This window comes from Bombina bombina, chromosome 4 (assembly GCF_027579735.1).
Source record: "Bombina bombina isolate aBomBom1 chromosome 4, aBomBom1.pri, whole genome shotgun sequence".
Taxonomy (NCBI): Eukaryota; Metazoa; Chordata; class Amphibia; order Anura; family Bombinatoridae; genus Bombina; species Bombina bombina.
The window spans coordinates 758,471,613-758,615,791 of NC_069502.1; the positions used below are offsets into that span (position 1 = coordinate 758,471,613).

At 38.7% G+C, this 144,179-nt stretch overlaps 1 protein-coding gene across 2 annotated transcripts; it reads right to left on the minus strand.

Annotated features, from left to right (window-relative positions):
• Positions 1-2,504: 2,504 nt before the first annotated feature.
• On the minus strand, positions 2,505-111,811 carry LOC128656889 (saccharopine dehydrogenase-like oxidoreductase). Of its 2 annotated transcripts, none has more exons than XM_053711054.1 (12): positions 111,322-111,811; positions 102,535-102,647; positions 73,753-73,833; positions 71,607-71,736; positions 61,908-61,957; positions 53,174-53,304; positions 46,620-46,737; positions 46,254-46,373; positions 46,033-46,089; positions 33,262-33,388; positions 32,346-32,427; positions 2,505-2,869 (listed from the first exon to the last, which is right to left on the minus strand). In XM_053711054.1, exons 1-12 carry the CDS (start codon positions 111,515-111,517, stop codon positions 2,764-2,766), a joined length of 1,311 nt encoding a protein of 436 aa, XP_053567029.1. In that variant the 5' UTR covers positions 111,518-111,811; the 3' UTR covers positions 2,505-2,763. The 2 variants fall into 2 exon arrangements, with proteins under 2 accessions (XP_053567029.1, XP_053567030.1); XM_053711055.1 differs by having other exon boundaries at positions 33,262-33,373; positions 111,322-111,809.
• Between the last annotated feature and the right edge of the window lie 32,368 nt (positions 111,812-144,179).

Sequence of the window (144,179 nt, forward strand, 5' to 3'; positions counted from 1 at the left end):
CTACACATACCTCAATGCTGCTTGTTGCATGACAGCGTTCTCCACTCTGAAGATTTGTTCTCTGCATTACCCTCAGCTGCTAGTGGGAACAAGTGGATCTTAGAGAAAATTGCTAAGATCATTTGCATCAGGGTGAAATTTTTCTAGTTCTTCTTTCCTAACTAGAAACGATTTCTGCAGTCACCCTGAGAAAAATAGTACTCACCGGTAGCATTTAAAATAAAAAACTTCTTGAAGAATCTAAAACTAACACCTCTTTCACTTTACCTCGTCCTATTACTAACATAGGCAAAGAGAATGACAGGGTTGGGAGGGAAGTGGAGGAGCTATATATACAGCTCTGCTGTGGTGCTCTTTGCCACTTCCTTTTAGCAGGAGGTTAATATCCCACAAGTAAGGATGAAACCCGTGGACTTGTCATATCTTTGTATAAGAAATACCAACTTCACATGTAGATCTAAGTGATAAAGATTTGGAGGAATTAATAGCCCTAGTGGAATTAGAATTAGAGAGCAACAATACACAAACAATAAAAACAATTCATCATTCTAATTTAAAATCCAACTCTACCTTTTTTCCTAGCCATGCAAAAGGAAATTATATACCAACCTTTTGCAAATTAGTTCAGAATGATTTTACTAATCTTTGTAATAACTATAAAATCAAATCTGACACCTTAAAGAGGTGGGAAAAAGATGTACTGGAACAAATAAATAAAAATGATAATCTCATATTAAGAGAGGCAGACAAGGGAGCTAGAGTGGTAATCCAAAATAGAGATGACTATGAAAATGAAGCCCTAACTTTGCTAAATGACTCCCTTACTTATTTAGAGGGGGGCACCCGACACAAACTTTTCTTAAAGAATATATCTCCCTCTTAGATACAGGGAAATATCAGGAAATACTAAGCGAACCGGAATTCAAATATTTGAATAATGAACATCCCATTATTGCTACTTTTTACCATCTACTGAAAGTCCACAAGGATGATAAGAACCCTCCAGGTTGCCCTATAGTTTCAGGGATAAATTCATTGACCTCTCGTCTATCCCAATATGTGGACTTTTTTTATTAAACCTCTAGTCCCTGATTTAAGATCAAGGCTGGCTCAGACTCAAAAAGTCTATCCCTGTAATTCAATGTTCTCTCAATACATGAGGAACAGAATTGGATTGGCGGTTCCACATTAGCATCAAAACAAAGAAGAAAACATTCTGCAGGGCATCTTGGTCCATCTTTACCCAAGAATTGAACAAATGAAAAATAAAACACTTATTTATCTTTTAATTATGTTACAAAAAAACATTACTGTCCCTTTAAATTTTAAACAACAATGTTTTATATTGCAAAAAATAACCGTTGGTCTTAGAGCACCCCAGACAGCCTCTACACCTCAGCCAGCCCTGCTGAGGTGCCTACCTGTCCTGCTGACCGCCGGAGATAATGTTTCAAAGAGGTATACTAGGTATACGGAGACCGCTATACAGAGAAAAGCGGAACCACAACAAGGAAGGACACTTCCGACACTCCGGAAATGAGAAGGAAGAAAAAAAAGTGTGCAAAATTCTTTGCCGCTTCAAAACAGACCCGCCCATAGCATTAATCTTCAGTCTGAGGGTAAAGCCGCCGGGAGTAAATCATAAACATAACCACCCTGACTGGAATATAATAAAAAACGACTGAGCCTATGTTCCTGCCCCTTTCGTCCCCAGTGCCTGCACAAACTGCCTCACATTATCCTATGAACACACAATAGGATTGCTAAGTGTCCAAACTAAATTAATTGTTAAAGTGCCAATATTTTTCTGTATACTCCCTAGAAAAATAAAATTAGCACTTACCTCTATGTAATCTGCCTGGCAGCAGGACAGCTCACTAGGTTTGAGAGGTATCCTCCCTCACATGGACCTGTAGAAAAAGGAAGAGACAGTGATCTCCCTCAGGCTCTCAAGATAGGGCAGCAATAACTATTTGGGAGGCGCAGTGAGGATTATACCCCACAAGTTCTCAATTGCTTAAAAGCCACCACTGCTAAACGCAGCTACGGCTAAACCCCAGGAAAAAGCAGAACAAACTTGCACTGCTGAAAAAATAATAAAATCTTGATTGAAGAATCTTCTTCCAGACACCTAAACTTTACCACCTCCTTGCTCTTAACGTAGGCAAAGAGAATGACTGAGATTGGAGGGAAGGGAGGTGATATTTAACAGCTTTGCTGTGGTGCTTTTTGCCGCCTCCTGCTGGCCAGGAGTGATATTCCCAATAGTAATTGGAGATGGTCCGTGGACTCACCGTGTCATTAGAAATAAATAGTCTGCTCTATCTGAATTATGAAAGTTTAATTTTGACCTGAGTGTCTTTTAAAAAAAAAAAAAAAATAGCAGTAGAAAAAGCAAACTCTTAGAACAGTCTAGACATTTACAAAGATACAATTAACCCAAGCTATGTATAACCATTTGCTGTATGCGTGCTTACTAGAAATGAAAAGTAAAAAACAAAAAATAATTAAGAAAATACTTTAATGTGCTTTTGAAAACAAAGGGCAGGTAACAAAGTGCTAGTAGACAGAGTACCCTCAGCAGCGTGCTCTTAATTTAGTGATAAACAAATGTTCAAAGCTTCAGTAAATTCAAGTTTTATAAACATTGTATTAATTATCTATTCTGCATATAAAAAAGAAACTGGATGCAATGATTTTTTATGTAGCAAAAGCACTCTTGATTATGTTAATCACAAATGTACATGCTTTCCGTTCACTTGTTCAGGCTTCGGGTTTGGCGATGACATTAAACTGCAAGCCTGCCTTGTTGAGACGCTCAATTATTTTGGTCTTGGAGAAGGCTGCCCCTGGAGTGAATACACCTCCCCTGAAAGACAGATAACAAATGGTTATTTAAAAAAAAAAAAAAAAAAAAAACCCCACACAACGACAACTCTAAATTTCTATTAGTACTTACACTATTTAAACATGTTACACTTTTTCAGACAAAAAGGCAATTTTATTTTAAATGCATCTTAAAGATGCATATTCTGATGTTAACAGGCAATATATATGTGTATTAATGGGCCTTAAGGACCGATTGCTCACTGGCTTAGTACTGGAAAATCCATTAAAATACTTTGTAAAATGCCCTTTATTTAATGTGTGTGTGGGGGGGGGGGGAGAAAAACTAATTTTAACCCCTTCCCTGCTGAGCTATTTCACAACCTTTTGCAGAATTTGAGCTTTAAGATGCTGCTCACAGTATAGCACTATTGAAGATAATTTTTCTGCGAGAAAACCACATATAAATTTGTTTCCCACCACACTCAGCAGATTTAAAAAGCACATTATTATATGACTAAATCATGAAATCTGACACTACTACATCAGAAAAATTGTCAGAATGCTGCGTTTTTAAAAGTGTATTAGGTAACCTTTCATAAATCACAGAAATGAATAACATTGTGTTTTCTATTGAAAAAGGCAAATCAAAATTTAGCACGTTTGGTGTTAACAAGGGGACTCCCTCTGTACACCTAGAACTTTCTGCTTAAACTGGGGATAAATTAGACTATTACCCTGTGGTGGTCAATATGGTGTTTTTGTACTTTTTAACCAAACATTTTGTCTTGAATTTTGCTTACAGGAATGGTCAACTAACCAAGTTTCCAGCCAAATAAGTATTACAAATAAAGAGCTTTGATAAGAGTTAGTTGGTCCAAATGTCCAATCTGAATAGTTTTTGCTCCACCAATAGTAGCCACAGAGGAATAGAAGCAAAAAATAAATCCTTCAAAAATGTTGGCCAAGGGGAAATCAAACTTGCAGTCCATTAGGTCTTTGAAGGAGTTACCATCCTTAAATGGAATAGGTTTTCAAAAAAACAAGGAGTATGGCATTCACATGCTGGGGATGGATTTGGAGATGTGATAAAGAAAAAAACAAACAAAAACAACTTTTTTTTCACGGATATTGAAGATAATTGCATTAAAATAGTTTCACTGTCTAGTAAACTATCAATAGTATGGAGAAGGCATGAGCAAAAATGTGTTATTCTGCATTAGTTATATAAACTAATGTTGAATATTGCGGCATTCAGCTGTCAGGGCTATTTATTATAGAAAAATTACAACACACAAAAACATGAGGAAATCCAGATATCACTGATGCACTTTTATACTAATAAAACAGCCAAATGTTGCTGCCATATGCAGAATTTGTTTCTATAGCGTATGCAGAACATTTTTTTTCCTCATGCCTAGGATGGAGGTTCTACATTTTCCCTGTTTGCTGAAAAGTACAAAAACATAATTTATGTAAGAACTTACCTACCTGATAAATTAATTTCTTTCATATTGGCAAGAGTCCATGAGCTAGTTACGTATGGGATATACATTACTACCAGGAGGGGCAAAGTTTCCCAAACCTCAAAATGCCTATAAATACACCTCCCACCACACCAAAAACTCAGCTTAAAGGGACAGTCAAGCAAACAAATAAATAATAAATAACCTTTCATGATTTAAAAAGATCATGTAATTTTAAACAACTTTACAATTTACTTTTATTACTAATTTTTTTTGTTCTCTTGATATTCCTAGTTGAAAGCTAAACCTAGGATGTTTATATGCTAATTTCTTAGACCTTGAAGGCCACCTCTAATCTGAAAGCATTATAACAGTTTTTCACCACTAGAGGGCCTTAGTTCATGTGTTTCACATAGATAACATTGAGCTCAGGCACGTGAAGCTCCTAGGAGTCAGCACTGATTGGCTAAAAATGCAAGTCAGTCAAAAAAACTGAAATAAGGGGACAGTTTGAGAGGCATAGATACAAGGTAATCACAGAGGTAAAACGGATATTATTATAACTGTGTTGGTTATGCAAAACTGGGGAATGGGTAAAAAAGGGATTATCTATTTTTTTAAACAACAAAAAGGTTGGTGTATACTCTCCCTTTAACGAATTGCCAAGTAGTAAAGTGATAACAAAAAAAGGAATTAAAAAAAGCATACAAAAAAGAAAATTTATGCTTACCTGATAAATGTCTTTTTTGAAACGATGAGTCCACGGATCATCTTAATTACTTATGGGATTTTCACCTCCTGGTCAGCAGGAGGAGGCAAAGAGCACCACAGCAGAGCTGTTAAATAGCTCCTCCCTTCCCTCCCACTCCAGTCATTCGACCAAAGTTAGGAAGAGAAAGGAAAAGCCAAGGTGCAGAGGTGTCTGAAGTTTACAAAAACCCACAACCTGTCTTACAAGAACAGGGAGGGCCGTGGACTCATCGTGTCAAAAAATAAATACATTTATCAGGTAAGCATAAATTTTCTTTTCTTAAGACATGAGTCCACGGATCATCTTAATTACTAATGGGATCCAATACGAAAGCTAGAGTACACAGATGATACGGGAGGGACAAGACAGGGAACCTAAATGGAAGGCACCACTGCTTGAAGAACCTTACTCCCAAAAACGGCCTTAGCCGAGGCAAAAACGTCAAATTTGTAGAATTTTAATAACATGTGTGAAGACAAGACCAAGTTGCAGCCTTAAAAATCTGTTCCACAGAAGCTTCATTCTTGAATGCCCATGAGGAAGCAACAGCCCTCGTGGAATGAGCCGCAACTCTCTCTGGAGGCTGCTATCCAGCAGTCTCATAAGCAAAACGTATGATACTCCTTAGCCAAAAAGAAAGAGAAGTAGCCTTTGCGTTCTGTCTCTTGCGTTTTCTTGAGAAAACCACAAACAAAGAAGAAGACTGACGACAGTCCTAAGTTACCTGCAGGTAAAACTTTAAAGCACAGACCGCGTCCAAAATGTGCAGTCTTTGCTTCTGAGAAGAAGGATTAGGAAACAAGAAAAGAACAACAATCTCTTGAATATTGTTCCGATCAGAAACAACCTTAGGAAGAAATCCTAATATAGTACATAAAACTACCTTATCTGAATGGAAAATAAGATAAGGAGACTCATATTGTAATGCAGAGAGCTCTGACACTCTCCATTAAATGAACAGTACCCGTGGGTAGATTTGAACTCTCAACCTTCTGCTTCTCAACCAGGTGTGCTAGCCACTAAGCTACACCAGAGAGCAACATGAAATAAAACTTTCCCAGATAACAACTTAATATCTAAGGAATGCATAGGCTCAAACAGAGCCCCTTGAAGAACTCTGAGAACTAAATTCAGACTCCATGGAGGAGTAACTGGTTTGAACACAGGCCTGATCCCAACCAAGGCCTGACAAAATTATTGTACATCTGGGGCATCTGCCAGATGTCTGTGTAACAAAAAAGATAAAGAGAGATTTGACCCTTTAGGGAACTTGACGATAAACCTTTTTCCAAACCCTCCTGGAGAAAAGACAAAAATCTATGAATCCTAACTACTCCATGAGTAGCCCATGGATTCACACCAATAGAGATATTAACATCATATCCTATGATAAATTTTTCTAGAGACGGGCTTACGAACCTGAATCATGGTCCCAATGACCGAGTCAGAAAACCCCGCTTGGATAATATTAAGTGTTCAATCTCCAAGCAGTGATTTTCAGAGAAACCAGAGTTGGATGAAGGAGGGGCTCTTGAATTAGAAGATCCTTCCTTAACGGAAGTCTCCAAGGTGGCAGAGATGACATGTCCATCAGGTCTGCATACCAAAGCCTGCGAGGCGAAGCTGGTGCTATGAGGATCACCTATGTCCTCTCCTGCTCGATTCGAGCGATGACCCAAGAAAGGAAAAAAAAAAAAAAAAACACAAACAAAACTGGAGAACACTCCCCCGGATGAAAAGTCTGCCTGCTTCAGGAAATCCACCTCCCAGTTGACCTCCCCTGGGATGTGGAATGCCAACAGACCGCAAGAATGGGCCTCCGCCCACTGAATTATTTTGGATACCTCTGTCATCACTAAGGAACTCCTCATTCCTCCCTGATGATTGATGTAAGCCACTGACGTTATTTTCTTCGACTGGAACCTGATAAACTGGACCGAGGCTGAGGCCAGAAGAACCTTGTAAATTGCTCTCAGCTCCAGAATGTTTATAGGAAGAACAGACTCTGACTGAGTCCGAACCCCCTGAGCCCTTAGGGAGCCCCAGATTGCTCCCCACCCTAAAAGGCTGGCGTCTGTTGTCACAATTACCCAAGACGGACTGCAAAAGCAGGTTCCCTGGGAGAGATGATCCTGAAACAACTACCAATGAAGAGAATCCCTTGTCTCATGCTCCAGCAGTATTTGAGGAGACAAATCTATATGATCTCCGATCCATTGCCTGATCATGCTTAACTGTAGAGGACTGAGATGGAACCGAGCAAACGGGATGATGTCCATTGCCGCCACCATCAGCCCGATTACCTCCATGTACTGAGCCACTGAAGGCCGAGGAGTGGACTGAATGATTAGACAAGTATCGATGATCTCTGATGTCCTGACATTCTATCAGAAAAATATTCAATAACATGGAAACTATGGTTCCCAAGAAAGTTACCCTTGTGCTTGGTACTAAGGAACTCCATCCAAATTAATCTTCCACCCGTGAGATCGGAGGAAGGTTAACACCATGTCTGTGTGAAAACTTGTGAAAAACTCAGAGAGCTGTGGCAAGACCGAAAGGAGGAGCCAAGAACTCAAAATGTTTGTCCAAAAAGGCAAATCTTAGAACTTGAGACGATTATTTTGAATGGCACATGAAGGTACGCGTCCTTTAAATACACTGTTCATAAATTGACCCTCTTGGATCAAGGGAAGAATGGAACAAATAGTTTCCATCTTGAAAGACGGGACACAAAGAGGTTTGTTTAGACTCTTGAGATCTAAAAAATGGTCTGAAGGTTCACTCTTTTTTGGGAACCACAAACCGATTGGGATAAAAAAAAAACCACAAACCTATACCTGTATTGGAACTGGAACAATCACTCCCAGGTCTGAGAGGTCTACTACGCAGTGTAAGAACGCCTCTACTTTCGTCTGATCTGCCGATAATCCTGAAAGCAGAAACTTGCCTCTGGGAGGAAAACGTTTGAACTCTAATTTGTATCCCTGGCACACTATTTTCTATTGCCCAGGGATCCTGAACATCTTGAACCCAAGCCTGAACGAAGACAGAAAATCTGCCCCCTACAAGATCCGATCCTGGATTGGGGGCATGTCCTTCTTCTCCTTGTAAAGAATAGCTAAAAGCTTAGAGCATACATCCGTAGAGCAAGGCTCTAACTATAAGGCTCTGTGAGCTGGAACAGAGAAACCTGAAACCTATGCTCCCAGTTTGAAAACTTAAAGGGAAGAATTTGAAATAAAGGAATTAGCCAATCTGAAAGCTTTTATCCTATCCTGGATTTTATCCAGGGGAGATTCTGACTTAGTAGTATCAGACAACGCATCAAATCAATATGCCGTCGCACTAGAGATGGTAGCAAAGTACACAGCTGGTTGCCATTGTAAGCCCTGGTGTACATCCTTTTCTAATTTTTGTCCATAGGACCTTTGAAAAACCCAACTATCCTCTAAGGGTATAGTAGTTCTCTTAGCTAAGCTGAAAACTACTCCTTCCACCCTAGGGAATGTTTGCCCAGCCTCCTTAGCTGAGTCGGCTATGGGAAACATCTTTGAAATATAGGGAATGCGGTCTCTTCCATTCCTTATAACTAACCAGAAGCACTAGGATAGATAACGGTAATGTCGGAGTCGCCCAGGGTAGCTAAAACCTCCTAAAGTAATAAATGGAGGTGTTCAAGCTAAAAACTGAACGAAAAAAAACAACCCCGGGATCAAATAAAATAATATTCCATCTGAGCTTGAGAATTCTCTCTCAGATAATCTCGAAGTATCTTCCTCTTTCAGGTAACAGTGAAGAACCAGTCGGAATAGCGACCACAAAAAGATGATGGAAAATAATTCCTCTAGTAATGTTTTCCACCAAAAAAAAAAAAAAAACTCCGGAGGAGTGAGAGAGGAATCGCAGGGTACTGCATGTGGACTATAAAATTTTGTGGGTCATTAAGAGAATTAAGTTAACAGACTCCTAAACAGCAAACACCCTAAAAGGAGTAAGCTCAGAAAAAAAGTGAAAATTTTTACTAAAAATTAACACATAAAAAACGTTACTGACCCTTTAAATTTTAAAAGTAACTTATGTCTGTTAGCAGAGGCAAGCTAAATTAGCTACCAACATTGCTGATCATAGACATCGCCATGACAAAAAACATAATTTATGTAAGAACTTACCTGATAAATTCATTTCTTTCATATTAGCAAGAGTCCATGAGCTAGTGACGTATGGGATATACATTCCTACCAGGAGGGGCAAAGTTTCCCAAACCTCAAAATGCCTATAAATACACCCCTCACCACACCCACAATTCAGTTTAACGAATAGCCAAGAAGTGGGGTGATAAAAAAGTGCGAAAGCATATAAAATAAGGAATTGGAATAATTGTGCTTTATACAAAATCATAACCACCACAAAAAAAGGGCGGGCCTCATGGACTCTTGCTAATATGAAAGAAATGAATTTATCAGGTAAGTTCTTACATAAATTATGTTTTCTTTCATGTAATTAGCAAGAGTCCATGAGCTAGTGACGTATGGGATAATGATTACCCAAGATGTGGACCTTTCCACACAAGAGTCACTAGAGAGGGAAGGATAAAATAAAGACAGCCAATTCCTGCTGAAAATAATCCACACCCAAAATAAAGTTTAACGAAAAACATAAGCAGAAGATTCAAACTGAAACCGCTGCCTGAAGTACTTTTCTACCAAAAACTGCTTCAGAAGAAGAAAATACATCAAAATGGTAGAATTTAGTAAAAGTATGCAAAGAGGACCAAGTTGCTGCTTTGCAAATCTGATCAACCGAAGCTTCATTCCTAAACGCCCAGGAAGTAGAAACTGACCTAGTAGAATGAGCTGTAATTCTCCGAGGCGGAGTTTTACCCGACTCAACATAGGCAAGATGAATTAAAGATTTCAACCAAGATGCCAAAGAAATGGCAGAAGCTTTCTGGCCTTTTCTAGAACCGGAAAAGATAACAAATAGACTAGAAGTCTTTCGGAAAGACTTAGTAGCTTCAACATAATATTTCAAAGCTCTAACAACATCCAAAGAATGCAACGATTTCTCCTTAGAATTCTTAGGATTAGGACATAATGAAGGAACCACAATTTCTCTACTAATGTTGTTGGAATTCACAACTTTAGGTAAAAATTCAAAAGAAGTTCGCAACACCGCCTTATCCTGATGAAAAATCAGAAAAGGAGACACAAGAAAGAGCAGATAATTCAGAAACTCTTCTGGCAGAAGAGATGGCCAAAAGGAACAAAACTTTCCAAGAAAGTAATTTAATGTCCAATGAATGCATAGGTTCAAACGGAGGAGCTTGAAGAGCCCCCAGAACCAAATTCAAACTCCAAGGAGGAGAAATTGACTTAATGACAGGTTTTATACGAACCAAAGCTTGTACAAAACAATGAATATCAGGAAGAATAGCAATCTTTCTGTGAAAAAGAACAGAAAGAGCAGAGATTTGTCCTTTCAAGGAACTTGCGGACAAACCTTTATCTAAACCATCCTGAAGAAACTGTAAAATTCTCGGTAATCTAAAAGAATGCCAAGAAAAATGATGAGAAATACACCAAGAAATATAAGTCTTCCAGACTCTATAATATATCTCTCTAGATACAGATTTACGAGCCTGTAACATAGTATTAATCACAGAGTCAGAGAAACCTCTTTGACGAAGAATCAAGCGTTCAATCTCCATACCTTTAAATTTAAGGATTTCAGATCCTGATGGAAAAAAAGGACCTTGTGACAGAAGGTCTGGTCTTAACGGAAGAGTCCACGGTTGGCAAGAGGCCATCCGGACAAGATCCGCATACCAAAACCTGTGAGGCCATGCCGGAGCTACCAGCAGAACAAACGAGCATTCCTTCAGAATCTTGGAGATTACTCTTGGAAGAAGAACTAGAGGCGGAAAGATATAGGCAGGATGATACTTCCAAGGAAGTGATAATGCATCCACTGCTTCCGCCTGAGGATCCCGGGATCTGGACAGATACCTGGGAAGTTTCTTGTTTAGATGGGACGCCATCAAATCTATTTCTGGAAGTTCCCACATTTGAACAATCTGAAGAAATACCTCTGGGTGAAGAGACCATTCGCCCGGATGCAACGTTTGGCGACTGAGATAATCCGCTTCCCAATTGTCTACACCTGGGATATGAACCGCAGAGATTAGACAGGAGCTGGATTCCGCCCAAACCAAAATTCGAGATACTTCTTTCATAGCCAGAGGACTGTGAGTTCCTCCTTGATGATTGATGTATGCCACAGTTGTGACATTGTCTGTCTGAAAACAAATGAACGATTCTCTCTTCAGAAGAGGCCAAAACTGAAGAGCTCTGAAAATTGCACGGAGTTCCAAAATATTGATCGGTAATCTCACCTCCTGAGATTCCCAAAGAAGAAGCCCCCTGAATTAAACGATGGTGATCTGTCCACCACGTTAGAGAGTGTCGAACAATCGGTTTTAAAGATATTAATTGAGATATCTTTGTGTAATCCTTGCACCATTGATTCAGCATACAAAGCTGAAGAGGTCGCATGTGAAAACGAGCAAAGGGGATCGCGTCCGATGCAGCAGTCATAAGACCTAGAATTTCCATGCATAAGGCTACCGAAGGGAATGATTGAGACTGAAGGTTTCGACAAGCTGCAATCAGTTTTAGACGTCTCTTGTCTGTTAAAGACAGAGTCATGGACACTGAATCTATCTGGAAACCCAGAAAGGTTACCCTTGTCTGAGGAATCAATGAACTTTTTGGTAAATTGATCCTCCAACCATGATCTTGAAGAAACAACACAAGTCGATTCGTATGAAATTCTGCTAAAATGTAAAGACTGAGCAAGTACCAAGATATCGTCCAAATAAGGAAATACCACAATACCCTGTTCTCTGATTACAGACAGAAGGGCACCGAGAACCTTTGTAAAAATTCTTGGAGCTGTAGCTAGGCCAAACGGCAGAGCCACAAACTGGTAATGCTTGTCCAGAAAAGAGAATCTCTGGAACTGATAATGATCTGGATGAATCGGAATATGCAGATATGCATCCTGTAAATCTATTGTGGACATATAATTCCCTTGCTGAACAAAAAGGCAAGATAGTCCTTACAGTTACCATCTTGAACGTTGGTATCCTTACATAACGATTCAATATTTTTAGATCCAGAACTGGTCTGAAGGAATTCTCCTTCTTTGGTACAATGAAGAGATTTGAATAAAACCCCATCCCCTGTTCCTGAACTGGAACTGGCATAATTACTCCAGTCAACTCTAGATCTGAAACACAATTCAGAAATGCTTGAGCTTTTACTGGATTTACTGGGACACGGGAAAGAAAAAATCTCTTTGCAGGAGGTCTCATCTTGAAACCAATTCTGTACCCTTCTGAAACAATGTTCTGAATCCAAAGATTGTGAACAGAATTGATCCAAATTTCTTTGAAAAAACGTAACCTGCCCCCTACCAGCTGAGCTGGAATGAGGGCCGCACCTTCATGTGGACTTAGAAGCAGGCTTTGGCTTTCTGGCTGGCTTGGATTTATTCCAGATTGGAGATGGTTTCCAAACTGATACTGCTCCTGAGGATGAAGGATCAGACTTTTGTTCTTTGTTGAAACGAAAACGATTATTAGCCCTGTTTTTACCTTTAGATTTTTTATCCTGTGGTAAAAAAGTTCCTTTCCCACCAGTAACAGTTGAAATAATAGAATCCAACTGAGAACCAAATAATTTGTTACCCTGGAAAGAAATGGAAAGTAGAGTTGATTTAGAAGCCATATCAGCATTCCAAGTCTTAAGCCATAAAGCTCTTCTAGCTAAAATAGCTAGAGACATAAACCTGACATCAACTCTGATAATATCAAAGATAGCATCACAGATAAAATTATTAGCATGCTGAAGAAGAATAATAATATCATAAGAATCATGATGTGTTACTTGTTGCGCTAAAGTTTCCAACCAAAAAGTTGAAGCTGCAGCAACATCAGCCAAAGATATAGCAGGTCTAAGAAGATTACCTGAACACAGATAAGCTTTTCTTAGAAAGGATTCAATTTTCCTATCTAAAGGATCCTTAAACGAAGTACCATCTGACGTAGGAATAGTAGTACGTTTAGCAAGGGTAGAAATAGCCCCATCAACTTTAGGGATTTTGTCCCAAAATTCTAATCTGTCAGACGGCACAGGATATAATTGCTTAAAACGTTTAGAAGGAGTAAATGAATTACCCAATTTATCCCATTCTTTGGAAATTACTGCAGAAATAGCATTAGGAACAGGAAAAACTTCTGGAATAACCACAGGAGATTTAAATACCTTATCCAAACGTTTAGAATTAGTATCAAGAGGACCAGAATCCTCTATTTCTAAAGCAATTAGAACTTCTTTAAGTAAAGAACGAATAAATTCCATTTTAAATAAATATGAAGATTTATCAGCATCAACCTCTGAGACAGAATCCTCTGAACCAGAAGAGTCATCAGAATCAGAATGATGATGTTCATTTAAAAATTCATCTGTAGGGAGAGAAGTTTTAAAAGATTTTTTACGTTTACTAGAAGGAGAAATAACAGACATAGCCTTCTTTATGGATTCAGAAACAAAATCTCTTATGTTATCAGGAACATTCTGCACCTTAGATGTTGAAGGAACTGCAACAGGCAATGGTACTTTACTAAAGGAAATATTATCTGCATTAACAAGTTTGTCATGACAATCAATACAAACAACAGCTGGAGGAATAGCTACCAAAAGTTTACAGCAGATACACTTAGCTTTGGTAGATCCAGCACTAGACAGCGATTTTCCTGTAGTATCTTCTGACTCAGATGCAACGTGAGACATCTTGCAATATGTAAGAGAAAAAACAACATATAAAGCAAAATTGATCAAATTCCTTAAATGAGAGTTTCAGGAATGGGAAAAAATGCCAAAGAACAAGCTTCTAGCAACCAGAAGCAATGAAAAATGAGACTTAAATAATGTGGAGACAAAAGCGACGCCCATATTTTTTAGCGCCAAATAAGACGCCCACATTATTTGGCGCCTAAATGCTTTTGGCACAAAAAATTACGCCACATCCGGAACGCCGACATTTTTGGCGCAAAATAACGTCAAAAAATGACGCAACTTCCGGCGACACGTATGACGCCGGAAACGGAAAAGAATTTTTGCGCCAAAAAAGTCCGCGCCAAGAATGACGCAATAAAATGAAGCATTTTCAGCCCCCGCGAGCCTAACAGCCCACAGGGAAAAAGAGTCAAATTTTTGAAGGTAAGAAAAAAATGATTAAATCAAATGCATTATCCCAAATATGAAACTGACTGTCTGAAAAATAAGGAAAGTTGAACATTCTGAGTCAAGGCAAATAAATGTTTGAATACATATTATTAGAACTTTATAAACAAAGTGCCCAACCATAGCTTAGAGTGTCACAGAAAATAAGATTTACTTACCCCAGGACACTCATCTACATGTTTGTAGAAAGCCAAACCAGTACTGAAACGAGAATCAGCAGAGGTATATATAAGAGTATATCGTTGATCTGAAAAGGGAGGTAAGAGATGAATCTCTACGACCGATAACAGAGAACCTATGAAATAGACCCCGTAGAAGGAGATCACTGCATTCAAATAGGCAATACTCTCCTCACATCCCTCTGACATTCACTGCACGCTGAGAGGAAAACCGCGCTCTGCAGCAAGTTGGAGCCCATATAAACGTAGAATCTAGCACAAACTTACTTCACCACCTCCATCGGAGGCAAAGTTTGTAAAACTGAATTGTGGGTGTGGTGAGGGGTGTATTTATAGGCATTTTGAGGTTTGGGAAACTTTGCCCCTCCTGGTAGGAATGTATATCCCATACGTCACTAGCTCATGGACTCTTGCTAATTACATGAAAGAAAAACAAAGTCTTGTGCAGCAATTCCAGATGGAAATTACAAGGAACCGCAGAGCACTGCAGGTGTGAGAATAACATTAAATATACCCTTCTTTAAGTAACCTGCTTCACATATAGTAGGGTAATTAAATAAAGATTTAACTAGTTGCTAGAAAAAAAATAACATATAGCCAGTGATACTGTCTCCTTAAATGATAAAGAGAAACTCATCTTTATTATTACAAGGGCTGACAAGGTTGAAACAAGTATGAAAGGATCGTCAGTACTGTTAAATTCTCAACTATCAGAACGCTGTCTGAAGTGCACGCATTTAGATAAGAATACCTCCGTAACTTCCGAAAACCGGAAGTGTTAGAGAGGAAATGTCTTTAAATAAGCTTTATGCGTCCTCAACTCTCTCGAAGCTAAAGCTCAGGGTGCTGCTAAGAACGCCTCTCCTTTTGTAACATATTGCGGCGAGTTGTTCTAGTGCGCATGTCTGCGGCTCTGATGTCAGAGAAACTCAAGCCTTTTGCGCTGACCCCCTCTGTTCCTTCCGATTACGGAAGTGTAGCAAAGTGGCGTGCAACAACATTGTTGCCACACTAAAACTCCGCCCATCGTGGGCGTTACCAAAAGCCATCTCCCGGTCGCAATTAATTTGTTTAACAAGTGAAGGCGCCGGGAGAACAACAGACCGCCCAGAAACTATCAGACCTCACACTGAACCCACAACACTAGCCAATATAAAAATGTAAAGTGCTAGCAGCAGCCAGTCCCAGACATACAGCTTAAACCAGGAACCACCAACAAGGAGCCTGCAGTATTAGCCCACAGCAACATGCAAAATAATGGGCAGCTGTCAGTCCCAGACATACAGTACAAACGTGGAACCACCTCACATTGACCACATCAACATTCAAAGCATTGGATAGCTGTTAGCCTCACATTGAGCTTGCAGTAATAGCTACATCAATCTGCAAAGTCCTGGTCGCCTATTAGTCAACCGCCGGGAGGAGAACTAATGCATCACATACAGCCCCGTGCGTTCAACTGTCCAAGGTATCCCCTAAAACGCCTAGGAGAAATAAACCCTGTAACCCTTAAGAAAGAGTCAAACTTAATGAGGTCTAAAAAAAAATAAAGTGTCTAACAGTCTTCTGAGTTTACTTCAACTCCCCAGAAATAAAGTCAGCACTTACCTCATCTACTGCCTGACAGCAAGGCAGTTCCAGGTTTAAGAGGTCCTCTCCCTCCCATGGACCTGTTATATAACAAAAATCCTGAGTAAATATCCCTCAGATTTACTTGGTAAGGGCAGCGTTAATATGGGAGGCGCAGTGAGAATTATTTCCCACAAGTTCCCATTGCCACCAAAGCCCTACTGAAGAGACTGATATGGACTATGGCTACACCCTAGGACAAAGTAGCACAATCTTGTACTACTTTAAAAATAAACTCTTGATTGAAGAATCTAATCCAACACCTCACTTTACCTCTTCCTATCACTAACGTAGGCAAAGAGAATGACTGGGGTGGGAGGGAAGGGAGGAGCTATTTAACAGCTCTGCTGTGGTGCTCTTTGCCTCCTCCTGCTGACCAGGAGGTGAATATCCCATTAGTAATTAAGATGATCTGTGGACTCATCGTGTCTTAAAAAAGAAAAGGAGAAACTGGAAATATAATTGTGCTTTTATACAAAAAAATCAAAACCACCATAAAAAAAGGATGGGCCTCAAGGACCTCTTGCTAATATGAAAGAAATTAATTTATCAGGTAAGTTCTTACATAAATTATGTTTGCTTTCATGTAATTGGCAAGAGTCCATGAGCTAGTGACGTATGGGATAGAAATACCCAAGATGTGGAAGACCACAGAAGAGTCACTAGAGAGGGAGAGATAAAATAACAGCTATTTCCGCTGAGAAATTAAAACTAAAAAAAAAAAATTTTTTCCTTATAAATCTCAAGGAAAAAAACCCAAAACAAATCATAAGCAGAAGCATCAAACTGAGACAGCTTCAGGAGAAGCAAATACATTAAAATGGTAAAATTTAGTAAATGTATGCAAAGAAGACCAAGTTGCTGCTTTGCAAATCTGATCCACTGAAGCTTCATTTTAAAAGCCCAAGAAGTGGCAACTGATCTTGTAGAATGAGCTGTGATCCTCTGAGGCGGAGATTGCTCCACCTCCAAATAAGCTTTGGGAATCAAAAGCTTTAACCAAGATGCCAAAGAAATAGCAGAGGCTTTCTGACCTTTCCTAGAACCAGAAAAAAAACAACAAATAGACTAGAAGTCTTTCTGAAATCCTTAGTAGCTTTGACATAGTATTTCAAAGCTCTTACAACATCCAAAGAATGTAAAGATCTTTCAAGAGCATTCTTAGAAATAGAACACAAGGGGAATAATTTCACTACTAATGTTGTTAGAATTCACAACTTTAGGGAAAAATGTAAATGAAGTCCGTAAAACAGCTTTATCCTGATGGAAAATCAGCAGATAATTCATAAACTCTTCTAGTTGAAGAGATAGCTAAAAGGAACACTTTCCAAGAAAGTAGTTTAATATCCAAAGAATGCATAGGCTCAAAAGGAGGAGCATGCAAAGCTTTCAAAACCAAATTAAGACTCCAAAGAGGAAAGATTGATTTAATAACGGGCTTGATACGAACCAAAGCCTGAACAAAACGGTGAATACCAGGAAGTTTAGCAATCTTTCTATGAAACAGAAAGAGCAGAGATTTGTCCCTTCAAAGTACTTGCAGACAAACCCTTATCCAAACCATCCTGAAACTGTAAAATTCTAGGAATTCTAAAAGAATGCCATAATAAATCTTCCTTGAAACAGACTTACGAGCCTGTAGCATAGTATTAATAACTGAATCAGAGAAACCTCTATGACTAAGTACTAAGTGTTTAATTTCCATACCTTCAAATTTAGCGATTTGAGATCCTGATGGAAAAACGGCCCTTGAGACAGAAGGTCTGGTCTAAAAGGAAGTGGCCAAGGTTGGCAACTTGACATCCGGACAAGATCCGCAAACCAAAATCTGTGAGGCCATGCTGATGCTATCAGAGACACAAATGTGATTGTTCCATTATGATCTTGGAGATCACCCTTGGAAGGACTAGAGGCGGAAAAATATAAGCAGGTTGGTAAAACCAAGGAACTGCTAAACGCATCCACCATCTCCGCCTGAGGATCCCTGGACCTGGATAGGTACCTGGAAAGCCATCAGATCTATTTCTGAAAGACCCCACATATGTACAATCTGACAGAATACATCTGGATGGAGAGACCACTCCCCCGGATGTAAAGTCTGATAGCTGATATGAATCGCAGAAATTAGACAGGAGTTGGATTCCGCCCAAGAAAGTATCCAGGATACTTCTTTCATAGCTAAAGGACTGCGAGTCCCACCCTGATGATTGACATATGCCACAGTTTTGATATTCTCTGTCTGAAAACAAATGAATGGTTCTCTCTTTAATAGAGGCCAAGCCTGAAGAGCCTTGAAAATAGCACGGAGTCCTAAAATATTGATCGGTAACTTCGCCTCTTGAGAATTCCAAACCCCTTGTGCCGTCAGGAACCCCCAGACACCTCCCCAACCTGAAAGACTTGCATCTGTAGAGACTGCAGTCCAGGAAGGACAAACAAAAGAGGCCCCTTGAACAATACAATGATGGTCTAACCACCAAATCAGAGAGAGTTGACTGTTGGGATTTAAGAATATCAATTGTGATATCCGAGTACAATCCCTGCACCATTGATTCAGCATACAAAGCTGCAGAGGTCTCATATGAAAACGAGCAAAGGGGATCACCTCCGATGCTGCAGTCATGAGACCTAAAACTTCTATGCACATAGCCACTGAAGGGAATGATCGAGACTGAAGGTTTAGACAAGCTGAAACCAACTTAAAAGTCTCTTGTCTGTTAAAGACAGAGTCATGGACACTGAATCTATCTGGAAACCTAAAAAGGTGACCCTTGTCTGAGGAATCAAGAAACTCTTTGGTAAATTGATCCTCCAACCATGTTTTTGAAGAAAACACTAGTCGATACGTGTGAGATTCTGCTAAATGAAAAGTTTGAGCGAGTACCAAGGTATCGTCCAAATAAGGAAACACCAATACCCTGCTCTCTGATTACAGATAGAAGGGCACCAAGAACCTTCGAAAAGATTCTTGGAGCTGTCGCTAGGCCAAAATGGAAGAGCGACAAATTGGTAATGCTTGTCTAGAAAAGAGAATCTCAGAAACCGATAGTGGTCTGGATGAATCGGAATGTGAAGATATGCATCCTGTAAGTCTATTGTGGACATGTAATGACCTTGCTGAACAAAAGGCAGAATAGTCCTTATATAGTCACCATCTCCAAAGTTTGGACCCTTACAAAATGATTCAAAAACTTCAGATCCAGAACTGGTCTGAATGAATTTTTCTTCTTTGGGATAATGAATAGATTTTAATAAAAACCCAGACCCTGTTCCAGAAGTGGAACTGGTACAAATTACCCCTGAAAGCTCCAGATCTGAAACACACTTCAGAAAGGCCTGAGCTTTCACAGTATTTGTTCGAACATGAGAGAGAAAGTATCTTCTCACAGGAGGTCTTATTCTGAAACCTATTTTATACCCCTGAGAGACAATGTTCTGAATCTATTTATTCTGAATGGAATCTGCCCAAATGTCTTGAAATAATTTCAATCTGCCACCCACCAGTAGAACTGGATTGAGGGCTGCACCTTCATGCACTCTTAGGGGCTGGCTTTTGTTTCTTATAAGGCTTGGATTTATTCCAACTTGAAGATGGTTTCCAATTGGAACCAGAGTCCTTAGGGGACAAAAGGAACGAAAACGATAAGAAGCTTTAGATTTGCACTAAGATTTTTTATCTTGGGGCAGAAAAACTCCCTTTCCCCCAGTGATAGTGAAAATAATAGAATCCAACTGAGAACCAAATACATTATTACCCTGGAATGATAGATAGCAATCTAGATTTATATACCATGTCAGCATTCCATGATTTGAGCCATAAAGCTCTTCTAGCTAAAATAGCTAAGACACATATTTAACATCAATCTTGAGGATATCAAAAATAGCATCACAGATAAAATAATTAGCATGTTAAAGCAAACTAACAATGCTAGACAAATCAGGATCGGTTTCCTGTTGTGCTAAGCTATCCAACCAAAAAGTTGATGCAGCCGCAACATCAGATATAGAAATGACAGGCCTGAGAATATAGCCAGAATATAAATAAGCTTTACTTAGATAAGATTCAATATTCCTATCTAAAGGATCCTTAAAATAAGTACTATCTTCCATAGGAGTAGTAGTACGCTTAGCAAGAGTAGAAATAGCCCCATCAACCTAAGGGACTTTTCCCCAAACCTCTAATTTAGCCACTGGCAAAGGATACAACTTTTTAAACCTAGGAGGAGGAAAAAAAGAAGCACCAGGCTTAGTCCATTCTTTAGTAATCACATCAGAAATAGCATCAGGAACAGGGAAAACCTTAGGAGTATTCACAGGAGGTTTATAAACAGAATTCTCAATATCCAAAGTTACCAACAGTTCTTTCAACCACAAACAAATATACTCAATATTAAAAAGAGAAGTTGATTTATCAATGTCTGAAATAGGATCTTCTGAGCCAGAGAGATCCTTAGAGGAGGATATTTCAGTAGGTTGTCGGTCATTACAAAATTAATCAGTTTTATGAGAAGTTATAAGATACCTTTTACATTTATTAGAAGGCGGAATAGCAGACATAGCCTTCTGTATTGCATCAGCAATATAAATTTTTCATATCAACAGGAATATCATGTACATTAGATGTTGAGGGAACAAAAGATACTGTACTAGTACTAATAGAAACATTTTTGGCATGCAAAAGCTTATCATGACAACTGCTACATACTACAGCCGGAGATATGATATCTCAGCTAGCTTACAACAGATACACGTCGCTTTGGTAGAATTGTGTTCAGGCAGCATGGTCCCTACAGTAGCTTCTGAGGCAGGATCAGATTAAGGCATCTTGCAAAACCTGAAAGAAAAAACATTTAAAACAAAAATATCCAATTTCCTCATATAGCAGTTTCAGGAATGGGAAAAAAATGCTAAAATAGGCAAAAAAGCAAACAGCATCATAGCCTCTGAGCATAAAGAAGGCAAAGAGCATATAGGAAGTGGGGTAAAATAAAACAAAATATTTTGGCGCCAAGTATGACGCACAACGCAAAAGTAAAAAAATGTTTTGGCGCCAAACATCCGGAAATGACGCAACTCACGTCATAAGACGCAACTTCGCACCAAACAACCTGGCGCCAACTAAGACGCAGGAAATGACGAACTTGCGTCAACATAGACGCACATTCGCACCAAAAAAAATTTGCACCAAGAATGACGCAATAAATAACAGCATAACGACGCGAAATTTAAAGAAAAACAAGTCAAATTGGAAAAGAACACTATACCCCAGGTAAGAAAATATTTTAAAAAAAATAACTTCCTAAAACATGATTCCCATACTTAAACTGTTAGACTGCAAAGGGAAATATATATAGACCTGACTCATGGCAAATTTAAGTAAATACATATAGAATTCATAAAGCGCCAAACATAGCCAAGAGTGTCTTAACAGTGATAAATACTTACCGAAAAACACCTATCCACATATAGCAAACAGCCAAGCCAGTACTGAAAACTATCAGCAGAGGTAATGATATAAGAGTATATCGTCGATCTGAAAAGGGAGGTAGGAGGAGATGAATCCCTACAACCGATAACCTTTGAAAAGATTTCCCCCATGAGAGAAATTATAAAATCAATAGGCGATACTCTCTTCACATCCCTCTGACAAATACTGTACTCTGAGAGGAATTGGGCTTCAATATGCTTAGAAGTGCTCATCACAGAAAAAAAAAATCAACCACAAAACTTACTTCACCACCTCGATAGGAGGCAAAGTTTGTAAAACCGAGTTGTGGGTGTGGTGGGAGGTGTATTTATGGGCACGGACCACATCCAAATTATGTAACAGACACTCCTTCTTAGAAGAAGGATTAGGACATAAGGAAGGAACAACAATTTCCTGATTAATATTCTTATTTGAAACAACCTTAGGAAGAAAACCAGGACTGGTTCGTAACACCACCTTATCCGAATGGAAAATTAGATAAGGAGGATCACATTGCAACGCCGAAAGCTCAGATACTCTTCGGGCAGAAGAAATAGCAACCAAAAATAAAACTTTCCAAGATAATAACTTAATATCTACGGCAGTGTTTTTCAACCAGTGTGCCGTGGCACACTAGTGTGCCGTGAGAGATCCTCAGGTGTGCCACGGCAGACTGACAACAGTGTGACATATTTTTTAAACTTTGCTTGTTTTTACTCCCAGTGCAGGGGTAGTTTGTAGGAGACATGGCATAACAGCACAATACATACAGTATGTGTGTGTTTGTGTGTATATATATATGCTGTATTAGGCTACAATGTGTGATTTTTTTAAAATTTTGGGATGGTGGTGTGCCACAGGATTTTTTAATGTAAAAAAGTGTGCCACAGCAAAAAAAAGGTTAAAAATCACTGATCTACGGAATGCATAGGTTCAAACGGAACTCCTTGAAGAACTTTAAGAACCAAATTCAAACTCCAAGGAGGAGCAATAGGTCTAAATACAGGCCTGATTCTTGTCAAAGCCTGACAAAAAGATTGTACATCTGGGACATCTGCCAGACGCTTATGTAACAATATAGATAAGGCAGAAATCTGTCCTTTCAAAGAGCTCGCAGACAACCCCTTCTCCAATCCTTCTTGGAGAAAGGACAAAATCCTAGGAATCCTAACTCTACTCCATGAGCAGCACTTGGATTCACACCAATAAAGATATTTACGCCATATCTTATGGTAAATTCCTAGCAACAGGCTTACGCGGCTGGATCAAAGTATCGATAACCGAATCAGAAAACCCACGCTTAGATAAAATTAAGCGTTCAATCTCCAAGCAGTCAGCTGTAGAGAAACTAGATTCGAATGATGGAAGGGCCCCTGAATGAGAAGGTCTTCTCTCAATGGGAGCTTCCACGGTGGTTGAGATGACATGTCCACCAGATTGGCAAACCAAATCCTGCGAGGCCACGCAGGAGCGATGAGGATCACCTACGCCCTCTCCTGTTTGACTCGATCAATCACCCGGGGAAGAAGAGCAAACGGAGGGAATACATAAGCTAGGTTGAAAGACCAAGGCACTGCCAAGGCATCAGCTCGGCCTGAGGATCCCTGGACCGTATCTCGGAAGCTTGGCATTCTGACGAGATGCCATGAGATCCAACTCTGGCCTACCCCATCCGAGAACCAGGCTGGAAAATACCTCCGGATGGAGCTCCCATTCTCCCGGCTGGAACGTCTGTCTGCTCAGAAAATCTGCTTCCCAGTTTTCCACCCCTGGGATGTGGATCACTGACAGATGGCAAGAGTGCGACTCCGCCCACTGTATTATCTTGGATACTTCTGTCATCGCTAAGGAACTCCTTGTTCCTCCCTGATGATTGATGTAAGCTACCGTTGTTATGTTGTCCGACTGGAACCTGATGAATCGGGCTGACGCCAATTGAGGCCAAGCCTGAAGCGCATTGAATATGGCTCTCAACTCCAGTATATTGATGGGAATGAGAGACTCCGCCTGAGTCCATACACCTTGAGCCCTCAGGGAATTCCAGACTGCTCCCCATCCTAGTAGGCTGGCGTCCGTTGTCATTATCACCCATGAGGGTCTGCGGAAGCATGTCCCCTGGGATAGATGATCCAGCGACAGCCACCATAGAAGAGAGTCCCTTGTCTCCTGATCTAGAGTAATTTGAGGAGACAAATCTGTATAAATCTCCATTCCACTGTCTGAGCATGCTCAGTTGCAGAGGCCGGAGATGAAACTGAGCAAACGGAATGATGTCCATTGCTGCCACCATGAATCCAATAACTTCCATGCACTGAGCCACTGACAGCCGAGGATTGGACTGAAGGGCTCGACATGTATCTATGATCTTTACCCTCCTGATCTCTGTCAGAAAGATTTTCATGGATAGAGAGTCGATTAGAGTTCCCAAGAAGGGTACCCTTGTCTGTGGAATTAACTAACTCTTTCCCAGATATACCTTCCACCCGTGAGTTCTCAGGAAGGAAAGAACAAGATCGGTATGAGACTTTGCCAGTTGATAAGAGGACGCCTGGATCAGAATATCGTCCAGATAAGGCGCCACAGCAATGCGCCGCGGTCTTAGAACTGCCAGGAGAGACCCCAGAACCGTTGTGAAAATTCTGGGAGCTATGGCCAGACAGAAAGGAAGAGCCATGAACTGGAAATGTTTGTCCAGAAAGGTAAATCTCAGGAACTTGTGATGATCTTTGTGGAAAGGGACATGAAGATATGCATCGTTTAGATCCACGGTAGTCATAAATTGACCCTCCTGGATCAATGGAAGAATGGTACGAATAGTCTCCATCTTGAAGGATGGGACTCTGAGAAACTTGTTTAGACTCTTGAGATCTAAGAAAGGTCTGAAAGTTCCCTCTTTTTTGAGAACTACAAACAGATTTGAATAAAATCCCTATCCCTGTTCCCGAGTTGGAATGGGACAGATTACCCCCATGGAGGAGAGGTCTCTTACACATCGTAAGAACGCCTCTCTCTTTATCTGGTCTACAGACAATCGAGAAAGAAGAAATCTTCCTCTGGGGGAAGAGTTTCTGAACTCCAGTTTGTATCCCTGAGACACTATATCTATTGCCCAGGGATCCTGAAGTCTCTTATCCAAGCCTGGATGAAGGATAGTCTGCCCCCTACTAGATCCGGTCCCAGATCAGAGGCCAACTCTTCATGCTGACTTGGGTGCAGCAACGGGTTTCTTAGACTGTTTGCCCTTGCTCCAAGCCTGGTTGGGCCTCCACGTGGACTTGGATTGAGAATAGTTCCCTTCCTGCTAAGCGGAAGAGGGGTCTCCCTTAAAATTTCGAAAAGGAACGAAAATTACTCTGTCGACCTCTCTGTTTGGACTTTTTATCCCGAGGGAGGAGGTGACCCTTGCCTCCCGTGATGTCAGAAATAATTTCCTTAAAGTCAGGTCCGAACAGGGTCTTCTCCTTGTAAGGAATAGCCAAAAGCTTAGACTTGGATGACACATCCGCAGACCAAGATTTCAACCACAAGGCTCTGCGTGCTAAGATGGAAAACCCGGAACTCTTAGCCACCAATTTGGTAATCTGCAGAGAAGCATCCGTAACAAAAGAATTAGCCAATTTAAGAGCTTTAATTCAACCCTGTATCTCTTCCAAAGAAGTCTCAGTCTTAAGAGATTCTTCCAGGGCATCAAACCAATAAGCAACCGCAGTCGTAACCGTGACAATGCAGGCTGCCGGTTGCAAAAGCAACCCCTGATGAACATAAAGCTTCTTAAGGAGACCCTCTAATTTCTCATCCATAGGGTCCTTGAAAGCACAACTATCCTCAATAGGGATAGTAGTTCGTTTAGCTAAGGTGGAAAACATAATTTATGTAAGAACTTACCTGATAAATTAATTTCTTTCATATTAGCAAGAGTCCATGAGCTAGTGACGTATGGGATATACATTCCTACCAGGAGGGGCAAAGTTTCCCAAACCTTAAAATGCCTATAAATACACCCCTCACCACACCCACAATTCAGTTTAACGAATAGCCAAGAAGTGGGGTGATAAAAAAGTGCGAAAGCATATAAAATAAGGAATTGGAATAATTGTGCTTTATACAAAAAAATCATAACCACCACAAAAAGGGTGGGCCTCATGGACTCTTGCTAATATGAAAGAAATGAATTTATCAGGTAAGTTCTTACATAAATTATGTTTTCTTTCATGTAATTAGCAAGAGTCCATGAGCTAGTGACGTATGGGATAATGATTACCCAAGATGTGGATCTTTCCACACAAGAGTCACTAGAGAGGGAGGGATAAAATAAAGACAGCCAATTCCTGCTGAAAATAATCCACACCCAAAATAAAGTTTAATAAAAAACATAAGCAGAAGATTCAGACTGAAACCGCTGCCTGAAGTACTTTTCTACCAAAAACTGCTTCAGAAGAAGAAAATACATCAAAATGGTAGAATTTAGTAAAAATATGCAAAGAGGACCAAGTTGCAGCTTTGCAAATGTGATCAACCGAAGCTTCATTCCTAAACGCCCAGGAAGTAGAAACTGACCTGGTAGAATGAGCTGTAATCCTCTGAGACTGAGTTTTACCCGACTCAACATAGGCAAGATGAATTAAAGATTACAACCAAGATGCCAAAGAAATGGCAGAAGCTTTCTGGCCTTTTCTAGAACCGGAAAAGATAACAAATAGACTAGAAGTCTTTCGGAAAGACTTAGTAGCTTCAACATAATATTTCAAAGCTCTAACAACATCCAAAGAATGCAATGATTTCTCCTTAGAATTCTTAGGATTAGGACATAATGAAGGAACCACAATTTCTCTACTAATGTTGTTGGAATTCACAACTTTAGGTAAAAATTCAAAAGAAGTTCGCAACACCGCCTTATCCTGATGAAAAATCAGAAAAGGAGACTCACAAGAAAGAGCAGATAATTCAGAAACTCTTCTGGCAGAAGAGATGGCCAAAAGGAACAAAACTTTCCAAGAAAGTAATTTAATGACCAATGAATGCATAGGTTCAAAGGGAGGAGCTTGAAGAGCTCCCAGAACCAAATTCAAACTCCAAGGAGGAGAAATTGACTTAATGACAGGTTTTATACGAACCAAAGCTTGTACAAAACAATAAATATCAGGAAGAATAGCAATCTTTCTGTGAAAAAGAACAGAAAGAGCAGAGATTTGTCCTTTCAAGGAACTTGCAGACAAACCCTTATCTAAACCATCCTGAAGAAACTGTAAAATTCTCGGTATTCTAAAAGAATGCCAAGAAAAATGATGAGAAAGACACCAAAAAATATAAGTCTTCCAGACTCTATAATATATCTCTCTAGATACAGATTTACGAGCCTGTAACATAGTATTAATCACAGAGTCAGAGAAACCTCTTTGACCAAGAATCAAGCGTTCAATCGCCATACCTTTAAATTTAAGGATTTCAGATCCTGATGGAAAAAAGGACCTTGTGACAGAAGGTCTGGTCTAACGGAAGAGTCCACGGTTGGCAAGAGGCCATCCGGACAAGATCCGCATACCAAACCTGTAAGGCCATGCCGGAGCTACCAGCAGAACAAACGAGCATTCCTTCAGAATCTTGGAGATTACTCTTGGAAGAAGAACTAGAGGCGGAAAGATATAGGCAGGATGATACTTCCAAGGAAGTGATAATGCATCCACTGCCTCCGCCTAAGGATCCCGGGATCTGGACAGATATCTGGGAAGTTTCTTGTTTAGATGAGACGCCATCAGATCTATTTCTGGAAGTTCCCACATTTGAACAACCTGAAGAAATACCTCTGGGTGAAGAGACCATTCGCCCGGATGCAACGTTTGGCGACTGAGATAATCCGCTTCCCAATTGTCTACACCTGGGATATGAACCGCAGAGATTAGACAGGAGCTGGAGTCCGCCCAAACCAAAAAATTCGAGATACTTCTTTCATAGCCAGAGGACTGTGAGTCGCTCCTTGATGATTGATGTATGCCACAGTTGTGACATTGTCTGTCTGAAAACAAATGAACGATTCTCTCTACAGAAGAGGCCAAAACTGAAGAGCTCTGAAAATTGCACGGAGTTCCAAAATATTTATCGGTAATCTCACCTCCTGAGATTCCCAAACTCCTTGTGCCGACAGAGATCCCCACACAGCTCCCCAACCTGTGAGACTTGTATCTGTTGAAATTACAGTCCAGGTCGGAAGCACAAAAGAAGCCCCCTGAATTAAACGATGGTGATCTGTCCACCATGTTAGAGAGTGTCAAACAATCGGTTTTAAAGATATAAATTGAGATATCTTTGTGTAATCCTTGCACCATTGATTCAGCATACAGAGCTGAAGAGGTCGCATGTGAAAAACGAGCAAAGGGGATTGCGTCCAATGCAGCAGTCATAAGACCTAGAATTTCCATGCATAAGGTTACCGAAGGGAATGATTGTGACTGAAGGTTTCGACAAGCTGAAAACAACTTTAGACGTCTCTTGTCTGTTAAAGACAGAGTCATGGACACTGAATCTATCTGGAAACCCAGAAAGGTTACCCTTGACTGAGGAATCAATGAACTTTTTGGTAAATTGATCCTCCAACCATGATCTTGAAGAAACAACACAAGTCGAATCGCATGAGATTCTTCGAATGAGAAGACTGAGCAAATACCAAGATAATCGTCCAAATAAGGAAATACCAAAACCCTGCTCTCTGAATACAGAAAGAAGGGCACCGAGAATCTTTGAAAAAAATTATTGGAACTGAGGCTAGGCCAAACGGTAGAGCCAAAAAAACTGGTAATGCTCGTCTAAAAAGAGAATCTCAAACACTAAAAGTGATCTGAATGAATCGGAATATGCAGATACACATCCTGCAAATCTATTGTAGACATAAAATGCCCTTGCTAAACAAAAGGCAGAATAGTCCTACAGTAACCATCTTGAATGTTGGTATACATAACGATTCAATATTGATAGATCCGGAACTGGTCTGAAGGAATTGACCTTCTTTGGTACAATGAAGAGATAAAATAAAACCCTAGCCCCTGTTCCAGAACTGGAACTGGCATAATTACTCCAGCCAACTCTAGATCTGAAACACATTTCAGAAATGCTGAGCCTTGCTGTGTTAACTGGGACACGGGAAAGAAAAAAATCTCTTAGCAGGAGGCCTTAACTGAAGCCAATTCTGTACCTTTCTGAAACAATGTTTGAGAACGGAATTGATCCAAACTCCTTTGAAGAAAACGTAATCTGCCCCATACCAGCTGAACTGGAAAAAGGGCCGCACCTTCATGGGTACTTAGGAGCTGACTATAGGTTTCTATAAGGCTTGGATATATTCCAAACTGGAAATAGTTTCCAAACTGATACCGCTCCTGAGGATGAAGGATCAGGCTTTTGTTCCTTATTATGAGAAAAAGAACGAAAAAATGATTATTACCCTGGAAAGAAAGGGAAAAACAAAGTTAACTTAGAAGACATATCAGCATTCCAAGTTAAATCCATAAAGTTTATCTAGCTAAAATAGCTAGAGACATATACCTGACATCAACTCAAATGATATCAAAAGATGGTATCACCAATAAAATTATTAGCATGTTATAGAATAAAAATAATGCTATAAAAATATGATCTGTTACTTGTTGCGCTAAAACTTTTAACCAAAAAGATGAAGCTGCAGCAACATCCGGTAAAAATAGAGCAGGTCTAAGAAGATTACCTAAACATAAGTAAACTTTTCTTAGAAAGGATTCAATTTTCTTATCTAAAGGATCCTTAAATTTAGTACTATCTGCCGTAAGAATAGTAGTACATTTTAGCAGGAATAGAGACAGCCCCAAACCTTAGGGATTTTGTCCCAAAAAACTCTAATCTGTCAGATGGCACAGAATATAATTGCTTAAACGTTTAGAAGGAGTAAAAGAATTACCCAAATTATTCCATTCCCTGGAAATTACTTCGGAAAAAGCATCAGGGAGATTAAACACTTCTGGAATAAATACAGGAGATTTAAAAACCCTATTTAAACGTTTAGATTTAGTATCAAGAGGACCAGAATCCTCTATATCTAAAGCAATTAATACTTCTTTAAATAAAGAACGAATAAATTCCATCTTGAACAAATACAAAGATTTAACAGCATCAACCTCTGAGACAGAAACTTCTGAACCAGAAGAACCATTATCAGTATCAGAATGATGATGTTCATTTAAAAATTCATCTGAAAAAAGAGAAGTTTTTAAAAGACTTTTATGTAAACTAGAAGGAGAAATAACAGACATAGCCTTCTAAATGGATTTAAAAAATAAAATCTCTTATGTTTATCAGGAACACTCTGAAAATTAAATGTTGACGGAACAGCAACAGGTAATATAACAGTACTAAAGGAAATTTTATCTGCATTAATAAGTTTGTCATGACATGCAATACAAACAACAGCTGGAGAAACAGATACCAAAAATTTATAGCAGATACACTTAGCTTGGTAGCTCCAGCCCCGGGCAGTGATTTTCCTGAAGTAACTTCTGACTCAGTTGCAACGTGGAACATCTTGCAATATGTAATAGAAAAAACAACATATAAAGCAAATTGATCAAAATCCTTAAATGACAGTTTCAGGAATGGGAAAAAAATGCCAGTGAACAAGCTTCTAGCAACCAGAAGCAATAAATAATGAGACTTAAATAATGTGGAGACAAAAGCGACGCCCATATTTGTTTAGCGCCAAACAAGACGCCCACATTATTTGGCGCCGAAATGCTTTTGGCGCCAAAAATGACGCAACATCCGGAACGCCGACATTTTTGACGCAAAATAACGTCAAAAAAATGACGCAACTTCCGGCGACACGTATGACGCCGGAAATGGAAAATAATTTTTTGCGCCAAAAAAATCCGCGCCAAGAATGACGCAATAAAATGAAGCATTTTCAGCCCCCGCGAGCCTAACAGCCCACAGGGAAAAAGAGTCAAATTTTTGAAGGTAAGAAAAAATGATTAATTCAAATGCATTATCCCAAATATGAAACTGTCTGAAAAATAAGGAAAGTTGAACATTCTGAGTCAAGGCAAATAAATGTTTGAATACATATATTTAGAACTTTATAAACAAAGTGCCCAACCATAGCTTAGAGTGTCACAGAAAATAAGATTTACTTACCCCAGGACACTCATCTACATGTTTGTAGAAAGCCAAACCAGTACTGAAACGAGAATCAGCAGAGGTAATGGTATATATAAGAGTATATCATCGATCTGAAAAGGGAGGTAAGAGATGAATCTCTACGACCGATAACAGAGAACCTATGAAATAGACCCCGTAGACGGAGATCACTGCATTCAAATAGGCAATACTCTCCTCACATCCCTCTGACATTCACTGCACGCTGAGAGGAAAACCGGGCTCCAACTTCCTGCGGAGCGCATATCAACGTAGAATCTAGCACAAACTTACTTCACCACCTCCATCGGAGGCAAAGTTTGTAAAACTGAATTGTGGGTGTGGTGAGGGGTGTATTTATAGGCATTTTAAGGTTTGGGAAACTTTGCCCCTCCTGGTAGGAATGTATATCCCATACGTCACTAGCTCATGGACTCTTGCTAATTACATGAAAGAAATAGCTCCTTCCACCTTAGGAACCGTCTGCCAAGAATCCCTGATAGCATCCGCTTCAAAGACAGAATACCTCCCACATCACACGAGAGGCCACGGTGATTACTGCAGGGATATCGAGATCCAGTGTACTAGCCACTGTTAAGTGCTAGCCTGTTCATCTGCACTGGTCACAGCACAGTGCCACTTCATCTGGTAAGCGCTATAAACATAAGAGCAGATACCATCTATTAACACAGATTCACACTATGAGGCGCCCTCTTCTTATTTTTATTTTTTAACAGCACTCCACACTCTGGGTTCATGAGGAGCAGCCCTTCCATCATAGACACTATTCACCCTTCGGATATCTACAATCACGGACAGAGTTCCCATATTTGCCACATTTATAAATCAGGTGGACTTTGCTTTATACACCGTTTGGACTTCATTATTATTCCAATTGTCTAGCGCACCGTATTCCCTTTAATTGGAAATTTTCATTTTTATATCTTAACCTTTAAATCTGAAGGGAGAGCAGATTGCTAATTTCTTCCAATATACAGTAATCTTAACAGTCTTTTTCTTAGCTTGCAGTGCATGAGTGTTCTCTATAGCAAAGGCACAAGCAAGTGCCTTTAGTGAGTATTCACTAATGTGAGCTAGAGCAGGCCAGATTTTAAGGATTATCTTGGGTGAGAGCAGGTTAATAACTATGGTTACCGATCAGCTGATCATTTCACCTGTGCTCCAATTCAAAGATCATGAAAATCTAACTTGTTAAATGTGCCCTGAGGGCTGGAGTTGGGAAAACACTGAGCTAAAGGACGGAGAAGCTAAACATTCAGAGCAAGGCAGTGCTGACATGTTACAGAAATATTTTAAAACACTTATATCAAGTGCTAACATATTGAAAAAGCAGCTGTGTAATATGGCAGCTTAGTTCCCATGTCATATGACTTTGTAAAGTTACTGTATGGTCACCTTGATGGGGAGAAAAAAAAAGTGAGCAATTTAGCTTAATATCTAGTTTAAAAAATAATGCTGGAAGAAATTGTAGAATGTTAACTCATTCAATGACTGTCTGGTATAATTGTTTATAAAACTTAATGTACATAAGGCTAACAAATATACCTTTTAGGAAGAGATTTTGGTTCCTTTATAATGGTAACTCCAGCCTGCACCATTGCAATGGGTGTAGCAACATAAGCAACTTCTATAAATGGGAAAAAAAAAACACACAACATTGAACAAACATGATTAACTTTCAAAGTATACTTAAAGGGTCAAACACTATATGCTCTAATTCCTACAAATACAACTCGAGACCTGCAGAGCACTGCTGGTCCTAAGCAGAAACTGCCACTGATCCAATCAGTACCGCTAGTCATATGAATCAGCTCTGTAACTGTAACCTGATCATATCAGCAAGAGTTTCCCCTCGGGACCAGAAGAGAACAAATGTCTACTGCATGTTTGACCCCTGGTCATGAATCTTAAAATTAGATGCTCTAATGAATTAGAACAGGGTTTTTCTTTTTGTTTTGTTTTTTTAATATTATGGCCCTTTAAATCAATAAAAAATGTTTTCTTTCAAGAGTGCTCATGGTATGACAAAAATGTAACCATTTTTCTATGAAAACAGCTATTATTGCTCTCAAAAGAAATTGTCAATGTTATGTAAGCAGCATATATTGTTTCTCTAGCAGTCTGAATGCAAATGACACGTGGGCTGTAACTAAATATGGGATAACAAAATGTACGTGGTGATCAAGTGTGCCAGGCTTTGCAAGTTTCTATTTAAAAGGGGCTGATATTCTGTCACATATATATATGGAATATGTGGTGGTCTACTTGCAAAATGATAAACTCAAAATGCAATAAAAATGGAGAAAAGTAATGGGGACAAGTCTCAATACAGGCAGCTAAATACCGAGCAACTATGATTAAGAGCCATATGATTGACTCAAGCAAGTAAAAAAATATAGCAATACGCTTAAAATCAACCGAGTTATCTCAGTAACTTCTAAACACAAAGATGACGTTTCACCTGGTCCTGAAACTTGTGTGCAGATTTTAACACTTGGTTTGCCTTGTTGTGGATCTTGCCCTTCACTATAGCCTTGCCCAAAAAATGTCATTGTGAAAGATGCGTCATCCATCTGTGGACAAAAACACTTTTTTTTTTTAGCAAGAAGGCTTTATTATTTACAAAAAAGTCACACCAAAAAAAATATATTAAAAAAACAAATAAAACAAACTACACTTTATTTAATTTCAAGTCACCAACAAAAATTATTTAAAGGGACACTGAACCCAAATTTTTTTCTTTCATGATTCAGATAGAGCATGCAATTTTAAGCAACTTTCTAATTTACTCCTATTATCAAATTTTCTTCATTCTCTTAGTATGTTTATTTGAAAAGCAAGAATGTAAGTTTAGATTCCGGCCCATTTTTGGTGAACAAACTGGGTTGTCCTTGCTGATTGGACAGCACCAATAAAAAGTACTGTCCATGGTCCTGAACCAAACATTTGCTGGCTCTTTAGCTTAGATGCCTTATTTTTCATATAAAAAGATAGCAAGAGAACGAAGAAAATTTGATAATAGGAATAAATTAGAAAGTTGCTTAAAATTGCATGCTCTATCTGAATCACGAAAGAAAAAAATTTGGGTTCAGTGTCCCTTTAATGGAGTATAATTTAAGGACTGGCAGAAAAAAAGGCTCAAGTCAATCATTATCAAAAAAAATATATATTCAGAATGGAGAACTTTTTCTCTTAAATTTGGCCTCAGCAGAGGTGAACAAATCCAATTTGTAATATTTCTGAATTCTGATAAACTCTACACTGATGTTTTACACAAGTCCTCACAATAAATGTCTGCATTGGCAGACTGAGCTTTCAGGGCTCGATTCTCAAAAACTCGCAAATATGGAGAGAAATTATCAGCTTATTTTACTGAGCTGTTTACTGTATCGTGGGCATCTCCAATTAACAAAAAATATTGTTTAACTCCTCTTAATGAGATATACTATACACAAGAAAATAATTTTTTTTAAAACAGTCCCTGAGGGGCCTTGTAATAATGATGAGGCATCTTACAAAATCTCGCCAGGCCAGAGAGCTTTAGAGAATCAGGCCCCTCAACTCAAATGGCATAGCTCCACGACTTCATTACAATTACTAGTGGGATATTCAACTCCGGGCCAGCAGGAGGCAAAGAGCACCTCAGCAGAGCTGTTAAGTGTCACTTCCCTTACCCATAATCCCCAGTCGTTCGGCCGAAGGAAAATGGAAAAAGAAGATAAGAGTATAGAGGTGCCTGAGGTTTGTACAAAAAAAATTTGCCGTCTTAACCCCTTAATGACCGAGGACGTGCAGGGTACGTCCTCAAAAAAAAGGCAGTTAACGCCTGAGGACGTACCCTGCACGTCCTCGGTGTGGAAAGCAGCTGGAAGCGATCCTGCTCGCTTCCAGCTGCTTTCCGGTTATTGCAGTGATGCCTCGATATGGAGGCATCCTGCAATAACCTTTTACGGCCATCCGATGCAGAGAGAGCCACTCTGTGGCCCTCTCTGCACCGGACATCGATGGCCGGTTTCGTTGGTGGGTGGGAGCCGACTTGGGAGGCGGGTGGGCGGCCATCGGTGTGCCGCATGACGTCAAGGGGGGCGGGATCGGGGGCGCGATCGTCGGGGGCGCGCACGCGTGCACGGAGGGTGGCGGGCGGGCGCGTGCACGGGGCGGGAGCGGGTGGGAACCGCTACACTACGGAAAATGTATTAATAAATAAGACCCAAATCTAAGCACAAAAAAAGATCATGGAGGGGATCATGGAGGGGTGGGGGGTTGGTTTTGTGTGGGGGGAAGCTACACTACAGAAACTTTTAATAAATGTAAAAAAAAACCATTTTTTTCTTCTAAACTGGGTACTGGCAGACAGCTGCCAGTACCCAAGATGGCGCCCATTAAGTTAGAGTGGGAGGGTTATAGAGCTTTTTAGGGGGGATCAGTGAGGTTGGGTTCTAAGGGGGGATCGTACACATCAGCATATGTAAATATGCTTTTTTTTTTAAAAAAAAAAGGGCCAAATACCTTTTATTTTAGTACTGGCAGAGTTTCTGCCAGTACTTAAGATGGCGGGGACAATTGTGGGGTGGGGGAGGGAAGAGAGCTGTTTGGGAGGGATCAGGGGGTCTGATGTTTCAGGTGGGAGGCTGAGCTCTACACTAAATCTAATATTAACCCTGCAAGCTCCCTACAAGCTACCTAATTAACCCCTTCACTGCTAGCCATAATACACGTGTGATGCGCAGCGGCATTTAGCGGCCTTCTAAATACCAAAAAGCAATGCCAAAGCCATATATGTCTGCTATTTCTGAACAAAGGGGATCCCAGAGAAGCATTTACAACCATTTGTGCCATAACTGCACAAGCTGTTTGTAAATTATTTCAGTGAGAAACCTAAAATTGTGAAAAATGTAACTTTTTTTTTTATTTGATCGCATTTGGCGGTGAAATGGTGGCATGAAATATACCAAAATGGGCCTAGATCAATACTTGGGGTTGTCTACTACACTACACTAAAGCTAAAATTACCCCAAAAAGCTCCCTACATGCTCCCTAATTAACCCCTACACTGCTGGGCATAATACACGTGTGGTGCGCAGTGGCATTTAGTGGCATTCTAATTACCAAAAAGCAACACCAAAGCCATATAAGTCTGCTATTTATGAACAAAGGGGATCCCAGAGAAGAATTTACAACCATTTGTGCCATATTTGCACAAGCTGTTTGTAAATAATTTCAGTGAGAAACCTAAAGTTTGTGAAAAAATTTGTGAAAAAGTGAACGATTTTTTTTATTTGATCGCATTTGGCGGTGAAATGGTGGCATGAAATATACCAAAATGGGCCTAAATCAATACTTTGGGTTGTCTTCTAAAAAAAAATATATACATGTCAAGGGATATTCAGGGATTCCTGAAAGATATTAGTGTTCCAATGTAACTAGCGCTAATTTTGAAAAAAAGTGGTTTGGAAATAGCAAAGTGCTACTTGTATTTATGGCCCTATAACTTGCAAAAAAAGCAAAGAACATGTAAACATTGGGTATTTCTAAACTCAGGACAAAATTTAGAAACTATTTAGCATGGGTGTTTTTTGGTGGTCGTAGATGTGTAACAGATTTTTGGGGTCAAAGTTAGAAAAAGTGTGTTTTTTCAATTTTTTCCTCATATTTTATAATTTTTTTTATAGTAAATTATAAGATATGATGAAAATAATGGTATCTTTAGAAAGTCCATTTAATGGCGAGAAAAACGGTATATAATATGTGTGGGTACAGTAAATGAGCAAGAGGAAAATTACAGCTAAACACAAACACCGCAAAAATGTAAAAATAGCCTTGGTCCCAAACGGACAGAAAATGGAAAAGTGCTCTGGTCACTAAGGGGTTAAAGGAACACTGAACCCAATTTTTTTCTCTCATGATTCAGAGAGCATGCAATTTTAATCAACTTTCTAATTTACTCCTATTATCAATTTATTTATTCTCTTGGTATCTTTATTTGAAAAGCAAGAAAGTTTAGAAGCCGGCCCATTTTTGGTTTACAACCTGGGTTGTTCTTGCTGACTGGTGGATAAATTCACCCACCAATAAACAAGTGCTGTCCAGAATCCTGAACCAAAAATTGTCTGGCTCCTTAGTTTAGATGCCTTATTTTTCAAATAAAGATAGCAAGAGAATGAAGAAAAATTATAATAGGAGTAAATTAGAAAGTTGCTTAAAATTACATGCTCTATCTGAATCATGAAAGAAAATATTTGGGTTCAGTATCCCTTTAAATTTAAAGGGCGGGTCATGCCCGGAAAGAAAGAAATTTATCAGGTAAGCATGTTTTCTTTCCTAAGGCATGGAGAGTCCACAACTTCTTTCCAATTACTAGTCGGAACCAATACCCAAGCTAGAGGACACAGAATGAAAGGGAGTGAGAACAAAACAGGCGGACCTAAACCGAAGGCACTACCACTTGAACTTTCCTCCCAAAGAAAGCCTCAGCAGAGGCAAAAGTATAACATTTTTAGAATTTGGAAAAAGGTATGCAACAATTTGTTCCACAGAAGCTTCATTTTTGAAAGCCCAGGAAAAAGACAGCCCTAGTGGAATGAGCCATAATTCTCTCAGGAGGCTGTTGTCCAGCTGTCTCATAAGCTAACCGGATAATACTTCTCAACCAGAGAGAAAAAGAGTAGTAGAAATAGCCGTCGGACCCTTACGCTTACCAAAGAAAATAAATAGGGCAGACTATTGCCGAAAGTCCTTAGTTGCTTGAAGGTAAAATTTTAGAGTACGCACAACATCCAGGTTATGCAACAGGCGTTCCTTCTGAGAAGAAGGATTAGGACAAAAGGACGGAACAACAATTTCCTGATTGATATTGCGATTCAATACTACCTTAGAAAGAAATTTAAGCTTAGTACGAAGGACCGCCTTATCCGCATGAAAAATAAAAAGATAAGGGGAATCACACTGCAGAGCCGAAAGCTCGGAAACTCTGCGAGCAGAAGAAAAGCAAGAACAAAACTTTCCAAGATAACTTAATATCAACTTCATGCAGAGGCTCAAATGGAGCCTGCTGCAAAACTTTTAGAACAAGATTAAGGCTCCAAGGGGGAACAACAGGTTTAAACACAGGCCTGATTCTGACCAAGGCCTCAACAAAAGATTGAACACCTGGTAGATCTGCCAGACGTTTGTGCAAAAGAATAGACAGTGCAAAAATCTGACCCTTCAGAGTGATGACTGACAAACCTTTTTCAGGCCTTCCTGAAGAAAAGATCGCTCTCAACTCGAGGATGTTTATGGGAAGAGAAGACTCCTCTCAAGTCCAAAGACCTTGAGCTCTTAAGGAGCCCCAAACTGCTCCTCAGCCTGATAGGCTGGCGTCCGTGTTCACAATTACCCAGGAAGGTCTCAGGAAGCATATACCGAGACAAATGGTCCTGCAAAATCCACCACGAAAGTCTCTCGTTAGGGGATCCAGAATTATCCTCTGCTAGAGATCTGAGTGGTCTCCGTTCCACTGACTGAGCATGCATAGCTGTAGGAGTTTCAGATGGAACCAAGCAAAAGGAATGATGTCCATGGAAGCAATCATAAGACCAATTACTTACATGCACAGAGCCACTGATGGCTTAGCAGAGGCCTGAAGTGAAAGGTAAGAAGCAAGAAGTTTGGATTTTCTGATGTCCGTCAGAATATTTTTCATAAATAGAAAATCTATAAATTGTTTCTAAGAAACACCCTGGTATCTAGTACTTTTCCAGATTCACTTTCTACCCATGGGAACAAAGAATAGACAACATCTCAGTATGAGATTTTGCTAGTTGAAAAGATGGCAACTGAACCAAGATATCATCCAGGTAAGGTGCCACCTCTATCCCTTGAGATCTGACCACCGCCAAAAGGGCCCCTAGAACCTTTGTAAGGATTCAAGGAACCGTAGCAAGGCCAAAAGGAAGGGCAACAAACTTGAAATGTTTGTCCAGAAAGGCAAACCACAGAAATCGGTGATGTTCCCTGTGAATGGGAACATGGAGATACGCAGCCTTCAGATCTATGGTAGTCATGAACTGACCCTCTTGAACCAAGGGAAGAATGGAACAAATGGTTTCCATTTTGAAGGACGGAACCTTGAGGAATTTGTTGAGACACTTTAGGTCCAAAATAGGACAGAAAGTTCCCTCCTTTTTGGGAACTACAAAAATATTTGAGTAGAAACCGTGACCATGTTTCTCTACTGGAACAATCACTCCCAGGGAAGATAGGTCCTTTACGCAGCTTAAGTAGGCCTCTCTTTTCTCCTGTTTTGCAGATAACCTTGTCAGGATAAATCTGCCCCTGGGGGGGCAAGACTCTAATCCTATTCTGTAACCCTGGGATAATAGTTCCACGGCCCAAGGATCTGAAACATTGCGGATCCTAGCCTCCTGAAAAAAAGGATAGTCTGCCCGCAACTTGATCCAAGGCTGGTTCGGGGGCAATCCCTTCATGCTGATTTTGAATCAACTGAAGGCTTTTTGGCTTGATTCCCCTTATTCCAAGACTGACTGGACTTCCATTAAGGTTCTGGATTGCTCCGGCTTGGAAGAGGAAGACTTTTGTCCTTTGAAACTGCGAAAGGAACGAAAATTGGAATTCTGGCGACCCCTAGGTCTATTCTTCTTGTCCTGGAGGTAGAAAAGATCCCTTTCCACCCGTAATCTCGGAAATGATCTCAGCTAGATCAGGACCAAATAAAGTCTTGCCCTTATAAGGTAAAGACAGAAGTTTGGACTTGGATGATACATCTGCAGACCAAAATTTTAACCACAGAGCTCTGCGAGCTAGAACAGCAAGGCTAGAAATCTTGGCTCCCAGTCTATCCACTTGCATGTTGACATCACAGATAAAAGTATTGGCCAGCTTTTAAGCCTTGATCCTATCCTGGATCTCCTCTATAGTAGTCTCTTCTAAAAATCAGGTCAGACAAGGCATCACACCAATAAGATGCTGGCCCCCGCAACCGTAGCGATACTTGCAACTGGTTGCCACTGTAATCCCTGATGAATGTAAATCTTTAAGTAAGCCTCCAGCTTCCTATCCATGGGATCCTTGAAATAACTATCCTCAATAGGAATAGTAGTTTTCTTGGCTAGAGTAGAGAAAGCTCCCTCTACCAACAGGAAACTTTTAAAAAAAAAAAAAAAAAATCAGGGGACGGGGAAAATGGAATCCCTGGCTTTTCCCATTCCTGAGCTAAAATTTCTGATATACTCTTAAGTTTACTAGACTTTTTTTGGGTTCTCAGCGAGACACGAGTCGGAGTCTTCCAAAGTAGCAAGGACCTCCTTCAAAAGTAACCAGAGGTGTTCTAGCTGAAATCTAAAATTATCCTCCTCTGAATCTGTAGAATTTTCCAGTACATTGAGAGTCTGAGATTTCGCCATTCGAAGCTACTGAGGCATCATCTTCATCAGACAATTAAGAGAGACTGACTAATGCAGCCCTAGCTGAGTCAGAACCCTTACTAACAGAAATATTCTTAGATTTCCTCTCACACTTACCAGTAACTGGGAAAGCTGATAAAGCTGCAGAAGTTATCTGCGCAGCAAAATCTCCTGGTAAATAAACACCCCCCAGGAGGATGTTGAGAGGAAGTGCAGGGTACTGCATGTGAAATTGCTAAAGCTTGGGACGTTTGAGGGGGAAAGCTGAGGCATGACATGAACATTATCCTTAGAGACACATGGCTCAGAGGGGGGTAATCCTTATCTCCAGATGAAGTCCTGCGTAAACATGTGGAACATAGTTGCACAGGAAGGACAACCTACACCTCCAAACATATAAACATTTATCAAAATTGGCTCCCAAATTTGGTACAGTGTCCATGTGTAAATATATATTCACAATAGAAATAAAAATTACATGTATCAAAATGACCCTTTGAAAATACAACTGCACCTTTAAATAAAGTTATCGGTACCTAAGCTGTCAGAGAGAGTATAAAACTCTAAAAAAAATTACTGGCACCTCTAAACCTCAGCCCTGCTGAGGACCTACCACTCCAGAGACCAGTCGTGAAGACCCACTAGCAAAATGCAATGTCGAGACTCTGTAGTAGAAGAGCCGCCCGTTGCTGCTTAGTATTTTATCAGAAGCCACTGAGGTATCCTCCGATCAAAGGGCAGAACTAAAACACACCGCAATGCGATCCGCTCTTATTTCGGCTGACAGGAAAGCTGTAGAAGCGAAAGCACGAAATACGGTCACGTGACTTGACACAAATTGTAAGTGCACCACAGCTTAGTAAAAAAGACGCAAGTCTTCTGCACTGCGCCGTAGCAACATATACAGAGTAATCCCTGCACACACTTCACTAATATGATCGTAGGGGGGATAATAAAGAATAATTAAATGAACCCCTTGTTTGCCCCGTTGTCATATCAATTGTCTCACAGCCAGCCTCCTATCATAGTAACATGAACCCTTGACTTGTTCAAAGTTACTGTTGCTTAGCAGTGCAGCACCCTAGCATAGCTGTCCATAAAAATACTCCAGCTTCGGGAGATATATTATGTCCCATTAGTGTCCACAGAGGATTAACCCCTAAGTGCCGACCCTCCATACCTAGAAGGCAAGAGCACTTACCTGCTGATCCAGCTGCAGGGCAGACGTAGCATCTAAGGTGTGACAGATTCACCAACATCTGTCAGGGACCTGTAAAAAAAGAAGAGAGTAACTAACCCTGGTTTTCTATAAAGGGGTAGCATAGATGTTATAAATAAAGCATTGACCACCTCGCCACCTTCTAACTGCTAAACGCCACCATTACTCTTACTGAAGAGATTTACATAAACACAGCATAGCCCCAATCCTTGCTTGCAGGGAAAAATACCCATTAAAGGATTAATATATATATATATATATATATATATATATATATATATATATATATATATATATATATATATATATATATATATATATATATATATATATATATATATATATATATATATATATATATATATATATCACACACACACAGTGGATATAAAAAGTCTACACACCCCTGTTAAAATGTCAAGTTTTTGTGATGTAAAAAATATATAATATAAACTGTACAATTTAATTGAAAAACAAACTGAAATCTTTTAGGTGGAGGGAAATAAACAAACAAACTAAAATAAATGTGGTTGCATAATTGTGCACACCTTCTTATAACTGGGGATGTAACTTTGTTCAGAATTAAGTGATCACATTCAAAATCATGTTAAATAGGGGTCAGTACACAGCTGCCATCATTTAAAGTGCCTCTGATTAACCCCAAATAAAGTTCAGCTGTTCTAGTAGGTCTTTCCTGACATTCTCTTAGTTGCATCCTACATAAAAAGCCATGGTCCGCAGAGAGCTTCCATAACATCAGAGGATCTCATTGTTAAAATGTATCAGTCAGGAGAAGGGTACAAAAGAATTTCCAAGGCATTAGATATACCATTGAACACAGTGAGGATAGTCATCAAGTGGAGAAATTATGGCGCAACAGTGACATTACCAAGAACTGGACGTCCCTCCAAAATTTATGAAAAGACGAGAAGAAAACTGGTCTGGGAGGCTACCAAGAGGCCTACAGCAACATTAACGGAGCTGCAGGACTATCGGGCAAGTACTGGCTGTGTGGTACATGTGACAACAATCTCCCATATTATTCATATGTCTGGGATATGGGGTAGAGTGTCAAGACGGAAGCCTTTTCTTACTAAGAAAAACATCTAAGCCCGGGCTAAATTTTGCAAAAACACATCTGAAAGTGATGGTAAAGTTGCGTGTCTGCATACCCGCGGTTAGATAAATATATTTAATGGAATATGACTTTCATTCATGACTGTTTTATTTTTTTATAGCTACTATTACGTTTTAAAAGACCGATTTTGTTCTCTCCTTAGTCCACCCGGCTCCGTTTATTTTTTTCCTTTCGTGATCACGTTTTTTTTTTATCCTGTTGAAATCCAGGCCATTAGGCGAGCTGGACTTTTACTGACCCTCCCCATTCCTCTAAAGATCATGCGCAAGTCATTGCTGTCTGTCAATGATTACATGCACACTCTCGTGTTATGCATCTGTGTTAGTCACGCTTAAGAATTCCGTCAGTTATGTCAGTAAGATAGTTAGATTGATTGGTAGAAGAGCACAAGCCCAAATCGCATGTCCCAGGAGCGAGCAAAAATAGTGACGTATTGAGCGGGTTGGACCGCTCTTGGCTACAGCTAGATCTTTAACAGGAAGTAAGAGATGGGAGGAGCAAATAAAGGTATCCAACGTTTTACAAAACAATTGATTATAAATGTTTATTATGGATTTTTGCAGACATAAACATAGCGACTATTGCCACACAGTAATGTTATACATAAATAAAGAGTAAACAGGCAGCAACTTTACCATCACTTTAAGTCTCCCAAAAGCATGTAGGAAAAAGGTGTTCTGGTCTGATGAAACCAAGGTTAAACTTTTTGGCCATAATTCCAAAAGATCTGTTTGGCACAAAAACAACACTGCACATCACCAAACAAAACACCATACCCACAGTGAAGCATTGTGGTGGTAGCATCATGTTTTGGGGCAGTTTTTCCTTCAGCTGGAACTGGGGCCTTAGTCTAGGTAAAGGGAAGTATCAACGGTTCAAAATAGCAGTCAATGTTGGCACAAAACCTTCAGGCTTCTGCTAGAAAGCTGAACATGAAGATGAACTTCAACTTTCAGCATGACAACGACCCAAAGCATACATCCAAATCAACAAAGGAATGGCTTCACCAGAAGAAGATTAAAGTTTTGGAATGGCCCAGCCAGAGCCCAAACCTGAATCTGATCGAAAATCTGTGGGGTGATCTGAAAGAGACTGTGCACAGGAGATGCGATCGCAATCCAACAGATTTGGAGTGTTTTTGCAAAGAAGAGTGAGCAAATCTTGCCAAGTCAAGATGTGCCATGCTGAAAAACTCATACCCAAAAAGACTGAGTGCTGTAATCAAATTAAAAGGTGCTTTAAAAAAGTATTAGTTTAAGGGTGTGCACACTTATGCAACCATATTATTTTATTTTTTTTATTTTTACTTCCCTTCACCTAAAAGATTTCAGTTTGTTTTTCAATTGAGTTGTACAGTTTATAAGTCACATTAAAGGTGGAAAAAGTTCTGAAAGGATTTATCTTTGTCTCATTTTTTTACATCACAGAAACCTGTCATTTTAACAGGGGTGTGTAGACTTTTGATATCCACTGCAGTGGATATAAAAAGTCTACACACCCCTGTTAAAATGTCAGGTTTCTGTGGTGTAAAAAATGAGACAAAGATGAATCCTTTCAGAACTTTTTCCACCTTTAATGTGACCTATAAACTGTACAATTCAATTGAAAAACAAACTGAAATCTTTTAGGTAAAGGGAAATATAAAAAAAAAAAAAAAAAAAAAAAAATATGGTTGCATAAGTGTGAACACCCTTTTATAACTGGGGATGTAGCTGTGTTCAGAATTAAGCAATCACATTCAAAATCATGTTAAATAGCAGTCAGTACACACCTGTCATTTAAAGTGCCTCTGATTAACCCCAAATAAAGATCTGCCGTTCTAGTAGGTCTTTCCTGACATTTTGTTAGTCGCATCCTACAGCAAAAGCCATGGTCCGCAGAGAGCTTCTAAAGCATCAGTGGGATCTCATTGTTAAAAGGTATCAGTCAGGAGAAGGGTACAAAAGAATTTCCAAGGCATTAGATATACCATGGAACACAGTGAAGACAGTCGTCATCTAGTGAAGAAAATATGGTGCGACAGTGACATTACCAAGAACTGGATGTCCCTCCAAAATGGATGAAAAGACGAGAAGAAAACTGGTCTGGGAGGCTGCCAAGAGGCCTACAGCAACATTAAAGGAGCTGCAGGAATATCTGGCAAGTATTGGCTGAATGGTACATGTGACAACAATCGCCTGTATTCTTCACATGTCTGGGCTATGGGGTAGAGTGGCAAGACGGAAGCCTTTTCTTACAAAAAACAAACATCCAAGCCCGGCTAAATTTTGTAAAAACACATCTGAAGTTTCCCAAAAGCATGTTGCAAAAAGGTGTTCTGGTCTGATGAAACCAAGGTTGAACTTTTTGGCCATTATTCGAAAATATAGATAAAGATATGTTTGGTGCAAAAACAACACTGCATATCACCAAAAGAACACCATACCCACAGTGAAGCATGGTGGTATCAGCATCATGCTTTGAGGCTGTTTTTCTTCAGCTGGAACTGGGGCCTTAGTCAAGGTAGAGGGAATAATGAACAGTTCCAAATACCAGACAATATTGGCACAAAACCTTCACGCTTCTGCTAGAAAGCTAAACATGAAGAGGAACTTCATCTTTCAGCATGACAACGACCCAAAGCATACATCCAAATCAACAAAGGAATGGCTTCACCAGAAGATGATTTAAGTTTTGGGATGGCCCAGCCAGAGCCCAGACCTGAATCAAATTAAAAATCTGTGGGGTGATCTGAAGAGGGCTGTGCACAGGAGATGCCCTCGCATTCTGACAGATTTAGAGTGTTTTGCAAAGAAGAGTGGGCAAATCTTGCCAAGTCAAGATGTGCCATGCTGAAAAACGCATACACAAAAAGACTGAGTGCTGTAATAAAATCAAAAGGTGCTTCAATAAAGTATGAGTTTAAGGGTGTTCACACTTATGCAACCATATTATTTTAGTTTTTTATTTCCCTTTACCTAAAAGATTTCAGATTGTTTTTCAATTGAGTTGTACAGTTTATAGGTCACAATAAAGGTGGAAAAAGTTCTGAAATGATTTATCTTTGTCTCATTTTTTACATCACAGAAACCTGATATTTTAACAGGGGTGTGTAGACTTTTTATATCCACTGTATATCTGTATATCTATATCTATATATATCTATATCTATATATATATCTCTAACAATATTAACATCCTTCCCCCCAAAGTACTGTGCAAGTCATGAAGTGTCAGGACCCCTTTAATAAGGAAAGTGAAATTAAAACATGCAATAAGATACATACAGGGGCCAATCACAATCCTTTAGAAAAATGTATCAAATGATTTATCAACAAAATTCCCCAAAGACTTTAATGGTGGGTTTTTTAGTAGCAAATTTTTTTTTTTAAAAATAAAGATTTTTCGAAAAGATTGCGATCGACCCATGATTACAAATGGAATTCTAGAATTGGATAAATCCAATGAAGAAATCTGATGGAGGACAATTACCTGTTTTTGTGTTGGTCCTTCCTTTGAAAAAAATCCAAACGAAAAGAATTTTGGATACTGTAAAGCATCAAAAGAAAAAATTAATATATATATATATATATATATATATATATATATATATATATATATATATATATATATATATATATATATATATATATATATATATATATACATACACTTTTTTTTTTAAGAATTGGATATATATGAATAACACTTACTTTTATTAAAAGCTGTCGTCCACAGTTAAATTGTGTGAAAAGTAAAAAAAGTATTCCAACAAATATCAATTTGATTACAGATGCAATACCACCCACAGCTACATATGCAGAATATTGCACCTATGGAAAAACAAAAAAACACAATTAGTGGAATCGTCCTAGTAACCTAGAACAATTCCTTTACAAATACTGGTGTTTCCGTCTATACGGTAAGAGTAGTTTATTTTCTGTATAAATGTTGTGCATCTCAACGATGACTAGATTAAACGTCTATTAGAATTAAATACTGTAAGAAAAGTAATTTTATGGGGGGGGGATTTCTTTAAAATAAATAGTCTTATAAACCAGATATTTGAACCCACTCACAGGAGTTTCTTGATAATTCTCATGCAAGAATCGTTGCGTCCTTTTGACAACTGCCACATCTGCTCCAAGGAACGGAATAGCATATTCCTTCAGTTCATTGCTGTAAAATACTGCACCCCTGCAAGAAAAGTAATTTTAACAGAACACCATTCATCTGTTCTTTTACTATATCAATAAATATTGTAATATTTTGCCCCCCACAACACATTACTTATGGTTCTAGATTATAACAGTGTTTTAGCCTTTATACTATAAGAGAAACCAGATAAAACCCACTAGAAAGACAAGCAGATGTTTAGGGTTAAGTATTATATAATAAAAAAAAGAAAAGGGGGGGGGGGCAAAAATGTTGTCAGTCACGTTAAGAGAATCCATGTTTATCACAATTCATATTGAATATTTTCATAGAACATGGTAAAAATTTAAAAAAGTGGTAGAAACCCTCAAAATTTTAAATTCACTAACAGAAAGTGTCTAATAATACATGCTATATACATAAGCACTATTAATGATGTGGATGCTATTTAATTACTAAAAGGCTAAGAATAAAATTAAATATTAGAAAAATGGTACTTAAACCTATATCCCTTTCTAAAAAAAAAAAAAAAAATTGGTTTATGTATATTGATCCCATTTAAAAAAGGAAATTTATGCTTACCTGATAAATTGATTTCTTTTACGATATGCCGAGTCCACGGGTTCCATCCTTACTCGTGGGATATTATCCTCCTGCTAACAGGAAGTGGCAAAGAGCACCACAGCAGAGCTGTTATATAGCTCCTCCCTATAGTCATTCGACCGAAGGTATAGGAAGAGAAAGGAAAAGCTAAAAGGTGCAGAGGTGACTGAAGTTTTGAAAAATAAATCCTGTCTTAAAATGACAGGGCGGGCCGTGGACTCGGACTATCGTAAAAGAAATCAATTTATCAGGTAAGCATAATCCTTTTCTTTTACAAGATATGCCGAGTCCACGGGTTTCATCCTTACTTGTGGGATACCAATACCAAAGCTTTAGGACACGGATGAAAGGGAGGGACAAGACAGGAACCTAAACGGAAGGCACCACTGCTTGAAGAACCTTTCTCCCAAAAATAGCCTCAGAAGAAACAAAAGTATCAAATTTGGAAAATTTGGAAAAAGTATGAAGGGAGGACCAAGTCGCAGCCTTACAAATCTGTTCAACAGAAGCATTGTTCTTGAAAGCCCATGTGGAAGCCACAGCTCTAGTAGAATGAGCCGTAATTTTTTCAGGAGGCTGCTGTCCAGCAGTCTCATATGCCAGGCGGATGATGCTTTTCAGCCAAAAAGAGAGAGAGGTAGCCGTAGCTTTCTGGCCCCTAAAATAAACAATGAATAGAGAAGATGTTTGACGGAAATCCTTGGTCGCTTGTAAGTAGAACTTCAAGGCACGAACCACGTCCAAGTTATGTAACAGACGCTCCTTCTTAGAAGAAGGATTAGGACACAAGGAAGGAACAACAATTTCCTGATTAATATTCTTATTTGAAACAGCCTTAGGAAGGAATCCAGGTTTAGTACGCAAAACCACCTTATCAGAATGGAATATAAGATAAGGTGAATCACATTGTAATGCAGAAAGCTCAGAAACCCTTCGAGCAGAAGAGATAGCAACCAAAAACAAAACTTTCCAAGATAACTTTATATCTATGGAATGCATGGGTTCAAACGGAACCCCTTGAAGACCATTGAGAACTAAATTCAAACTCCATGGCGGAGCAATAAGTTTAAACACAGGCTTGATTCTGATTAATGCCTGACAAAAAGACTGAACGTCTGGGACATCCGCCTGACGCTTGTGTAGTAAAATTGACAAAGCAGAAATTTGTCCCTTTAAGGAATTAGCTGATAATCCCTTCTCCAATCCTTCTTGGAGAAAGGACAAAATCCTAGGAATCCTAACCCTAACTCCATGAGTAGCCCTTGGATTCGCACCAATAAAGATATTTACGCCATATCTTATGGTAAATCTTTCTAGTGACAGGCTTGCGTGCCTGAATCAAAGTATCAATGACCGACTCAGAGAATCCCCGCTTAGATAAAATCAAGCGTTCAATCTCCAGGCAGTCAGCTGCAGAGAATTTAGATTTGGATGTTGGAACGGACCTTGAATGAGAAGGTCTTGTCTCAATGGAAGTTTCCATGGTGGCAGAGGGGACATGTCCACTAGAGCTGCATACCAAGTCCTGCGTGGCTACGCAGGCGCTATTAGAATTACTGAAGCTCTCTCCTGTTTGATTCTTGCAATCATTCGAGGCAGGAGAGGAAATGGTGGAAACACATAAGCCAGGTTGAACGACCAAGGTACTGCTAGAGCATCTATCAGTACAGCCTGGGGATCTCTTGACCTGGATCCGTAACGTGTAAGTTTGGCATTCTGTCGAGATGCCATCAGATCTAATTCCGGCATGCCCCATTGTTGAATCAATGATGCAAACACCTCCGGATGAAGTTCCCACTCCCCCGGACGAAAAGTCTGACGACTTAGAAAATCCGCTTCCCAGTTCTCTACACCTGGGATATAGATTGCTGATAGATGGCAAGAGTGGTTCTCCGCCCATCTGATTATCTTTGATACCTCTCTCATCGCTAGAGAACTTTTTGTTCCCCCCTGATGATTGATATATGCTACAGTCGTAATGTTGTCCGACTGGAATCTTATGAATTTGGCCGAAGCCAACTGAGGCCACGCCTGAAGCGCATTGAATATTGCTCTCAGTTCCAGAATATTGATTGGTAATTGAGATTCCATGGGAGTCCAAGTCCCCTGAGCCTTCAGGGAATTCCAGACCGCACCCCAGCCCAAGAGGATGGCGTCCGTTGTCACTATAACCCACGATGGCCTGCGAAAGCACATTCCCTGGGACAGATTCTGTGACAACCACCAAAGAAGAGACTCTCTGGTCTCTTGATCCAGATTTATCTGAGGAGATAAATTTGCATGATCCCCATTCCACTGTCTGAGCATGCACAGCTGCAGTAGTCGGAGATGAAAGCGAGCAAACGGAACGATGTCCATCGCTGCTACCATTAATCCAATGACCTCCATACACTGAGCTACTGAAGAGCTCGGCAAGCGATTAGAATTTTTGATTTTCTGACCTCCGTCAGGAAAATTCTCATGTCTACCGAGTCTATCAAAGTTCCCAAGAATGGAACAAGTGAACTTTTTTCTACATTCACTTTCCAACCATGAGTTCTCAGGAAAGACTGCACTATGTCCGTGTGAGATTTGGATAGATGATGAGTTGACGCGTGAATCAAGATATCGTCCAGATAGGGCGTCACTGCTATGCCCCGTGGCCTGAGGACCGCCAGAAGGGACCCTAACACCTTTGTGAAAATTCTGGGAGCTGTGGCCAACCCAAAGGGAAGGGCCACAAACTGATAATGTTTGTCCAGAAAGGCAAACCTTAGAAACTGATGATGATCCTTGTGGATAGGAATGTGAAGGTACGCCTCCTTTAGGTCCACGGTGGTCATGAATTGACCCTCCTGGATCATTGGTAAGATTGTTCGTATAGTCTCCATCTTGAACGATGGGGTTCTGAGAAATTTGTTTAGGTTTGAGTAAAACCCCTGTCCCTGTTCCCGTTTTGGAACTGGACAAATAACACCCATGGTATAGAGGTCTTTTACACAGCGTAAAAACGCCTCTCTTTTTGTCTGGTCAACAGACAAACGTGAAAGGTGGAATCTCCCCCTTGGGAGAAAATCCTTGAATTCCAGTTGATACCCCTGGGTCACAATTTCTAATGTCCAGGGGTCCTGCACATCTCTTGCCCAGGCCTGAGCAAAGAGAGAAAGTCTGCCCCCTACTAGATCCGGTCCAGGATCGGGAGCTGCCCCTTCATGTTGTCTTGGTAGCAGCAGCGGGCTTCTTGGCTTGTTTACCCTTATTCCAGGTCTGGTTAGGTCTCCAGACAGACTTGGATTGAGCAAAATTTCCTTCCTGTTTAGTAGAGAAAGGGAAAGCAGAGGGTACTCCTCTGAAATTTCGAAAGCAACGAAAATGATTTTGTTTACCCCTCATTTTAAGAGGTTTGTCTTGAGGTAGGCCTTTACCTCCAGTAATGTCTGAAATGATTTCTTTCAATTCAGGGCCAAATAGGGTTTTACCCTTGAAAGGAATAGTTAAAAGCTTAGATTTTGATGATACATCAGCAGACCATGATTTTAACCATAGCGCTCTGCGCACCAAAATGGCAAAGCCTGCATTTTTGCCGCTAATTTAGCAATCTGAAAAGCAGCATCTGTGATAAAAGAATTAGCTAGCTTGAGAGCTTTAATTCTGTCCAAAATGTCCTCTAAGGGCGTCTCTTCTTTCAGAGACTCCTCAAGGGAGTCAAACCAGAAAGCCGCCGCCGTAGTTACTGGAACAATGCAGGCAGTAGGCTGTAACAAGAAACCCTGGTGAATAAATAACTTCTTTAGAAGACCCTCTAACTTTTTATCCATAGGGTCTTTGAAAGCACAACTGTCCTCAATAGGTACAGTTGTACGCTTAGCTAGAGTAGATATTGCTCCCTCCACCTTAGGGACCGTTTGCCAAGAGTCCTTGATGGTGTCTGATATAGGGAACATTTTCTTAAAATTAGGAGGGGGAGAGAACAGTATGCCTGGTCTATCCCATTCCTTTTTAACAATTTCCGAAATTTCTTTAGGAACCGGAAAAACATCAGTGTAAGTAGGTACTTCTAGATATTTATCCATCTTACATAATTTTTCAGGGGGAATTTTAATAGGTTCACAATCATACAGAGTCGCTAGGACCTCCCTGAGCAACAGGCAAAGGTGTTCAAGTTTAAATTTAAAGGACGTTAAGTCCGAATCTGTCTGAGGTAACACATTCCCTGAATCTGAAAGTTCTCCCTCAGACAATAATTCCCTGACCCCCAATTCAGAGCATTGTGAGGGTACATCGGAAATAGCTACTAAAGCATCAGAGGGTTCAGTATTTACATTAATACCTGGCCTACTGCGTTTACCTTGCAAAACTGGCAGTTTAGATAATACCTCAGTGAGAGTAGTAGACATAACTGCAGCCATATCTTGCAGAGTAAAAGAACTAGACGCATTAGAAGTACTAGGTGTCACTTGCGTGGGTGTTAAAGGTTGTGACACTTGGGGAGAATTGGATGGCATATCCTGATTCTCTTCAGACTGAGAATCATCCTTAGACATACTATCATTTCCTAAAATATGATCTTTACAGTGTAAGGCTCTATCAGTACAAGTGGTACACAATGTAAGTGGGGGTTCCACAATGGCTTCCAAACACATAGAGCAATGAGTTTCCTCAATGTCAGACATGTTAAACAAAGTAGTAATAACTACAACAGTTGAAAAACACTTTATTTACTGCAAAAATTAAATTAATAAAAAACGGTTACTGCGCCTTTAAGAAATAAAAGCGCACATTTTTTCTCAAACACACTTAAAAACGTCTATAATCGTTCAAAAGTAAGAATAAATAAGCAGAGTTTCCAAAAATTATTGCATACTATATGCAAGAAGCAATTTACTCTTTACAGGAACATTCAAGCAAAAATATTATAAATTGCTGAAAAACGACTCCTGCACCTTGCCACAGCTCTGCTGTGGCGCCTACCTGCCTCCAGAAACCTGCCAAACGAATCGACACCAATCCAGATAGTATAGAACACAGATAGGGCCCAACCGGAGCTAATTTCTGCTGTCTCCTTCAAAGTAAACTGCGCAACTGAGGCGCGAAAATAGGCCCCGCCCACAATGGATGTCGCACTAAAAAACTCAACTACCGCATGGGAAGCGGTTAATAACAGCCATGTGGTCCCCAAACTATATATTTACCAAATAAAGTCTCTTTCATGAGCCCTTATCAAAGGTTATATGTGAAACAAAATCCCAGTGTCAAGAAAATGCTGCGTATATAAAGTGCTGCAAAAATGTCTGTCGAAAACACCCAGTAGGACAGTAACTCCCTTTACCCTTACAGGACTACTGCTTACCTTGTTCCCACTATAAGGAACTAATACAGCCAATTCTGACATACAAAGTTTCCTCAGAAAATATAAGGCTGAAACATACCTCAAATGCTGCTTGCTGCATGAGACAGTCCTCCACACTGAAGATCTTTCCCATATTACCTTCAGATCTGTGGGAACCATAATGGACCTTAGTAACTACTGCTAAGATCATCAAATTCAGGGGGAATTCTTCTTCCTTATCCTCCCTGAACAAAATAGTACTCACCGGTACCATTTAAAATAAAAAACTTCTTGATTGAAGAAAATAAAACTATCATTTTATCACCACTAACACTTTACCCTTCCTATTACTAGCATAGGCAAAGAGAATGACTGGGGGGGAGGAGTCAAGGGAGGAGCTATATAACAGCTCTGCTGTGGTGCTCTTTGCCACTTCCTGTTAGCAGGAGGATAATATCCCACAAGTAAGGATGAAACCTGTGGACTCGGCATATCTTGTAAAAGAAAAACTGATATTTTAAAAAGGGAAAAAAATAAAAGAAATAAACCACACACTAAAGTACTAACCTTCTTTTCAATTTTGCACCAACAATTGGAACAGGTTTGAGTGGGAACTGCTTTCTAAGTTTCCTTAGATTGCCCTGATCTGCGACCCCATGAATAGCCGATTGCCAAGTTCCATCATGAATGCAGGTTCCCTAGAAGAAATATACAAAAACATATGTAAATTTCCAGGGAGAGTTAACTAGGATTTTACATATATTTAAAAAGGACAATTACAAACAAATAATATTTACAAGAACATTTCCAGAATACACATACATACATAACCCAAGACATACTTGAAATCGAAAGTAAAAAACAAAAAAAAACACACACACATTTTTTAAATATGCACCGTCAGGGATATAATTTTTTTTTTTTTTTTACTTACTAAAATAGGGAGAGAAAGAAAAATACAAAACCCTATATAGACAGGCTCTTGATAAGTCAATATAAAAGTGTCCTTCCTGGATTTCACTTCTTTGTAATGCCTAGCTGAAAATTTATTGTTAAAGTATGCAAATACAAAAAGAAAATGTTCTTATGTGGCAGCCCAATAATAAAATGCTTTATAACTTGCTGAGTTAAAGTGAGTTCCAGAGGTGGGACATGGGACTGGATTTGGAGAGGCATTTGTGTGTAGCCATGAGTCACCAGTTAGCTCCCAGTAGTGCACTGCTGCTCTTAGACCTAGGTATAGCTTAACAAAATATATCAAAGTAAATTTGAATAGTACCATAAAACTGCATGCTCTATCTGAAAGGCATAAAAGTTTTTTTGTTTTTTTTAACTTTTCTGCATCAGGAGTGGCCAAAAGTATAAAGTACAAAAAAAAAATTAGTTCATTTTCATTTAACAAAGAATAAAAAAACATAATTTATGTAAGAACTTACCTGATAAATTCATTTCTTTCATATTAGCAAGAGTCCATGAGCTAGTGACGTATGGGATATACATTCCTACCAGGAGGGGCAAAGTTTCCCAAACCTCAAAATGCCTATAAATACACCCCTCACCACACCCACAATTCAGTTTAACGAATAGCCAAGAAGTGGGGTGATAAAAAAGTGCGAAAGCATATAAAATAAGGAATTGGAATAATTGTGCTCTATACAAAAATCATAACCACCACAAAAAAAGGGCGGGCCTCATGGACTCTTGCTAATATGAAAGAAATGAATTTATCAGGTAAGTTCTTACATAAATTATGTTTTCTTTCATGTAATTAGCGTCCATGAGCTAGTGACGTATGGGATAATGATTACCCAAGATGTGGATCTTTCCACACAAGAGTCACTAGAGAGGGAGGGATAAAATAAAGACAGCCAATTCCTGCTGAAAATAATCCACACCCAAAATAAAGTTTAATGAAAAACATAAGCAGAAGATTCAAACTGAAACCGCTGCCTGAAGTACTTTTCTACCAAAAACTGCTTCAGAAGAAGAAAATACATCAAAATGGTAGAATTTAGTAAAAGTATGCAAAGAGGACCAAGTTGCTGCTTTGCAAATCTGATCAACCGAAGCTTCATTCCTAAACGCCCAGGAAGTAGAAACTGACCTAGTAGAATGAGCTGTAATCCTCTGAGGCGGAGTTTTACCCGACTCAACATAGGCAAGATGAATTAAAGATTTCAACCAAGATGCCAAAGAAATGGCAGAAGCTTTCTGGCCTTTTCTAGAACCGGAAAAGATAACAAATAGACTAGAAGTCTTTCGGAAAGACTTAGTAGCTTCAACATAATATTTCAAAGCTCTAACAACATCCAAAGAATGCAACGATTTCTCCTTAGAATTCTTAGGATTAGGACATAATGAAGGAACCACAATTTCTCTACTAATGTTGTTGGAATTCACAACTTTAGGTAAAAATTCAAAAGAAGTTCGCAACACCGCCTTATCCTGATGAAAAATCAGAAAAGGAGACTCACAAGAAAGAGCAGATAATTCAGAAACTCTTCTGGCAGAAGAGATTGCCAAAAGGAACAAAACTTTCCAAGAAAGTAATTTAATGTCCAATGAATGCAAAGGTTCAAACGGAGGAGCTTGAAGAGCTCCCAGAACCAAATTCAAACTCCAAGGAGGAGAAATTGACTTAATGACAGGTTTTATACGAACCAAAGCTTGTACAAAACAATGAATATCAGGAAGAATAGCAATCTTTCTGTGAAAAAGAACAAAAAGAGCAGAGATTTGTCCTTTCAAGGAACTTGCGGACAAACCCTTATCTAGACCATCCTGAAGAAACTGTAAAATTCTCGGTATTCTAAAAGAATGCCAAGAAAAATGATGAGAAAGACACCAAGAAATATAAGTCTTCCAGACTCTATAATATATATCTCTAGATACAGATTTACGCGCCTGTAACATAGTATTAATCACAGAGTCAGAGAAACCTCTTTGACCAAGAATCAAGCGTTCAATCTCCATACCTTTAAATTTAAGGATTTCAGATCCTGATGGAAAAAAGGACCTTGCGACAGAAGGTCTGGTCTTAACGGAAGAGTCCACGGTTGGCAAGAGGCCATCCGGACAAGATCCGCATACCAAAACCTGTGAGGCCATGCCGGAGCTACCAGCAGAACAAACGAGCATTCCTTCAGAATCTTGGAGATTACTCTTGGAAGAAGAACTAGAGGCGGAAAGATATTGGCAGGATGATACTTCCAAGGAAGTGATAATGCATCCACTGCCTCCGCCTGAGGATCCCGGGATCTGGACAGATACCTGGGAAGCTTCTTGTTTAGATGAGAAGCCATCAGATCTATTTCTGGAAGTTCCCACATTTGAACAATTTGAAGAAATACCTCTGGGTGAAGAGACCATTCGCCCGGATGCAACGTTTGGCGACTGAGATAATCCGCTTCCCAATTGTCTATACCTGGGATATGAACCGCAGAGATTAGACAGGAGCTGGATTCCGCCCAAACCAAAATTCGAGATACTTCTTTCATAGCCAGAGGACTGTGAGTCCCTCCTTGATGATTGATGTATGCCACAGTTGTGACATTGTCTGTCTGAAAACAAATGAACGATTCTCTCTTCAGAAGAGGCCAAAACTGAAGAGCTCTGAAAATTGCACGGAGTTCCAAAATATTGATCGGTAATCTCACCTCCTGAGATTCCCAAACTCCTTGTGCCGTCAGAGATCCCCACACAGCTGCCCAACCTGTGAGACTTGCATCTGTTGAAATTACAGTCCAGGTCGGAAGCACAAAAGAAGCCCCCTGAATTAAACGATGGTGATCTGTCCACCACGTTAGAGAGTGTCGAACAATCGGTTTTAAAGATATTGAGATATCTTTGTGTAATCCTTGCACCATTGATTCAGCATACAGAGCTGAAGAGGTCGCATGTGAAAACGAGCAAAGGGGATCGCGTCCGATGCAGCAGTCATAAGACCTAGAATTTCCATGCATAAGGCTACCGAAGGGAATGATTGTGACTGAAGGTTTCGACAAGCTGAAATCAATTTTAGACCTCTCTTGTCTGTTAAAGACAGAGTCATGGACACTGAATCTATCTGGAAACCCAGAAAGGTTACCCTTGTTTGAGGATTCAATGAACTTTTTGGTAAATTGATCCTCCAACCATGATCTTGAAGAAACAACACAAGTCGATTCGTATGAGATTCTGCTAAATGTAAAGACTGAGCAAGTACCAAGATATCGTCCAAATAAGGAAATACCACAATACCCTGTTCTCTGATTACAGACAGAAGGGCACCGAGAACCTTTGTAAAAATTCTTGGAGCTGTAGCTAGGCCAAACGGCAGAGCCACAAACTGGTAATGCTTGTCCAGAAAAGAGAATCTCAGGAACTGATAATGATCTGGATGAATCGGAATATGCAGATATGCATCCTGTAAATCTATTGTGGACATATAATGCCCTTGCTGAACAAAAGGCAAGATAGTCCTTACAGTTACCATCTTGAACGTTGGTATCCTTACATAACGATTCAATATTTTTAGATCCAGAACTGGTCTGAAGGAATTCTCCTTCTTTGGTACAATGAAGAGATTTGAATAAAACCCCATCCCCTGTTCCGGAACTGGAACTGGCATAATTACTCCAGCCAACTCTAGATCTGAAACACAATTCAGAAATGCTTGAGCTTTCACTGGATTTACTGGGACACGGGAAAGAAAAAATCTCTTTGCAGGAGGTCTCATCTTGAAACCAATTCTGTACCCTTCTGAAACAATGTTCTGAATCCAAAGATTGTGAACAGAATTGATCCAAATTTCTTTGAAAAAACGTAACCTGCCCCCTACCAGCTGAGCTGGAATGAGGGCCGCACCTTCATGTGGACTTAGAAGCAGGCTTTGCCTTTCTAGCAGGCTTGGATTTATTCCAAACTGGAGATGGTTTCCAAACTGAAACTGCTCCTGAGGATGAAGGATTAGGCTTTTGTTCTTTGTTGAAACGAAAGGAACGAAAACGATTATTAGCCCTGTTTTTACCCTTAGATTTTTTATCCTGTGGTAAAAAAGTTCCTTTCCCACCAGTAACAGTTGAGATAATAGAATCCAACTGAGAACCAAATAATTTGTTACCCTGGAAAGAAATGGAAAATAGAGTTGATTTAGAAGCCATATCAGCATTCCAAGTTTTAAGCCATAAAGTTCTTCTAGCTAAAATAGCTAGAGACATAAACCTGACATCAACTCTGATAATATCAAAAATGGCATCACAGATAAAATTATTAGCATGCTGAAGAAGAATAATAATATCATGAGAATCATGATCTGTTACTTGTTGCGCTAAAGTTTCCAACCAAAAAGTTGAAGCTGCAGCAACATCAGCCAATGATATAGCAGGTCTAAGAAGATTACCTGAACACAGATAAGCTTTTCTTAGAAAGGATTCAATTTTCCTATCTAAAGGATCCTTAAACGAAGTACCATCTGACGTAGGAATAGTAGTACGTTTAGCAAGGGTAGAAATAGCCCCATCAACTTTAGGGATTTTGTCCCAAAATTCTAATCTGTCAGACGGCACAGGATATAATTGCTTAAAACATTTAGAAGGAGTAAATGAATTACCCAATTTATCCCATTCTTTGGAAATTACTTCAGAAATAGCATTAGGAACAGGAAAAACTTCTGGAATAACCACAGGAGATTTAAATACCTTATCTAAACGTTTAGAATTAGTATCAAGAGGACCAGAATCCTCTATTTCTAAAGCAATTAGTACTTCTTTAAGCAAAGAACGAATAAATTCCATTTTAAATAAATATGAAGATTTATCAGCATCAATCTCTGAGACAGAATCCTCTGAACCAGAAGAGTCATCAGAATCAGAATGATGATGTTCATTTAAAAATTCATCTGTAGGGAGAGAAGTTTTAAAAGATTTTTTACGTTTACTAGAAGGGGAAATAACAGACATAGCCTTCTTGATGGATTCAGAAACAAAATCTCTTATGTTATCAGGAACATTCTGCACCTTAGATGTTGAAGGAACTGCAACAGGCAATGGTACTTTACTAAAGGAAATATTATCTGCATTAACAAGTTTGTCATGACAATTAATACAAACAACAGCCGGAGGAATAGCTACCAAAAGTTTACAGCAGATACACTTAGCTTTGGTAGATCCAGCACTAGACAGCGATTTTCCTGTAGTATCTTCTGACTCAGATGCAACGTGAGACATCTTGCAATATGTAAGAGAAAAAACAACATATAAAGCAAAATTGATCAAATTCCTTAAATGAGAGTTTCAGGAATGGGAAAAAATGCCAAAGAACAAGCTTCTAGCAACCAGAAGCAATGAAAAATGAGACTTAAATAATGTGGAGACAAAAGCGACGCCCATATTTTTTAGCGCCAAATAAGACGCCCACATTATTTGGCGCCTAAATGCTTTTGGCGCCAAAAATGACGCCACATCCGGAACGCCGACATTTTTGGCGCAAAATAACGTCAAAAAATTACGCAACTTCCGGCGACACGTATGACGCCGGAAACGGAAAAAGATTTTTTGCGCCAAAAAAGTCCGCACCAAGAATGACGCAATAAAATGAAGCATTTTCAGCCCCCGCGAGCCTAACAGCCCACAGGGAAAAAAGAGTCAAATTTTTGAAGGTAAGAAAAAATGATTAATTCAAATGCATTATCCCAAATATGAAACTGACTGTCTGAAAAATAAGGAATGTTGAACATTCTGAGTCAAGGCAAATAAATGTTTGAATACATATATTTAGAACTTTATAAACAAAGTGCCCAACCATAGCTTAGAGTGTCACAGAAAATAAGATTTACTTACCCCAGGACACTCATCTACATGTTTGTAGAAAGCCAAACCAGTACTGAAACGAGAATCAGCAGAGGTAATGGTATATAAATAAGAGTATATCGTCGATCTGAAAAGGGAGGTAAGAGATGAATCTCTACGACCGATAACAGAGAACCTATGAAATAGACCCCGTAGAAGGAGATCACTGCATTCAAATAGGCAATACTCTCCTCACATCCCTCTGACATTCACTGCACGCTGAGAGGAAAACCGGGCTCCAACTTGCTGCGGAGCGCATATCAACGTAGAATCTAGCACAAACTTACTTCACCACCTCCATAGGAGGCAAAGTTTGTAAAACTGAATTGTGGGTGTGGTGAGGGGTGTATTTATAGGCATTTTGAGGTTTGGGAAACTTTGCCCCTCCTGGTAGGAATGTATATCCCATACGTCACTAGCTCATGGACTCTTGCTAATTACATGAAAGAAAAGATGGTTTTGCTTTAAAATAGAAATTATATAAGAAAATATTTTACAATATTTGGGGCTGATGCTGGGTCTCTGACAAACAGGCTATGCAAGACACCTTAGGAAGGTGTAGAATGTTGCTTAAAATTGCATGCTCTAATGTATTTATTATTATTATTATTATACTTTATTAAGCACCAACATATTCCGCAGCGCTGTCCATGGATACAATTCATTTAAATAAAACAATATAAGACTTGTAAGATACAGGACAAAATTTACAAACACATACAGGAGGATTGAGGGCCCTATTCCTGTGGGAACTTACAATCTAGAAGGGTAGGCAGTTGAGAAACAGGAGGCGAGGACTGCAAGATTGAGAAGGATGTTAATACAGAGTTAGATGAGGGAAATGTTAGGTAAGTGAAATTAATTTATTATTGAGTTGGGTGGTAGGCTTCCCTGAACAGAAAAGTCTTCAGTGAACATTTAAAGGAAGAAAGATTAGGGCAAAGCTTGACAGCACGAGGGAGAGTGTTCCAGAGGGTAGGTGCTGCACGAGAGAAGTCCTGCAGTCTAGCATGAGAGGAGGTGATGGTTGCGGATGCAAGGAGCAGGTCATTGTTGGATCTTAGTGGATTAGAGAGGATAGGTAGAAGGGAGCGGCGTTGGTGAGAGTTTTGTATGTAAGGGGGAGAATTTTGAATTTAATTCTGCTGTGAATGGGGAGCCAATGAAGAGACTCACAGAGAGGTGCAGCAGATACAGATCGACGGGAAAAGTAATGTACTCCTATTATCAATTTTTCTTCAGGCTCGATATCTTTATTTTAAAAAGCAGGAAACTAAGCTAAGGAGCCGGCCCATTTTCGGTTCAGAACCTTGGATAGCGCTTGCTGATTGGTATCTACATTTAGCCACCAATCAGCAAGCGCAACCCAGGTGCTGAACCTAAAATGGGCTGGCGCCTAAGCTTTACACTGCTGCTTTTTAAAATAAAGATACCAAGAGAACGAAGAAAAAAATGATAATAGGAGTAAATTAGAAAGTTGCTTAAAAATGCATGATCTGTCTGAATCATGAAAGACAAAATGTGATTTTCGTATCCTTTTAAGTTAGATAGGAGCTCTAAGTGCGATGTACAGTTTTTGATTGACAAACTTTAAGGGACATGAAACCCAAAATGTTTCTTTCAAGATATAAGTAGAGCATACAATATTAAACAACTTTCCAGTTTGCTTCTATTATCAAATATGCCTCCTTTTTAGTATCAATTGTTGAAGCCAATGACAATAGGTATATACATGCAGCCACCAATCAGCTGCTAGCACCCAGGTGCTTTGCTGCTCCTGAGCTTACCTATATAAGCCCTTCAACAAAAGGATAATACGAGAAGGAAGCAAATTAAATATTAGTAAACTGGAAAGTTATTTATAAAATTGTATGGTCTGTCTGAATCATGAATGTCTAAATTATGACAAAGTAAATATCAATTTTGATGAAATTTACATTTTTCACTCCTGTTGAGAATAAAAAAAACCTTACCTTTTAATCTTGACAGCAGCTCCAGCTTCCTCCGGTCGTTGCAAGCCATTTCTGACGTCAGAAATGATGGATAGGTCATCCTCCAATCACAACTTCCCCACCGGGAGAATCAGTGTCTGATTCAACGCTGTGATTGGAGGAAGACGAATTCCTCATTTTAGACCCAGGAAGAGGCTTTGCGACGGGTGGAGGAAGCTAGAGCTGCTGTGAAGATTAAAAAAGGTACGTTTTTTTTCTCAACAGGAAATGTAAATTTTGATGAATTTAAGTGCCCCTGTTTTTAATCAAATTTAAAAAACTGGCACTTTAGCATCAAAATTGACATTCACTTTAACTGCCCCTTTAATTCCAGTGAGATGAAGTAAACCCAAAATGTAACCTTGACTAGTATTTGTGACTAACTGCATGTGTCAAACTTCTAGTGCTCGTCAATTAAAATTATTAACTAGTTGGATACATTGCTATACTAAAGTAAACAAGAATCAAAATATATAAACTAACCTCTGGTCCCGATTTGAAAGACAAAAAGCTTTCAACTGCAGTCAACGTACCTATTAATGTAAAGAGAGCAAAAAGGAGGTATGAAAATACAGGGAGTGCAGAATTATTTAGGCAAATGAGTATTTTGACCACATCATCCTCTTTATGCATGTTGTCTTACTCCAAGCTGTATAGGCTCGAAAGCCTACTACCAATTAAGCATATTAGGTGATGTGCATCTCTGTAATGAGAAGGGGTGTGGTCTAATGACATCAACACCCTATATCAGGTGTGCATAATTATTAGGCAACTTCCTTTCCTTTGGCAAAATGGGTCAAAAGAAGGACTTGACAGGCTCAGAAAAGTAAAAAATAGTGAGATATCTTGCAGAGGGATGCAGCACTCTTAAAATTGCAAAGCTTCTGAAGCGTGATCATGGAACAATCAAGCGTTTCATTCAAAATAGACAACAGGGTCGCAAGAAGCGTGTGGAAAAACCAAGGCGCAAAATAACTGCCCATGAACTGAGAAAAGTCAAGCGTGCAGCTGCCAAGATGCCACTTGCCACCAGTTTGGCCATATTTCAGAGCTGCAACATCACTGGAGTGCCCAAAAGCACAAGGTGTGCAATACTCAGAGACATGGCCAAGGTAAGAAAGGCTGAAAGACGACCACCACTGAACAAGACACACAAGCTGAAACGTCAAGACTGGGCCAAGAAATATCTCAAGACTGATTTTTCTAAGGTTTTATGGACTGATGAAATGAGAGTGAGTCTTGATGGGCCAGATGGATGGGCCCGTGGCTGGATTGGTAAAGGGCAGAGAGCTCCAGTCCGACTCAGACGCCAGCAAGGTGGAGGTGGAGTACTGGTTTGGGCTGGTATCATCAAAGATGAGCTTGTGGGGCCTTTTCGGGTTGAGGATGGAGTCAAGCTCAACTCCCAGTCCTACTGCGAGTTTCTGGAAGACACCTTCTTCAAGCAGTGGTACAGGAAGAAGTCTGCATCCTTCAAGAAAAACATGATTTTCATGCAGGACAATGCTCCATCACACGCGTCCAAGTACTCCACAGCGTGGCTGGCAAGAAAGGGTATAAAAGAAGAAAATCTAATGACATGGCCTCCTTGTTCACCTGATCTGAATCCCATTGAGAACCTGTGGTCCATCATCAAATGTGAGATTTACAAGGAGGGAAAACAGTACACCTCTCTGAACAGTGTCTGGGAGGCTGTGGTTGCTGCTGCACGCAATGTTGATGGTGAACAGATCAAAACACTGACAGAATCCATGGATGGCAGGCTTTTGAGTGTCCTTGCAAAGAAAGGTGGCTATATTGGTCACTGATTTGTTTTTGTTTTGTTTTTGAATGTCAGAAATGTATATTTGTGAATGTTGAGATGTTATATTGGTTTCACTGGTAAAAATAAATAATTGAAATGGGTATATATTTGTTTTTTGTTAAGTTGCCTAATAATTATGCACAGTAATAGTCACCTGCACACACAGATATCCCCCTAAAATAGCTATAACTAAAAACAAACTAAAAACTACTTCCAAAACTATTCAGCTTTGATATTAATGAGTTTTTTGGGTTCATTGAGAACATGGTTGTTGTTCAATAATAAAATTAATCCTCAAAAATACAACTTGCCTAATAATTCTTCACTCCCTGTACAGTAGTATATTACAATGGTTATAGCAGAAGTAACACAAACTTAAATGCACAATTTGTACAGCCCCCTGTGCATTGTAAATATATTTGCAAAGCATAACAACATCTTCATAAAAGATAGAAGTTCACCCCTAAAAATATTAGAGAGGCATCTTCAGTCTGCTGTTGATATAGCTGTAAATGAAGTAATAGTCTTCAGATTTTAGGGATCATGTGATCGTTCCTCAGGGGAGAGTACCATCTATTTCCAGTTATATCTTTGGCTCCCCCTAGGCAAGATTAACCGCTTCAATATGGATAATGAGCTATGCTCAACATGCACATTGTGGCCTGTGGGCGCATGAATTTTCTTTATAGAACTTTGTTTGCTCTGGTTCATGTTTATCAAAAAGTTAATTAAAATTAATGTTTTATGTGTCTTTAAAAAAGGGACAGTTTGGTCAAAATGGATGTGTGCATAGATTGAATACAAACATATTTACAGATTAAATCTAAATATCCCCAAATCCAGAATTCCAAATTCTGAAATACAAACTCATTAATTTATTTTATAGTAATATGAATACAAATGTATTCAAAATTAACAAGCTTTATTATGACATGAACATATTGACTAAATGACATGGAATTGTTGAAACTAGGTCCCAAGTCCTAGTACCATTGTACAGATGTAAATAAGCAACTATTCCAAAATCCAAACCTTTTCTGGTCTCAAGACGTTTGGATAAAGGGTTTTGTATACAAACATGTTTCTAGTAAAAGTGAACACTGTTTTAGTGTTCGTATTTTGCGCTGCACGTTAAAATTTAAAGGGACACTGAACCCAATTTTTTCTTTCATGATTCAGGTAGAGCATGCAATTTTAAGCAACTTTCTAATTTACTCCTATTATCAAATTTTATTCATTCTCTTGGTATCTTTATTTGAAAAGCAAGAATGTAAGTTTAGATGCTGGCCCATTTTTGGTGAACAACCTGGGTTGTTCTTGCCGATCGGTGGATCAATTCACTCACCAATAAACAAGTGCTGTCCAGGGTCTGAACCAAAATTGTCTGGCTCAGCTTACATGCCTTCTTTTTCATAGATAGCAAGAGAACAAAGAAAATTTGATAATAGGAGTAAATTAGAAAGTTGCTTAAAATTGCATGCTCTACCTGAATCATGAAAGAAAAAAAATTGGGTTCAGTGTCCCTTAAAATTGCGTGCTCTGAGTCACAAAAGAAACAAATTTGGGTTCCGTGTCCTTTAAATTCTGTAGCTGCTCTAAGATCAAGTGGGGGATAGTAACAAGCAAGCAATGATGCAAATGGAGTCATTACCAGACAGTAAAAGCATCTTAGTGTCTGAGCAAGTGTATTTAAAATGCTAGTAGACTCTTGAAACAGCTATAGCTTTTAATTGATACATTTTTTGATTATACATGTATATTGCAAAACCATTTCTATTTAAAACAGACACCATGTGAATTCCAACTCTGGCTGGAATGTCACTTTAAGAGGATTATGAAATCCAATAATTTATTTCACGATTCAGATGGTTCATGCGATTTAAAACAATTTTTCTAATTTATGTTTTTTTATCAATGTTTCTTCATTCTCTTGGTATATTTTGTTGAAAAGCAGGGACATATGCTTAGGAGCTGAACCATTTCTGGAGCCCTTTGTGGCAGCAGGTTTGCAAGAATGTTATCCATTTGCAAGAGCACTAGATGACAGCACTATTTCCTACCATACAGTGCTTCAGACGCCTACCTAGGTATCTCTTCAACAAAGAATATTATGAGAACAAAGCAAATTAGGAAACTTGTTTTATATTGTAATCTGTCTGAATCAAAAAAACATAATTTATGTAAGAACTTACCTGATAAATTCATTTCTTTCATATTAACAAGAGTCCATGAGCTAGTGACGTATGGGATATACATTCCTACCAGGAGGGGCAAAGTTTCCCAAACCTTAAAATGCCTATAAATACACCCCTCACCACACCCACAAATCAGTTTAACGAATAGCCAAGAAGTGGGGTGATAAGAAAAAAAGTGCGAAGCATATAAAATAAGGAATTGGAATAATTGTGCTTTATACAAAAAAATCATAACCACCCCAAAAAAGGGTGGGCCTCATGGACTCTTGTTAATATGAAAGAAATGAATTTATCAGGTAAGTTCTTACATAAATTATGTTTTCTTTCATGTAATTAACAAGAGTCCATGAGCTAGTGACGTATGGGATAATGACTACCCAAGATGTGGATCTTTCCACACAAGAGTCACTAGAGAGGGAGGGATAAAATAAAGACAGCCAATTCCTGCTGAAAATAATCCACACCCAAAATAAAGTTTAACAAAAAACATAAGCAGAAGATTCAAACTGAAACCGCTGCCTGAAGAACTTTTCTACCAAAAACTGCTTCAGAAGAAGAAAATACATCAAAATGGTAGAATTTAGTAAAAGTATGCAAAGAGGACCAAGTTGCTGCTTTGCAGATCTGGTCAACCGAAGCTTCATTCCTAAACGCCCAGGAAGTAGATACTGACCTAGTAGAATGAGCTGTAATTCTCTGAGGCGGAATTTTACCCGACTCAACATAGGCAAGATGAATTAAAGATTTCAACCAAGATGCCAAAGAAATGGCAGAAGCTTTCTGGCCTTTCCTAGAACCGGAAAAGATAACAAATAGACTAGAAGTCTTACAGAAAGATTTCGTAGCTTCAACATAATATTTCAAAGCTCTAACAACATCCAAAGAATGCAACGATTTCTCCTTAGAATTCTTAGGATTAGGACATAATGAAGGAACCACAATTTCTCTACTAATGTTGTTGGAATTCACAACTTTAGGTAAAAATTCAAAAGAAGTTCGCAACACCGCCTTATCCTGATGAAGAATCAGAAAAGGAGACTCATAAGAAAGAGCAGATAATTCAGAAACTCTTCTGGCAGAAGAGATGGCCAAAAGGAACAAAACTTTCCAAGAAAGTAATTAATATCCAATGAATGCATAGGTTCAAATGGAGGAGCTTGAAGAGCCCCCAGAACCAAATTCAAACTCCAAGGAGGAGAAATTGACTTAATGACAGGCTTTATACAAACCAAAGCTTGTACAAAACAATGAATATCAGGAAGAATAGCAATCTTTCTGTGAAAAAGAACAGAAAGAGCAGAGATTTGACCTTTCAAGGAACTTGCGGACAAACCCTTATCTAAACCATCCTGAAGAAATTGTAATATTCTCGGTATTCTAAAAGAATGCCAAGAAAAATGATGAGAAAGACACCAAGAAATATAAGTCTTCCAGACTCTATAATATATCTCTCTGGATACAGATGTACGAGCCTGTAACATAGTATTAATCACAGAGTCAGAGAAACCTCTTTGACCAAGAATCAAGCGTTCAATCTCCATACCTTTAAATTTAAGGATTTCAGATCCTGATGGAAAAAAGGACCTTGAGACAAAAGGTCTGGTCTTAACGGAAGAGTCCACGGTTGGCAAGAGGCCATCCGGACAAGATCCGCATACCAAAACCTGTGAGGCCATGCCGGAGCTACCAGCAGAACAAACGAGCATTCCTTCAGAATCTTGGAGATTACTCTTGGAAGAAGAACTAGAGGCGGAAAGATATAGGCAGGATGATACTTCCAAGGAAGTGAAAATGCATCCACTGCCTCCGCCTGAGGATCCCGGGATCTGGACAGATACCTGGGAAGTTTCTTGTTTAGATGAGAAGCCATCAGAACTATTTCTGGAAGTTCCCACATTTGAACAATCTGAAGAAATACCTCTGGGTGAAGAGACCATTCGCCCGGATGCAACGTTTGGCGACTGAGATAATCCGCTTTCCAATTGTCCATACCTGGGATATAAACCGCAGAGATTAGACAGGAGCTGGATTCCGCCCAAACCAAAATTCGAGATACTTCTTTCATAGCCAGAGGACTGTGAGTCCCTCCTTGATGATTGATGTATGCCACAGTTGTGACAATGTCTTATCTGAAAACAATGAACAACTCTCTCTTCAGAAGAGGCCAAGACTGAAGAGCTCTGAAAATTGCACGGGGTTCCAAAATATTGATCGGAAATCTCACCTCCTGAGATTCCCAAACCCCTTGTGCCGTCAGATACCCTCACACAGCTCCCCAACCTGTAAGACTCATATCTGTTGAGAATATAGTCCAGGTCGGAAGAACAAAGAAGCCCCCTGAACTAAACGATGGTGATCTGTCCACCATGTCAGAGAGTGTCGTAAAATCGGTTTAAAGATATTAAATGAGATATCTTTGAGTAATCCCTGCACCATTGGTTCAGCATACAGAGCTGAAGAGGTCGCATGTGAAAACGAGCAAAGGAGATCGCATCTGATGCGGCAGTCCTAAGATCCAACATTTCCATGCATAAGGCTACCAAAGGGAATGATTGTGACTGAAGGTTTTGACAAGCTGATATCAATGTTAAACTTCTCTTGTCTGACAAGGACAGAGTCATAGACACTGAATTTATCTAGAAACCTAAAAAGGTTACCCTTGTCTGAGGAATCAATAAACTGATTGGTAAATTGATCCTCCAACCATGAACTTGAAGAAATAACACAAGTCGATTCGTATGAGATTCTTCGAAAATGAGAAGACTGAGCAAGTACCAAGATATCGTCCAAATAAGGAAATACCAAAACCCTATTCTCTGATTACAGAAAGAAGGGCACCGAGAACCTTTGAAAAAAATTATTGGAACTGAGGCTAGGCCAAATAGTAGAGCCACAAAACTGGTAATGCTTGTCTAAAAAGAGAATCTCAGACACTAAAAGTGATCTGGATGAATCGGAATATGCAGATACACATCCTGTAAATCTATTGTAGACATATAATGCCCTTGCTAAACAAAAGGCAGGATAGTCCTACAGTAACCATCTTGAATGTTGGTATCCTAACATAACGATTCAATAATGATAGATCCAGAACTGGTCTGAAGGAATTGACCTTCTTTGGTACAATGAAGAGATAAAATAAAACCCCAGCCCCTGTTCCAGAACTGGAACTGGCATAAATACTCCAGCCAACTCTAGATCTGAAACACATTTCAGAAATGCTGAGCCTTGCTGTGTCAATTGGGACACGGGAAAGAAAAGAATCTCTTAGCAGGAGGCCTTAACTTGAAGCCAATTCTGTACCTTTCTGAAACAATGTTTCTGAAACCAGAGATTAAGAACGGAATTGATCCAAATTTCTTTGAAGAAAACGTAATCTGCCCCATACCAGCTGAGCTGGAATAAGGGCCGCACCTTCATAGGTACTTAGGAGCTGGCTATAGGTTTCTATAAGGCTTGGATATATTCCAAACTGGAAATAGTTTCCAAACTGATACCGCTCCTGAGGATGAAGGATCAGGCTTTTGTTCCTTGTTGTGAGGAAAGGAACGAAATGATTATTTACCCTGGAAAGAAAGGGAAAGCAAAGTTGACTTAGAAGACATGTCAGCATTCCAAGTTTAATCCATAAAGCTTTTCTAGCTAAAATAGCTAGAGACATATACCTGACATCAACTCTAATGATATCAAAAGATGGTATCACCAATAAAATTATTAGCATGTTATAGAATAATAATAATGCTATAAAATTATGATCTGTTACTTGTTGCGCTAAAGCTTCTAACCAAAAAAGTTGAAGCTGCAGCAACATCCGCTAAAAATATAGCAGGTCTAAGAAGATTACCTGAACATAAGTAAGCTTTTCTTAGAAAGGATTCAATTTTCCTATCTAAAGGATCCTTAAATGAAGTACTATCTGCCATAGGAATAGTAGTACATTAGCAGGAGTAGAGACAGCCCCATAACCTTAGGGATTTTTGTCCCAACAAACTCTAATCTGTCAGATGGCACAGGATATAATTTGCTTAAACGTCTAGAAGGAGTAAATAAATTACCCAAATTATTCCATTCCCTGGAAATTACTTCAGAAATAGCATCAGGGAGATAAAACACTTCTGGAATAACTACAGGAGATTTAAAAACCTTATTTAAACGTTTACATTTAGTATCAAGAGGACCAGAATCCTCTATTTCTAATGCAAATAACACTTCTTTAAGTAAAGAACGAATAAATTCCATCTTGAACAAATACAAAGATTTATCAGCATCAACCTCTGAGACAGAAACCTCTGAACCAGAAGAACCATTATCAGTATCAGAATGATGATGTTCATTTAAAAATTCATCTGAAAAAAAGAGAAGTTTTAAAAGACTTTTATGTATACTAGAAGGAGAAATAACAGACATAGCCTTCTTAATGGATTTAAAAAATAAAATCTCTTATGTTATCAGGAACACTCTGAAAATTAGATGTTGACGGACAGCAACAGGTAATGTAACAGTACTAAAGGAAATTTTATCTGCATTAATAAGTTTGACATGACATGCAATACAAATAACAGCTGGAGAAACAGATACCAAAAGTTTATAGCAGACTTAGCTTGGTAGCTCCAGCACTGTGCAGTGATTTTCCTGTAGTAACTTCTGACTCAGTTGCAACGTGGAACATCTTGCAATATGTAAAAGAAAAAAACAACATATAAAGCAAAATTGATCAAATTCCTTAAATGACAGTTTCAGGAATGGGAAAAAAATGCCAGTGAACAAGCTTCTAGCAACCAGAAGCAATAAATAATGAGACTTAAATAATGTGGAGACAAAAATGACGCCCATATTTTTTAGTGCCAAAAAAGACGCCCACATTATTTGGCGCCTAAATGCTTTTGGCGCCAAAAATGACGCCACATCCGGAACGCCGACATCTTTGACGCAAAATAACGTCAAAAAATGACGCAACTTCCGGCGACACGTATGACGCCGGAAACGGAAAATAATTTTTGCGCCAAAAAAGTCCGCGCCAAGAATGACGCAATAAAATGAAGCATTTTCAGCCCCCGCGAGCCTAACAGCCCACAGGGAAAAAAGTCAAATTTTTGAGGTAAGAAAAAATATGATAATTCAATGCATAATCCCAAATATGAAACTGACTGTCTGGAAATAAGGAAAGTTGAACATTCTGAGTCAAGGCAAATAAATGTTTGAAAACATATATTTAGAACTTTATAAATAAAGTGCCCAACCATAGCTTAGAGTGTCACAGAAAATAAGACTTACTTACCCCAGGACACTCATCTACATGTTTGTAGAAAGCCAAACCAGTACTGAAACGAGAATCAGTAGAGGAAATGGTAAATATAAGAGTATATCGTCGATCTGAAAAGGGAGGTAAGAGATGAATCTCTACGACCGATAACAGAGAACCTTATGAAATAGACCCCGTAGAAGGAGATCACTGCATTCAATAGGCAATACTCTCTTCACATCCCTCTGACATTCACTGCACGCTGAGAGGAAAACCGGGCTCCAACTTGCTGCGGAGCGCATATCAACGTAGAATCTAGCACAAACTTACTTCACCACCTCCCTTGGAGGCAAAGTTTGTAAAACTGATTTGTGGGTGTGGTGAGGGGTGTATTTATAGGCATTTTAAGGTTTGGGAAACTTTGCCCCTCCTGGTAGGAATGTATATCCCATACGTCACTAGCTCATGGACTCTTGTTAATTACATGAAAGAAATATTTTTTTTGAGTTTCATATCCCTTTAACTGCCCCTCAGTGGTCATTGTCTTTTCCTGCTGCAAACATGAACAATAATATATAAGAAACCTTATAACAAATGCATGGATACAGTTGTATGTATGTTTGTAAAATGACAAAACAAAGCTTTCAAAAATTATATACAGTATGTTTTATTTATTTTAATAAAGATGGCAAGAACATTCATGAAACTACTTTTTAGGTTATCAATAAACACATTTGAAATCATAGCAAATTATATAACTATTCATGTTGTGCAGAGTTTTGCAGCTTCTAAATTAAATTAGCACTGTGAAATGTTTTTAGTTTTGTACACAGGAAGTTCTACTTATCTAGACATTTGTTCATGGTGACTGTTTGTATTCATCATTAGTAAATAGTCACAACATTTATAAATCAATATTGTCCAATTTTCATTTTGTATACCTTTTAAGCTGTTTCTGGTGAACAAAACACCTAAATCTGCTGGAATGGAGTCAAAACCACTGCTGCCGACAACATATACCCCCTTTTCCGCAGCTTGACTGTCATACTTGAAATACATTCCTTCAAGAAACTAAAGAAATAAAAGTTAATTATCGTAGATTAATATAATTCACCAGCCAAAAAGGAGGCTACTAGAGCAAAACTGAGCATTTAATGTTCTTAAAAAGGGCACTGTATTTTCTTTTAATCAGCCATAGAAAAAATTAAACATCCTGACTTTGCCACAAAAAAATTGTAAATTAAAGGGACATAAAACAGGTTGAGATCTTTGCATATCCTAAAAGGGCTAATTAAAAATTGTTTGCAAGAAAAAAAAATTAGTTTAAAAATTGCTGGCAAGTATTTTAAAATAATTTTCAAAAATAAGCAAAATGAATTACATAGCTAAGCTGCCTGAAGCAGCCAACTCCACCCCTCTTATCAGTGTTTAGACACAGGCATTGTATTTCAACTGAGTTCATAGCTTCTAGGCATGCTCCAGCAGATAATCCCTATTTACATTCTACCAAAAGAACAATAGATCTAGATACAGCCATAGAAGGAAATGTGTGGGGGGAGTTAAAGCTCTACAGTTCAGAAACTAAAAATAAAGGGTTAAGGAGAAGCACTGCAGTATAAATTTGCAGGTAAAGTACGTTATTATATTTTGTCTCTATCACAACTTGTTTTATGTCCCTTTAAACTTAAGCTAAAGAACCAGTATTAGCTGTGCATTTTCCACTAGTGTTCATTGGCTTATATGTACTTCCTACCTATGTTCAAAGAGCAGGAAGTGCCTATCAACCAATGCACAATAGTGGGAGGTACCTAGCAAAAAGTAAACAACTGATACTGTTGCATTAGTTTCAATATAAAATGTGTGATGCATCTAACTTTTTTTGTAGGAAAATTAAAAACAAAAACAAAAAACAGTGCTAGTTCTTGTGTGCCATATAGATATAGATAGCATTGTGCTCATGAGAACGATAACTGGTGTACAAGAACCAGCACTGTCTAAAATGCAAGATTGTAAATAAGACTGAGGTAAGGGACAGTCTGCAAAGCCTTCAATACAAAATTATCATATAACAGTGTTGGTTATACAAAACTGGAGAAACTATTTTCCAGTAGACTCCCTTTAATATAAAAAGAAACTGGGTTATTTAAAGTGAAAGTAAATCCTAGCATTTTACAAAACGCTAGGATTGAGTTTTAAAACAACTAAAGGGGACTTTCATTCATTAAGTATAAGATACTTCATGTAGAAATCTCCTTTATTTGTTTTAACCGATCGCCGTTTTTAGCTGCTACAGCAGCCCACGGCTAAAAAAAAAATTTTAGTAAGGAGGTGACGTTTTCACCGCATGGCTATTGGCTAAGAGGTGAAAACGTCACCTTTTAGCAAAAAATTTATTTTAGATGTGGGCTGCTGTAGCAGCTAAAAACGGTGATGGGTTAAAACAAATTAAGGAACTTTCTACATGAAGCATCTTATACTTCATGAATGAAAGTCCCCTTTGTTTCAAAAATCAATCCTAGCGTTTGTAAAACGCTAGGATTTACTTTCACCGTAACACAATTCATTAAAATAAAATTATATATTTCTTACACAAACACATTGCATCATAACCTCTGCTGCTGTAGCTTGAGTCAAAAATTGTTAAAAATAATTGAAAGACTCATACAAAATACACATCTGCTAAACTGTCAGCGACACTGTATAGTTAACATTTAAAGGAGAGACAGAGAGAGATTCCAACATTAATTTTAGGAAAAAGACTAAATTTCCAATTGGTGGTCACATTTTTTTTTTTTAAACAGCGCATCTTTTTAAATGACATCATAAAAAACATCTTTAGAGAGAGTTTGGATTAGTAAAAACAAAAAGAAAAAGCTAAAATGATGCTGTCCATCAACCTACAAGAACCTTATTACATAAAGTCATGCCCCTTTAAAGTCAATTTAACTGACATAGGTATGTAAATTAATCATTTTAAAAAAGGTGGGGGGGGGGGTTGGTTTTTTTTTTAACCATAAGCAGAACCTTTAGGTAACTGGGAATTAATATTCGCCAAGTAGATATACAGAAAATGATAATCATACTTACTTGAGGCTCTCCACTGATGTCAATAAAGTGTGCTCCATTTTCCACGCATGCCTTTACAACAGGTTCCCCGAAAAATCTGTACTGTAATGAACAGAAAACAACTCTTTATGTGAAGAAATATATTGTAGGGTCATCAGAAAGTATTTATGAACTTCAAGGTAACTGTATACCTTTATCAAGTATGTCATTCAGCATAACCAACTTTTTCATAAGGTGGGTCACAAACATGAAAATATTTTTATCACTGGAGAGCATTTACATTTGGACTGCTAATGGTACTTTGCCTACTGTACCAAGAGAGAGAGAGAGGGGGGGGGTGAATATATATATATAAAAATCAATGTAAATATTTGCATAGGAAATTAGTACATCTAGGCAAGTATCCCCGCTTGCTTTCCCCCAGAAATTCTTAATATGCAATGTTTCCAATGCACAAGAGAATTGTGGGTAAGATATGCAAATTCTCAGTTTTTTTGCTTCAAAAATACTGTTTTGACACAGCGATCCTTTTAAACAGGAATATGACAGCAAACCAGAAATCACTCACTAGACAAGCCTGTTTCGTTCTTTTTGGAACTCATCAGTAGGAGATAGATTTCTGGTTGCTGCATTGGAAAAGCTATTTTCATGGTTAAACCAAAATTCATTAAAATTATGGGGGGAGATAAAAAACTGAAATTAAAATCCTCCATGTCTCAAAATTAAATCAATGTAAATATTTGCATAGGAAATTAGTACATCTAGGCAAGTATCCCTGCTTGCTTTCCCCAAGAAATTATTAATAAGCAATGTTTCCAATGCACAAGAGAATTGTGGGTAAGATATGCAAATTAGGTATGCAAATTCTCAGTTTTTTTTGCTTCAAAAATACTGTTTTGACACAGCGATCCTTTTAAACAGGAATATGACAGCAAACCAGAAATCACTCACTAGACAAGCCTGTTTCGTTCTTTTTGGAACTCATCAGTAGGAGATAGATTTCTGGTTGCTGCACTGGAATAGCTATTTTCATGGTTAAACCAAAATTCATTAAAATTATGGGGGGAGATAAAAAACTGAAATTAAAATCCTCCATGTCTCAAAATTAAATCAATGTAAATATTTGCATATATATATATATTTTAGTTAGGTAGTTAGGTCTTATGACACACTACTTCACACAACATGTTTCTCAATGTCCAATACACTCTTGGAGCATAAAAATACAAAACACAAAATAGTTCAAATAGAATTAGCTAGTGCTACCTGTGCTGTGGTTACATAAATAGTATAAAGTCCCTTTATTTTACAGTACACTACAGAATCTTACTGTACATGTTTCTCAATGTCCAATGTACTCTTGGAACATAAAAATACAAACCACAAAAAAAAAAAAAAGGTCAGTTTATGCACTATAAAGTATTTGTACAATACTCACTTTATTGCTAACAACTTTAAGCTGTCCCACCGCCACACCATAGCTTGATCACCCCCACACTACTCCCAGATGACTCCCACACACTCTTTAATCTCCTCCAAAATGGCCGTTTCGCGGGCATTCTCAGGTCCGCCCACGGCCGCACACTAGTCTGCCACTCATCCTCCCTCTCCGCCTCTGTTTGCAGGACACTCTGAGGATTTTTAAAAAAAAAAAATTGCGTACTCTCGTGATTTTAAAACCGCAGCGATTAATCGCGGTTTAAAACCACATCTGCGATTAACCGTGCAGCCCTAATTTATATATATATATATATATATATATATATATATATATATATATATATATATATATATATATATATGTTTAGCAAAGATGTGCACTCTCACTTATATGCAACAACAAGGGTGCTAGTGAAATTAGATACAAAATCAGAAACAGACCTTGCACTCGCTGGATTTTTTAACAAACTTTTTTACTTGGCAAAAATAGTGACGTTTCGGGGACAGTGTATCCCCTTCCTCAGACAGTGAATGCTTCAAACTTAGGTGAATTTATACAAACAAATAAATAACCCCTCCCCCCAATTAGCAAAAAAAAAACCCGCCAAAAGTGTTGCTATGGTGACCATATGTCACAAAGTGAACATCGTATATACATTGTAATATAAGCAATCAAAGCTATGACAGTGAAGATGATAAAATTAAAAGACCTGTAGTCAAATGAACATGGTAAACAACTTAACATTTCAAGTACTGGTATTCTTAACAAATCCCTAATGTCCGTTATTGTCCGGGGAGCCAGCCAATATTGGAAGCCTTATATGTTGTAGCCTAGGTGGTCAGGCATAAAATACACACTCAAAACCTACCAAGATGGGAAAACAAAGTTCTAATGTAGATCGCCGTGTCCCACGCCACCGCAACACGCCCGCACTAGGTAGAAGAGACAAACCCGGAAGTGCATCGGCCGATCACGTGTCTGGCCATGCACCAATCACTCGGGTTGCGGTTGGGGTTGTCATGGCAATGGGTCACAACGATCCAAATAGCAACAAAGAAGCATATTGGACAAATCAGCTACTAGGCATAACATTGTAATAGTACACATCAAATAGATACTTGTAATAAGTGCTGCTACAATGGCTATACCACTGCCGTAAATATAACCAGTAAATCATATATATAGAGCCATCTTGCCGTATTCTGATTCTATACCCCCATCAGAATACGGCAAGATGGCTCTATATATATGATTTACTGGTTATATTTACGGCAGTGGTATAGCCATTGTAGCAGCACTTATTACAAGTATCTATTTGATGTGTACTATTACAATGTTATGCCTAGTAGCTGATTTGTCCGATATGCTTCTTTGTTGCTATTTGGATCGTTGTGACCCATTGCCATGACAACCCCAACCGCAACCCGAGTGATTGGTGCATGGCCAGACACGTGATCGGCCGATGCACTTCCGGGTTTGTCTCTTCTACCTAGTGCGGGCGTGTTGCGGTGGCGTGGGACACGGCGATCTACATTAGAACTTTGTTTTCCCATCTTGGTAGGTTTTGAGTGTGTATTTTATGCCTGACCACCTAGGCTACAACATATAAGGCTTCCAATATTGGCTGGCTCCCCGGACAATAACGGACATTAGGGATTTGTTAAGAATACCAGTACTTGAAATGTTAAGTTGTTTACCATGTTCATTTGACTACAGGTCTTTTAATTTGATCATCTTCACTGTCATAGCTTTGATTGCTTATATTACAATGTATATACGATGTTCACTTTGTGACATATGGTCACCATAGCAACACTTTTGGCAGTTTTTTTTGCTAATTGGGGGGAGGGGTTATTTATTTGTTTGTATAAATTCACCTAAGTTTGAAGCATTCACTGTCTGAGGAAGGGGATACACTGTCCCCGAAACGTCACTATTTTTGCCAAGTAAAAAAGTTTGTTAAAAAATCCAGCGAGTGCAAGGTCTGTTTCTGATTTTGTATATATATATATTATATATATATTATATATATATATATATATATATATATATATATATATATATATATATATATATATATATATATATATATATATATATATATATATATATATATATATATATATATATATATATATATGTTAGGGTTGCACTGATACCATTTTTTTATGACCGAGTACAAGTACCGATACTTCTTTTCAAATACTCGCCGATACCAATTACCGATACTTATTTTTTAAAGTCATCTGACAGTTTACCAAGCACAATACAGACTAATTATTTAAGATTATTTCTTTATAATTATAAAGGACTGTAATTCGAAAGACATTATGAAATAATAAAAGTTTTGTCACAAAGTTCACTGAGCATGTTTATAAATAAAAAATATTACAATAAAATATTACATTTAAAAGGGGTGATGCAATTGGGTTGTAGGGCTGTTATATAACATCAATCTGACATTTGTATGGAGGTTCGAACAGTCTTTCACTTTCCACGCTACTGCATGAGACAGAAAGATATTTTTGGGCCATTTTAGCCAGAGCTGGAAATCTGTTTATTAACAGCCCAGTACTTCAGGGGTTTGTCTGAACGAGGTACAGTGATCTTTCCTACAATAATACAAATAACAGCAATTTGTATTGGCAGAACAGTAGTAAACGATTTTTAGTTTAGTCTCCACTCCAGTTTAAAATGAAATGGGAACATGCAGTTTGAAAAAACGCCACAAGGTAGCATATGGGTAGGAAGTGGAGGTATCGGTTTAAGTATCGGTGCATTTGCACGAGTACAAGTACTCATGCAAATATTGGTATCGGTACCGATACTAGTATCGGTGCAACCCTAATATATTTATTAGGGTTGCACCGATACCATTTTTTTATGACCGAGTACAAGTACCGATACTTGTTTTGAAATACTCGCCGATAACAATTACCGATACTTATTTTTTAATGTCATCTGACAGTTTACCAAGCACAATACAGACTAATTATTTAAGATTATTTCTTTATAATTATAAAGGACTATAATTCAAAAGACATTATGAAATAATAAAAGTTTTGTCACAAAGTTCACTGAGCATGTTTATAAATAAAAAATATTACAATAAAATATTACATTTAAAGGGGTGATGCAATTGGGTTGTAGGGCTGTTATATAACATCAATCTGACATTTGTATGGAGGTTCGACTCTAAGTTGAACAGTATTTCACTTTCCACACTACTGCATGAGGCAGAAAGATATTTTTGGGCCATTTTAGCCAGAGCTGGAAATCTGTTTATTAACAGCCCAGTACTTCAGGGGTTTGTCTGAACGAGGTACAGTGATCTTTCCTACAATAATACAAATAACAGCAATTTGTATTGGCAGAACAGTAGTAAACGATTTTTAGTTTAGTCTCCACTCCAGTTTAAAATGAAATGGGAACATGCAGTTTGAAAAAAACGCCACAAGGTAGCATATGGGTAGGAAGTGGAGGTATCGGTTTAAGTATCGGTGCATTTGTACGAGTACAAGTACTCATGCAAATACTTGGTATCGGTACCGATACTAGTATCGGTATCGGTGCAACCCTAATATATATATATATATATATATATATATATATATACACATACATACACATACACATATATATACAGGGAGTGCAGAATTATTAGGCAAGTTGTATTTTTGAGGATTAATTTTATTATTGAACAACAACCATGTTCTCAATGAACCCAAAAAACTCATTAATATCAAAGCTGAATAGTTTTGGAAGTAGTTTTTAGTTTGTTTTTAGTTATAGCTATTTTAGGGGGATATCTGTGTGTGCAGGTGACTATTACTGTGCATAATTATTAGGCAACTTAACAAAAAACAAATATATACCCATTTCAATTATTTATTTTTACCAGTGAAACCAATATAACATCTCAACATTCACAAATATACATTTCTGACATTCAAAAACAAAACAAAAACAAATCAGTGACCAATATAGCCACCTTTCTTTGCAAGGACACTCAAAAGCCTGCCATCCATGGATTCTGTCAGTGTTTTGATCTGTTCACCATCAACATGCGTGCAGCAGCAACCACAGCCTCCCAGACACTGTTCAGAGAGGTGTACTGTTTTCCCTCCTTGTAAATCTCACATTTGATGATGGACCACAGGTTCTCAATGGGGTTCTGATCAGGTGAACAAGGAGGCCATGTCATTAGATTTTCTTCTTTTATACCCTTTCTTGCCAGCCACGCTGTGGAGTACTTGGACGCGTGTGATGGAGCATTGTCCTGCATGAAAATCATGTTTTTCTTGAAGGATGCAGACTTCTTCCTGTACCACTGCTTGAAGAAGGTGTCTTCCAGAAACTGGCAGTAGGACTGGGAGTTGAGCTTGACTCCATCCTCAACCCGAAAAGGCCCCACAAGCTCATCTTTGATGATACCAGCCCAAACCAGTACTCCACCTCCACCTTGCTGGCGTCTGAGTCGGACTGGAGCTCTCTGCCCTTTACCAATCCAGCCACGGGCCCATCCATCTGGCCCATCAAGACTCACTCTCATTTCATCAGTCCATAAAACCTTAGAAAAATCAGTCTTGAGATATTTCTTGGCCCAGTCTTGACGTTTCAGCTTGTGTGTCTTGTTCAGTGGTGGTCGTCTTTCAGCATTTCTTACCTTGGCCATGTCTCCGAGTATTGCACACCTTGTGCTTTTGGGCACTCCAGTGATGTTGCAGCTCTGAAATATGGCCAAACTGGTGGCAAGTGGCATCTTGGCAGCTGCACGCTTGACTTTTCTCAGTTCATGGGCAGTTATTTTGCGCCTTGGTTTTTCCACACGCTTCATGCGACCCTGTTGACTATTTTGAATGAAACGCTTGCATCCCTCTGCAAGATATCTCACTATTTTTGACTTTTCTGAGCCTGTCAAGTCCTTCTTTTGACCCATTTTGCCAAAGGAAAGGAAGTTGCCTAATAATTATGCACACCTGATATAGGGTGTTGATGTCATTAGACCACACCCCTTCTCATTACAGAGATGCACATCACCTAATATGCTTAATTGGTAGTAGGCTTTCGAGCCTATACAGCTTGGAGTAAGACAACATGCATAAAGAGGATGATGTGGTCAAAATACTCATTTGCCTAATAATTCTGCACTCCCTGTATACACATATATATATATATATATATATATATATATATATATATATATATATATATATATATATATATATATATATATATATATATATATATATATATATTAACATAAAATGAGAGGATAAGCACTAATGTACATATGAATATATTAATAATTAAACAAGTGAAAGTGCTCGAGGCTAAGGTGCACTACTACCAATACACCAAAAATAGTATGAATACAGGTATAAGACTACGCACTTAATATGAATAAATCAATAATGAATGCATAAATGAGCATAAAGAAAAATTTAATGAGAACAAAGAAAGCAAAACAAACAAATCCTTAGTTGCATTCCATACAAGAACCAAGATGCAACAACCATACATACAAACTGGGTGTCCCCAGTTATCAAGCAGCAATGGAGTGATGGAGGACAGATTTAGAGCAAAAAGCAAAACCCTGGTTGTATATGGAAAACCATGGGTATATTTGTATAGGATACAAGCACTAAAGAAACAAGATTAAGGCAGTTCATGCACTTTAAGCAGTTCATGCAGTATCAGATGCAATGGTTAGTAGGCTGGCAGTAGCAAAGATGATAAAATGTGCCAATAAATCATGGGTATATAGCAATTAAAGCAGTTCATGCACTTCAGGCAGTTTATACAGTAAAAGATGCAGTGATTAAAGTAGCCAAGATGACAAATTATGCCCAGCAATCACAGGTATGTGGCAATATGTTTCCAAACGTATCAGCAGTATTCATGCATAAACTGTTGCTATATTGTTGCAACTCCGGCACTCAAGGACCAAAGTCCGCCGGAGGATGAGAGCTGTGTATGTGTAACGATCTATGAGCGATCTCACCCAAACCGTGGCAGAATATCAAATAGATACTGTCCTTTCTGAAGACTCAAGTAGCGGTAGTGATTCCGGCAATACTCAGCATGTATCAAGCTGTCAGCGATTCAAACCAGCGTGCAGGTATCCAGCACTATTGGCGTCTGACGTCACTTCCACAGTAGCAGGCAACGCGCGTTTCGGGCTCCGCCCTTCAACTTGGCCTGTCAGAATTCGGATAACCACCTCCTTTTTAAAGCTTGCTCACTATGTGTAGTAATCACGCCCACCTAGCGCAACCATTCAAAGTATCACAGATAGGTGTCAGACACATCACCGACATACGCAAATATATATAAATGCAAAACGGCTAACATAACAGACACAGAGGCTTCATATAATTAGAAGTAATATGTGCCATTTACGAAATAAAGGTGAACACTTAATCACATTATAGTGCATTCTGCTCATATGTAGACATCAATGTCAAACACAGGAACTAAATGTATAGAATAATAAAATAAATCATTTGCTAAATGTAACTCAACAATTGATTGTCACTAAGTGACACCTACTGTTCACGTATGAAAGCTATTTTTTAGAGGGAACATACATATAAATATTATGGATATAATCAAAAAGGAAAAACATAATAATTAATAAATAATAACGATATGAATGCATTTTAATGCTCAGTTTAAAGGGCAGAAAATACAAATTTCAACAAATGAACAATCATTTTTCAGGGTTCTATGTCCTAATCCAAACTACAATACAACTGTCCACATTCTTCCAAAAAGGAAGGATGAAACCACAGTCCCTAGACAAAAGTACCCCATGTAATCTCCCTATTTAGACCATAGGGGGTCAAATAATCCATTTTTTGGATCAAATTGCTTCCTTTTCAAACAGTAATTTCTGCCTATTACCACCTCTCCTTAAGAGGCCAACCCCATCCACCACCTGAAATTTGAGTTGACTTTTGTTGTGTCCTAAAAGTGTGAAGTGATGGGCGACAGGAGCAGAAGGATCAAGTTTACCAATGGCTACTTTATGCTGTTTGATCCTTTCTCTGATCGGTTTGGTTGTCTGGCCAACATAGGCTAGACCACATGGACATTTAATTACATAAACCACGTAATTAGAATCACAGGTAAAATGTCCTCTGATAGGCAGGAGTTTCCCCGATCTGGGGTGTGTGATTGCGTCACCTAGTTGTATGGAATTACATTGTGCGCAATTGTTGCTGGGGAATGTGCCATATGCAATAGAGTTCTCAGCTACTCTAGTATGCCCAGTTCCTATGTCTGCTTTGACCAGGGTGTCTCTCAAATTACGGTTTCTCTTATATGAAAATAATGGAAACTCCTTGAAAGTACTAGCAAGAAGTCTGTCCTCTAATAACAGACCCCAGTGTCCTAAAGATCCTTTTCAAAGATGGAATGTGGTAGCCATAAGGTACCACAAAAGGGATTCTATCCTTCAATGTTTTTTTTGAGGATTTTTTCTGCATAAGGTGAGAACGGGGAATTAAATCTACCTTTAATTTGTGAACATGTAATAAGTCAGCTGGATATCCCCTGTTCTCAAAGCGATCAAAAAGGTTTTGGAATTGTTCGTTCAAACGTGATTCATTGTTAACTATCCGTTTGGCCCTTAAAAGTTGACTGAAAGGAAGGTTCTTAATGGTTTGTGGAGGATGAAAACTAGAAAAAAAAACCAAGAGATTGTTTCTATCTGTGTCCTTCCTAAACACATCTGTTAACAAGGAACCATCTCTCAAGGAAACAGTTATGTCAAGAAAATTTTGTGTGCGAGAGTCATAATTGATGGTAAATTGAAGATTTGGATCAAATGTATTCAATGAATGAAAAAAAAGACATCAGTGAGGTGTTATCCCCTGTCCAAACCATAAAGACACCATCAATATATCTTTTCCAAAAACTGCAATGTTCCTTAAAGTGCATGAACTGCCTTTATCTTGTTTCTTTAGTGCTTGTATCCAATACAAACATACCCATGGTTTTCCATATACAACCAGGGTTTTGCTTTTTGCTCTAAACCTCCACCACTCCATTGCTGCTTGATAACTGGGGACACCCAGTTTGTATGTATGGTTGTTGCATCTTGGTTCTTGTATGTAATGCAACTAATGATTTGTTTGTTTTGCTTTCTTTGTTCATTCATTATTGATTTATTCATATTAAGTGCGGAGTACAGATAGAGATAGAGAGAGAGAGAGAGAGAACAGCACTCCTGAGATAGAACAAAAGCTAAAATAACTTCCATGCCTGTTCATTTAAATTGCAACTCAGGGTGCGCGTTCTTTTGCACACTATGCCCCTTCACAGAGAAAAAATATCCTGTAGCATATCAGCCTGATCCTGCCCAATGACAGTCCAGCGCCAAAACACCAGGCAATTCTTCTCTGAACAAGGGAAGCAACAACCCCAGACGATCGTTTCGGCCTTCTGTGTGCCTCGTCAGTGAGGTGCAGTTGTATCTCTCTAAGGGCATGTGTGCACGGGGTCCACGTCTGGATTACCCATTACTCTTAGGGAGACCCAAGAGTAATAAATAAATATATATAATAGATGATGTATCAGTCTCTTCACAAACCATCCTTGTATCCCTAGATGTAGAAAGTCTCTACTCGTCCATACCGCATGAGGCAGGAATCAATGCCTGCGAACATTTTTTGAGGTCTAGAGGTTCTGGTAGCAACAATCATACCATCTTTGTTATAAACCTTTTAAGGTTTATTCTTGAAAACAATGTTTTTGAATTTGATGGTTCAATTTATAGGCAGGTCAGGGGGACAGCAATGGGAGCAGTTTGTGCACCCACGTATGCCTGTCTTCACTTGGGAGCATGGGAGTTGGACATATTTGAACAATTTGGGGATGTGTTCAGTTCCCATGTATCCCTTTGGATTAGATATGTGGATGACATCCTAATGTTTTGGGATGGCCCCCTGACCTGCCTTCATTCATTGATTCACTAAACAAAAATAATCGCAATATTTTGCTGACATATGCATTTAGCGATAAAGAGCTTCCCTTTCTTGATATTTGTATTAGAAAAGAAGGTAATTGTATCTCTACAGAGAACCATCGCAAGAGTACTGCGACTAATAGCCTGTTGGAGGCATCCAGCAGCCATCCAGAATCTCTAAAGAGAGGAATCCCTTATGGTCAGCTCCTAAGATTAAAGAGGAATTGTTCCTCAAAAATTAAAATTTGAACACCATGCGGAGATAATGTGCAAAAATTTCCTAGAAAGAGGATACCACATAACTTGTTAAAATCCACCCTTAATAAAGTTAGAAAACTGAAACGAAATGACTTGCTGTACTCTAAGAAAAACAGAATTTATGTTTACCTGATAAATTACTTTCTCCAACGGTGTGTCCGGTCCACGGCGTCATCCTTACTTGTGGGATATTCTCTTCCCCAACAGGAAATGGCAAAGAGCCCAGCAAAGCTGGTCACATGATCCCTCCTAGGCTCCGCCTTCCCCAGTCATTCGACCGACGTAAAGGAGGAATATTAGCATAGGAGAAATCATATGATACCGTGGTGACTGTAGTTAGAGAAATTAAATCATCAGACCTGATTAAAAAACCAGGGCGGGCCGTGGACCGGACACACCGTTGGAGAAAGTAATTTATCAGGTAAACATAAATTCTGTTTTCTCCAACATAGGTGTGTCCGGTCCACGGCGTCATCCTTACTTGTGGGAACCAATACCAAAGCTTTAGGACACGGATGATGGGAGGGAGCAAATCAGGTCACCTAGATGGAAGGCACCACGGTTTGCAAAACCTTTCTCCCAAAAATAGCCTCAGAAGAAGCAAAAGTATCAAATTTGTAAAATTTGGTAAAAGGGTGCAGTGAAGACCAAGTCGCTGCTTTACATATCTGATCAACAGAAGCCTCGTTCTTGAAGGCCCATGTGGAAGCCACAGCCCTAGTGGAATGAGCTGTGATTCTTTCAGGAGGCTGCCGTCCGGCAGTCTCATAAGCCAATCTGATGATGCTTTTAAGCCAAAAAGAGAGAGAGGTAGCAGTTGCTTTTTGACCTCTCCTTTTACCAGAATAAACAACAAACAAGGAAGATGTTTGTCTGAAATCCTTTGTAGCCTCTAAATAGAATTTTAGAGCACGAACTACATCCAAATTGTGCAACAAACGTTCCTTCTTTGAAACTGGATTCGGACACAAAGAAGGCACAACTATCTCCTGGTTAATATTTTTGTTAGAAACAACTTTAGGAAGAAAACCAGGTTTAGTACGCAAAACCACCTTATCTGCATGGAACACCAGATAAGGAGGAGAATACTGCAGAGCAGATAACTCTGAAACTCTTCTAGCAGAAGAAATTGCAACCAAAAACAAAACTTTCCAAGATAATAACTTAATATCTACGGAATGTAAGGGTTCAAACGGAACCCCTTGAAGAACTGAAATAACTAAATTGAGACTCCAAGGAGGAGTCAAAGGTTTGTAAACAGGCTTGATTCTAACCAGAGCCTGAACAAAAGCCTGAACATCTGGCACAGCCGCCAGCTTCTTGTGAAGTAAAACAGATAAAGCACAAATCTGTCCCTTCAAAGAACTTGCAGATAATCCTTTCTCCAAACCCTCTTGTAGAAAGGATAGAATCTTAGGAATTTTTACCCTGTTCCATGGGAATCCTTTCGATTCGCACCAACAGATATCTTTCTTCCATACTTTATGGTAAATTCTAGTTACAGGCTTTCTAGCCTGAATAAGAGTATCAATGACAGAATCTGAGAACCCACGCTTTGATAAAATCAAGCGTTCAATCTCCAAGCAGTCAGTTGGAGTGATGCCAGATTCGGATGTTCGAACGGACCTTGAACAAGAAGGTCCCGTCTCAAAGGTAGCTTCCATGGTGGAGCCGATGACATATTCACCAGGTCTGCATACCAAGTTCTGCGTGGCCACGCAGGAGCTATCAAGATCACCGAAGCCCTCTCTTGATTGATCCTGGCTACCAGCCTGGGAATGAGAGGAAACGGTGGGAACACATAAGCTAGGTTGAAGGTCCAGGGCGCTACTAGTGCATCTACTAGAGTCGCCTTGGGATACCTGGATCTGGACCCGTAGCAAGGAACCTTGAAGTTCTGACGAGACGCCATCAGATCCATGTCTGGAATGCCCCATAATTGAGTTATTTGGGCAAAGATTTCCGGATGGAGTTCCCACTCCCCCGGATGAAATGTCTGACGACTCAGAAAATCCGCTTCCCAATTTTCCACTCCTGGGATGTGGATTGCAGACAAGTGGCAGGAGTGAAGCTCCGCCCATTGAATTACTTTGGTCACTTCTTCCATCGCCAGGGAACTCCTTGTTCCCCCCTGATGGTTGATATATGCAACAGTCGTCATGTTGTCTGATTGAAACCTTATGAATTTGGCCTTTGCTAGTTGAGGCCAAGCCTTGAGAGCATTGAATATCGCTCTCAGTTCCAGAATGTTTATCGGGAGAAGAGATTCTTCCCGAGACCATAGACCCTGAGCCTTCAGGTGTTTCCAGACCGCGCCCCAGCCCACCAGGCTGGCGTCGGTCGTTACAATGACCCACTCTGGTCTTCTGAAGCTCATCCCTTGGGACAGGTTGTCCAGGGTCAGCCACCAACGGAGTGAATCTCTGGTCCTCTGATCTACTTGGATCGTCGGGGACAAATCTGTATAATCCCCATTCCACTGTCTGAGCATGCACAGTTGTAATGGTCTTAGATGAATTCGCGCAAAAGGAACTATGTCCATTGCCGCAACCATCAAACCTATTACTTCCATGCACTGCGCTATGGAAGGAAGAAGAACAGAATGAAGTACTTGACAAGAGCTTAGAAGTTTTGATTTTCTGGCTTCTGTCAGAAAAATCTTCATTTCCAAGGAGTCTATTATTGTTCCCAAGAAGGGAACTCTTGTTGACGGGAATAGAGAACTTTTTTCTACGTTCACTTTCCACCCGTGAGATCTGAGAAAGGCTAGGACAATGTCCGTATGAGCCTTTGCTTGTGGTAGAGACGACGCTTGAATCAGTATGTCGTCCAAGTAGGGTACTACTGCAATGCCCCTTGGCCTTAGCACCGCTAGAAGGGACCCTAGTACCTTTGTGAAAATTCTTGGAGCAGTGGCTAGTCTGAATGGAAGTGCCACAAACTGGTAATGCTTGTCCAGAAAGGCGAATCTTAGGAACCGATGATGTTCCTTGTGGATAGGAATATGTAGATACGCATCCTTTAAATCCACCGTGGTCATGAATTGACCTTCCTGGATGGTAGGAAGAATTGTCCGAATGGTTTCCATCTTGAACGATGGGACCTTGAGAAATTTGTTTAGGATCTTGAGATCCAAAATTGGCCTGAATGTTCCCTCTTTTTTGGGAACTATGAACAGATTGGAGTAAAACCCCATCCCTTGTTCTCCTAATGGAACAGGATGAATCACTCCCATTTTTAACAGGTCTTCTACACAATGTAAGAATGCCTGTCTTTTTATTTGGTCTGAAGACAATTGAGACCTGTGGAACCTTCCCCTTGGGGGTAGTTCCTTGAATTCCAGGAGATAACCTTGAGAAACTATTTCTAGCGCCCAAGGATCCTGAACATCTCTTGCCCAAGCCTGAGCGAAGAGAGAGAGTCTGCCCCCCACCAGATCCGGTCCCGGATCGGGGGCCAGCATCTCATGCTGTCTTGGTAGCGGGCTTCTTGGCCTGCTTACCTTTGTTCCAGCCTTGCATCGGTCTCCAGGCTGGCTTGGTTTGAGAAGAATTACCCTCTTGCTTAGAGGATGTAGAATTTGAGGCTGGTCCGTTTCTGCGAAAGGGACGAAAATTTGTTTTATTTTTAGCCTTAAAAGACCTATCCTGAGGAAGGGCGTGGCCCTTTCCCCCAGTGATGTCTGAAATAATCTCTTTCAAGTCAGGGCCAAACAGCGTTTTCCCCTTGAAAGGGATGTTAAGCAATCTGTTCTTGGAGGACACATCCGCTGACCAAGACTTCAGCCAAAGCGCTCTGCACGCCACAATAGCAAAACCTGAATTTTTCGCCGCTAATCTAGCTAATTGCAAAGTGGCGTCTAAGGTAAAAGAGTTAGCCAACTTAAGTGCTTGAACTCTGTCCATAACCTCCTCATAAGAGGATGCTTGATTGAGCGACTTTTCTAGTTCCTCGAACCAGAAACACGCTGCTGTAGTGACAGGAACAATGCATGAAATTGGTTGTAGAAGGTAACCTTGCTGAACAAACATCTTTTTAAGCAAACCCTCTAATTATTTATCCATAGGATCTTTGAAAGCACAACTATCTTCTATAGGGATAGTGGTGCGTTTGTTTAGAGTAGAAACCGCCCCCTCGACCTTGGGGACTGTCTGCCATAAGTCCTTCCTGGGGTCGACCATAGGAAATAATTTCTTAAATATAGGGGGAGGGACAAAAGGTATGCCGGGCCTTTCCCATTCTTTATTTACAATGTCCGCCACCCGCTTGGGTATAGGAAAAGCTTCGGGGGGCACCGGGACCTCTAGGAACCTGTCCATCTTACATAATTTCTCTGGAATGACCAAATTGTCACAATCATCCAGAGTAGATAACACCTCCTTAAGCAGAGCGCGGAGATGTTCCAATTTAAATTTAAATGTAATAACGTCAGGTTCAGCTTGTTGAGAAATTTTTCCTGAATCTGAAATTTCTCCCTCAGACAAAACCTCCCTAGCCCCTTCAGACTGGTGTAAGGGCATGTCAGAACCATTATCATCAGCGTCCTCATGCTCTTCAGTATCTAAAACAGAGCAGTCGCGCTTTCGCTGATAAGTGGGCATTTTGGCTAAAATGTTTTTAATAGAATTATCCATTACAGCCGTTAATTGTTGCCTAGTAAGGAGGATTGGCGCACTAGATTCACTAGGGACCTCCTGAGTGGGCAAGACTGGTGTAGACATAGAAGGAGATGATGCAGTACCATGCTTACTCCCCTCACTTAAGGAATCATTTTGGGCAACATTATTATCAGTGGCATCATTGTCCCTACTTTGTTTGTCACATTCATCACATATATTTAAATGGAGAGGAACCTTGGCTTCCGAACATACAGAACATCGTCTATCTGATAGTTCAGACATGTTAATAGGCATAAACTTGATAACAAAGCACAAAAAACGTTTTAAAATAAAACCGCTACTGTCTCTTTAAATTTTAAACTGAACACACTTTTTTACTGAATATACGCAAAAGTATGAAGGAAATGTTCAAAATTCACCAAAATTTCACCACAGTGTCATAAAGCCTTAAAAGTATTGCACACCAAATTTGAAAGCTTTAACTCTTAAAATAACGGAACCGGAGCCGTTTTTACATTTAACCCCTATACAGTCCCTGGTATCTGCTTTGCTGAGACCCAACCAAGCCCAGAGGGGAATACGATACCAAATGACGCCTTCAATAAGCTTTTTCAGTGGATCTGAGCTCCTCACACATGCATCTGCATGCCTAGCTTCTCAAAAACAACTGCGCATTAGTGGCGCGAAAATGAGGCTCTGCCTATGACTAGAAAAGGCCCCCAGTGAAAAAGGTGTCCAATACAGTGCCTGGCGTTTTTTTAATAAAATTCCCAAGATTAAAATAACTCTCCAAAGTTATAAACCATTAAATATGCTTATAAAGTAATCGTTTTGGACCAGAAAAATGTCTACCAGTCTTTAAAGCCCTTGTGAAGCCCTTTTATTCTTATATTGAAAATTAAGAAAATGGCTTACCGGATCCCATAGGGAAAATGACAGCTTCCAGCATTACCAAGTCTTGTTAGAAATGTGTCATACCTCAAGCAGCCAAAGTCTGCTCACTGTTTCCCCCAACTGAAGTTAATTCCTCTCAACAGTCCTGTGTGGAAACAGCCATCGATTTTAGCAACGGTTGCTAAAATCATTTTCCTCTTACAAACAGAAATCTTCATCTCTTTTCTGTTTCAGAGTAAATAGTACATACCAGCACTATTTTAAAATAACAAACTCTTGATAGAAGAATAAAAACTACATTTAAACACCAAAAAACTCTGAGCCATCTCCGTGGAGATGTTGCCTGTGCAACGGCAAAGAGAATGACTGGGGAAGGCGGAGCCTAGGAGGGATCATGTGACCAGCTTTGCTGGGCTCTTTGCCATTTCCTGTTGGGGAAGAGAATATCCCACAAGTAAGGATGACGCCGTGGACCGGACACACCTATGTTGGAGAAAATGTCACGACTGACAATTATATAAGATTTATAACTACCTATAATTGCCAATGGCAAAATATAAGAGACATTCTGTCCCACAACTGGCACTTGTTATCCCTAGATGAGAGAATTGTTGAAAAAATAGGAAGTAAACCCTTATTGACTGCAAAAAAAATCTCCTAACTTAAAAGATAAGTTAGTTAAAAGTAGATTTGTGAGGTCTGAACCTGAAAAATGTTGGTTAAATAGATATCAACAAGTGAAGGGTAATTTTCCATGTGGACACTGTGTGTACTGTCCATACATGTTAAAATGCAAATCATTTTCTGCGAATATTGGGAAACTAATATTAGATGTTTTTCAAATTGTAATACTATTGGAGTAGTATATCTTTTACGATGCTCCTGTCCCCTGTTCTATGTAGGGAAAACGAAACGTATGTTCAAGGACAGGATACAGGAGCACAGGGATGATATCCTCTATGAAAGGGATACTAGTGTAGTGCGACATTTTAGACAGCAACACTACCTCTTTAAAATTTGTAGGAATAGATCAGGGAATAAGTGGTAGAGGAGGGGATAATAATAAATGTCTCTTAAAGAAAGAAGCAAGATGGATGTATGTGCTAAAAACAGTGTCCCCTCTTGGCTTAAATGAGAAAATTGAGTATGGGTCTTTTTTAGGCTAAAAATTATTTTTTGACCTATCAGTTTTCTCTTTGATAAGGTTAGTTATATTAGTTAGCTAAAAAGACTCTTAAGTCTTTGTCAATCTCTAAAGATATGTAGATTAATAGGAGTATAGGAGGAGAATATTTAATCTATTTATGAGCACTCAGTCATTCCTTTTGCTTTGAATTTTGTAACACAAGTTGCTATAAAAATAACGTTATATCTTTAGTTAAATTGTTAAAAAATAAGCTGTACACCTTTTAGTATGCCACATATCTACCTAAAGCCAATCTATTGATACATGAGAGTAAATTCAGTGGTTTCCCATGTGTCACTTAGATATTTTGTTTTGGAAGCTCTGCACACTTCGGTCTCTCGGTATTGCTGTGAGTTTTATTTCTATATTTTTGTTTTTGATCATGCTTCCCTGTTAATTATACAACGATTATATATATATATATATATATATATATATATATATATATATATATATATATATATATATATATATATATATATATATATATATATATATATATATATATATATATATATATATACACACACATATACACACACACATACATACATACATACATACACACACACACACACACCCTGGACAATGCACTCACAGGACTCTTTTAAAGTGAACAAAAAATTGTTTTTATTGACAAGTTTTTGTTCACTTTAAAAGAGTCCTGTGAGTGCATTTTTCAGGAGGAATATACAATACATTTTTGCACCCAGGCATACGACCTTAGGAGGGTAACACTGTAACTTGGACTGTGTGAGATAGATAGATATATATATACATATACACTTATGCAGTAAATACCATAAAGCCATTGTTTCTCTATCCTACACTCCTCAGTTCTCATTCTTTCTCTGATCAGATGCACTTGTTTGGGGTTTTCTCATTTTCCTACTTGCATATATGTTTGTGCCAATCAGATTCTTTATTGAATCATGAGGACTGAAACAGATTCTGTTATAATAGAAAAATAAGAAGAAGTTTAAATATCATAAGACCCCTAAAGATGTCAATTCTTGCACATCTGAGTATTTAATGGGTGATAAAAGTCAAACTTGAAACATTCAGATCAGTAGGGTTTGTGAAAGGACAATGCACATGCATGCAGCCAGCCACACTCTGCCACTTTGTTGTAAATATAAAGGGAATACTGGCTTTTAACACAGCAAGAGCAAATAAAAATGCAGTGACACATATCACAGCTCTAAAGATCTTAAAATTTAAAAATAATAGTATGTTGTCAAAATCATAATCTAACTGGATACATGGGGAAACACAACCATTAAATTGCATATGATGTAGCCTGTGAATGTATCCAACTTCTGTGATTCACACAGTGTGGGCTATGGGGTAGTCAAACTTCTCTAATGTCTCTGAGGTGAATGAGAGAGTAGGATTATAGAACACAGATCCCGCAATGCACAACAATTGAGGGTTATTGTTTATCATGTGGCCTGTGTTCTATAACCCTACTCTCTCATTCAACTCAGAGACTGCACCGCCAGGACTTGCTGCTGACTTGCTGCTGACACCAGTACAACCATCCGTGGGCAAACGCCGTAACTGACCGCCAATACCGAGAGGAAGCGCAGTCAATGACAGCTCCAGACACAATCTAACCCGCTATACCTGTCCCAGCCAATAAAAGCAGCGAGAGCACGGCAAACGAACGGGTGCAGGGCTTGGTGCGTCGGTATAATGTGCGCGGGGTCATGTGTCCTTGTGTGATGACGTCACTCTGGAATTGATTCTTAACTTCAGTGCATCGATGCAGAATCGTTTAAGTCTGCATCGGACTAACGATCATTTTCAACACCCCTAGTAAACTCAGGAGCGTGCATGTGTCTGAAGCCCTATAAAGCAGCATTTTTGCAACAATTATATTGATTTGCAAGAGCACTAGATGACTATTTCCTGTCATGTAGTGCTACTGAAAACTACCTAGGTAGCTTTTCAATAAAGAATACCATGCGAACAAAGCAAAATTTGATAATAGAAGTAAGCTGGTAACTTGTTTAAAATTCTATGCTCTGTCTGAAAATAAACAAAATAAAATTGGGGGGGGGGGGTTCATATCCCTTTAACCCAAACAAAGGGGTTTTAAAAAAAAAGTATTCTGCTAGTAGGGAAACCACTCCCAAATTTAAAAAAAAAAGTAATAGCACATATTTGAAATTAGAATTGAACCTTAGCCAGGATTATGTAACACATGAAACTGAAATACTAGAACTTTGCCCTACAAAGCACAGTCACCATAAAGCTGATTAGAGCTGGTGAGTGAACGATAAGAGAGTTCAGTCTGCTTTTGAGCAATACTAAGTCACTGTGCTCTGATGCACAAAGATCATATTTAAACATTTCACACACAGCAATGCTCAAATTAACACAGGACATGGTGCAGAGTCCCGCTAGACGCAGCAACAGAAGACTTTCTTTCAATACAATGGGCTATTTTATTATTTAGTAACTGAAGATATATTATTTATTCATAAAGAGCAGGAAAAAAAAAAATACTGATTTGAAAATGTAAGGTTGCTAGACTGTTGCATGTTTCTCAGATGCAGTTAACTTTGCATGAACCAATTTCTTTGTTACTTAGTGTTGTGAACACCCTCTGGAAATGCTGACATTTAAAATAAAATTGTTAAAGGGACACTGAACCCAAATTTTTTCTTTCATGATTCAGATAGAGAATGCAATTTTAAGCAACTTTCTAATTTACTCCTATTATCAAATTGTCCTCATTCTCTTTGTATCTTTATTTGAAATGCAAGAATATAAGTTTATATGCCGGCCCATTTTTGGTGAACCTGGGTTGTCCTTGATGATTGGTGGATAAATTCATCCACCAATAAAAAAAAAAAAAAGTGCTGTCCCGAGTCTGGAAAAAAATAAATAAATAAAAAAAAAGCTTAGATGCCTTCTTTTTCAAATAAAATTAGCAAGAGAAATAAGAAAAATAGATACTAGGAGTAAATTAGAAAGTTGCTTAAAATTGCATGCTCTATCTGAATCACACAAGAAAAACATTGGGTTCAGTGTCCCTTTCTGGAGTTATTTTTTTTTTTAAAAAACGTGAAACACAAATTTTTTCTTTCGTGATTTAAAAAGAGCACGCACTTTTAAACAACTTTCCAATTTACTTCTATTAACTAACTTGCTCCATTCTCTTGATATCCGTTGTTGAAAAGCATATCTAAATAGGTTCAATAGCTGCTTATTGGTGGCTGCACATAGATGCCCCATGTGATTGGCTCACCAATGTGCATTGCTATTTCTTCAGCTAAGGATATCTAAAGAATGACGCAAATTAGATCATAGAACTAAATTGGAATGTTGTTTAAAATTGTATTCTCTATCTGAATCATGAAACAAAATGTTTTGGTTTCAAGTCCCTTTAAATCTTAAAAAAAAGCACAATTCCCCATTTAACATTGAAAATGATTAGCCAAACCTACAGCTAAAAAAATGCACTAATTTTTATAAAATATGGCATGCACACAATTGATTAGCTAGATGCTTTCTTGGTGAAAAAAATGAGTCATTAAATGATTTTGTAGACTATATTAACAGAAACTATTTACAATTTAGCTTGACAGAATCTTTAGTCAATTTTTGGGTACTACAATTTATAATAATTTAAAAAATAATGTTAAAAGCACTAATCAAACTATTCTATCCTGAAAGGGGTCTTTAACTCTATCCCTGCCAAGAAGTCAAACTGTGAAATTTAAATCCTTAGGGACCGATTATAATGCGGGCAGATATGATCCGCTGTAGCGGATCATGTCCGCCCGACATTGCTAAATACCGACAGCATATGCTGTTGGCATTTAACATTGCACAAGCATTTCTAGTGAAATGCTTGTGCAATGCCGCCCCCTGCAGATTTGCGGCGAATCGGCCGCTAGCAGGGGGTGTCAATCATCCAGATCGTATCTAATCGGGATGATTGCTATCTGCCGCCTCAGAGGTGGTGGACAAGTTAAGGAGCAGTGGTCCTAAGGCCTTCTAAACTTATAGGTTTCCGGCTCACGCAGAAACTGCTGCATGTTAAATCAGCCCCATAGAGATAAACTAGAAGGAAAAAAAAAAAAAGGATTGTAACCATGTCTTCATTACAAACAGTGTAATTCAATGATTGAAGGGAATATGAAACAAATAATGATAAACAGCATGAAATTAAGAAGATTGTAATAGAGAATTATTGTTAAAGGGACACTGAACTCAAATTATTTCTTTCGTGATTCAGATAGAGCATACAATTTTAAGCATTTTTTTAATTTACACATTATCAATTTTTCTTGGTTCTCTTGTTAACTTTATTTGAAAAAGAAGGCATTTAAAGGACCAGTCAACACAGTAGATTTGCATAATCAACAAATGCAAGATAACAAGACAATGCAATAGCACTTAGTCTGAACTTCAAATGAACAGTAGATTTTTTTTCTGACAATTTTAAAAGTTATGTCTTTTTCCACTCCCCCTGTACCATGTGACAGCCATCAGCCAATCACAAATGCATACACATACCATGTGACAGCCATCAGCCATTCACAAATGCATACACACTTATTCTTGCACATGCTCAGTAGGAGCTGGTGACTCAAAAAGTTTAAATATAAAAAGACTGTGCATATTTAGTTAAAGGGACATTATACACTCATTTTTTCTTTGCATAAATGTTTTGTAGATGATCTATTTAAATAGCCCATAAAGATTTTTTACAAAAAAATTATAGTTTTGATTATTTTTAAATAACTGTTCTGATTTTCAGACTCCTAACCAAGCCCCAAAGTTTTATGTGAATACCGTCAGCTACCTTCTCCAGCTTGCTCCTGTTTGTGTAAAGGGTCTTTCATATGCAAAAGAAGGGGGAGTGGGCTTTCCAGCAACCTTTTCAACAGAGTTAAACTGGAAGCTTCTAAGTAAGTTTTTAAACAGTTTTATACTGGATTGTTATATCAGTATCTGTGCCTCTTATTCTTTATAGTAGTGTCTATTACATGCAGTTATATGAAAATGAGTGTATACTATCCCTTTAATGGAAGTAAATTGGAAAGTTGTTTAAAATGGCATGCTCGATCTGAATAATGAAAGTTTAATTTTAACTTGAGTGTCCCTTTAAGCTATTTTTTGGTTCAGAACCATGGAAAGCACTTGTTTATTGGTAAGTGAATTTTACCCACCAATCAGCAAGAACAACAGTGTGTCCACCAAAAATGGGCCGGCATCTAAACTTATATTCTTGCATTTCAAATAAAGATACCAAGAGAATGAAAAGAATTTGATAATAGGAGTAAATTAGAAAGTTGCTTAAAATTGCATGCTCTATCTGAATATACGTTGATAATTTGTTACTGCGTTTGATTTTGATGTTTTGGTATTCAAATTTGGACAAATGTAATGGGCATTACTGACAGTTGTGTTTTAAAAGAAATATATAATGAGATATTGTTTCAGTTACAACCAATATATATTACTATTTTCAGATAAGAGTATTTTAACCATTCAGATAAGTAAACTGTGATAATAAAGTTTTGTTTTTTAAATCCAGAAGTTATTTAATGGTTACTATAGTAAAGATTTACGTAATTGAAACACTAAAGCCAGTTATGTTTATTATGATTGGGGTGGTATAAGGCAAAAAATATGCAATTTTACTTCAATAAAAATGTATACATTTTAACAGATGAAAAACTGCTGGACACAACTACAATGTTTACTACTCGCCATACTGCAGCTTTTTTCAGAGCTATTCTTCCAATGTTAATCCTTTAAAAAGGTACTGGTTGCTGAAGCTCTGCATTTTCATATTTAGCGCCTCCATCTGGAATACTCCTGCGCCATGTGATAGAAGTGCTGACCATTCACAGATCAAGGATATGGCTTTTTCACAGCTGAATCGGGCACTTCTGGTTAGCACACATAATACCGAGCAAGAACTTTACATATGTGCAGTTTTTACACACAGTGTAAATATTACATAACATATATAATAAAAAGCCACAGGAATAATGTAGAGCAATGCAGCACTGCAAAAATGTTAGGTCCTTGCTCTGTATCATGCACACAAACCAGAAGTGCACAATACAGCTGTCAAACAGCCAGCAACATCACTGGTCTGAAAAAATTTGCACCAATTCTGTCACAGGGTGCAAAAATACCTACTCTCCAAGATGGCGGTATCCAGTAGGAAAGACTACACACACAGAAAAATTGTAAAGTCAATATCTAAAAACAAAACAAAACCAGAACACAACTTGCCTGAGTTTAAGTTTTCAATCAAATGTTAAAAAGCATTACATTTTAAAATTAAAATCCAACAGCCCAAGAGAATATATTAATACCATATATTTATTTGGTGAATTTAATTTGGAAAATTCTCTCATGGTAAGCACTAAGGGCTCGATTTATCAAAGCCCTACGGCTGTAAGTTCACACAAGAACTTGCTTGCCATAATTTAACAAGTAGCGGTCACCCCAGACCGTCGCTTCCCTAACTTATTTGCCACCTCTAAGGTCGCGAAATTCAATCTCCACGGTCGAGTCCGACCTAGGAGATTGACAGCTCTTGCCCGCGCGTGATTGGCTGTGCGTGGGATTGCGCTCGTGTGCAATGGTGATTACCTGCGGGTAATTTTGCCCCGCCACAGGCGTGCTGAGGTGTACAGAGGCGCGTATATGCGCCCCTGTACGCCTCAGCTTTGATAAATCTAGCCCTAAATAATGGAGTGTAGTAACAATATGTAAGTCGTTAATATTCTGAGCATTATCCATATCTATTCAATATAGAATTTGAGCAAGCCAGAGTGTTTTATCGATAAATAACATAAGGTGTACAATTTGGAGGGGTAGTGCTATCTTAGCACATTCAGATAAGTGCATAACAAATACTGTAGTTTTGAGCATATTTATATGTGCACAGAGGCTGGGTACAAAATATCAACCCATTTCAGTCTGACAAACTAAAAAAGTTTTATAGGGTGAAGTTACAACAGTGTTTAAAGGGACAGTCTACTCCAGATTTTTTTATTGTTTAAAAAGATAGATAATCCCTTTATAACCCTTTCTCCAGTTTTGCATAACCACCAGTGTTATATTAATATACTTTTTACCTGCGATTACCTTGTATCTAAGCTTCTGCAGACTGACCCCGAATTTGAGTTCTTTGACAGACTTGCTTTTTGCCAGTCATTGCTATCTATTTGGCACACGTGAACTAGCGCTGTCTAGTTGTGAAAAACTGTCAAAATGCACCAACAGGTGCCCTTCAAGGGCTTCAAAATTAGCTTTTGAACTTACCTAGGTTTAGCTTTCAACAAAGATTACCAAAAGAACAAAGCAAATTTGATGATAAATGTAAATTGGAAATTTGATTAAAATTGCATGGTCTGAATCGTGAAAGTTTAACCCCTTAATGACCACAGCACTTTTCCATTTTTTGTCCGTTTGGGACCAAGGCTATTTTTACATTTCTGCTGTGTTTGTGTTTAGCTGTAATTTTCCTCTTATTCATTTACTGAACCTATACATATTATATACCGTTTTTCTCGCCATTAAATAGACTTTCTAAAGATACCATTATTTTATTTACTATAAAAAAAAAATATATAAAATGAGGAAAAAATGGAAAAAAAAAAAAAACACACTTTTTCTAATTTTGACCCCCAAAATCTGTTACACATCTACAACCACCAAAAAACACCCATGCTAAATAGTTTCTAAATTTTGTCCTGAGTTTAGAAATACCCAATGTTTACATGTTCTTTGCTTTTTTTGCAAGTTATAGGGCAATAAATACAAGTAGCACTATTTCCAAACCATTATTTTTCAAAATTAGCGCTAGTTACATTAGAACAGATATCTTTCAGGAATCTCTGAATATCCATTGACATGTATATTTTTTTTTTTAGTAGACATCCCAAAGTATTGATCTAGGCCCATTTTGGTATATTTCATGCCATCATTTCTCCGCCAAATGCGATTAAATACAAAAAATCGTTCACTTTTTCACTACTTTTTTCACAAACTTTTGGTTTCTCACTGAAATGATTTACAAACAGCTTGTGCAATTATGGCTTAAATGGTTGTAAATTCTTCTCTGGGATCCCCTTTGTTCAGAAATAGCAGACATAATAGCAGACAGTGTAGTGTAGTAGACAACCCCAAGTATTGATCTAGGCCAATTTTGGTATATTTCATGCCAGCCACCATTTCACCTCCAAATGCGATCAAATTAAAACAAAAGTTAAATTTTTCACAATTTTAGGTTTCTCACTGAAATCATTTACAAACAGCTTGTGTAATTATGGCACAAATGGTTGTAAATGCTTCTCTGGGATCCCCTTTGTTCAGAAATAGCAGACATATATGGCTTTGGCATTGCTTTTTGGTAATTAGAAGGCCGCTAAATGCAACTGCGCACCACACATGTATTATGCCCAGCAGTGAAGGGGTTAATTATGTAGCTTGTAGGGTTAATTTTAGCTTTAGTGTAGTAGACAACCCAAAGTATTGATCTAGGCCCATTATGGTATATTTCATGCCACCATTTCACCGCCAAATGCGATCAAATAAAAAAAACGTTCCCCATTTCACAAACTTTAGGTTTCTCACTGAAATTATTTACAAACAACTTGTGCAATTATGGCACAAATGGTTGTAAATGCTTCTCTGGGATCCCCTTTGTTCAGAAATAGCAGACATATATGGCTTTGGCGTTGCTTTTTGGTAATTAGAAGGCCGCCAAATGCCGCTGCGCATCACACGTGTATTATGGCTAGCATGATGGGGTTAATTATGTAGCTTGTAGGGAGCTTGCAGGGTTAATTTTAGCTTTAGTGTAGAGCTCAGCCTCCCACCTGAAACATCAGACCCCCTGATCCCTCCCAAACAGCTCTCTTCCCTCCCCCACCCCACAATTGTCTCTGCCAGTACTAAAATAAAAGCTATATTTGCACTTTTTTTTTTTTAGCATATTTACATATGCTGCTGTGTAGGATCCCCCCTTAGCCCCCAACCTCACTGATCCCCCACCAAACAGCTCTCTAACCCTCCCCCTCTGCCTTAATGGGCGCCATCTTGGGTACTGGCAGCTGTCTGCCAGTACCCAGTTTAGTAAAAAAAGTATGTTTTTTTTTTTTTAATTGCCCTTTTCTGTAGTGTAGCTCCCCCCCCCCCAAGACCAACCCCTCACCCCTTCCAGATCCCTTAGATGATTATTTAATTTTTTTAAAAAAAATTTTTTTTTCCTTTTATTAACCCCTTAATGACCGGACCATTTTTCAATTTTCTTACCCTTAATGACAATGGCTATTTTTACATTTCTGCAGTGTTTGTGTTTAGATGTAATTTTCCTCTTACTCATTTACTGTACCCACACATATTATATACCGTTTTTCTCGCCATTAAATGGACTTTCTAAAGATACCATTATTTTCATCATATCTTATAATTTACTATAAAAAAATGTAAAATATGAGGAAAAAATTGAAAAAAAACACACTTTTTCTAACTTTGACCCCCAAAATCTGTTACACATCTACAACCACCAAAAAAAAAACATTCTAAATAGTTTCTAAATTTTGTCCTGAGTTTAGAAATATCCAATGTTTACATGTGCTTTGCTTTTTTTGCAAGTTATAGGGCCATAAATACAAGTAGCGCTTTGCTATTTCCAAACCACTTTTTTCCAGAATTAGCGCTAGTTACATTGGAACACTGATATCTTTCAGGAATACCTGAATATCCCTTGACATGTATATATTTATATTTAGAAGACATCCCAAAGTATTGATTCACCGCCAAATACGATCAAATAAAAAAAAAAACTTAAATTTTTCACAATTTTAGGTTTCTCACTGAAATTATTTACAAACAGCTTGTGCAATTATGGCACAAATGGTTGTAAATGCTTCTCTGGGATCCCCTTTGTTCAGAAATAGCAGACATATATGGCTTTGGCGTTGCTTTTTGGTAATAATAAGGCCGTTTAATACTGCTGCGCACCACACTTGTAATATGCCCAGCAGTTAAGGGGTTAATTAGGTAGCTTGTAGGGTTAATTTTTAGCTTTAGCGTAGAGATCAGCCTCCCACCTGACACATCCCACCCCCTGATCCCCCCCTGACCCCCCTCAAACAGCTCTCTTCCCTCCCCCACCTCACAATTGTCACCGCCATCTTAAGTACTGGCAGAAAGTCTGCCAGTACTGAAATAAAAATAATTTATTATTATTTTTTTAATTTTTTCATACAGTCTGCAGTGATGGATCCCCCCTTACCCCACAACCTCCCTGATCCCCCCAATACATCTCTCTAAACCTCCCCCTCTAACTATTTGCCGCCATCTTGGGTACTGGCAGCTGTCTTTTTTTTTTACTTTTTTCTATTTAATACTTGTTTTCTGTAGTGTAGCTGGCCCCCCTAAACGATCTACATCCCTCCCCCTCCCAGATCCCTTACTAAAGAGCTAAGATCCCCCTGCTTCCACATTGGTCTTTTTTTTTTTCTCTTTCATTATCGGCATAATTTGCGTGCACGCGCACGCGCCCCCCCGCCCCCCCCGGCCGCAATCGCCGCTCGGGTAAAAAATGCAGACTAGGTAAGATCGCTTTGGGAAATATAAGGAGGCTGCTAGAGATTAAGGCAGCAAACAACAACCAACGAATTTGTTAGTATCAGTGCTGGTTCAGAAAGGGCCACACAGTGGCCCTTTCTGAATCGGTATGTAAAATAGGGGATTGCAGTGATGCCTCAATATTGAGGCATCACTACAATCCCTTGGAAGCAGCTGGAAGCGATCGTGATCGCTTCCAGCACTTCAGACAACAGAGGACGTACCAGGTACGTCAATTGTCACTAAGGGAGTTTTTTCTATGACGTACCTGGTACGTCCTCTGTCATTAAGGGGTTAACTTTGTTTTTCTGCAGTGTAGCGGTTCCCTCCTGCTCCCGCCCCATGCACGCGCCGCCCCGCCACCGCCGCCCCCCGTGCGCGCTCCCATCTGTTCCGCCCCCCTCCACTCGGCACATCGATGGCTGCCCACCCGCCTCCCAGACTTGCTCCCACCCACCAACGATACCGGTCACCGATGTCCGGTGCAGAGAGGGCCACAGAGTGGCTCTCTCTGCATCGGATGGCCAAGGGGGGTTATTGCAGGATGCCTCGATATCGAGGCATAACTGCAATAACCGGAAAGCAGTTGGAAGCGAGCAGGATCGCTTCCAGCTGCTTTCCAGACCAAGGACGTATGCCACACGTCCTCTGTCATTAACTGTATTTTTTTGAGGACGTATGGCGTACGTCCTTGGTCGTTAAGGGGTTAATTTGACTAGACTGTCCCTTTAACAATTTATATATTAATCTAATAAGGCTGCAAAAGAACAAAAAAAAAAAAATAGTTCTTTCCTTCACCCAGCTGTTTAATACTTACTGGTCCCACACAATCGAGAACAACAGAGGCCTTTTTACACATCTCTGCCAGGGAAGGGGGGTCGTTTACATCACAGATTATAATGCCAATCTCGGTCTTCAGCTGTGGCTTAGCTAAGAAAGGCCAAGAAAAATAAAAAATAGTGACTGGTACAGAATTACAAACATGTTAAAATAGTCTTTACAAAGCAGATACACTCTTAATGCTGACAAGTCAAAAAGGCCTTGTCTGTGTGCATGAGACTTGCTAATTTGTGTTTACCTGGGACTTTTCTAAGCTTATATTGATGTGGCAATTGCCTTCCTTAATCAGTCATTTATAAACCGTTTCCTCTCCTGCTCTAGATACCAGTATTGCTCAGATTAGGTAATGTTGTTGGGGTCAATCCCCTTTTTAGATTAGCTTTAGAGCAATCCGTGTATTCTCTGAGCCCTGAAGGTTACGGTGTATTTGAACTATTACCCAGGGAAGTAATTCTGTTTTTGAAGTCTCACACACACAGTCCTGATCTGTTTCTTAATCTAAGTTTTAAAATGTATGTCTCACATATTTATGTTATACATTTGGTACTATTTACCAACCTTTTTTATTTTATTCTATCATTAGTAAAAGTTACGTTTTAATAACCAGTTCTGGACACAATCCGGTTTTCAATGCATATTGTTACTATATAGTGTTTTGTGAGTGCTGGGTACTGTCAAACTTCTCTCTCTTTTTTGTACCTGACAAGTCAAAAAGCAGACTTTAATAATTATACTGTATGATACATTTTATAAATGTAGAGAAAAGAGTTATTAAAAAATATTCTAATCCGAGTCACTCCAGCTAATTTGTTGTGAATTTATGGCTCTGGTTGCCACGTATTAAAAAAAACAAAAAAAAAAACCAACAGACTAAGCAATATTTATTTAAATACAGAGCATGTGAAAATTAGAGCAATAAAAACACAAGTTCGTATTGCATCAGCTTCTTATCACACAATCTAAAATCTGCTAAATCATTCCACATTACCTCAGAGAATCTGTAAGTGGAATGCAAAAATAAATTTGTCAGCATTACCAAATCCTTCCCTACACATAAGAAATCTTTACCAACTTTTTATACCAGTTAAGCACATTGACAAACCAGGGTTGACTTTAAAAGAATATTAAAGTCAAAGTAAAATGAAGGAGTAGCAATGCACTACTGGCAGCATATAGACAACAATCAGCAGCTAGCTCTGAAGCAGTATTTCTCCTAAGCCTACCTAAGTATGCTTTTAAACAAAGGATTCCAAGAGAACGAAGCAAATTAAGTAGAAATTGGAAAGCTGTTTATTATTGAATGCTATATCTAAATAATAATAAAAGTTTAATTTTGACTTTACCGTCCCTTCAAGAACCTCCCTACATTTTCCAATAAGGCTCTGCGGTGGAATTGCTTCCACTCAGTTCTATTGATTTAGAAAATATATATGCTCCCATATAGACTTATGGAATGGTTAGTTTTTAGTCTATTTATTAAACACATATTCAATATAAACTTATGATACATAAGCCATATATAGTCTGGAAGCAAGCTCATCTTTAAAGATAAACTGTCAGTGATTAAAATTCCTTTGTGTGTGGCAAAAGGGGAATAAAAAGGGAGTAATCTAGGAACTTAAAGGGACATTAAACACTTTGAGATGGTAATATAAAATGATAAACTATATATATATATATAAAACAACTCTGCAATATACTTTCATCATTTATTTTGTCCTCTTTGCCTGTATTTCCATTCTGAAATTGTGAGCTTTTCAGTTCCTGTTAGAAATGGAGGTGCAGAACACTGTTAAATCCAGCACAACCATTGGCTGCACACTCTAGTGACCTGTGTATAACTGTCCCTAATTGGCCACAGCAGAGAAGGTAACACAAATTACAACATGGCAGCTCCCAGTGTTTTATAGACACTAAACTTTACACTTATGTTGTCACTTTTTAAACAACTAATGAAACTTTAAAAAATACATCTACATGTTACTCATGGACTTATCTTTTCTTTGAATGCATCATTCTATCTAGCATGTATTCAGTGTTTAATGTCCCTTTAAAAAAAAACAACAAAAAAGTACCAATTTTTTCCAGTGGGCCCTTTTCTTATATCAACTTGTCATTTTTCTTTCATCCTTCACAAAATTGTGATCCTACTAAACAGAGATGCGTGGCGGCATGGTTCTGTTCTCTCACAGCACATTTTGATGCATATGCATTTTGCTCCCATCCCATTATATATTATTATAATGGCACCCACTTATGGTCTTTGAAGTTCTGTGACACCGAGTGATTTCTTTTCATGACGGCAAGTTTTTGATCATAAGGCCCTTTTGTCAGTTTGAGCTTGATGATCAAAAACTTGTCTGAGTGGGGAGAAAAAAAAATCACACAAAATCTATTTATTTTTTTATTGAGCATTAAATTGCAATGTAGGTGTTCTTCTTATCCAGGACCCTGCATAGTAAGACAAACAGCACTAAAGCTAAAATTTGCCTTTCTGAATTTGAGCGACCTCACAGTACTGATGATGCTTCTAAGCTAATCTAACAGAGCAGAGAGCTTTAGATCATAGGGCCCTCAGCAACATGGCTCATAGTAAAGCTAGTTACTACTTACCAATACCATGGAAATAACCTGACTAGTGTAAGACCTTGAGACATCACACAATCCCAGCACTGAAGTAACTCCAACCAAACATTCAAAGCAAAATCAGTTCATCTTTATTCAAAGATAAAAACAGGGACACAACAGTATCCAGTAACAAGGGGATAGGAGGACCATAGCCCACCCGTATCATGTGTTTTGTGCCTCCCAGATAACATCAGTGAATAAGTGCCTGGGAGGCGCGAAACACGTATGATACAGGTGGGCTATGGTGGTCCTATCCCCTTGTTACTGGATACTGTTGTGTCCCTGTGTGTTTTTATCTTTGAATAAAAAAGAACTGATTTTGCTTTGAATGTTTGGTTGGAGTTTCTTCAGTGTCTGGATTGTGTGATGTCACATTTGGATTGAGCCTATACTGGGGCTATTCCCTAAGCACCTGACCGACACTCCCACCGCATGTGTGTCTATATGGAAGAATGCCACAGTTTGGAGAGCGTGATTCAGCTAGAGAATCCTACCCTTTGTGTCTGTTAGTGTAAGACCTCTCCACTGCCCACCAAAGATGATTAAAGGGACATTAAACAGCGGAGTACAACTACAGTAGGATGGTTACTGCTTACTATACTTATGTATTTCCTCCTGTACCATGTTTAAAACCATTCTCTTATTTTAACTAATTACAGAATCCATCTACTAAAGCTCTATATTTCATACTCGGCATCTCCATCTTGTAGCACCTGTATTGTTGCTTGCACTTTCTCACATAATAGAGAAAGGAATTGTTACATTGTTGCACTTTTTTTCACTGTTTAAAGTGAATATAAACGTTAATGAATTAAAGGCCAGCATCAAAAAATAATCTTAAAAACAGGGGCAATTTAATTCATTAAAGTTTAAAAAGATGCTTATTTTTCAAAATATTGACCTTTGTGTTTTGGTAAACATACTCCTCCTGCTGTAGTTAGCAGAACGATTACTAACCCAGCTTGCGCCAATCGTTGTGTGCCCCCTTTGGCGTCCAGCTCGTGGGGCACCGCAATGATTGGAGGAGCCCGGATTTGTAATCTATATGCTAATGAAAGCAGGAGATGCGGGCTGAGGATCAGCGTTATGTCTACCATAACGCAAAAGTATTTTTAAAAATAAGCATCATTGTGGTTGCACATATGGTGGAATTGCCCCAAAATAAGAGACTTCTGGAACGAGGTGTTCGAGATAATTAACAAAAAACTCCAACTTTCTATACAACCGGCAGCCTCAACATTACTCTATCTAGACCTCCCGAAGTTCAACCATCAACATGACAGACCCCTATTTATCACAATGCTTATCGGTGCCAAAGCACTGATCCCTAAGAAATGGAAGACTCAGACAGTACCTTCAAACTTGACTGGGAAAACCTTGTCACCACACAACTACAACTAGAGAGATACCACTACACCAAAATAGGGAAACTTGACATACATGTCCTTGACATGGAAAGATACCCCACTCTAAACCCTCCAACCCACTTCTCTACTACTACGGGGTTTGTACACCAAATGCAACGATCATACCCCCTCCACCTGTGGCAGTCTGCAATACTCCCTTAGACTTCCCTTCGATCCTGTACCTACCTCCCACTTCCCCTCATCCCTTTCCAACCTCTCCCCATCCTCTAAGATGAAACCATTCCCCTCCCCTGGACCTCACCCTTCACCGTGCCCCACCTACCCCTCCTCACAGATTCCCCCCCCCCCCCCCATAAAGATATGTAACATGTAAAGGAAACAGACTGAAACTTTTGTTAAGTTCATATTTATTAAACCAAAGTTAAAGATACAAAGCTAAACAGTAAAGAAAAGTTAAAACCATTGCAAAGAGGCTACAAGTTGCAGGAGCCTGGATGTATGACCTAATGACAACTTCTGCCTACGGACGAGCAGGGACATTAATATGCCACAGTAGGCATCTGCGGCCCTTTGGCCTCAAGAGACTACACAGAGTAATGTAGAGACACTTGAGTTATGTCCTAAAATCTACTATGTTGTCCTTGTGCACAGCCTCGATTGTTCAGTGGCTCCTGTACCATTATTGTTATTTTGATTTTCCAAATAAAGCTTTGCAAAAAAAAAAAAAAAAAAAAGCATCATTGTGAACTTTAATGAATTAAAGTGCACCTGTTTTTAAAAGTATTATTTGATACTGGCTTTTAATTCATTAAAGTTTACATTCGCTTTAAAAGTTACAAAACAAATACACAATCCAAGATAGTGGCACCCAGTGAGAAGATGCAGAGCTTCAATACTGATAATTGTAAGGGGTTAAAAAAAAAAAGAAAAAGAAAAAAAAAGGAGAGAATGACTTTGAAAGGTAGCAGTAAGAGGAGGAAAACAGATAGCATGGTTAGTAGTAACAATGCTATTATAGTTGTACCCATGAGTTCAATGTCTCTTTAACCTCTTAAGGACATATGACGGAATTTTTCCGTCAAAAAACAATTGAGCAAACTGAAAGCTGTGTCCTTAAAGGGTAATTTCCTGCTTGTTGTAATGTGGGTTTATTTATTTAAATTTAAATTTTTTATTTTTTTTTATTATTTTTTTTTAATAAAGATTTTTATTGAGGTTTAACTTTCACATACATGACCATCAAGAATGACTTACAATGCAATAATCAACAGCACAGTATTAGAGCAGGACATAGTAATCTTAGGAAAACACAATGTGCATGAATACAATAACAAGTATAATTACATGCCAGAAACCTCATTTTTACTCTATATATGAACAAGAATGTGCCTTTCTATAGTAAGTCTAAATGACAAATAATTAATTCCCCTCTATGTGACACAGCAGCCACTCTTGGACTGCAAACCATTAGAGAAAATTAAGAAGGGGGTATGAGGGAGAAGAGATGGAAGGGCCACGTGAGGGCCCATAAATAAATGTTATTAAATTTAGATTTTAAACATGTTGGTGATTATTATTAAAGGAAAAGTTCTGCTATAAATAATTGTGCACAGCTAAAGAATTATTATTTTTTTTGAAGTCTTGTACACAAATTAATCCTATAATAATCAATCCTTTAAAAAGAAGTTAAGAAAAAGATTGTTCACAATTATCAAGAGTGGTTGCTTTAAAAGTTACACCCATTACTGATGCACCTGAATAAATAGTCCCATTAATCAGCACTCAGGTTACTCAAAGCACATCATATTATTCCCTCCTCATATTAAAATGTATATTAAAATGAAATAGTGGTGTTGACACTAATCAAATTGCATGTTCTGCAACCACACAGGGTCTATTTTAACCCCTTGACTACAAAAAAGAACTATAATGCGTCATCTTTCTCAGTCTGACAGTTAAAGGGACATGAAACCCACATTTTTTCTTTCATGATTTAGAAAGAGCTTGCATTTTTAACCCCTTAACGACCGAGGACGTGCAGGGTACGTCCTCAAAAAAAAGGCAGTTAACGCCTGAGAACGTACCCTGCACGTCCTCGGTGTGGAAAGCAGCTGGAAGCGATCCTGCTCACTTCCAGCTGCTTTCCGGTTATTGCAGTGATGCCTCGATATGGAGGCATCCTGCAATAACCGTTTTAAGCCATCCGGTGCAGAGAGAGCCACTCTGTGGCCCTCTCTGCACCGGAGATCGGTGGCTTATAGCGTTGGTGGGTGGGAGCCGGACCGGGAGGCGGCCATCGATGGCCCTTCGTGATGTGGAGGGGGGCGGGATCGTGGGCGGGGAGGCCAGGGGGCGCGCACGTGCACGGGAGGGCGGGGGGCGAGCGCGTGCACGGGGAGGGAGCGGGTGGGAACCGCTACACTACAGAAAAAAATTGTAGGAAAATGATAAAAAAATAGCATAAAATAAATAAATCAAACGAAAAAAATAAATCAGTTAGGTGGTGGGTGTTGGGCTGTGGGGAGGGGGAAGCTACACTACAGAAAAACCGGGTAAAAAATAAAATAAAACATATTTTTTTGCAAACTGGGTACTGGCAGACAGCTGCCAGTACCCAAGATGGCCCCCAATAAGGCAGAGGGGAGGGTTAGAGAGCGGTTTTGGGGGGATCAGGGAGGTTGGGGGCTAAAGGGGGGATCCTACACAGTAGCATATGTAAATTTTTTATTTTAGTACTTTTATTTTAGTACTGGCAGACTTTCTGCCAGTACTTAAGATGGCGGGGACAATTGTGGGGTGGGGGAGGGAAGGGAGCTGTTTGGGAGGCATCAGGGGGTGGGATGTGTCAGGTGGGAGGCTGATCTCTACACTAAAGCTAAAATTAACCCTGCAAGCTCCCTACAAACTCCCTAATTAACCCCTTCACTGCTAGCCATAATACACGTGTGAGGCGCAGCAGCATTTAGCGGTCTTCTAATTACCAGAAAGCAACGCCAAAGTCATATATGTCTGCTATTTCTGAACAAAGGAGATCCCAGAGAAGCATTTACAACCATTTGTACCATAATTGCACAAACTGTTTGTAAATGTTTTCAGTGAGAAACCTAAAATTGTGAAAAATATAACTTTTTTTTTTTTTTTAATTTGATCGCATTTGGCGGTAAAATGGTGGCATGAAATATACCAAAATGGGCCTAGATCAATACTTTGGGTTGTGTACTACACTATACTAAAGCTAAAATTAACCATACAAGCTCCCTACAAGCTCCCTAATTAACCCCTGCACTGCTGGGCATAATACACGTGTGGTGCGCAGCGGCATTTAGTGGCCTTCTAATTACCAAAAAGCAATGCCAAAGCCATATATGGCTGCTATTTCTGAACAAAGGGGATCCCAGAGAAGCATTTACAACCATTTGTGCCATATATGCACAAGCTGTTTGTAAATCATTTTAGTGAGAAACCTAAAATTGTGAAAAATTTAACGTTTTTTTTTATTTGATCGCATTTGGCGGTGAAATGGTGGCATGAAATATACCAAAATTGGCCTAGATCAATACTTGGGGTTGTCTACTATACTACACTAAAGCTAAAATTAACCCTACAAGCTCCCTAAAAGCTCCCTAATTAACCCCTTAACTGCTGGGCATAATACATGTGTGGTGCGCAGTGGCATTTAGCGACCTTCTAATTACCAAAAAGCAACGCCAAAGCTATATATGTCTGCTATTTCTGAACAAAGGGGATCCCAGAGAAGAATTTACAACCATTTATGCCATAATTGCACAAGCTGTTTGTAAATAATTTCAGTGAGACACCGAAAGTTTGTGAAAAAGTGAACGATTTTTTGTATTTGATCGCATTTGGCGGGGGAATGGTGGAAGAAATATACCAAAATTGGCCTAGATCAATACTTTGGGATGTCTACTAAAAAAAAAATATATACATGTCAAGGGATATTCAGCGATTCCTGAAAGATATTAGTGTCCCAATGTAACTAGCGCTAATTTTGAAAAAAAGTGGTTTGGAAATAGCAAAGTGCTACTTGTATTTATGGCCCTATAACTTGCAAAAAAAGCAAAGAACATGTAAACATTGGGTATTTCTAAACTCAGGACAAAATTTAGAAACTATTTAGCATGGGTGTTTTTTGGTGGTTGTAGATGTGTAACAGATTTTTGGGGTCAAAGTTAGAAAAAGTGTGTTTTTTTCCATTTTTCCTCATATTTTATAAAAAATTTTTATAGTAAATTATAAGATATGATGAAAATAATGGTATCTTTAGAAAGTCCATTTAATGGCGAGAAAAACGGTATATAATATGTGTGGGTACAGTAAATAAGCAAGAGGAAAATTACAGCTAAACACAAACACCGCAAAAATGTAAAAATAGCCTTGGTCCCAAACAGACAGAAAATGGAAAAGTGCTGTGGTCATTAAGGGGTTAAACAACCTAATTTACTTCTATTATCTAATTTGCTTCATTTTCCTGTTATCCTTTGCCGAAAAGCATATCTAGATAGGCTTAGTAGCTGCTGATTGGTGGCTGCACACAAATGCCTTGTGTGATTGGCTCACCCATGTGCATTGCTATTTCTTCTAAAAAGGATATCTAAAGAATGAAGCAAATTAGATAATAGAAGTAAATTGGAATGTTGTTTAAAATTGTTTTCTCTATCTCAATCATGAAATATTTTTTGGGGGTTTAGTGTCCCTTTAATTAAAACCCGGTTTTCTCTGCAATATCTGTGAACTTGTGAGATCCTTACCCAGCCTGTCTGCGGCTCTCTGCAGCACTTCCTCCAGTTTTTCCTTGTTCCTCCCCGCCACTGCCCAGCGGAGACCAGGACCCCTGAATTCATCCCCATCAGCAGCTCGAGATACTTCCTCTACCACAAACTGCCCAGTAAACCCCGAAGCCCCAAATATGACAAACTGATATTCGCGCTCCCCGGCGGTCGTCATAGTAACTGCTGTCGCTGTTAGTCAGCAAGAAGAGAACAGCCAAGACAGCTAGCAATAGGAAGCGCAATGAAATTATGAACGCAAGAAGCCTGGGACACTGAAGACTAGGCTTGGCTAGGGAATCACTGACTCGACTCTCTGCAGTGAACTGGGTGAATTTAATCATTAAAGTGATTCAGTTCATTGCCTGTGCTGTGTAAAAGCCACTTCATAGTTAGTGAAGGTGGAGCTTAGGACACAGCTTTCAAATCAGCTCAAAGTAGTCTAACTGCAGACTGGAGCTCCACTCTAGACAGAAAACATGTGACCTCCGCTGACTCTAGACAGGAAACATGTGACCTCCGCTGACTCTAGACAGGAAACATGTGACCTACACTCAAAGCTTTTTTTTTTTTAATCAACTTTAATGTAACAAACAACCTATAGACAATCATTCTGAAAACTAAACATTTTGCAGCTTTCTTGTTCTTCTTAATGTGCACTCACTGTGGTTTATGCTGATTGTCATTTATAAGGTAACCACTGTGAGTGTACATTAAGAAGAACAAGAAAGCTGCAAAATGTTTAGTTTTCAGAATGATTGTCTATAGGTTGTTTGTTACATTAAAGTTTTTTTTTTTTTTTAAAAAAAAGCTTTGAGTGGTCACATGTTTCCTGTCTAGAGTGGAGCTCCAGTCTGCAGCTAGACCCTTCTCAATCAGCTCAGCTCATGACCTGTAATATGAGCTGTGTGTTTCACTCAGTAAAGAGCTTGTATGAGTCTTTGCCTGAATCACACAGCATTATTTAACAGTGCACAGCTCTGCTGTTTCTAGACAGTGAAGAAAGATTTTAATAAAGTAATGTATATGGTTATTTTTAACCTGTTTTAATTTTAAATGAATATCTGTTTTTATTAGATTTTTACTGAAACTTATATCTGATTCACACAGTTTATATTAACCCCTTAATGACCACAGCACTTTTCCATTTTCTGTCCGTTTGGGACCAAGGCTATTTTTACATTTTTGCGGTGTTTGTGTTTAGCTGTAATTTTCTTCTTACTCATTTACTGTACCCACACATATTATATACCGTTTTTCTCGCCATTAAATAGACTTTCTAAAGATACCATTATTTTCATCATATCTTATAATTTACTATAAAAAAATTTATAAAATATGAGGAAAAATGGAAAAAAACACACTTTTTCTAACTTTGACCCCCAAAATCTGTTAGACATCTACAACCCCCAAAAAACACCCATGCTAAATAGTTTCTAAATTTTGTCCTGAGTTTAGAAATACCCAATGTTTACATCTTCTTTGCTTTTTTTGCAAGTTATAGGGCCATAAATATAAGTAGCACTTTGCTATTTCCAAACCACTTTTTTTCAAAATTAGCGCTAGTTACATTGGGACACTGATATCTTTCAGGAATCGCTGAATATCCCTTGACATGTATATATTTTTTTTTAGTAGACATCCCAAAGTATTGATCTAGGCCCATTTTGGTATATTTCATGCCACCATTTCACCGCCAAATGCGATCAAATACAAAAAATCGTTCACTTTTTCACAAATATTTTCACAAACTTTCGGTTTCTCACTGAAATTATTTACAAACAGCTTGTGCAATTATGGCATAAATGGTTGTAAATTCTTCTCTGGGATCCCCTTTGTTCAGAAATAGCAGACATATATGGCTTTGGCGTTGCTTTTTGGTAATTAGAAGGCCGCTAAATGCCACTGCGCACCACAAGTGTATTATGCCCATCAGTTAAGGGGTTAATTAGGGAGTTTTTAGGGAGCTTGTAGGGTTAATTTTAGCTTTAGTGTAGTGTAGTAGACAACCCCAAGTATTGATCTAGGCACATTTTGGTATATTTCATGCCACCATTTCACCGCCAAATGCGATCAAATTAAAAAAAACGTTAAATTTTTCACAATTTTAGGTTTCTCACTGAAATCATTTACAAACAGCTTGTGCAATTATGGCACAAATGGTTGTAAATGCTTGTCTGGGATCCCCTTTGTTCAGAAATAGCAGACATATATGACTTTGGCGTTGCTTTCTGGTAATTAGAAGGCTGCTAAATCCTGCTGCGCCTCACACGTATATTATGGCTAGCAGTGAAGGGGTTAATTAGGGAGTTTGTAGGGAGTTTGCAGGGTTAATTTTAGCTTTAGTGTAGAGATCAGCCTCCCACCTGACACATCCCACCCCCTGATCCCTCCCAAACAGCTCCCTTCCCTCCCCCACCCCACAATTGTCCCCGCCATCTTAAGTACTGGCAGAAAGTCTGCCAGTACTAAAATAAAAGGGTTTTTTAAATTTTTTTTAGCATATTTACATATGCTACAGTGTAGGATCCCCCCCTTAGCCCCCAACCTCCCTGATCCCCCCCAAAACCGCTCTCTAACCCTCCCCTCTGCCTTATTGGGGGCCATCTTGGGTACTGGCAGCTGTCTGCCAGTACCCAGTTTGCAAAAAAAAGTGCTTTTTTTTATTTTTTTGTTTTTTTTTCTGTAGTGTAGCTTCCCCCCCCACACAGACAAACCCCCACCACCTTGCTTATCATTTTTTTTTTTACTTCTAAGACGTTTTTTAACATTTTTTATTAAAGATTTTCTGTAGTGTAGCGGTTCCCACCCGCTCCCTCCCCGTGCACGCGCCCGCCCCCGCCCTCCCGTGCGCGCCCCCGGTCACCCCCGCCCACGATCCCGCCCCCCTCCACATCAGCAGGGCCATCGATGGCCGCCACCCACCTCCCGGTCCGGCTCCCACCCACCAACGCCGCAAGCCACCGATCTCCGGTGCAGAGAGGGCCACAGAGTGGCTCTCTCTGCACCGGATGGCTTAAAAAGGTTATTGCAGGATGCCTCCATATCGAGGCATCACTGCAATAACCGGAAAGCAGCTGGAAGCGAGCAGGATCGCTTCCAGCTGCTTTCCACACTGAGGACGTGCAGGGTACGTTCTCAGGCGTTAACTGCCTTTTTTCTGAGGACGTACCCTGCACGTCCTCAGTCGTTAAGGGGTTAATCCTGAGCTGCTCTGTGCTGTGTGTGAATCAGACTCAGTAAAAGCTTGTGCTTCTACCTGGGACTTGCAGAGTTGTCTAACTCATCTTGGGAGTCAGTGATTCAGTGTCTCATTAAAGGGACACTGTACCCAAATTTTTTCTTTTGTGATTCAGATAGAGCATGCTATTTTAAGCAACTTTCTAATGTACAGATGGCCCTCGTTTTACAACGGTTCAATTTACACCGTTTCAGAATAACAACCTTTTTTTCCAGTCATGTGACTGCTATTGAAAAGCATTGAGAAGCAGTGCATTTATTAAAATAGCCAGTAGGGGGAGATGTCCGCTTGTGTTGCAGCAAAGCCAAGCAAGCTGAAATTAATCAGTTTAACCAGACCTGAGGAACAAGATCTTCCTGTCTATAAATCAGTCCAGATTGGAATGCATAGAAAGAAATGTTTGCAGAAAAATGCAAGTGAAGTCTGTGTTGTGTGATTATATTATTAGGTTTATAATGCTGTTTAGCAAATGTTTTTGTTCATTTAACTTCGTTTAATTATATATTCTGTGTTTTATTAGGTTTATAATGTTGTTTAGCATTTAAAGTCTTCATTTCAAAGCTTTACCTATCTTCCTCACTTCCCATTGACTTACATTATAAACTGGGTTTCAATTTACAACAGTTTCGATTTACAACCATTCCTTCTGAAACCTAACCCCGGCATAAACTGAGGGCTACCTGTACTCCTATTATCAAAATTTCGTCATTCTCTTGGTATCTTTATTTGAAAAGCAAGAATTTAAGTTTAGATGCCGGCCCATTTTTGGTGAACAACCTGGGTTGTCCTTGCTGATAGGACAGCACCAATAAACAAATGCTGTCCATGGTTCTGAACCACAAATTTGCTGGCTCCTTAGCTTAGATGCCTTCTTTTTCAAATAAAGATATCAAGAGAACGAAGAAAAATTGATAACAGAAGTAAATTAGAAAGTTGCTTAAAATTGCATGCTCTATCCGAATCATGAAAGAAAAAATTTGGGTTCAGTATCCGTTTAAGGCAGGAGGGAATCAGACTAAATAAAGGAATCAGACTAAATGGAGGGAACTTTAAGTGCTGGCAAAAGAGTTAGGCAGGGAATTAAAAAGCACATTTGTCTATGATTGTGTATTGTGCAATCTAATACATTCACAGTTTAAATATCAAACATTTCATGTTACATATATTTTCAAAAGTATTAAACAGATTAATACATTTATCTGAAATGTATATTATAATCACATAGTTTAATAGGGAAACAGTTGTGTCTGAAATACATAAAAAAAAAAAATATGCATAGTTTGAGTGTTAGTTTCTCTTCACAACACTGATTCCCTATTAATCTGTTGCTGCACACAACTCCTCTATGAATCTAAAGAGCTGCTGACACCTTCAGTACTGAGTGTGTCTGACTTACTAGTGGCTGTGCCTGGTTTGCAGGAAATGAACCGGGATTTGATTCAGTGATTCGAATCATTTGACTGAGCTGATCCAAATGATTCGAAACACTGAAAAGAATCACTTTGCCCAAGTCTACTGAAGACTCAGAGCCAGTGAAGGACGCGGGCGGAGCTTAATGGCAACACGAGATCGCTAGGGTGTGGCTTACTATGAGCTTCTACTTTTTTTTTCAATACACTTTATTGCGTATGAGGTGCAAGAAATGTCACATTCTTCTTATTAAAATACTTTGGCCTAGATTTAGAGTTTGGCGGTAGCCGTGAAAACCAGCGTTAGAGGCTCCTAACGCTGGTTTTAGGCTACCTCCGGTATTTGGAGTCACTCAAAAAAGGGTCTAACGCTCACTTTTCAGCCGCGACTTTTCCATACCGCAGATCCCCTTACGTAAATTGCGTATCCTATCTTTTCAATGGGATTTTTCTATCTCCGGTATTTAGAGTCGTGTCTGAAGTGAGCGTTAGAAATCTAACAACAAAACTCCAGCCGCAGTAAAAAGTCAGTAGTTAAGAGCTTTCTGGGCTAACGCCGGTTCATAAAGCTCTTAACTACTGTACTCTAAAGTACACTAACACCCATAAACTACCTATGTACCCCTAAACCGAGGTCCCCCCACATCGCCGCAACTCGATTCAAATTTTTTAACCCCTAATCTGCCGACCGCCACCTACGTTATACTTATGTACCCCTAATCTGCTGCCCCTAACACCGCAGACCCCTATATTATATTTATTAACCCCTAATCTGCCCCCCACAACGTCGCCGCCAGCTACCTACACTTATTAACCCCTAATCTGCCGTCCGCACGCCGCCGCCAGCTACATTATCCCTATGTACCCCTAATCTGCTGCCCTAACATCGCCGACCCCTATATTATATTTATTAACCCCTAACCAACCCCTAATCTGCCGACCGAATCTCGCCGCTATTCTAATAAATGTGTTAACCCCTAAAGCTAAGTCTAACCCTAACACTAACACCCCCCTAAATTAAATATAATTTTAATCTAACGAAATTAATTCACTTTTATTAAATAAATTATTCCTATTTAAAGCTAAATACTTACCTGTAAAATAAATCCTAATATAGCTACAACATAAATTATAATTATATTATTTTAGGATTAATATTTATTTTACAGGTAACTTTTTATTTATTTTAACCAGGTACAATAGCTATTAAATAGTTAAGAACTATTTAATAGCTAAAATAGTTAAAATAATTACAAATTTACCTGTAAAATAAATCCTAACCTAAATTACAATTAAACCTAACACTACACTATCAATAAATTAATTAAATAAAATACCTACAATTACCTACAATTAAACCTAACACTACACTATCAATAAATAAATTAAATAAAATACCTACAATTACCTACAATTAAACCTAACACTACACTATCAATAAATAAATTAAATACAATACCTACAAATAACTACAATGAAATAACTAACTAAAGTACAAAAAATAAAAAAGAACTGATCGGAACAACCAATAGAATGCAAGCTCAATCTGATTGGCTGATTGGATCAGCCAATCGGATTGAACTTGATTCTGATTGGCTGATTCCATCAGCCAATCAGAATATTCCTACCTTAATTCCGATTGGCTGATAGAATCCTATCAGCCAATCGGAATTCGAGGGACGCCATCTTGGATGACGTCCCTTAAAGGAACCGTCATTCTAAAAATGGACGTCGCCGGATGAAGATGGGTCCGCGGTGGAGGTCTTCAGGATGGAGCCGGTCCTCATCGGATGAAGATAGAAGATGCCGCTTGGAAGAAGATGGTTGCCGGTCCGGATCTACTCTTCTTCCCGGATAGGATGAAGACTTTGGACCCTCTTCTGGACTTCTTCAGTGGATGTCTAGCCCCCGCTTGGGTTGGATGAAGATATCGGAGCCAGGACGGATCGGTGTGATACCCGGTGAGGTGAAGACAAGGTAGGATGATCTTCAGGGGCTTAGTGTTAGGTTTATTTAAGGGGGGTTTGGGTTAGATTAGGGGTATGTGGGTGGTGGGTTGTAATGTTGGGGGGGGTATTGTATGTTTTTTTTTACAGGCAAAAGAGCTGAACTTCTTGGGGCATGCCCCACAAAGGGCCCTGTTCAGGGCTGGTAAGGTAAAAGAGCTTTGAACTTTAGTAATTTAGAATAGGGTAGGGCATTTTTTATTTTGGGGGGCTTTGTTATTTTATAAGGGGGCTTAGAGTAGGTGTAATTAGTTTAAAATTGTTGTAAGATTTTCCTTATGTTTGTAAATATTTTTTTATTTTTTGTAACTTAGTTCTTTTTTATTTTTTGTACTTTAGTTAGTTTATTTCATTGTAGTTATTTGTAGATATTGTATTTAATTAATGTATTGATAGTGTAGTCTTAGGTGTAATTGTAGATATTTTATTTAATTAATGTAATGATAGTGTAGTGTTAGGTTTAATTGTAACTTAGGTTAGGATTTATTTTACAGGTAATTTTGTTATTATTTTAACTAGGTAAACTATTAAATAGTTCTTAACTATTTAAAAGCTATTGTACCTGGTTAAAATAATTACAAAGTTACCTGTAAAATAAATTTTAATCCTAAAATAGCTATAATATAATTATAATTTATAGTGTAGCTATATTAGGATTTATTTTACAGGTAAGTATTTAGCTTTAAATAGGAATAATTTATTTAATAAGAGATAATTAATTTCGTTAGATGTAAATTATATTTAACTTAGGGGGGTGTTAGTGTTAGGGTTAGACTTAGCTTTAGGGGTTAATACATTTAATAGAATAGCGGTGAGCTCTAGTCGGCAGATTAGGGGTTAATGTTTGAAGTTAGGTGTCGGCGATGTTAGGGAGGGCAGATTAGGGGTTAATACTATTTATTATAGGGTTAGTGAGGCGGATTAGGGGTTAATAACTTTATTATAGTAGCGCTCAGGTCCGCTCGGCAGATTAGGGGTTAATAAGTGTAGGCAGGTGGAGGCGACGTTGTGGGGGGCAGATTAGGGGTTAATAAATATAATATAGGGGTCGGCGATGTTAGGGCAGCAGATTAGGGGTACATAGGGATAATGTAAGTAGCGGCGGTTTACGGAGCGGCAGATTAGGGGTTAATAATAATATGCAGGGGTCAGCGATAGCGGGGGCGGCAGATTAGGGGTTAATAAGTGTAAGGTTAGGGGTGTTTAGACTCGGGGTACATGTTAGTGTGTTAGGTGCAGACGTAGGAAGTGTTTCCGCATAGCAAACAATGGGGCTGCGTTAGGAGCTGAACGCGGCTTTTTTGCAGGTGTTAGGTTTTTTTTCAGCTCAAACAGCCCCATTGTTTCCTATGGGGGAATCGTGCACGAGCACGTTTTTGAGGCTGGCCACGTCCGTAAGCAACTCTGGTATCGAGAGTTGAAGCTGTGTTAAATATGCTCTACGCTCCTTTTTTGGAGCCTAACGCAGCCTTTATGTGGACTCTCAATACCAGAGTTATTTTTATGGTGCGGCCAGAAAAAAGCCGGCGTTAGCTGCGCGGGTCCTTACCGACAAAACTCTAAATCTAGCCGAGTGTTAATAAACTAACTGAAGTGATCGCTTGTCATGAATCGATTTCTATTCTTTGCTAAATTATTATTTACTAGTCCTAAAGCCCGTTCACACGGGCCATTTTTTGCAATACAGCGGTCCCACCTCTTGCGCTCTCTCCCTCCCCCTCTCTTTTGCTCTCTCTCTCCCCCTCTCTTTTGCACTCTCCCTCTCCCCTCTCTCTTTTGCGCTCTCTCCCCCTCTCTTTTGCGCTCTCCCTCTCCCCCTCTCTTTTGCTCTCTCTCTCTCCCCCTCTCTTTTGCGCTCTCACTCCCCCCCATCTCTTTTGTGCTCTCTCTCCCCCTCATCTCTTTTGCGTTCTCTCTCTCCCCCATCTCTCTTGCACTCTCTCTCCCCCTCATCTCTTTTGCACTCTCTCTCCCCCATCTCTTTTGCACTCTTTCTCCCCATCTCTTTTGTGTTCTCTATCTTTCCCCCCCTCTTTTGCTCTCTCTCTCTCCCCTCTCTTTTGCGCTCTCTCTCCCCCTCTCTTTTGCGCTCTCTCTCCCCCTCTCTTTTGCGCTATCTCCCCCCTCTCTTTTGCGCTCTCTCCCCCCTCTCTTTTGCGCTCTCTCCCCCCCTCTCTTTTGTGCTCTCTCTCTCTCCCCCCTCTTTTGTGCTCTCTCTCCCCCTCTCTTTTGCGCTCTCTCTCTCCCCCTCTCTTTTGCGCTCTCTCTCTCCCCCTCTCTTTTGCGCTCTCTCCCCCTCTCTTGTGCTCTCTCTCTCACCCTCTCTTTTGCGCTCTCTCCCCCCTCTCTTCCCACTCTCTCCCCCTCTCTTCCCATTCTCTCCCCCCTCTTTTGATCTCTCTCTCCCCCATCTCTTTTGTGCTCTATCCCCCTCTCTTTTGAGCTCTCTCTCTCCGCCATCTCTTTTGTGCTCTCTCTCCCCCCTCTCTCCCCCATCTCTTTTGCGCTCTCTCTCCCCCTCTCTTTTGAGCTCTCTCTCCCCCCTCCTCTCTCTCTACCCCCTCCTCTCTCTCTCTCTCCCTCCCCTCCTCTCTCTCTCTCCCCCCTCTCCTCTCTCTCTCCCCTCCTCTCTCTCTCCCCTTTCTCTTTTGTGCTCTCTCTCTCTCCCCCTCTTTTGCTTTCTCTCTCTCCCCCTCTTTTGCTCTCTCTCTCCCCCTCTCTTTTGCACTCTCTCCCCCTCTCTTTTGTGCTCTCTCTCTCTCCCCCATCTCTTTTGCGCTCTCTCTCCCCTCCTCTCTCTCTCCCCCTCTCCTCTCTCTCTCCCCTCCTTTCTGTCTCTCAGTCTACCCTCTCTATCTCGCGGCCACGCCCCTTCATGCCCGGCCACACCCCTTTCACGAGCTTTCATGTCTGGTCACGCCCCCTTCACGCCAGCCACGCCCCGCTCACGCCCGGTCACTTTTGCCACAGATGAGATCAGCTAGGGAGTAGGACTCAAAGGCCAGGTGTGTTTGTCCTTGTGTTGTCTCTACTGCGCATAACAGCTTCGGACAAACACACTTGGCCTTTTATATAATAGGATGTGGTGAAGCTGATTAATGAAAGGATTTGTCTATTTCATTATTTTTTTGCAAGGGATATTTATGAGACTCGTGAAATGCGTTTTTTTTTTAACTATTATTTCTAGTTCCCTCAGCTTACTTATTAAACACTCTTTAGTTTTGAAATTGTGTATACTTTTCATGGAACTTTTTTTTTTTTCATTAAAGGGACATAATACTCATATGCTAAATCACTTGAAACTGATGCAGTATAACTGTAAAAAGCTGACAGGAAAATATCACCTGAGCATCTCTATGTAAAAAAGGAAGATATTTTACCTCACAATCTCCTCAGCTCAGCAGAGTAAGTTCTGTGTAAAAAGTTATACTCAGCTGCTCCCAGCTGCAGGTAAAAATTAAAAAAAATGAAGAAATGAACAGCAGCCAATGAGCATCAGCAGTGCTGAGGTCATGAACTCTTACTGTGATCTCATGAGATTTGTTTTAACTCTCATGAGATTTCATAGTAAGCTTCCTTTACCTGATTGGTGAAATAATATGAGAGTGCACGATGCTCATCCTTTCAGTTGTCCCGGGACAGACACACTAATATGCTGCTTAGAAGTCCTTTACAATGGGAGGTGGCTACTGAGAAACGTTTGAGGTAAAATATCTTTCTTTTTTACATAGAGATGTTCAGGAGATATTTTCTAATCAGCTTTTTACAGCTATGCTGCATCACTTTCAAGTGTTTAAACATTTGGGTATTATGGCCCTTTAACGTGGCATAACTACAAATAAAATGCTGATAACATATAAGTGATGGAGATATAGTTGACATTTTTTTATTTTCTTATTTATGTCCATCATCAAATAACAATATATATATATATATATATATATATATATATATATATATATATATATATATATATATATATATATAAATATATATTTATTTTTTATGTACCTCACATGACAAATAATATTCTATCTAATTGGACTGATTCAAAATGTTTTGTGGGCGCGAGATAGATAACCAACCATTACAAGTAATCAGATCTCTGGTTAAATTTATAAAAATGCCCCAAATGCCCTCAAAATAGAGGGTATTATTATAGCTTTTTTTAGTAAAAAAAAAATGTAGGCTTTTTAAAATAAAAAACAACTGCACTAGGCAGTTTTTGGGGGATAAAGTTGGCGGGTGTGGGGTGTTAGAAATAAAAACGGTACTGAAAAGTGCCTTTAGATTGCGGTCTATGGGAACTGTGTTCCCTGTGTATATATATATATATATATATATATATATATATATATATAGATTCAAAATAAGGTGCACTCCATTAAACACAGTCCAATTGCTGTGGTGCTGCATACACAATACAGGGAGTGCAGAATTATTAGGCAAATGAGTATTTTGACCACATCATCCTCTTTATGCATGTTGTCTTACTCCAAGCTGTATAGGCTCGAAAGCCTACTACCAATTAAGCATATTAGGTGATGTGCATCTCTGTAATGAGAAGGGGTGTGGTCTAATGACATCAACACCCTATATCAGGTGTGCATAATTATTAGGCAACTTCCTTTCCTTTGGCAAAATGGGTCAAAAGAAGGACTTGACAGGCTCAGAAAAGTCAAAAATAGTGAGATATCTTGCAGAGGGATGCAGCACTCTTAAAATTGCAAAGCTTCTGAAGCGTGATCATCGAACAATCAAGCGTTTCATTCAAAATAGTCAACAGCGTCGCAAGAAGCGTGTGGAAAAACCAAGGCGCAAAATAACTGCCCATGAACTGAGAAAAGTCAAGCGTGCAGCTGCCAAGATGCCACTTGCCACCAGTTTGGCCATATTTCAGAGCTGCAACATCACTGGAGTGCCCAAAAGCACAAGGTGTGCAATACTCAGAGACATGGCCAAGGTAAGAAAGGCTGAAAGACGACCACCACTGAACAAGACACACAAGCTGAAACGTCAAGACTGGGCCAAGAAATATCTCAAGACTGATTTTTCTAAGGTTTTATGGACTGATGAAATGAGAGTGAGTCTTGATGGGCCAGATGGATGGGCCCGTGGCTGGATTGGTAAAGGGCAGAGAGCTCCAGTTTGACTCAGACGCCAGCAAGGTGGAGGTGGAGTACTGGTTTGGGCTGGTATCATCAAAGATGAGCTTGTGGGGCCTTTTTGGGTTGAGGATGGAGTCAAGCTCAACTCCCAGTCCTACTGCCAGTTTCTGGAAGACACCTTCTTCAAGCAGTGGTACAGGAAGAAGTCTGCATCCTTCAAGAAAAACATGATTTTCATGCAGGACAATGCTCCATCACACGCGTCCAAGTACTCCACAGCGTGGCTGGCAAGAAAGGGTATAAAAGAAGAAAATCTAATGACATGGCCTCCTTGTTCACCTGATCTGAACCCCATTGAGAACCTGTGGTCCATCATCAAATGTGAGATTTACAAGGAGGGAAAACAGTACACCTCTCTGAACAGTGTCTGGGAGGCTGTGGTTGCTGCTGCACGCAATTTTGATGGTGAACAGATCAAAACACTGACAGAATCCATGGATGGCAGGCTTTTGAGTGTCCTTGCAAAGAAAGGTGGCTATATTGGTCACTGATTTGTTTTTGTTTTGTTTTTGAATGTCAGAAATGTATATTTGTGAATGTTGAGATGTTATATTGGTTTCACTGGTAAAAATAAATAATTGAAATGGGTATATATTTGTTTTTTGTTAAGTTGCCTAATAATTATGCACAGTAATAGTCACCTGCACACACAGATATCCCCCTAAAATAGCTATAACTAAAAACAAACTAAAAACTACTTCCAAAACTATTCAGCTTTGATATTAATGAGTTTTTTGGGTTCATTGAGAACATGGTTGTTGTTCAATTATAAAATGAATCCTCAAAAATACAACTTGCCTAATAATTCTGCACTCCCTGTACATATTGTTTCCAGCTTTCACTCCTTATGAGTAAAATAATGCTGCACTCACTGGTCTTGTAGCAAAATGTTTCTTTAATGTGTACAAATGACAAAGTCCATAACACAAATAAAATTATGCACTTTGTCATTTGTACACATTAAAGAAACATTTTGCTACAAGACCGGTGAGTGCAGCATTATTTTACTCATAAGGAGTGAGAGCTGGAAACAATATATATATATATATATATATATATATATATATATATATATATATATACAGTATATATATGTATATGCTTATATACATATATATATGTGTTATATGTTTATATACACATATTACCACAGAGGGGCTCATTATAATTCAAGCAAGGGATTTCAGAGGCCTAAACATAATGCAGAAATACATAGGCTATTTTCTTGCCCTACTCAAATAAAGCCATATATTTTTTTAGCCAGGTGACAAATGTTACTCATGGTTACCACCAGCTGTCATGCATAGCAAATACTGGATTATCAGGATAACAGGGAAGGACAGTACATAAGACAACATATCAGCCAAAGAATAGTGTATCTCTTTATAACTCTTGGCAACTTTAGTGCTTAAACGAATATTAAAGGGACAGTAAACCTTAAAAATAATGTTATATAATTCTGCACATAGTGCAGAATTATATAACATTATTTAGGTGCTATAGCCATAAAAGCATTTTTTCCTTTTATATTTTGATAAAATACGGCGCTTTTACAGACCCGCTCTCTGCTCTCTGCTGAGCGGGTCTGTAATATTCAGTCAGCGCATCGGGCCAGCTGTATAGTCACAGCCCGGCCCGACCGCGCCATAGCACTAAGTGCAGCTCGCTCCTGTCACAGGAGCGAGCTGCACTTAGTCTTATGGAGCGGTCGGGCTGGGCTGTGACTATACAGCTGGCCCGATGCGCTGACTGAATATTACAGACCCGCTCAGCAGAGAGCAGAGAGCGGGTCTGTAAAAGCACCGTATTTTATCAAAATATAAAAGGAAAAAATGCTTTTATGGCTATAGCACCTAAATATTGTTATATAATTCTGCACTATGTGCAGAATTATATAACATTATTTTTAAGGTTTACTGTCCCTTTAAACACTTTGAGATGGTAATTTTAAATGATAAATCGTATATATAAAAAAAACTAACTGCAATATACTTTTATTATTTATTTTGTCACCTTTTCCTGTAACTCCACTCTGAAATTGTGTGCTTTTCAGTTCCTGTTAGAAATGGAAGTACAGAACACTGTCATGTTCCACACAGCTATTGGCTGCACATTCTAGTGACCTTTTTATAACTGTCCCTAATTGGATACAGCAGAGAAGGTAACCTAAGTTACAACATGGCAGATACCATTGTTTTATAGACGCCAAAACTTTACACGTATTTTGTCAATATTTCAACAGCTAATTAAACTTTAAAAAATACATCTACATGTTATTGTCAGACTAATCATTTCTTTGAATGCATCATTCTATCTAGCATTCATTTAGTGTTTAAAGTGATGGTGAATCCTAGCGTTTGTGAAAAGCTAGGATTTACCATTGGAACAAATAAAGGGGACTTTAAGTCATGAAGTATAAAATACTTCATGCTGAAAGTTCCTTTATTTGTTTGAAGCTTTAGCTGCACTGAGCCTCTCAGGCAGCCCACGGCAGAACGCTATTTTGCTTAGAGGTGACATTTCCACCTCTTAGCCAATAGCCGTGTGGGCTATCCTGCTTGGCGCCATTTGGACCACACGGCTATTTGCTAAGAGGTGGAAACGTCACCTCACAGCAAAATAGCGTTCTGTCGCGGGCTGCCTGAGCAGCTCAGTGCGGCGAACATTTCAAACAAATAAATTAACTTTCAGCATGAAGTATTTTATACTTCATGACTGAAAGTCCCCTTTATTTGTTCCACTGGTAAATCCTAGTGTTTCGCAAATGCTAGGCCTTACCATAATTTTAAAGTCCCTTTAGTGGGACATGAAAGTCCCAATTAAACTTTCATGGTTCAGATAGAGCATGCAATTTTAAGACACTGTTGCTCTGCTCCCTCTTTGAAAGCATATATCAGTTACAGTATGTGAGTGACTCATAAGAATTTCTGATAATCTGATTAGGAATTACTGAGCCAGGCCCAGCAGCATTGCTATCATTTTTTTAACCAAACACACGTCAAACTACTCACCTGCTGCTCTGTAGACTTTACTATAAGTTCTCAGACTACTAGTCAATTAGCAGACTCACTTCACTCACTCTGCTCTCTGAGTGCTGTACTGCTGCACGACACCAGCACCGACCATCCTTGTCTCTATCTCTCTGCTGCAGCCTGAGCCAGTGGTGTTTTCCCACCTACCCCACCATGACCAAGAGGAGTGTGTGTGAGTCTGAGGCACCGGCACGTGACATGGCAGTGTCATTATGTCCCCATACACTGCCGCGAAAGAGTAACACTGGATGGCCCCCAGTCTATTAAAACAGGTCCACTGTCTGTCACTCTAACCAGCTCACCTGCTGACTGCTCTTGTGTTGTCTGCCCGGCATCTGACAGTCTGTTTTACATGGACATGTGACAGCACGCGGCAGCAGCATCAGTGTAGTGTGCGGCAGCAAGTGTCAGTCAGGAGTCACCAGCAGATAGTGTGCGACAGTGCACCTGTGCGGCCGCAAGCCTGCTGTTACATAATAAAACTTGATTGGCATATTTGGAATTGGCAATGGCCAATGAGAAATAATGTGTATGTTCTTAAAAGTCAACAAAAATGTGAATATGTAGAGCGCTGGATATAAACAGAAAATTCCAAACACCTCACTTTGAGAAAGATCCTTCAATCTATTCAAAGCATTTACTAGGTAGTGTGAAGATGAAGTGAGGGCGCTAACAATAGCTAAAGGAATACGTGGAAAATCTAATTTTATAAAACTTCTTAAATTAGGAAAGTGCGATGTGCGTTTGTGAAGCAAGAAGTGTAAAGGTGTATGAATATTTTCCTTATTCTGTAAAGGAGTTTAATATAAGAAGATTGGATACAATAAAGTGCTGAGTATAATATGGGGTGTGCAATTCAAAGTGCAAGTGCTAAAAAAAGTATGTTGATATTTCCATTGGTATACAGTGTGGTCTATATTTTAAATAGAATAAAATGTGCCGTAAATAGTGAATTTGTAATGACCTATAATTGGTTAGAAAGAAGTACAAAATATATATATTATTACAAGTTATATGGCCATTTAAGTTAGATGCAATGTGCAAAGAGGGATTAAATATACCTATAGGATATACTACAGTTTAACTACAATTATTTAAAAGAACCAGTGTTTAGACAGAAAAAAATGATTTATTTAAAATACAAATAATATAATTCAATGACCTTATAGGATATTTGGGACGTCTCCCAATATAGTGATCACAGTATCTTATTGGTTAACCTATATATTAAACTTTATAGATGCATCAATATGATTAAGCAGGAGTGAAATATCTCACAATAGTCCCAATATAAACAATTGTGGCAATTTCCACCTTAAACAAGTTGTAATGTGTAGTACACCGAATGCTGAGGTAAACAGTTCTTTGGTACTTTGTAAAACCCTTAGCCCTTAGTGTCGAACACGCAGTGATATCGAAACAAATAGACACATTAAAGTTTTCAGAGTAATATGTTTCTATAATGTACCATCGGTTTTGAGTTACTTTATATCTTTTGTGAACAACTGCCCTTAGTGCTATGCACGCAGTTTAAATGTAGCCTTTGTTTTGTTAATATTTAACAGAGTGAATAGTCTTTAAAATGTACCATCAAGTTCAAGTTACCTTTTTTCTTAGAGGTTATGGTTCTTGTGAAGTCTCTGACAAATGTCTTTATTGCTTCTTTGTAGAAGCGGTCTGTCTTACCGCTTGGCTGGCAGTGCTCTCAACTCTGCCGCATGTGTTGGCGTCTGATGTCACACTCCCTATGGGAGGAAGTTATGCAATGAAACTTTTTCCGGTTTGCTCCAGTGTCACTTTGTTTGCAGATAGTGATATAACACATAAAATAAAATGCGCTTAGTGCTATGCACGCAGTTTAGTTTGGTTTTCTGTATAATCGTTGGTAGTAGAAATATGCAGTAAAGAAAGTATATTGATAACCCGGGTTAAAAGTGTACAATCTATTCCTGAGATTGACAGAGTTTAAAAAGTTCTAAAAATTTTTGTAAACAATCAAGTCACACAGCTTGACGCGTTTCGCTCTATACAGAGCTTTATCAAGATGCTTGTGACTTGTAACTTCTTCCTTTTTAAATGTGGTGCCAAATCCTGATTGGTTGCTCCTGATTATTGTTAAGGTGGAATTTTCAGGATGCCTCATACCTCTGCTTGTATTGTTTCTTGATTCAATTAATGGCATAAGGTGGAAAGATCTTAATGTTTGTTTCAAATATCAGTTTGTAACTTTCAACATATATTCTATCTATGGGGAACCATTACATCAAAAATCACTATTAGGAATTAAAACATTTCATGATCTGCATCATACATGACTAATTTGAATAAATTAGATATTAAGTCTAGGTATTATATATAGGTTAAATACATAGATAAACACAGGTAAATGAAAATATAAAGTCTAAAACTTACGATTTGGACATAATCCCATGTCCTCTTATAGGGTATATAAAAATCTAAGGAAGTAAAATAGAACAAATTGGATGTAAATAAAATAGTATTAATTCTAAGTACTAAATATAAGTTAAATACATAGATAAACACTGGTCAAGGGAAATATGTAGTCTAAAACCACCAAGTTTGGGCATGATCCCATATCCTTCTGTAAGGTATCTGAATACTGATCCAAAAAAGGTAATTTGGAACAAAATGGATATGTGTTAAAAAACTATTTAATAGCTAATGAAAATGGAATGAACCTTATCTAGTTAGTATTATATGTATATATTATGTCATAAGGGAGAAGATGACAGGTGAACCTTGGTTATAATCGTACAGTAAAAAGATCTTGTTCTAATCTATTCAAAGAGAAAAGGAGAGAGGTCTAATTCAGAGTTTAGCCCATTTGGGAATAGTGTATTGTATTTGTATATCAGTTCGGCTTCTTTTATTAATAGCTTTTTTTCTATATTGCCTCCTCTCCAATTTTTTTGAACTTTTTTAATTCCCCAATATAACAAGTCTTTGGTATTACTTTTATGTACAGTTTTAAAATGTTTATACAGATGGGTGTTATCGATGCCATTCTTAATATTATTCAGGTGCTCCCTAATCCTATCTTTAACCATTCTTTTTGTCTCCCTGAAATAAAATAAATTACATGAACATTTTAAGATATATATTACATTTTTTTTGTGGAACACCTTATATTATCTTTTATGATAAAGCATTTTTCTGATTCATTAATCTTTAGATTCTTTACTTTCTTACTGTGGTTACATGCTTTGCATGAATAGCAAGGAAAGAACCCTGTAATGTTCTTTCCCATTAGATCTTTTTGTATTAACTGACATTTTTTAGATGGTTTAAGGTCGCTTGGGGCCAAAAAATTTTTAAATGAGTTGCTTTTTTTAAAGATAAAGTTGGGATTATCAGAAATCTTTTCCCCTAAGACATCATCCTCTTTGACCAAATGCCAGTGTTTCTTTATAATTTTTTTGATAATATTGTGATCCACATGGTAATCTGTAATAAATGGTATTTTTATTTTGTCTGTGTTTTCTGTTTGCTTTTCTTTGTAAGTTAGCAGGGTGTCTCTGTTTGTGTTTTTTGCTCTTTCTATTGCTTGTTTTGTAACTTCAGTTTTATAACCTCTAGAGTTGAACCTTTCTTCTAACTTTTCTGTTTGTTTCTCAAAGTCGATAGGCCTGGAACAATTTTTCTTTATTCGTAGGAATTGTCCTAACGGAATATTTCTTTTCCATGAATCTAAATGGCAACTGTTTGAGTGTATATAATTGTTGGCGTCAGTTTTTTTAAAATGAGTCCTTGTTTCTATTTTGTCCTCTATGACTAATATTTCCAAATCTAGGAAGGTTATTGTACTTCTACTCCAATTTGAGGTAAATTTTAAGCCCCAGGTATTAGTGTTCATATCATTTAGCATTTTACTAAGGTTATCCTCTGTACCTTCCCATATGATTAGCAGGTCGTCTATGTATCTTTTGTAGAGCACAAGGTTTGCGCCATAGTTACCCGTTTCCAAAAAATCGGTCTCCCAAGAGAAAAAGGGGAAAAGGTAAGAGAGGGAAGGGCGGGGAGAGATTACAGGAGGTGAGGAAAAAGAAGAGAAGAAAAGAGATTAGGAATGAGTAGTAGGTCTCTGTAAATCTCTTGTTTTAGATTAGAAATCTAGAATATTATAAACAATTTTAAACAAACAAATGTAATAGGGGAAAAGCCCCTTAACTGACGTAAGTTATTGATCAAATACATATACTTGTAGCACATTAAGATTGATAAAACAAACAGGGAAAAACCAGGGCAGACAGTCCGGGCCATCATGTAGGTGGGAGGGGACATTTTGGGCAACTTTTGTGCACATCAAAAGGGTATAACCCAACTAGTCATCCACATTCTAAAACCAAATATATATGAGCAAATAATGTGTTTTTCTTATGTCAAGGTGATCAATCTTGTTTGGGGGACCCAAAATCCCTGTTTCTAAAAGAACCAAGGAAAAACTAATCATCCCGACAAGGAAGAAAAAGAAAAGATCTAGTGTTACCCTTAATGCTCTACTTGACGGGAGTCATTGATCATATATATAATCTCCTAGCTAAAATTAAATTAGTAAGGCAAGCAAGAAGAAACTATAATATATAACATATAAACTGGGCAGCAATATAAGTGGCAGGAGTCTCTCTAGATAACTTCTTTATCGGTTATAAAATTAGAACAACATTAATCATCAACATATTTATAACAAACATGAATAAGCTTGTAAGATATTTTTCACATCTCCTGATGATCCATTTCGGCAATGAAACTACATCTCTCAACCCCCAGACAAACCAGGGATTTATCATTTTTTAAATTATGAATAAGCCACAGTGGCTCCATACATGTGTCTAACACTGCAAACCAAGCATAAAAGTCTCTGCCACTACGGCTTGTGGTAAAGAAGAGTCTGTGGTGACTAACTCAGTCTTTAATGCAACCTAGAAGACAGAAAAGGGGACAGTACATTACCCAATGACCTTGTCCGAAGGAAGGTCTCTAGGAGAGTGTGGAGGTGATGTTCCTTCTCCAGCTCGTATCCCTCTAGCAGCAGCAGTCTGAATAGATAAATGTTCAAAGAAAAAACTCTTTCTTCCATTCCAGGCCTGTAGATGGCTGTTTTGTTATTATTGTTGGCAATAATAGAGACAGGGAATCCATACCTATATTGAATCTTACAGTTTCTTAGTATAGTTGTAATATGGCCTAGGTCTCTTCATTTTTGGAGGGTCATTGGTGAAAGATCAGTGAATATCTGTATTTCTTCACCCGCATGAGTAATAGGGTGCTTTCTACGGGCTCCTTGTAGAATTTCATCTTTGTCCTTATAACTGAGGTATTCGACAATAATGTCCCTTGGTAGTGCTTTGTTGGGAGGTTTAGGCCTAAGCGCCCTGTGCGCCCTTTCTATTGGTACCTCCGGAGCTGAAGGAGAGTCTTTTATAATTCGAAACAATGCTTGGAGATAGCCTTCAATGTTCTGTGGGGCAACTGCTTCTTAGACTCCCCGGATACGCAGGTTGTTCCTGCGGCCCCTGTTGTCGAGGTCTTGTAATTTGTCATTGAGATATTGCAGGTTGTCCGCTTGATTTTGCAATTCTGAGGGGTGCTGTTGTATGGAAGATGAAGAGGCACTGTCGGTCTTTTCTACAGTAGAAATTCTAGATTCAAGTGCTGTCAAATCTTTTCTAAGATCACCAAACAAACTCCTCATTTCATTTAGTACACCTTTAATGTCCTCTTTGGATGAGAGGTGCAGAATGTCCTCCTTTGTAACGTATTGAGACTGGGTGGCATCACCACTAGGCGAAGTGGGGCTAATAGTGTTATGTATATCTGCCATGTCCCCTCCACTTGTTTCTCTAGCAGAGTTTACAGGTTTTAGATATTGGTTCATAGGTTTAGTAGCTCCAGACTTTTCTGCCTTACTCAATCTTTTGTTAGGCATGACCTTATATTTACAACGGTATCTCAGGGTATGGTAAATTACCTTGTATGCCAAGTAATTGTGGTCCTGCTATCAAGCATAAATGTGAACTGTCCAAGTGTCAGTAAGACAAAATTGAATTTGTGTGGACGTGATAGGGGTGATATCTGCTTAGACTTTAATGTCCAAATTGAAGGGGATCTATATAATGATCTTGCAGCTTGGAGTGGGTAATTTGTGAAAACAGAGCCTCCTATGCGTTTCCTTTCTAGTTAACTTCCTGGGCTGTTTGGGCCCTTATGTAATTGTTAGGGTTTTTTTCCTCCTTCCAATACTGTGAAGATTAAAGTGTAATGTCACTCTTTTTATGGTGCAGTTATGTTATTTTATCCCCCTTTATAAGGCAGCTTATAAGAGGCTGGAAATGTGGAGCATATGTGTTAGAGTGTTCTCCTTTCTGCTCGCGTCTGGCATTGTACACCAATATGCCTATTACTGCACTCTGTGATATTGTGGTAACTTGTCACAGCTTACCCTGTAAGTTCACAGCTATGGGTGATCTGTTGTACTTCTTTTACATCCTGTCTACTCTGTGAAGCTACGGAGCGAATGGCCCACGTGGAACGACGGCCCGCACCTCTCACGCTTAAGCTCAGAGCAAGTTCCTATCTGCACAGATCACTGAGTAGATGCGGTCTTAAGATTAGGTGCCTGTATATCTTGAACGTCTGCCCAAGCCACTGCTTCCTATAATGAAGCTTTAGTGCCACGAAAAAGCAAATATGCCAGTTTTGGTTGCTGGAGCCCTGCTAGTGTGCGACCATCTTCCAGCGTGGTCAGGCTCCGCCGCATATTTTCTTTTTTATGTTAAAAATGAGGAAGTTTTTGTATCAATGGATACAAAAGCTTCTCCATTTTTTATATAATAAACTTTTGTTATTGGCTATACTTAAATGATCACATGTCAGGCACGTGGTAGAGGTTAGAGGTGTCAAATACATGTTTACAGGTACAATTATCATAGTCTGCCTCATGCCATCTCTAGTAGTTTTTAAATGCAGATATGCAGCTGCTGAAAAAATTATAATTGCTACATAACTATAGTAATATTATAGTAATATAGTAATGTTATTGAGTCAATATGGATTTATGAAAAATTCTAGCAATAGCAGTTTTTTTTTATTTTAACTGTGCCACCATTTTTGAAGTGTGATAATACTCATACCACAATTAATTAGTGATAGTGTGCTATATGCTGGTATCTAAATAGTGTTTGCAGCTAGTTGCTATGACCAGGAGCTGCTAACAGTCTTGCCACCAAAATAATGCTATCTGTAAACTGATCCCAGCATAATTAGCCCTTAAAACTCATAGGGGTTGACCTGCTGTTATCCCTAACCACAATATTGCTCACTGTAACATAACTATCCCAGACCCCCAATATCACAAACATTTCTCTTAAACCTAATTGTACCCCTCCAAATAATCCTCCAACTTCCATATTCCCCCATCTTGACACCCCCCATCCAAACAAAAACAAGGAAGGCTGCTGAGGGAATAGATTCTTTTCATAAACCTTAAGATAAAGTGGTCCATTATTTTCAATGTTTTCACAAAAAATGTAATTAAAATTATTTTGGAGATGGTTACTGGGTCCCACTAGCTGTGATGATGTCATTTATCATAGCAATAACACAAATCTATTGGATTCATTTTGGGGGGGGGGGGGGTTAGGCAACTCAAACAAAAGTCTGATCCTCTAAAGTCATAGAAATATATCAGATGATTCATAATTTGAGAGTAAAGACCACAATTCAAATAAATTTGATGTCCTTATAGATGTCATGTCATAGTTTTAATTATTATCTGGCAGCAGGCTATATTCTGTGCTCTTTTGCTATGTTAGATGCTGGTTTTAACTATACTGAGTATTGTGTGCAGTTCTGCAGGCCATGGGGTAGATCAGCCATAAGCAGGGGCTGTCAATCATCCCGATCATCTCTGATTGGGATGATTGCTGTCCGCCACCTCAGAGGTGGCAGAGGAGTTAAGGAGCAGCGGTCTTATGACCGCTGCTTCTCAACTTAAGTTCAGACGGACCTGAAACTTTGGGGGTAGATTGCAGCATCTGCTGCTTGATACATCTACCCCATAGTCTCCAGATGGATATAATACATTTGAATTTTTTCAAAAGAGGGCATCTAAAATGGTACAAAGTTTAAAAATAAAGCTTACAAAAAAGAGCTCAATGGGGTAGACAGCATACGCTGTCGGCATTTAACATTGCAAAAGCATTTCTGGTGAAATACTTGTGCAATGCCGCCCCCTACTCACTGGTGGCCAATCGTCCGCTAGCAGAGGCCGTCAATCATCCTGATCCTATCTTACTACCGCTGCTTCTTAACTTCCGTTTCAGGCAGACCTGAAATGATGGGGCATCGATGCAGCATCTGCTGCTTAATAAATGGACCCCAATGAGGAGAAAACAGGGAGTGGTAACATGAATGAAACATTGATGTATATTAACAAACTTAAAGGGACAGTCTAAACCAGAAGTGTTATTATTTAAAAAGATAGATAATGCGTTTACTACCCATTCCAATTGCATTTTCAGGTTTATTTGTGTATAGTAAAAAGCTGATTTTGTGTTTTGAATCCAAACCTATTAAAAAGGTTTAAGCTTGGAGGTATAGTCAAATCTCACTACTTTATATTTTTGAGTGCACATACATCATGCTTCTTTATCTTATATCTCTCCGTAAGCCAAAGCACAATACTTGGAGATAACAAAGGAAAATTAACATTTTATTATTATCTTATCTCTTGTATACCCCACTGGGAGTGTAATTTTTTTGCTGGCTTTGTTTACACAATATATGAAAAACCTAGCCCTATAGCCAGAAACTTTCAGTATAGGTGGGGATATCACAAATCACAGTATAAGGGTAAAGGAGCTACTTGTAAACAATTTCATACACTCCAGCAAATAAAGTGGATCATTGGGAATACAAATGTTGGTTAAACTGCCTTTAAATATAATGTGTTATCATATTTTTTAAACTCTGAAATTCATTTTGTAAATGTAAAAACAGCAATAAGATATTTTTATACCTGGGAGGTATGTCACAAGCCAGTGGAGAGTTGTGTTTATCAGACAGTGAGCAGTGTATGTGTGTATATAAATATATGTGTGTATGTATATGTATAAATATATAAAATACATGTTTTATACATGAAATATGGGGGGGGGGGGAATCAAAATTTCTCAACCTTAACAGAGCCGGAGTTTGCAAACTTGTATTGTATTGCCAGGAACAAACTGTTTGGTCAGATTCAGTTATAGATCATTGGAAAATGAAGGCGCATATGTTGGCAGTACAGTGGTCTTGCTGGTCAGAGGGGCTGCAATTGGTGAGTGAAAAACTGAACAGATGCAAAATGTCCTGTAAATTTCAGGACATAAAAAAGCTTGAATTAACAAATACCTTGATTTTTTTTATTTTTATTTTTTTAGATAGAAGTTGGCACCCTTACGCAAAAATAACCTTGTATTGGATTGGCAGAGACGAGTTTCGGTCATGGTCCAGTGACAGATCATTGGCAAAGGAGGCGCATTCATTAGCAGTGCTTTTGGTGAGTCAGAAGTTTTATTTATATACAGTATATTTTATTATTCTTAAAATGCACCCTGCTGTTTGTGGTCTGCTCAAGACAAAATCTACTACATGTCGGAGTCTGACTACTCAGAAGCTTTTTCACAACACCACAAAACATGGAAATTATATACAAATATAATGGCAGTTTGAATATTAAATTGTTGTAATAAAAACAATAGTAATTGTTTTTTCAAAATGTTAGGACTTTACCGATATGTTCTACAGCAATGCCACACTAAAAAATGCCTTTTAATGACACATTTTCAGCTTTCCTTTAAATGCTAGCAATTTACTGTATGTCTCTATCCAGTATTAGGATTTGGTGCAGTGCAGCCAGGGCCGCCATCAGGGGGTGACATGGGTGACTGCTGTCAGGGGCCCAATGGGCCAGGGGGGCCCCATGAGGCAAGAACTAAAAAAAAAAATATTTTTTTTTACATTTTTTTTTATTACAAGGAGTAAAGTATTAGCATTTGAGAGGATTTCTGAGTGTGCATTAAATCACTATGCACAGTGTGAGACAGACTTGGCACTCTGTTTGTACAGTGTGTGCCTGAGTCAGACGGCAGATCACTTTCATTTGCAGAGAAGGTAGGACTTACTTAACAAACGTTTTTTATTTCTTTGTGCAATTTCAGATTGTAACTTCAATGTGGTAGTAGTTGTATGGTGGGGCCAGGGGTCCATAAAACACATTTTCTTTTAGCAGCAGTGTATTTATGATTATTTGACAATGCTGTAAAATGTCTATATTTAAAACCATGCAGAAATGTTTCCTCCTCAATACACAAATGGTAGGTGCCCTTTTGGCAGATATATGTGTGTGTATATATATATATATATATATATATATATATATTACATTCCAGTTTACTGCCCCTTTATGCAAGGACTTCTCTAGATGCAAGGAGGCATTTTATCATTTATATTTTTACATCTGCTTAAAATGTTATACTCTCAGACTAAGATTGCTCAGTGTTTGAAATGAGACAGGTTAACTTAAAACTGGTCAGTTTACACTACAGCTGACTTAATTTTGAAATACATACCAACAAACCTAAATCCTGCATTTAACCAGATCTAATGGTATGAGTACCACAGCTTATGGTTCCACCAAGACCATATAGAGTACAGCATTTTCAAAACCCATAAGTACAGCTGACAGATGGGAACATTTGTACACCATATTTGAAGTGGTGCTCTTGGTTGGGGAAAATGGGGAAAAAACAAACAAACATATGTCAACCTTTTAAAAGTACTTTTCTTCATCTAGTAGTCTACCCAGATCATTAATGTACAATTTTGAATTCACAGAATTATTTTTGTTTGCACATTTACAAATATGATTCTTTAAAAAGTGATCTCTTAATTGCTGCAATTTTTTTATCATGCATGTCACACACTGTTGATTTAGGGGATGCAAGGTGAATACATATTTCCTCCTGTGAGTGTTTCTGTATCTGTCTGTGTTTATGTCTTTGTGCTTTGGTTTGTGTCTCTATGAGTGTGAATGTATTTTTTTATGTGGGTCTCTCTGTGAGGGTGGGTGTGTTGTCTTTGAGATTTTTCTATGGTTGTCTCTGTGAGGGTGTGTGTATGTTTGTCTTTGTGTATTTTCTCTGGATGCCTCTGTGAGGGTGGGTGTTTATGTCTGTGTTTTCTGTGGATGTCTCTGTGAGGGTGTGTGTTTTCTGTGGGTGTCTCTGTGAGGGTTTGTGTATGTCTTTGTGCATTTTCTGTGGATGTCTGTGAGGGTGTGTGCATATGTCTGAGATTTTTCTATGGGTGTCTCTGTGAGGGTGTGTGTATGTTTGTCTTTGTGTATTTTCTCTGGATGCCTCTGTGAGGGTGGGTGTTTATGTCTGTGTTTTCTGTGGATGTCTCTGTGAGGGTGTGTGTTTTCTGTGGGTGTCTCTGTGAGGGTGTGTGTATGTCTTTGTGTGTTTTCTGTGGATTTCTCAGTGAGGGTGTTTGTATGTATGTCTTTGTGTATTTTATGTGGCTGTCTCTCTGTGTGTGTATGTCTTTGTGTGTTTTATGTGGCTGTCTCTCTGTGTGTGTATGTCTTTGTGTGTGTGTGTGTGTATGTCTTTGTGTGTTTTCTGAGGCTGTCTATGTTGGTGTTTCCTTGGGCGTATGTGCAAGTTTGAGTTTGTTTGTGTGTGTATGTGTCCATAGTCTGTTCCTTTTTAGGACATTTTGACCTTACTACTGATTATTCACATCTTTCTACAGACTTTGAGCTAACAAGACCTTTACGGAAGTCACTAATTCACCATTTAACCTTTAAATTATTGTTTAGGCAGTTCAGGGCCCTTCCTTTCAGCTACTGCATGCTGTTGTCATCATTTAGTTGGCATCTTCCTTTACAAAAAGATAATCAGAACTCCATATTTTGTTTTCTAAATCTCCTTTTTTTTTTTTTACAAAATTGTAGTTTACCTCATTACTTGTCAGGTCAATGTAAACAAGAGTGTCTGTTTGGGTGTCTGTGTCTGAGTTACTTTGCGTGTTTGCTAGAGTGTCTATATGTGAATTCTTATGTGTGAGTGTGTGTGTATGTTTCAGTGTATGTTATTACCTTTACAACATTTCCAAGTTTAAATAGACACTTAAGAATAAAGTGCATATACGTTTTAGTCACTTGGTCAAAAATTGCACATGTCAAAAGAGGGGGGGGGGGCTGATCAATGGTTAAGTCAGGGGCCCCAAAATTTCTAGTGGCGGCCCTGAGTGCAGCCATACACATTCTCTCTCATATTCGGACAGACACGGTTTATCATTTACACACCATGTCATACAATTTCCATTATAAATGTGTGTGCACACAAATATATATTAACATAAACAATATACTTTTTTGTACATATATTTATATATATATATATATATATATATATATATATATATATATATATATATATATATATATATATATATAAATAAAATAAACTTAGGTTCATCAATGGAGTCGAGTTGTGTTTTTTTTTATCAATGTTTCAAGTTATACATTTTCCAGATGTCCAAAAAAGCCACAAATCAGCAAAGCCAAAAAACAAGATGAGAAAAAATTGGTTGGCTCGCTGAACAACTATTTGTACAGACGAGAAGCCCAGGTACAGATTCATTACCTGAACAAGGAAAGGCTGTGAAAGCCATTTTAAATGCTAATGGATCATTAGAAGATGGTTCTAATAAAGATATAAATGAAATAGACTCAAAACAGAATGCACCTGTCATGGTTGATTATATATTTCCTACCTGTTCTATGTTAAATTTTGCATATATTATATATTATATATAAAAATTATGTATTAATATTGTTTTTGTATTTTATTGTACCCTATTGTATCAATGCAATGTTTTGTGGACCCAGGACATACTTGAAAACGAGAGAAATTTCAATGTATCATTCCTGGTAAAATATTTTATAAATAAATAAGTGAGAGCAGAACAGATGGTCTAGTTATTAATCAAGTAGATGAAGAACAGAATACAGATCCCAAGACACATCCTCCAGATAAAGAGCAACTCAATATTTCAGATGATCTAGCATGCTGGCCAGAATACATAAGTCAAAATATAAGAAAGTATCTAGTACAAAATGGTCCACCAAAAATTACACAGGGGAAATTTCTAGATAATGTATCAGCAGTTGTTTAAGAACATTTAAAAAAAAAAATCTTTTTGAGTAAAGAATTCTCATGACCTCTATCATAGTATGTATGACTGTCTATTTGGGTTGCAACTTGAGGTTTGAATCACTGTAACGATCATTTCCTTTTTATCATAAAAAATACATAAAAATAAGACCCAGTTCAACTCAACTGTTGCCCAATTGACATTATAATTCATTATATACAGAAATATTGTTGTTCCAATAGTACAGATGGTATATTGCAATATATACAATGTTATAGTGCTCCACATTTGTGGATTTGTATTTTTTTTCTAATAAAATGTTGTGCATTACCTTACACTTTTTTTCTCCTAAGTTTTTTTCATTTTAAAAACGGTGGGGGCGGGGTTATGGGTGGGGCGGTTGGATGGGGGCTGGGAGACAGGGGGCCCCATTTTGTCATCTCGCCTCGGGCCCCACAAAGGCTAGGGCCATCCCTGCCTCCTACCACTAGGATAGCCCAGTAAGCAGGAATAAAAAGCTGTAAACAGTCTCCGCCTATCCTACCAAAACACAGAGAGGTCACCCAGACCTGTCCATCATACAATGGACAGGACTAAGAATGGGGTAGGGTATGTAGGCAGCCAATTATAGGAAAGTGAAGGGATCTCATCTGATAAAAATTGGCTTAGGTTAGGCCAATATATTTACTTTCAGCATATATTTTACTACCTTTATCTGTCATTTAACTTTGAAAATGTTATGTGTTTTGCTATAACCACAAGAACTGATAGTTGATACCCAAGACTTCACAAGCCTATCCCTGCTATATCCCACATTATTATTATTAGATAATTTATATGGCTTTTAAAGAATATGCTCCTGGACAGAAAAGCAATGCAAAAGGACCGGGAAAAAATATAATAGTTTGCTTTAAAAACATTTATTTTATATGTCATTCCTTTGCAATGTAGTGTTTAACTGCTGATATGTACTATGAATATAGAAAAATATCTTAAAGTCCCTTTAATGCAACTCTAATATATATTAAAAATGAGTTAATCTTGCTCAGTATATGTCTTTAAAAGTTTATTACCTGTAGCTTGAAAGCTTTTTGGAGAAGGGCCCTCCTCCTCTTATATAAATATCAGCAGGTATCCTGCTTTGTTACTGAGTTGCCTAATATTGTATGCACCTTTCTTCTGTGCTCGTATTTTGACTAATAATTATGAAATTCACCTATGAGTATATCTCATTGCAAAGTCCTATAGTACAATGTGAAGTAAGGTGAGTGCATAATAAACTGCTGTGGGGACTGGTGCCATAATGTACGAATTGCATCTAGTGTCAAAGTACACAATTTTATAATTGTTGCTTCTTACAAAGTTCATTATAAAAAGCTAGCAGTACCCTTTATATAATGAATGCTATATTGATAGGGGAATATCCTAATGGTTATTAAAGGGACATGAAACCCAATTTTTTTTCTTTCGTGATTTAGAAAGAGCATGCCATTTTAAATAACTTTCTAATTTACTTCTATTATCTAATTTGCTTCATTCTCTTAATATCACTTGCTGAAAAGCATATCTAGATATGCTCAGTAGCTGCTGATTGATTGGTTGCTGCACATAAATGCCTTGTGTGATTGGCTCACACATGTGCATTGCTATTTTTTCAACAAAGGATATCTAAAGAATTAGAAGTAAATTGGAAAGTTGTTTAAAATTGCATGCCCTATCTGAATCATGAAAGTTTAATTTTGACTAGTCTGTCCCTTTAATATTCGGTGGATTAGAATCGGAGTCCAGAGGAGAATAAAGCAGAGTATGGGAATAGGAAGAGAGGGTCATTTGATTGATTTATTTTTTTCTCTCTTTTTTGCTTTCTCTTTTATTTCATTACTAAAAAAATCTCAAATAATATGGTCTGGGAATTTTCTATTTTTTTTTTAGTCTGTGTTCGACTCGGATGTTTTAAACACAATAAACTAATGAAATTACATTAGACAGATATATGATGATTAGTCTTAGAGTGTATTTAAGTTATTATATAACTAGAAGATGCTTCTTTAAGTTATAGATACAAATGATAGTTATTTTGTTATTGTTCATATTATTACTTTGCCTTGCGTGACAAATTAACACTTGTAATATTTGAATAGCTTACTGTCCATTTTCTTTTTTTATTACTTTACTTTATACCAATTATTGGTTACTAAATAAAAATAAATAACTAAAAAGCTAGCAGTAAAGAAAATCAAGATTTTAATTGTTAGCTTCCAGAAGGCTGATGTCCACATAAACTAATATTGTGGAAGCTAATATTGTGGGTCTTATTTAAAAGAAATGAAGGAGTAAAGGAGTTATAGTAAATTTCTGTAGTGTGCAAAAGCATTTTACTATTGCACTCTTGCTAGAACATAACTATGGGACTGAGTAAACTCTGTTAATTTTTTTTGGCATGTTTTCATCTGCTGAAAAGGCGCATTTCAAAGTGATTACAATCACTGTTTTTCTAGTATTTTACAGACCTAAAAACACATTACTGGCTTGATGAAAATATGCCCTATATATAACAGGGGACAATCTTGTTCAAGGAGATCAAAATCTAAAATTGGTATAATTTTCAATACCATATAAGAAAAGACAAAATAGCTCTACCAAACGTCATTCAATATAGAATAATCACATATTTTTATATTCACCTAGTTCTCCCATTTATTTTGATTCCTGAAATGCTTTATTAATTAATACAAACATGAATCTATGAGTTGTAACACCAACAAAAATACGCCAAAAAAATTAGGCTAGAGATTACTGACAGGTTATCATTTGTACTATGGAGATCAATTGATAGCTAAAATGACATGAAACCCCTTATTTGAATTGTGAAACCGCACTCTTTCAAATGTGGGGTCTTATGATATATTATTATGGTGAGAGGGTAATAAAGGGCTATTAAAAAGTGTCAGAATACCCAAAATAAACCCACAGCTGAGAGGTATTTGTCATTGTTTTCACATTCAGCTGGCAGCCTGTGGACACAGGATCACTCATTTCAAAAAGCAGGATTGTTGCTTTCAAATAATTGGTCTCAAGTTTATTTACGTGTGGGGGAAAACAGAGTATATCCCACCTCCTGATGTTGTTTTATATGCTTATGTTTCTATCAGGAGGTCACCGTTAAAGGGACAGTTTACTCAAAAAATGTCTCCCCTTTAATTTGTTCCTAATGATCCACTTTACCTGCTGGCTTGTATTAAATTGTTAACAAGTATTTCCATTACCCTTATATTGGCATTTGAAATAGTTTATTTAGCCTGTGGTATCTGTGATGAGAGCAGGATGTGATGTCACTAGTATGTGGGCGGGGCTTAGGTCCGGTGTCTGTGTCGCAGTTAGTTTAGTACAATCAACCTGACTAGATGTGTATTGTTATGCTCTGCAATAAAATAGAGTTGTACCATCATTGCTGTGTCCTGCATATGTCCTGCATCTCATGACATGGTGTCAGAAGTTCTGGACTGCGCTTCTGTTCCTGATCGATTGCAATGTCAAAGTTTACCCCACCTGAGCCTTTTGACTTTTCTCAGCCTGCAGCTTGGCCCACATGGCGTCAGCGGTTTCAGCGATTCAGGATTGCATCCAAACTGAACAAGGAGAGTGGTGAAGTACAAGTTAATTCTCTTTTATACTCTATGGGGAAAGATGTAGAGCCAGTGTTCAATGCTTTTACTTTCCAAGAAGGGGAAGAAGTTAACTTTGATATAGTTATGGATAAACTCAGTGCCCACTTTGTGCCCAAAAGAAATGTGATTCATGAGAGAGCTTGTTTTCACAAACGTAATCAGTGTGTGGGAGAATCTGTGGAGTCATTTGTGCGCAGCCTGTATGAATTAGCTGAATTCTGTGAGTTTGGTGTTGCTAAAGAAGAGCAAATCAGAGACAGAATAGTTATTGGAATTGCAGATGCTGAAGTCTACCTGAAGCTGCAGTTAGAGCCTGATTTAACGTTAGATGGGGCTATTAGGATGGCCCGCCAGAGTGAACTGGTGAAAAAGCAAAGTGCTGATCTGAGGTCTGAGAGTATTGTGGATGAAGTGCAACAGTCTAGGAAGATTACTAGTGAAAGGCACAGTGTGAGCGGTAGATCTAAAGTACTGGAAAGGCCTAGGAGTGGATGGGCGCAACATTGCCGATGCACACGGTGCTACCGGGCTCATGATCAGAGTGCTATATGCCTGGCCAGAGATAAAAGATGCAGAAAATGTAACAGAATAGGCCATTTTGAAGTGGTGTGTAAAACTGAATACATTAAGGAGATGCAGGTGGACAGTGACCAGGAGGGTCAGGAAGTGTCTTTTGTGGGGTCTGTTGTGGAACGGACAATCTCAGAGGAAGATTGGAAAGTTACTTTTACTGTAATGGGAGCCAAAGTTGATTTTAAGATTGACACAGGAGCAGATATCACTGTAATGTCTTTTGCTGAATTTATGAAACTGCCTCGACAGCCCCAGCTGGCGAAGGTTACTACAAATGTCCATAGTCCTGGTGGCCGCATTGATTGTGTGGGGAAATTTCTTGCCAGCTGTGAGTACAAACAGAGGAAGTTCACCATGTGGGTGCATGTGATCCGAGGTCAGTGTGTTAACAGTTTATTGAGCAGAAAAGCAGCCTGTGACTTGGGCCTCGTGGCCAGAGTGAATGAGATCTCTGAAGATATGTTTGGCGAGTTGGGCCTACTGAACTGCAAACCTGTCCGTATAGCACTTAAAAGTGAT

Bases quoted from the DNA above. Each gene is read 5' to 3' on its own strand.
- LOC128656889 (XM_053711054.1), bottom strand. From the start codon at position 111,517: ATGACGACCGCCGGGGAGCGCGAATATCAGTTTGTCATATTTGGGGCT. The intron at 102,648-111,321 runs GTAAGGATCTCA...GGCCTTTCTTAG, and splicing joins GAGAGCCGCAGACAGGCTGG to CTAAGCCACAGCTGAAGACC. The intron at 71,737-73,752 runs GTAAGTATGATT...TTATTTCTTTAG, and splicing joins ACATCAGTGGAGAGCCTCAA to TTTCTTGAAGGAATGTATTT.